A 144,179-nucleotide genomic window follows, 5' to 3' on the forward strand; every position below is an offset into this window, starting at 1 on the left:
TTTGACCTTGATCATGTGACCTGAAACTCGCACAGGATGTTCAGTGATACTCGATTACTATTATGTCCAAGTTTTATGAACTAGACCAACACACTTTCAAATTTATGGCTGTAATTCAACAAATACCCCAATTTGGCCAAAGTTCATTGACCCTAAATGACCTTTGACCTTGATCATGTGACCTGAAACTTGCACAGGATGTTCAGTAATACTTGATTACTATTATGTCCAAGTTTCATGAATCAGATCCATAAACTTTCAAAGTTATGATGGTAATTCAACAGATACCCCCAATTCGGCCAAAGTTCATTGACCCTAAATGACCTTTGACCTTGGTCATGTGATGTGAAACTCAAGCAGGATGTTCAGTGATACTTGATTAACCTTATGTATAAGTTTCATGAACTAGGTCCATATATTTTCTAAGTTATGATGACATTTCAAAAACTTAACCTTAGGTTAAGATTTTGATGTTGATTCCCCCAACATGGTCTAAGTTCATTGACCCTAAATGACCTTTGACCTTGGTCATGTGACATGAAACTCAGGCAGGATGTTCAGTAATACTTGATTAACCTTATGGCCAAGTTTCATGAACTAGGTCCATATACTTTCTAAGTTATGCTGTCATTTCAAAAACTTAACCTCAGGTTAAGATTTGGTGTTGACGCCGCCGTCGCCGCCGCCGCCGTCGCCGTCGGAAAAGCGGCGCCTATAGTCTCACTCTGCTATGCAGGTGAGACAACAAAAACTACAGAATGACAAAACAAAATTTTAAAAATCATAAAATTAACATAAATAGTGAGAATGAAATATCCTGTGTAGGGACAGTGATTTTCCGCGATTGCGGAAAACGGACGGAATTCACGGAAAGGGCCTTTTGAAACGGAAAGTGGCATTTCCAACGGAAAATCATGGAAAACTTATTTTTCCTCAAAAAACACAGAACAGCAACAGAAATTACTCCAAAATCTCAACAAAATATGAATATTAAATGGCCACAAAACCCCAGAAAACACGATCTCACTTCGCTACATTCATGACAATTCACACATCGTGACTGCACTCGATATCATCACACTCGATCATACCCCGCGCCTGTACCCGACCGGCCGGCTGGGCGCCGGGTTGGGCTTCACGTGCACACATTGTTCGAACAACACAGTCGTGTGTTGCTGCCCTCTACATTCGAAGATGATAAACGATGTCCAAAAAAACCCCAAAATTATCGATGAAATTTCATTTAACCGTAAAATAATGATAATAATGTGAAAGGTGAGGATGTATTCATGTTAAATGTGTTTGTCAAAATATTTTGTGCACCCGCATAGATCCGATTAGAACAGACTCTATTGCGTTGTTGGTACAGTGGCAGATACAAATTTTGACCAGCGCGAGTGCGTGATATTGCTATTTAATGGGTAAACGGAATAGTCACCTTTCCGTGTATACAAAGTCTATGGGGAAACGGAATTTCCGTTTTCCGTTTTCTGAAACAGAATTTGAGATTTTCTGAAACGGAAAAGGTAATTTTTTAAACGGAAAATCACTGTCCCTATCTGTGATTTGAGACCAAATACTTTATGAATTGTTCACCCATCAAGGGTAAAATCAATAAATAATGAGGCATGTCAGGAATGATTCACGCAGAAACTCATATGCGAATGTGCATCCACTCTCATTTAGAGATTAGTGAAAGGATAACACAAGGTTGGTGCTTCTTTAACAATCTTGACCCACTTTCCTGCGAAATTTGACTTTGACATTTAATTTTCAAACAAATCTAGATCATTTATGAGTGAACTTTTCATTTTACATTTGGTCTCAAAATAGCTGAATTTATAGTTATAGTAAATGAAAGACCATAGATCATTTTGGTGTGATGAAAATATAGTTTGGAATCTCAGTTTTCCATTTTTGTAGGACACGCTGTACAATGGTCTTGGTGTCTAGCCTAGACAAACATTCAATAGTGTCTGCTCACATTTCAATGCAATCATCAAGCAAACTAACACATACAACTGGTGGATGGTGAAGGGTATGAATCATGGGGAGGGGGAGGTACAGATTCAACTATCTTCTGCCTGATCAACCTGTTAGCTCTCTTCCTCTCAGTATAAGAGGGCCAATCAGATATTGCAGGGTGGCTGATTGTTTTAGGAGAGTAGAAAGGGGAATAAAGAGAAAGGAGGGGTATAGACATATTATTTAATTGGTCCCCCTGATTTCTTAGGGGAGGGGAAGGGCATTACTCATTTCATTTCGTTTATTCCATTTTCAACAATTACAGTTTGTTTTGTATATTTTGACATACAAATAACAAAACATATTTCAAGTATCCCTGTAGAAAAATTATATTCAAGATTATTACATATCAGGTTGGAAATGGAGGAGGCTGCTAAAAAGCGGAGCTTGTTTGTAGAGTGCAGACTCCTCGTAAAAAAATAAACCCTGGGGAAGGTGCTAGGTTAGAAGAGGGGGTCTCAAAGATAATAAAGTTAGGCGCTAATGCAGTTTCGCACCGGCCGATTACCAGCATACCTCATCACCAATACTTGTTCCCAAATGTCATGACAAGTCTCTCAGTCACATTTCGAGGTCACTATACCCACCTCTTTTCCAAATATTGTGATCGGGAACGGCTGTATTTCAGCTTTGATCTAGATGACCTTGTTCGAATCCTCAGACATCACTTCGTGGATCGCTTGGATTCGCCATAATGTTGATATGGACTGAAGTTATGCGACCAAAAGAATCGCCTGCAGCATGCTGGCAGTTTGTTCGCCACATGTTCGCATGATTTGGCTGCTAACTTCAGTCCATATCAAATACAGCCGTTCCCGATCGCGATATTTGGAAAAGAGTTGGGTATATTGACCTCGAAATGTGACTGAGAGACTTGTCATGACATTTGGGAACAAGTATTGGTGATGAGGTATGCTGGTAATCGGCCGGAGCGAAACTGCATTAGCGCCCACAGTTAATTTTAAAGGGTCCTCTCCATTTCCTTATCAGGTGCAGGGCTGTGTTGAGCAGAGTAGAGGGGGGAGGGGGGGGGTAAATTGTAGGTGAGGGAGAGGCACATAGATAATGACTCACCATCTTTCTGTTCATACTCCCAGCTCTCTTCAGGGAGGGATGGGTCTCTCTGATACATGACTGTATAGCGAGTGATGATCCCGTTGGGTATAGCAGGTGGTCTCCAACTGACTTCTACTGTGTTTGAGTTTACTGGGCTGGCCTGCACTGCAGATGGGGGGTCTGATGGTTCTGTGTCAATACAAGTAATAAGGATGATTATAAAACCATACAAAAGGTGATGTTAATTTCACTAATAGTTCACTTAACGAAGAAAGAAATAGTACAATACCTCAACAGAGATGCATAAAATTACCATTTTTTCAAAGCATCTGATCTTAATCTTCTTACCCCCAGACCAATACATTTTAGAAAAAGGCCAGTACTTGTGATAAGATGTATATCACAATCTTATAAAGTATCCCTTTTGTTTGCAGTAATCACAAATCAATTATATGGTCAAAAGATTTATCAAAAAAAGAGAAAATGAGGTATGTGTTGCATCAAGAAAACATCTAGACCTGAGTTATTTTTTTGTTATAGACAAAAGCAAACATCAGCCATTCAATTGAAAAATTGAATTGCAAATACTCTGGTAAACAATTGCCTTTGAAAAGCTGGAGACATCATGTACAAATCCTATGTGGATTAGATAGAGCTCAGTATTCAGAAGATTTCAGCCTTTAATAAAAACATGGTGTTAATGCTCAGTAACATTTTCAATACCATTGAGACATGGTGAGACAAATCCTCACACTTATGGTAACAAATATCCATTATATGCTTCAAATCTCACAATTCAACAGTTTAATTACAAAGTGACATCTCATGATTTATGTTCTAACAATTTCATTGTGCTGTCCGGAGTCAAAATAAATCAAGTCCTGAGTTTGTATAACCACATCAAGAGATGTTATTCAATACCAACATTTTTTAAATTAGAATGGTTGATTGGCAGTTTCCTCTTTTATCATTTTGTAAAAAAAAAATGCTTGCAGTTTTTGCCTCTGTAACATTTTTGACACCCATATCTCATTGTCTTTGAAGACATAAAATGTTGCTGAGGTTTGTTCAGCCATGTCTTACTATCTTCAAGCGTCATTGCTCGTGCTGTAGGGCTAAATGGACCTGGGTACGTCAACGTGCCAACAGATTGGATACGATAGGTGTACTCTGTAAATGGCTTCAGGTCCGTCAGCAGCAACTCATGTGTAGACCTGCATACCAGACAATCAATGGAAAGACCAATGAGTCTAGTTGTTAATGTTTTCTGTTAGGTTTTTACCAAGAAAAGAGGAAAGAATCCAGGCAGCAAAGATTTGAGGGACACTAGAGCATTCATCAAACTCAGGCATTACAGAAGTACATTCAAAATCAAAATACTGTTTCAGTAAAAAAAAGAATAAGTATGTGATTAAATGCAGAAAAGTATGATGGAATTTGGACTATAATGATTTTTACTATTACAAAGCAGATTTTCTTTAAAATGCTTCCTTTTTATATACCATTTAGTTAAATACATAAAGACACATATAAAAGCAAAATGCATGATTAATCATTTGTACTTGCGGATTGAGACATACTTCGTACTAAAGACAGAAAAACCTGCTTCAGCAGCTGTATTTAAATGTCATACATTTTGATTTCCTAAAATAAATGTTCTCACCGGAAAATGTATTGCTAGAAGAATGTCCAAAACAATCATTTTATTATTACTCTTGATCAAATATTTCACTGTAAATATTTTCAGAACCAAACACTATCCATATTGTTTAGGATTGATTTCAGCTTACCCATCCACTTCCACAATGAATGATTGATTTGACCCCTTGACCTCATACTCAATCTTAAAAGCTGTGATCTTCTTGTTTGTGAGAGGTTCCTCCCATTGGATGAGGATGGTTCTCCCTGATTTACCAGTTCCATTGTAGTAGAAAGGGGGAGGTAAGGTATCCACGTTGGGGTTTATAATCACTGTGTGAGAAAGAGATTGAAAATATACTATTCAGGCGACATCTCTAATCAAAATACTTCTACTATTTCATAATGCTAATCAAACTTATAAATGTTGCAAATTCTTTCCTTGGCACCCAGTGACACGGTATTACATTAAAATTTAAGTTAACCTAACATAAGACTAACAGCATTTGCCACTTTCCCCACTTATTAACAAAGCTCATTTGAGTATTTCCCTCCATTATAGCATGTATGTGTACATAAAACCATTTTTCATAGATGATATTTCAAATGGACATGTTATTTAATTTAAATTTTGTGACAATATGGCACATCAGAGAATTTACATTACATGAGGAGTGGCTTGCATGTTACATTACATAATTAACAATCCTTAACTCTGTCATTTTCAATGGGTTTCCACTAAATCTTTATTCATATCTTTAATTTTTCAGCTTTTATTGTTAAAAAGTGTTAATTTTAATGTTACACACCTGGTCTTACTAATGTCTTGATTGTTTGAGCAGACGGCCGGCCATCACCAAAGCTGTTAAATCCAAGAACATGTACATTGTACATTGTGTTTGGATCTACATAGAAAAAAAAGAAAAACCAAATTTCAGTAAAGACTGACTGACTTGCAAGGTACCATTGAAAAACAGAATTATAATCAATTCCCTGATTTGAGACTACTGTTTATTTGAAGATGAAATGTCATTGTGATGTATTAAAAAAAGGATAAACTTTTCCCACCAAGGATAAACTAGTGAACTTTGCAATATCTATTTTTTTAAATAATAATATTTGAATTTTGAAGTGAATAACATCAAGTGTTTGCCCCCCCCCCCCTTCAATATCAAGTGACATGACATTCTGTAGAATCGACCTTAGGTGAGAAATCTTTCTATTGGGATTTCCCCCATGAAGCAAGGGAGTTTGGGATCTTGCGGTTGGTTCCTGATTTAGTCTGTTACATAATTTGTTGCAAATTTTCTGATTTAAAAATATAAATTTCTTCATTAAAAATCCATCCTCAAGCTAAATTCTTTCCATTTTTTGCACATTACATATTACAACTATTTGTTAATAATCTGATTCAAATTGGTTTTCTCCAGGCTCCAGAGTGATTGGACTGTGAAGACAATACTTCCAGAATATCTTTCATCATATTAATCCAGAAGATTTCTCTTAATTCGGTGTATTACATTCCGATTTAATAATGATAAATTTCTATGGATAAATTTTGCGATAATCTAAAACATCATTACATGACTACATTTTTATTGCTTTCTTGATGAAGTGTATTATCAATACAGTGATATGAAAATATTTCTGCATCAATTTTTTTTCCTATTATCAAATGAAACATAAATCATTGGTGAAATGTATCACATCTAATTCAATGTTCTATCACCTTTGCCACACCATTGGTTTGATGATATTCCAATATACTCTAAAATATTAAACATCCCATTACAAAGTACTACAGGCACTATACAATAATCTTTTAATAAAGAAATTTGTCAACAACTTTTAGAAATAAATTTTCAGCTTGACATAGCAGTTTATTCTGTTTCCAGTTTATCTTTGAATGAATCATGATTTAAGTATAAAATAATCATTGCAAGGAGAGGCTAATAACCCTCTGAAAAGAAATTCATGAGATCCCAGATTTCTCACATCTACAAAGGTGATCCAATGCATTAGAAATAAGCCTCGCTCAATCAGGCATGATATTAAGGGAGTATACAAGCTATATGCAAAAACACTCAAAGATTAAAAAGCGTATCCCATTAAGACTCCAGTCCGATGAACCATGATTTATTAGGGAGTTCTCAATACAGAAAACTTAATGAGAACAAATTCCAATATTTCACTTCATCTTGTCATCTATAAGCCAAAGACCGAGCATACATCAACCCCACGCTATATATATGTATATGAATACATGCAGCAAAAATGGCCTCGGGCATTTTTGACAGTGAGAGAATGGCCATACGTTGGACTGGACAAGCATTGGTCAATGTAGAATTATTCAAATGAGGCAGCGATGATCAACTAGAGTTTGTTGCGTGGGTGGGTGGAAGATTCTAGTTTAGGTCAAGTTTTCGGAACATACTATCAGGGGAAAAATATATAGTGTTCTATAATCAAAGGACACACAGTCATCATATGTTGCATGAACAAACCGAATGTAAATTCAATATGCTCAGTAATTTGATTTTCAAAAGTCAAATCAGAAATGCAGGCAAAAAATTTTATGAGAAGATTATACAAAGTCCCTTCCACGGTGTTCCACGGTGAGAATTGATAATTATAAATATTGAAAAAAGGTATAATCAATACAAACAAATATAAAACGTCTTGTGAATTGAATTAATGTAACAAACAATACATCAGCATAATTTGTTTCAAAGCTATCTCTGTGTGTGCCACTATGCATAGCAACATTAACAATATAATTGGGCAGAAAATGTTTTTACTGTATCACTTGCGGTAATACTGGCTACCTTCCTCTTTATTTTGTGATGAATTGATATAGAAGATTATTTGCTATATTATGACTTCAAATCGGTTTATTTTGTTTATAGGATAAATGTAATTCTAGAGTATCTAAACAGGTTGTATGACAGTATCTGTGGAAATCTTTTTCATTGTAATGTAATACCTGCATCAATATCATTCATACATGTTCACAAGCAAGTACAATAGATAAAATTCAATATAAAAAAATTGTTCAAATCGCCCGAACCCAGGGAGGGAATATTTTTTTATCACAAATATCTAGCATTTTACCAAAGGACCTTCTCACCCTTTACTCACAAAGCCTCTCATTCATAACTCTAAATTTACTGACGTCACTACATGCTTGGTGAGTGGTTGTTTATATTTCTCAACCCCCCCCCCCCCCCATCTCTGTCTCCACAAAGACAGAATTGTACACACAAACAAAGACAAAAGGTTAGTCCTTTATGGTCATTTCTTGTTCAATATCATTAGGTCATCCTTCGGTTTACCCAACCCCCCCCCCCCTTTCTTTCTGGGTCAAGGGCTTATGGCCCCAAGTCCATGATGAAAAAATAAAAAGATCATGGGAGAAATCTTTGGCATTGTGCCAAAGAACAGGCAAGCAAAAAAGAGGGAGAGGACAATCAACACAAAATAGCCAGATAAACATCTCCTGCATGGGGCACCACAGGGTAAGATCCAAACAAGCTCACTACCCAAATGAAATTCAAAATGGTTGACCACTCAGAGGGTAGGCACAGAGAAAAAAAGCGGACAACAGATGGGTCATGGCTGCATACAGCACCAAAGGTAATGCTACACACACACACGCACTCACATAGAAACAGCGAGGAGTGTGTAATGATGCTAAACAGCACTCAAACGCTTCTGCAAGTTGTGCTTGCTGACGCAGAAGCACATACAATCAATTATGACCGACTTTATACGTAGTAAAAAACTATCAAAGGTAAATGAACTTGAAATCAATCATAAATGACGGCCAACAATGCCAAATGTTTACAACAGTATAAACAGAACTAGTAGTCTTATATGACATGTATTGTCATTTTTTTTCTTGTTGTCGTTGTCAACACTAAACAGCAGTTCAGCAAATAACAAGATGTGCCATTAAACAATTCCCAAGTGAATTCACATCTACTCAAGAAGTAAAAGAAACAGAAAAAAATTACAAGTAGTTTGAAGGTATATTACTTTAAGGACAAGTCCACCCCAACAAAAAATTTTAATAAAAAGGGAAAAAAATCAAGAAGCATAATACTGATAACTGCATTAAAATTGGATGTAAAGTAAGAAAGTTATTACATTTTAAAGTTTCGCTTAATTTCACAAAACAGTTATATGCACATCCTGGTCGGTCTGCAAATGAGGAGACTGATGACATCCCCAACTCACTATTTCTTTTGTATTTCAATATATGAAATAATCTAATTTTCTCCTCATTGTCAAGTGAAACAATGATTAATCATTCCCTGAGCATGTGGAATTAGCATTGTTTGATACCATATGGGTCAGTCAAGTTGGTCCTTATGGCCAAAGGTGTTTAGAAAAATGAAATATTGTATTATTCAAGCAATTAAAAAACAAAAGAAATAGTGAGTGAGGGATATCATCGTCTGTCTAATTTGCATGTTACTGAGTTGTGCATATCACTGTTTTGTGAAAAATAAGCACAACTTTAAAATGTCATAACTTTCTTATTTCATGTCCGATTTTGATGAAATTTTCAGTGTTGTTTTAGTTTGATTTTTCTCTATTTATTCAAATCTACATTTTTTTTGGGGGGGTGGATTTGACCTCTAATATGGCTCATTACTGGTATTTTGCTTTCACAAAGGAGAACTGAACTGTAAGGAGTTCTTGGAAATGTTGAATCTCATAATTTTCAAGATTGTTACCTTGTAGGGCTTTACATGTAGGTCTTTCACTATATCATGAATTTGGGCTTTGAAACACAAAACATGATTTCCATTTCGATCTTGATTACAAAAATGAAATGTGAAAAGGCCTACTGGATAAAGAAAATTCAACATATGAATAACATATCAATGACATTGTTGCACTTGAAATAATAGCTATTTATAATCATATCTGTTCTAAAGAATCAATATATACAGTTATGTAAAAGAAATATTAATATTATCTAATTCATGCTTTAAAATTAGCAAATAATGAATTTAGCAAGGTTTGGATTATTTATAGTTTCCTAGCAATGATCAGCAATAATAATAGTCATGATAAACATGAAATGCCAAGCTCAACCTAAAATAATGCACTTCCTACTTCATAGAATAATGTATATTCTACAAGAGGAAACACCGCCCTATGAGTTTAGGAGAACAAAATCAGACAAACTAACAATTGAAAAGAATCCCAGAATTTTACATTAATCAGCCAAGCACATAAGTGCAATAAAAACACCCTTTTCATACATGAAATTGGCAATTGTAAAGGACTTTCACTTTGTCAATCTTAAAGCTCTTGCTTCATGGAGGGAGGGGGTGGGGGCTCTCAACTATTATATTGCTGAACAAAATGGTAAAGTTTTTTTAAAAAATCTGTAAAATGTACTTTTTACTTGTGAAAAACATAAGACACATAATTTGTGATATTTTCCCCAAAGTGTAAGCCTTGGAAAGCATGCCCCACATCAAAAAACTTTAGATCGCACAAAAATTCACACAAATATGGAGCAAAAAGATGCCCAAAATGTGAGTGAATACAGTGTATATTATTATCTATTTTCTTTCTGAAAGCCCTCTTCCTATTTTTTTTTTTTTTTGTGTGTGTATGTTGTCGTTGCATTTTTTTATATCCTAAATGTCCAACACACAGTCATATCCAGTCTAAAGCAGAAGTTACACTTTAAATCTATTTTAAGGGTAATCCTTATAATTTCCCATGTGATGTAAATTCAAAATTAAATGCTATTCAATAAAAATGGGCAAATTTAAAGGAGATTCTTGATCAATTTTCATTAATCATTTATGATACATTAAAAAGCAAAAACTGAATGAAAGAAAATACATGTTACCTTTACAAGAACAAAAACTGGTCAAGTAAGGCTTCACCAAATTCATTATCCTGAATTTATTTTATCAGCTAGCAAGCAGACTGTTGTATATATAGATTTAAGTTTGTCTCTAAACATGGTAAGTGCACAAAAATAATCGATGGAGAGGTAATGATATTCCAAGGATTTCGTTAACAGTTCCCTTTGGAAATTATACATGCAAGCTATTTACCAAAAGGACCTGTGACCCAGAATGAGATAACCTCTGATGTCATCAACTTGTACTACAGTGGGAACAGGTGAAAAATAATAGTTCAAAGTACATCTCATGAAACTAGCTGGTCATATAGCAGGAAGGGAAAGTGATAGGAGGGGTGTTTCAGTATAAATGAAAAGGGGTAATCCTATCTTTCACTAATTTCCTGAAGGAAAAACAAAAATCCTCTTGCATTAAACTTTGTTGGACAGAGAATAAAATAGGAATTGTCTATTATTGCTTGCCTGTTCATCACAAAATGTAAGCCAAACTTACATACTTTGGGCATCAATACAGGGATTCAAATGTTAAAAAGCCCAGTGCAATGAAAATCCACATGCAAATACAACAGGGAGTAACCTCCAAATGTTACCTCCCAACTCCCTGGTGCTAATAATGGCCAACAATTTGCATGTGTGATTATTGAATTAAATACTATTGCTGTTAATACTCTTCTAATTTGTCATCACCATGAATAAGGGATCAAACTAACGGAACATGAGTTATGATGAGGAGACAACGCTGTGCCAGTAAAAACAATAACTGATGTATTATTATTTTCCTATATATACTACTTTATTTTGTCTTTATACTATTATCCTCACCATGGTGAAAATTCAATGGCTATGCCCAGTAGCTCCATGGAATTACTAAAAGATCGCAAGTTGTTCAACGTTAAAATAGAAGGAACATAACAACACTTGGGGGAAAAAATATAAAAACAGGAGCACCCAATTTGACCTCACTTTCCTGTTCAACGAAAATTACGATGCAATGCAAAACCAGTTGCAGATCATGATTTCGCCTCTTAAAAGTTACGCATAGTCAGCACTCCCAGTTTGCGACTGGCGTTCTGAAACAGCATTTGAAAATACTGATTCTGTCTTTGCAATGGAAGCATAAAAACACCTTAATTTATTCTAGCTTAAAGGAGAATGAAACCCTTGAAACCAGCTGAATCCATATCAAAGAGAAAAATCAAAGAAACATATTGTTGAAAGTTTGAGGAAGATTGAATGAATAATAAGAAAGTTATGAGAATTTGAATATTGAGATCACTAGTGCCATGTAGATCCTCCCATCGGCAATGCGACCAAGATCTGTGATATCACACACGTACAACTCCCTCATTACTTTAGTACTTATTTCACTTATATTCTCACTTTTATAGAGTCTATCACAAGGTGAGGCGTTCTCTTTATGAGATGACAAGTACAGAGGTTTCACAACATTATATCATTGATGAATCATTTGTCATATGATTAGAATGAGCAAAAAGAGATGTTTTGGGGTATATTTTCAGTGTCCAAATGGGAGAGTTGTACGTGTGTGACATCACAGATCTTGGTCGCATTGCCAATGGGAGGATCTCCATAGCATTAGTGATCTCGACATTCAAATGCTCACAACTCTTTTATTGCTAGTCCTATTTTACTCAAACTTTTGTTGATCTTATTCTTTGATTTTTCTGCTTTCACAAAAGCTAACTTGCTCCAAGAGTTTCATTCTCCTTTAATGAAAATAATTGAACACACATATGACTAAAAGGACCCTTCCCTACCAGCAATTTAAATCTTTTACTCCCCTTCATCTTTCTAGTAAACCATACAAGATCTATTGCTAAAGGTCTCAGTCAACTTTGTTATTGTAAATCAATGAATGAATAAAAATACAGATCAAACAAATATTCCCCCTCTTTATTTAAGAAGCATAATTTATCTTGGCAATTAATCCATTTTACTTGTCATTTATTCAATGGCTATGCCCAGTTGATCTGAATAAAAACAGAAAAATCCAACAAGGCATAACACTGAAAATTTTGTCGAAATCAGATGTAAAATAAAAATGAGGGTATTGATGACATCACCCACTCACTATTTCTGTTGTATTTCATTACATGAATATGTGGAATTATAATTGTTTTAACAATATGTGGTTCAGTCAAGGTGTTCGTTATTGCCGTAGTATTGTATAATTTCAACAATAAAAAAAAAGAAAGTGAGTGAGGGACATCATCGACTCTGTCATTTACATATCACTGAGTTGTGCATGTATATAACTGTTGTGTGAAACATATCCCAACTTTAAAATGTTGTGACTTTCTTATTATACATCCGATTTTGATAAAATTTTCTGCACAATGCTTTTTGATTTTTGTCTATTGATTCAGATCAGATGGACTTGACCTTTAAGATTGAGCAAGAAGTATTATTTGGATTGAACAGAAATAGGGGGAAATACCCCCTACATACTGAGAAAATATTTTTTTTTTCTCTCTCTCATATACCTCAATATGGTATTTGTTTTACAGCTGTTTGACTACATAATATGATGTATCTGATACAATGCCTGTCTCAAAGCTTTGGAATTCAAATGTCATACTGCTTGCTGTCAAATTTAAGACTCCAATAAAGTTTACATCTTTGTGCAATTCGTTCTTCCACGAGTTCCATCCATTATAAATATTTCATAACTCTGAATGTCAAATACAAAGCAATAACATTTCCTGGAAAACCTCTTGTAATTATGCTATTACAAGTGATTATAATAACCATTATCAAGACAAAAATATCTGGCTTTCATCACATAGTGCATAGAGAATGGTAATATATCACTTATCAAGAAAAGGTAAATAACCTCTCACATAACTACTACTAGGTGTAGGAGACAATCTTGTAGCAGAATTTGTTTATCCTAAAAGCTATCAATTTCACTTGATATTATAATATGAGAAAACAATTCACATAATTTTCTTACTCCTTTCCCATTGTCTCATGTACTGTTCCTGAATAAAAGATGTGGAACTTGAGCTAAAAACTATTACAATCAGTAAATTGGCACTTTTCAATTTCAATAATATTTTGCATTATCATTCAATCTGTCTCATTTCTATGCAAGAGAGTAAGTAGGGGCTGTGTCATTTGGGAATTTTTTTCTTTTCTTTCCTATAACGTCTTACCGTCAGAAATAATAAATTTATAATTATTATATTGAGGAATGGAAGCTGGTCAATTCAACCAAAAAATAAAGAGTGCGAGAGAGGAATTGAGTAAAATAGAGGAAGAGAAGTGAGAAAGGGAGAGAGCAAAAATATTATTCCTAATGTTATCTGAGTAAAAGGCAAATTGTATCTTATCCTACCCAAAATGATTTAACTATAAGCGAGTGTCATATTATGTGCAGAATAGCATTAATATACTCTACATGTAACAGTAAAAATACAAAGTACAATTTTCCAAATTATATTCTTCCATGAAAAAAATCCTGTAGTTCAATTAATTAAAGTTTGTCTATATTCATCATACTTGATATTATAAATCTGAAAATGGGTTTTCTGAAGAGATTATATTTTAAAGATAAATACCAGTTGTGGTAACGATCTCAAAATTACTTCGAACAGTATCCATTGACATTACCACCATAGTGTTTGTATGTATGAATAATGAATATGTGCCAAATAGCTCTGGAAGAAAATGCTTAATTGCTGAGAATGAGCAAAATAAGCACAAAATTCCATCAAATGTTGGGTATTTTTTTAAGCAATATTAATACACTATCCCACATATGCTTTTCTGTGTTAGTGATGATCAGAATTACCAATATTGAGCGAAAATTTCATGATTTTACAAAGATAAGTTTACATTAATGTACCAGATCTAGATGTATGATAATATTTTGACAATTAAAATTGATTTAAAAGACTTTCTCATAAAATAATTGTTAGCTGCAACTACTGTCTTTTACAGGTCTTTAAAATTTTAATTTCATATTTTGGGTTTTCCCTTGTTGTTCCTATTCCCTTACAGAAGAATCTCTAAGACTGGGTCATGTAATTTTCAACATGTAATGGTCACAAATCTTAAGATCAAAACAAAGTTTATCCTTTGACATTAATTTTTCAATTCCCAATTCCCCATTCCCAATCAAAACACCTTCAAATGAAATTCATATTTATGTCTTGCTTCATGTGAACTCTCTAAACTCAATTGCCCGATTCAATGAAAATTATTAATACAAATAAGTGATATGATGCAATGACATGTTGCTGCATGCATAACAAGAGCAAGTTTGGTCAGGTGGCACAGTTTCCTTGTATCTACATTACTGAATTCAGTGCATTAGAATTTGGATATGAGATAATCAATTTTTTTAATTAGATTATCACAGACTAATCAGGCAAAATGAACAGAAAAATTAATTTTATATCAAAAGTGGGGGGAATAAAAAAGGACCGGTCTTGATCCAATTTCATTTGAGTCAGGAGTCCAAGTCCAAGTCTGCAAACAAGTTCTTGTAGCTCGAATCAGAGTCAGAGTCCAGGAAATATGGACTCCAGTCGGTCTTGATTCAGAGTCAGGACTTGGGCATAATTGTACTGATACTTGTATATTAAAATGACAGACACGTAGTATATTGTAGTAACAAAGGGCATTCACAATGAGTTCATGAAAGAGCAATTGACAGACTCAGTAAATAACTAGGAACTTTGTCACTCACTTGGACCAGGAATTATTTGAAGCCTTATTTGATTAGCCTTTTTTTCTTCAAATTGGCAACATTACCATTTTTCTTTTATCACTACATATTTCCTTTTGCCTATCCAAATTGATACAGATATATATATATATTTTGTCAATCTTATTGCAAATTTTACAATAAAAAAAAATGGAATATTGCCATCCTTCGTTCAATAAGTATAGCATGCCTTAAAGTGAGATTCTGCTAAACCACAAAATGAGGTCACTTGACCAGTTAGCCTGAATGGACCCAACACACATTGTTGCTCTAAAAATCGGTTTTTGAATGTTGTTTCCACATGGCTATCAACATAATTTTTTCAATTTTTTAACTTCATAGGATTAATATCACTGCTTGGGAACTTAAATTTTAATATCTTTAATGTTAAGACTATAATAAGTCAGTCAATGCTATTGAATTGTAGTTTTTCCCTTTAATTTAGGGTGGTATAGCTTGTGGAAACTCACAATTGGCACTCACAGATAACAAGATGCCTAAGATCATTGCAGAATTAGAATCATTGCAGAATATATGTTTGATGTACATCATATCATATATCAAAAGACTAGCTCTGAAGGAAAGAAAATCATATTAGTTCAATAAACTTTGAAACAAAACCATTATTAACCACAGTGATAACCTATCTTTAAAAAATGGATCTATCATTACGCCATTTATTCCCTAAAGTTATCAATGAAACCAACATGTTTTCCCCTTCAGGTTGTCTTAACCCTGGTCTTAACTCAATCAGCAGAGGTTCCAACTAACTGAACACAGGAAAGCAGTACATTTCAGCTACATTTTTTACTTGCACTATTCACCTGTATACATCAACATGATACTAAACACATCCTACTACATCTGAGGTTCATAACACAAAGCTTAGCAATAATCATAAAACATTTTTAATGATTGATTGCATCGACCCCAATGTACAATCAATCATGAAAATTAAGCATATGATCAATCACTTACTTTTGTGTTATGGGGCCCTGGACAGTTCTATAAAGTACATGAATGTAGGTGTGGCTCCATACATGTAGGACCTTGCGGAAACTATTTGTCTATATTTTCTAGTTCATATGAAGACTTGTAAAGCTCTTAAAATATGTCTTTAGTGGCTCATGAAGTATTGTTAAAAAAGGAAATAACAGGGGGTCAAATGTACAAAAACAGTGATTATTTTATGACATTGCCTTTCTTCAACCTCCATCATGGAAGGAGGCAGATTGTCAAGAAGATGTGGAATAAAAGACCACAACTAAAACACAAACTTTATAAAAAATATGAATTTAAAAAATGCATAAACTTGGCAACAATAAGGATCCAGATCAATACAATACTGCTCAAACACCTTCAATAATAATGAGGTTAGTCAACATTAGTACTATAAAATCAAGATGACATACCAAGGCCTGTGACGTAGTACTCCATGGTGTCTAAAGGTAACAGGAATGTTGCCCAATCATTAGCCAAATTTAAAGATACCATTAGCTTGTAGCCCTCTATGATTGGTGGGGTTGGTGCTGGCTGGAAACTTACTCTCAATGTAGTGTGATTCACTGGGACAACTTGCAAATGTAATGGCGGCTTGGGGGCTATGTGTAGAAAGTAAACATGGAAAAATAGTTAGGACATGTCTATCCAGCCTTAAAGAATAATTCATATGTAAAATAAAGCACAAAGGAAAGGAATCAGGAAAAAAAAATATTGAAGCAAATCAAATAAATACTCAAAATCTTAAATGCTTACAGCAAAAAAAAAAAAAATAGCCAAAACAAAATCAGATTTTCCACTCCTTTTAACAGTACATGCATAATATATTTAGATGTATCCCCGTGAAGGAGTAAAAATGATACGGAGAGCTTAGCCTACCCATTCATTAAACAGGAACTCATCTTTGACTCTTTTAACTAAGAACTAGACTTTAACTTACTTGTTTCATTAATGTTCCTGGGTGTTGCCACTGTACCATTGCCTGAGTATCTCCCCTGCCCGATCTCGGTCGCTGCGGCCATGCTCACACTGTAGTTAGAATTTGGTGTCAGGCCATGGAGGGTGTACTCCTGAAGGTTCCCCTCTACCATTGTAACGTTGCAATACACACTACCAACACGGCAGTAAGTGATGCCATAGCTGATGATGATACCATTAGCACGATACCTTAAAAGCCTATCCCAAGTAACAGCAATGGTGGTTGGGCTCTCACTTGCCAAGGAAAACTCTGGACTACCAGATGGAACTATTTATGCAGAAAATACACAAGAAAGACATGTAATAAATACCATTTCCTTTCATTCTTCTAAAGTCCCAGACTATTCTTACTCACTTTTCATATCTGACTTGTCATCAGAATAACAATAAAATAGACATCACAAACTGTAAGAGAGCTTCTATTCTATCCAAAACCAAAGATTTCAGAGAATGATAAGTGCTGACAACTTCCATGAAATAGTCCAGGTATGGCCACTACAATTCTGTTTTTTCATAATTTCAGCAATTTTAAGAATTCTTTCTTGAATGGGAATCCTTCCTACATAATATTCCGTCGCCAAAAGAAACATTTGCACACACTCTGAAAGCACATGAATGAAATTTCACATCACTACACCACAAGTGTTAACAACTGTTCACTGACAATGACCAGTCACATAGTCATTGTTCCATTAACATGTTGTTCCAAAAGCCACCTATCACACCAATTAGCAGTGAGGAATCAGAGAAAGTATACCTACCATCCTGTGCTGTCGTCACATTTTTTGTAAACCTTGGACACGGTGCCTTCTCCGTGAAGCACTGAACGGTGATCCAATATTCAGTGAAAGGTTCCAAGTCAGTCAGTTCAAATGACAGGGTGTACACCACCTTTTCAATTACTCTTGAATCTATAACAGATAAACAAGACATCCGGTCAGTTTTTATGTTCGTCTATCTATATCAAACTCTGTTGAAATCAAATTTACTTTTTTTTAGGGGGGGGGGGGGGGCTTGTCACAGCAACTGGTTATCCATGATTCTAAGAAATAAGTCAGACGCATGAATAATGAGAAAAATTTCTTACACAAATACCATCTCATTTGTATAACTATTACAAAGTTGATAGATCTTTCTTCAAAACTGTCGGTTATCAAATACTTTTTACATTGTTATCCATTTCCATTTATGTGATAATGAAGCTTCATATTCTATTATTCTTGAATTCTATGGATACTTATTTTTCTAGTCTCAGAAACTGCTAAAAAATCTTGCCAAGTTTTGTTTCTTTGGGTGGGCTCTTTGTTTTGGAACAGAGTCCAAGTGACTATGAGAAAAGGGTCTACTTATACTCACACTCTTGCTTTGCCCTGCAATATAAATGGTATGCGATGACTGGACCAGGCAGATAGTCAGGAGGATCCCATGTTACTCTCATCCTACGACTTGAGATTGAACTGATGGTCAGGTTGGTCACATGACTGGGGTATTCCTTGTCATCATCTGTAGGATATGGTATAGCATTCAAACATATTAAATGAATATGTATATCCTTCTCTCTAGACTCAACCTCAACTTGCACAATTTCTGTACTATTACATTATTAACTTGGTACAAAACAACAGAACATACGTTCACTCGTCAGCCCCAATTAGGCCATTATCCAATGATTACTGAACATCCATTAGTATAAGAACACCCAGCTTCCTGCAGTCAGCATCATAGGTTTTTTACCTAAACAGAGTTTCACTTGCTCTTACTATTAATTAATCCATGATTGGCATTCATTTTTTCCCCTTTTTTATGTATTTTCACTGGCTAATAATTAGTTCCATGAGAGAATACATATATCCGTATTTTTTGCTGCTTTTAAATAGGTTGGTGATCCTTTCTTGTTGTAAAAAATACAAATTTCCATTTGTGTTGATTTAGCCCCTAAGAGTTGTTCACCAGTTGTTTCTAAAGTTGCTCGAAAATTATGAACAGTTTTATGAAACACCTTCCCAGTGCCATATTTCATTAAAAAAAACAAAAAAACATAGTAATAACTCGATATCACTCACATTTATTGATGGTGACCGCTGCAGTAACTACAGCACTACCTGCATCATTCTTGGCTTCACACTGATAGATGCCTTTATCTTCCCACCATAGTTGTGAGATCACATAGTCATTGTCAATCATATGACTATGGAAGTCATCAATGGTGGCTGGTATGCCATCATGAAGCCATCTTATCTGCGGTTGCGGCATTCCCGTTGCCACACAATAGAATCGGATCCTGCTACCGATGGGCTTGTGGTAGACTGAAGGTGCATGGGTAATGACTGGTGGAGCTAAGAAAAGATAAAAGAAAGCAACAGCCCTTCAAATAATATATTTCAATTAAAAATAGATGCAGAAAAATTAATAACAAATTGATCATTATATAATCAATAGTTTGAGTTAGCTACAAAGAGAGCGGTGTTGGCTCAGTCGGTAACACGTCTGCCCATCGAACCAAAGATCGTGGGTTCGAGTCCACCCCGGGCGGATGACTGAAGTCAGTGCGTTGTGTGTAAACGTCTCTACCATGTTTCATAGATGCAGGCTATGTTACAATGGAAAACACTCCGTCCCTCGGATAGGACGTTAAATGGAGGCCCCGTGTAGAGGAGAGTAACCACCTTTGCACGTTAAGAACCCACTGCACTATTCGTATAAGAGTAGGGGGAAACCCCGGTGTAGTGGTCCACCTGCATTCCCCCCAATCAGTTATATCGGGAGGAGAGACCTGCGGGTCATAGTGATTCGGTTCGCTTTTCGCCTCCCAGGCACAGGTGACGCCAAACAAATAATAATAACAAAGACAATGACAATTTTGATACACAATTTCTGATGTAATATATTTTAGCAATGTAACAAATAAATCTGTTATCGATGTGTCAAGAATCTGATATGAAAGTGTTCTCAGAGTCGAATCAAAGTTGAATTTACAAATACCAAACTGTTTTCAATCATGCTTGTGCCTTCAGAGTTACTCAACCCACTAAAATAAAATTCAAACTAGAATGGTACTGTAACACACTGTTTTCAATCATGCTTGTGCCTTCAGAGTTACTCAACCCACTAAAATAATATTCAAACTAGAATTGTAGTGTACCACACTGTTTTCAATCATGCTTGTGCCTTCAGAGTTTAATACTCAACCCATTAAAGTAAACTTCAAATTCAGTTGAAAAAAATTGGACAGAATAGTGAGCTTTCAAATGATTTTCTTGTTATTAAGATAATCTCATTAAAATTCCCCAATGCACAAGATTTCTGTTCAGATGCCCTCACATACAACCCTCTAAAGTGCTAATGAGGTCCCATACATGCACATATTTCGGTTTGCAGTGCTCTGCAAAATAAGGTTTCCAAACTCTTAAAGCACACACACATAATTTACTTTGGTGCATTATGAAGTACTAATTTATTGAACGACCAGCATGCCATTTGACCTAATGACCAAACTCAAATTAGATCATTGTCATTTTTCTGTGGATATTTGAACAAAAGTTTTAAAATGATTCACTAAACTTTTCTTTAGTTGTCATGAGAACAGCAATGGGATGGATGGATTTGATGGATGATCTGATAACATGAATAATCAGTGCCAATGCCTCCAGCAGCCACATCCAGTGGGTGGGGCATAGATTGCATCTTTTAGAAACAGTTCTTCCACAATTCAATCTGATAAACAATTCAAATCTTTGACTATATTCAAAAAGATAATCATAACTTACACATGATATCCAACTTTGCTTCAGCTACGATAGACTGGCCAGTTTGTGGGTTTGTAGCTTGGCAGCGATACGTGGCATTGTCCAGTGAGAAACGAACATTTCTTATCAAAAGATTACTTCCTCCGGGATAGCCGACATCATCCCTTCGGATAGGACGCCCGTCTAGAAGACAAAAATGGAGCAAAAAAAAAAAATTTTAATAACAGATAGACAGATGAAATGTCATACTTTCTTTTTGAAGGCAAAACAAATAAATAATAGCAGTTATTTACTTTCTAGCCAATCACACAAAACTGTTTTAAAAAAAATAGAAATAAAAAAACACAGACCAACTCATGAATCTAATATCATTTTATATGATGTTATCAGTATGGACCCCAGAAGTAAAAAAAAACAAGTGGAGCGACTCTGGCAGTCTCACCTGCATCACGCAATTCAATTGAAAATTGAATTGAAAACTACTATAACATAATTATTCACAAAAAACACAATTCATGTAATGATACAATACTATGTTCATTGACAATAAATGACATTTGACCTTGATCATGCGACCTTAGACTTGTCAGTGATACTTCATTACCCCTATATCCACATTTTATAAACTATATCTATAAACTTTGAAAGTTATGACAGCAATCTAATAATTACCTCCAAAATGGCCAAAGTTCATTGACCTTAAGTGACCTTTGAGTTTCAGGTCACATGACCAAAGTCAAAGGCTTTGACTTTGGTCATGTGACCTGAAACTCACATGAGATGTTCAGTGATACTTGATTACTCTTATGTCGTAAGTTTTTTTAACAAGACCAATACATTTACAGAAGGTGGTTTCAGACCGCCTCGAAGTTCGTCAGTTCTAGGTATTTTCTGATCGGGAAATTTACCCCGATCAGAAAATACCAGGTAATATTAGCAATGTGAAAGCAAATTACGTATAATCTCCCCGAAAGAAAATACCCACTAAATAGTAGGTACTTGTCAAAATTACGAGAACTTTCGTGGGGATTTTTCCAAGGTCGCAGGTATTTTGGCAATGTGAAAGCAATTTAAGGAAACTTTTAGCCCAGTGTGTAGTTGGGCACGGGCGCCTTGGGTGGCTGCTGAGCTCGTGATTTTGAATCTCACGCCTCACTTGCTGATCATACCATACTGCGCATGCTCGTAACTTTAGGAACTTATCCCGAAGGATATGTTTCGGGGCGGTGTGAATGCAGGAATAATTTTTTAGCCTAAAAAAGTTCTCGTAATTTAACGGGGATTCTTATGATCGAGGCGGTTTGAAACCACCTAGAGTTATAATGGTAATTCAACAAATACCCCCAACTTGGCCAAAGTTCATTGACCTTTGACCTTGGTCATGTGACCCGAAACTCGCACAGGATGTTTAGTGATACTTGATTACTCTTATGTCTAAGTCATATGAATCAGATCCATAAACTTTCAAAGTTATGATGGTATTTCAACAACAACAAAACCAAATTGGTCAAAGTTCATTGACCCTAAATGACCTTTGACCTTGGTAATGTGACCTGAAACTCAGGCAGGATGTTAAGTAATACTTGATTAACCCTATGTCTAAGTTTCATGAACTAGGTCCATATACTTGCTAAGTTCAGGCATGAAAATTGGGTATGAAAAAAAAAGCTGAAAGGGTTTTGGAAATGTCGTTGACAAGACGGTGGGCAATCCGGTCGCTGCATGCCCGGCGCGCCGGATTGCCCCCAGCGATTGCAAGCACACCACCGCTGCACTGCATGCACACCGCGAAATACACGTGTAGAGTTGAGATGTGCTAGATAAGAGATTCCTGCGCAATCGTTGTAAAGGCCGAACGTCATATAACACGTAAGATATGCTAAAACATTTTAGCGCTAAAAATCGGAAATTAAAACGCGGATTTTAGGAGTAAAAAAAATGGATTTTTTTTTTTTTTTTTTTTTTTTTTTTTTTTTTTTGGGGGGGGGGGGAAATTCAGCAAACAAAAAACGCGGAAATCCGCGGAAACGCGGAGAATTGTCATGCCTGTAAGTTATGCTGTCATTTCAAAAATTTAACCTTCGGTTAAGATTTGATGCTGACGCTGTCGGAAAAGCGGCGCCTATAGTCTCACTCTGCTATGCAGGTGAGACAAAAATCATGCTGACAAAGAAAGATATGTTGGCAAAGTATTTGAGGGGGTTTTACAAATGAAAATAAGACACCGTTCTCATTATACTTTCTAAAACTAGTTTACTGGAAATCGGTCAGGAAAACAATTTGGAAGATCGCTTTGCTAGCGTTCCCATTTGATCACCCAAAAGTGGTTTTCAAAACCACTTGACATAAAGCGGACTTGTTGCTATGGGAACACTCTCAGTGGGGTGACATGTTTCGGGCGAAATTTTAAACCGCAGCGTAGGCATTCCACATACAGTGTGTGGAGTAGCACGCTTGATATGTGGGAAGATCGCTTCCCGAAGAACGGTTGTGTCCTCACGCTAAAACCAGTTTAACGAATCAATAAAATAGCTGAAAAAAAGCCTGATACTAAACATCTTTCATACAGACAATCTCAAGCTGGTCCCAACTGGGATTATTCAGAATCAGTGATCAAACAATATGAAATCTTGGACTGATGAGAACAGGCTTATCACATAGCAGGAGATGAACCCTTGTACCCAGTACCTTGTATTAAATACACAGGTCAAGCATTATTGTAAATTTGTAATGTTTATTTTGCTCTCACATACACACCTAATTCTCTTCAAGTTTTTTCTCTTTCCTGCTCATAAACAAATATTTACCAAGGTCAATGAATCACTTTGTTACAAAGCATTGCCCTCTCTATCAATCAACCTATAAAGCAAACGTTTAGATGGCTATGCACCTATTAAAGCAAAGAGTGCTAAAATCTAAATTCATCCCTCCCCTCTTCATGAAAATGATAGTTCATAAAAAACTTCTGGCACATGAAATTTTGCATAATGATAATTCAATAAATTGACCTACCATCTCTGTCTCTAATTGATAAATGACTAATTCCTGATTTGACCCAATCTGCATTTTTTCTTAAAGTATTAATTCGATAACCTTGGTTTTTTTTTTTCTCTCTTCATATTATACCATGAAGGTTTTAATAATTTTTATAGATGTATTGTAATTACATGTTTGAATTTATTGCTATTTTGTGTTATTCCATGTAGGCACCAGCCAATGTGGAGAACCTCTCGACAGAATTTTCAATTCTTTTAGGTGATCCCCAGGCACTGGCTGGTGCTCAATTTTACATTTCTTTTGTAATGTTTCTATTGCTGTCATGTTTTCTTGCCTGGAAATAAAATAAATAAATAAATATATGATGAAACATTGAAATCCTCAAGAGCAGCGAGAAATTGATTTATAATAAAGAGATGGTTGTTACAGGATTTGGTTTAAAAAAGACTCCAATAAGAGTTATTTGGATAAACTTAAAATGAAGCTTTGGTACATCTAACTACAGGCTTGAAGGAGTATAAAAGTAAGATATATATTAATAATTACATGTAGGGGAAGGCGGGGTAAGTTGTGACACTTTTTGCATTTTGCATGTTAGAATTGATATGACTAATAATATTGTAGGAATAAGTACCTTGCCTTTAAATTTGATTCTTGGGAAATATTTTTCACCTATATATATAACTTTCTACCCCCACACTGATATTCATTGTAAACTTTGAAAAAACTATGTCAAATGGCTCAACTTGCCCCATCTGTGGGGTAAGTTGTGGCACCTTCTGGGGTAAGTTGAGCCACAAAAACTCTTTAAAAAATGTATGCAGGAAGAACCAGCATGTCATTTTTTTATTTTAAGTCTTTTCACTTGCTAATTCTCTATAAATACTAACATCCTCTAAAAGTAAAAGAACTGTCATGTGAATTTGCACCTTTCTGCCTGCATATAAATGGATTTTTAAGGGTTTTTTTTAATTATACATTACCATAAGAATTACCATGGCTCAACTTGCCCCATGTTGGCTGGCTCAAATTACCCCAGTCCAAACTTAATGCGATATTTTCACATCCACACATTTCTTATGCATCCATCATGTAAAAGACTATGAAAAGAATGAAGATCCATACCTGGACTAACAATATTGTTCTTATTTCTTTATTATATTTAAAGATGTGTGTGGGTAAAAAGCACTGATCTATTTCACACCCTTTACTTTTTTGGTTGAAATTTGTATTTTTCCCTCTAAAAAGTTTTTGTTTCAAAGTCGAAAGCAATGTGGTGGGGTAAAGGGTTATGTAATGGGTCATCAATACATGACACCACCACAATGTCTGACTAATTCATTATTGGCCTGGGGGTGGTGTCTCAACTTGCCCCTATGCTCAACTTTCCCCGCCTTCCCCTACATGACATTTTGAAGTACATTCTATGAAGTAAAAGAACTTTACCCAATATCTTCCATTATGTAATCATTCAAAATAATGCAAAATATGGTGACAGACATATCAAACCACAAGGAATGGAGAATTCATGAATGTAAAAACTCTACTTTTGATGAAGACATCTACTGTTAATAATGAATAGAAATCATCTCTCTCGCAAATCAGAGAATGACTGAAGAGTGAGTAATCCTCTTCACTTCTTCATGACAAGAGGGAAGTACAGGAAATGATTGCATGACAAGTAGGAAATGATGAGAGAAATTGTTGGATCACCACATTTCGCCAACAACAAATGCTGACAGAAAAAAGTAATATGGTAGACTAAGAGGCACTCTGTGACCTCGGGTAACCCTCTGAATATTTAATTCTAAGTTGTCCTATCCTCTGTATTCATACTAATTTAAACATCAATGTTCTATCAAAACAGTCACCCACAGAACAATGGGTTTCATATAGAATAAAGAATTTGCAACATTTCTACTTTTTTTACAATTCAGACATGGACATATATATAAATTCAAATGTGAAACATTTTATAATAAAATGATAATCATGACAATCTTTCTCTGTCTGCATGACTCAGAGTACCAGTACATCCAGCACATAGCAGCTCAGCGTGCAATTCACTTTTTCATGTCTGTTGCATGTAGTTTACCCATGTGACCGATTTCTGCATTTGTGATTCAGTAGATTTATCTCAGTCTCAAAAAATCTGTAATAACTATTTGGAGTTTCATATTCCTTTAAATATTTCAACGAGGTAAGGGTCAAAGAATTTGCTGTTCACCGTTATTCACAAGAAGACTTGTGATATAAAATCTTCATAACTAAAAATACATTTTCTCTGGGTGTTCCCCAAGCAGAAAAGGCAAAAAGATATATAAAGTATTCAACCCTTTTGATGAATTCATCTTTTTTCTGCTATTTGTGGAGTTATAAAAAATATCATTGAAAATCCATCTACATCAATCCACACACTTAAAGGTAAATGCTAGTTTTGGTAACGATATCAAAATGAGTTCGTACAGAATCCAATGAAATGACCACCAAAGTGTCTGTTTGTATAAATAAAACGTATGTGCCAAAGGATTCTGGAAGAAATTGTGTAATTGCTGAGAAATCGGCAAATAAGCACAGGATTTGGGTAGAGCGTCGGGCCCGACGCTCAAAGCAATAATTATACACTGTCCCACGTGCGCTTATCTGTGTTGGGGAAGTTAAGTCTGAACATTTTTCAGCGTAGATTTCAAGATTTCACAAAGTTCAGTTTATGTAACTATACCAGGTCTAGATCCTCGATGATATACTGACAATTAAGCCTGGTTTTACAGACTTTCTCATGAAATCAGTGTTTACTGCAACTACTGGAATTTCTCTTTAAGTACTGCAAAACATGATAAAAAATCATATTTTAAATCATAAATAAATACTTCACAATTTTTCAATACTTTTATCTCAATACTTGGATTATAAAGAAAATTAAAAAAAACTCTCAAGTTAAAAAAAGGCATAATGCACACTGATTAATGTAGATTTAATGCTCATGTAAACAACCCAATGGGAGTGGAGCTATGCATACAACATCTGTGCCATCTCATATTGTAAAAATAATTGCTGACCCAGTTTATATAGCTAACCAATTTAATAGTGAATCAATTAATCGACATCAGATTACCTTGGAATGTACATCTGAAAATTGGAACTGCTTTGATTAATAGTGACAAGATATGGGACAATGAAATCACAGCCACTCATCATACAAGCTACAATAAATGGGGAAAGGCAGAGAGATTGAGAAAATAGAAAAAGAGGACACAGAGAATTCAAAATACATGAACACATATAATTTGAAGTTTTTTCTCCAAGCATGTAAAACATGGTGATCTGGCCCCTCTTTTTTATTCATGAAAATACTGGTATTCATCATTTCATGAAAATATTATAAAAAGAAAACATGGTGTCTTAAGATGTCATCAGCTCCCTCCTTCACATATCATGCACATCAAGATAATGCAAACAAAATCAACTTTCCATTACTTTCTTTTTGGCCCGGACTTTGATGAATTTTCTAGTTTTGCTAATAAGTTTTAAATAATATACTGATGATGCAAGACTTTTCATGCTCATTTCTGAGCAATTACTCATTTTCTACATTAATTTAGCTCCTAACAATTTTTCATAGCATCTACATTAAAACATGTGAGTGGTCAACTTGTAAGATTCTGTCTTAATGCATTTTGTGTTACTGTAATTTATGTTAAAAACTTTTAAAGGTCAGTCCACCCCAGAAAAATGTTGATTTGAATAAATAAAGAAAAATCAAAGGAGCATAACACTGATAATTTCATCAAAATCAGATGTAAAATAAGAATGTTATGACATTTTAAAGTTTCGCTTATTTTTCACAAAACAGTGATATGCACAACTAGTAACATGCAAATGAGACAGTCGATGATGTCCCTCACTCATAATTTTTTTTAATGGTTTGAATTATACAATATTTCATTTTTTACAGATTTGACAATAAGGACCAACTTAAAGGAGAATGAAACTCTTGGAGCAAGTTAGCTTTTGTGAAAGCAGAAAAATCAAAGAATAAGATCAACAAAAGTTTGAGTAAAATAGGACTAGCAATAGAAGAGTTATGAGCATTTGAATGTCGAGATCACTAATGCTATGGAGATCCTCACATTGGCAATGCGACCAAGATCTATGATGTCACAGATGAACAACTCTCCCCTTTTGGACACTGAAAATATACCCCAAAACATCTCTTTTTGCTCATTCTAATCATATGAAAAACAATTCATCAATGATATAATGTTGTGAAACCTCTGTACTTGTCCTCTCATAAAGAGAACACCTCCCCTTGTGATAGACTCTATAAAAGTGAGAATATAAGTGAAATAAGTACTAAAGTAATAAGGGAGTTGTGTGACATCACAGATCTTGGTCGCATTGCCAATAGGAGGATCTACATGGCATTAGTGATCTCGACATTCAAATGCTCATAACTTTCTTATTATTCATTCAATCTTCCTCAAACTTTCAACAATTTGTTTCTTTGATTTTTCTCTTTGATATGGATTCAGCTGGTTTCAAGGGTTTCATTCTCCTTTAACTTATTTAGTATTAAACAATGCTAACTCCACATGTTCAGGGAGGAATTAATTACTGTTTCACTTGACAATGAGAAAATTATATTTATAAACATAAAATTTATTATATTTATAAATATATACAATTTATTATATTTCATATAATAAAAATACAAAAGAAATAGTGAGTGGATGACATCATCAGTCTCCTCATTTGCATACAGACCAGGATGTGCATATAACTGTTTGGTGAAATTAAGCGAAACTTTAAAATGTCATAACTTTATTTTACATCCGATTTTGATGAAAATTTTCGGTGTTTTGCTTGTTGGATTTTTCTCTTTTTATTCAATCAAGATTTTGTTGGGGTGGACTTGTCCTTTAAACATCAAACCTTTTCTACTCCAGGTGACAATCAGAGGCGATCCTTCCACCAGACATTCTAAAAGAGCATCTTCCCCCGGTAACAATCGTTGAGATACAGGGCCTTGCATGAGGTATGGCTCAGATGCTGGGATCTGAGACATAACTTGAGGTAGCACTGATAACGTTGCAGAGTTGTTTCGCACTGTCTGTAACGAGTTGGATGCAATGCACTTGTATCTGCCCTCATCTTCCTGCGTTACATTGTGAATTTGAAGAATGCCATTCGGTAGGACAACATGCCTTGCACTGGAAGAAAGCAACACATATTGAAAAAAAATATCTCAAGGGAAATATTTCTAAAAACTTAAGGAGTATTAAGGCATATCAATGAGAAATACTACATCTTTGTTGCAATGTTCATATCCATCTGAATGCATTTAGTTTGTAACTTGAACTTTTTCAACAAATCAAATGCAAAAACAATTTCAGATTCCATGATCAATTATTAGACAACATTTCACTCTAAAAAGTCTTCCGTTTTCTAACAGATTTGTAATTAGACATGCATATCAACATGATTTAAACAGTGAGACCACTTTTTACAAACAAAACAGATGAAACATTTTTTAAAGATATTTTTTTTGATCACTTACAATGGAGTTTACTCTTCCAATTGGTAATCTTACGAAGATCAACTAGATACCTCCTGAATTTGTAAGGCTATCAATTTTCAAGCCAATCATCAAAGGGACAATCAGGAAATGTTGAGATCTATATTCTATATGTATCATAAGATTGAATATAAGACTTAATTAAAATGACTTTTAAAAAAGATTAAACAAATGCTTACCTGATCCTATCTTTTCCGATATTCGTTCTGTCGCTGCCGCTCTTGATATGTTTCCATGTTATATTAACTTTAGGGACACCATAGACATCACATTGAAACCTGGCGACCCCTCCCTGATAAGCTATTGTAGGCTCGAGTTGAGTTACAAATTGAGGTAGTTCTGCATTAATGAAAAAAATAAGAGTAATAAATTAAAAAGGGGAACAACACATTTCCATACTGCACCTTGAAAAATAATATATATCATAAAATCACAATAAAAAGATGGAAATTCCACAAGTTCAGGAAGGAATCAAAATTGGTTTCCCATCATACTTAAATTATTAAAAAAAAAGCATTTTCTTATTTCTTATAAAAAAAAATATAAGAAATAGAGAGAGGGTTATGTCAATGGTTCCTCATTTGCATACTGACCAGGAACTGAGGAGTGAAATTAAGCAAAACTTGGAGTGAAGACAAATTATTAGAACTTTGAAAAACATTAATGAGTGGTAAATGACAGCCCAGAGTTGTTACATGTGATATACCTTTATTTCAAAAATTGCATATATTGCATTGTGATTCCTGGAGAATAAACGAATTTACGATATATATTTGGAGAAGCAATCCAGAAGTGGTGCAACTTAATATGCAAAAAAATACCTGACTAGCATTTTGTCAAATAGAAGATCAGCAGTATTGTTTTAAAAAAAATTAAAAAAAATAAAAATAAATGATTTGATATAACTGTTATTTGCATGTGTAAACAATTATTTTTAGTAGATGATTCCTTACATTATTTTTTATAGCTCTGGTATATAGATTAAAAGTAGAGCATGCGTCAAATTAAAATTCAAGAAAGTACCACTCCCAAGATTACACTCAGGGAGAAATAAAACTTTTTTGCACTTGACAATTTCATGTAATAAAATTCAAAAGAAATAGTGAGTGGGTGACATCATCAGTCCCTAATTTGCATACAGACCAGGATGTTCATATAACTATTTTGTAAAATAAAGCTAAATTTTAAAATGTCATAACTTTCTTATTTTACACCCGATTTTGATGATATTTTCAGTGTTATGCTTGTTAGATTTTTCTCTTTTTATTCAAATCAACTCTTTGTTGGGGTGGACTTGTCCTGCAAAAAAGGGACTGTTCTGATGATGAGCCCAGTGCAACAATCAATAAAATTTTATTACAATGTACATCTGAGAGTAAGCTGGACTTAAAATCTAAGGATCACATGCATGCTAAATAATGACCAGTCAAAATCCTGTGTACTCAATATTTGCATGTTTATTTATTCCAATTTATCAAGTCTTCACCGACGAAGATAAAACTGGTAAACCTACATAGTTTTGTGACCAATATCTCATGGAGAATGATTATCTTTAAAAAATTGAGTCAAAGATATTTTAAAGTGAAAGCTCATATTGACAACTAGCTGGATTTAATAGAAACAGAAAAAACTAGGGAAAATATATTGAAGCAAAGAATAAGACAGTTGTGAATTTCCAAGTTTTTATATTCTGACCTGATATGGGAGCAGCTGTGAAGTTGCCTAATTATTCAATGGTTTTTTTAAGGTTCACTGACATAATTTCATACAAGTGTAAGTGAAATGTGTCTGATTTCACTTTCTGACAAATATAGCATTTTATTGAACTTATCACATGACATATGGGGAACATACTCGACAATGACATCACAAACTCATATTTTGAAAAAATAACGATAGGCTTTAAAATGGTGTTATTGAATGGCGATTTCAAAATGCTTGTGTATCTTCAACACATTAATTGAATAAGTTAAACTAAAAATGAGATGCCACAATCAGGGTATTGCTCCAGATACACTTCCCACATGACAATTTCACAACTAACTTTCCATATACCCAGGCTGTTGAAGTGTTTTCGTAGAAATGACAAATAATTCTATACGTTTCAGCCATTGACCTTAAAATGACCAAGGAAAATAACCACCGAAACTTAATCCCTGAACAAGATGGAGCAAACTTAGTTCACATCAATCATCCTATCATAAAATTACCCCTGGGTTTAAAATGGACATACTAAGCTGTAAACACTATATACTCCATCAAGATTGTATTTCCCAAGTCTCATCATCTTCAAGAAGACTTCAACCCTGCACCCCATCCATGACCATAACATTGACCATGCAATGCTTTGTGGTGAAAGTGGGATATTTGGGACATTTACACTGGAAACAAAAAAACGAAGGTTTTCTCTGAAGGAGAAAAATAATGCTGTATGTTCTTTCCTTTACAGTCGACAGTCATCCGAAGCGTAGTATCACCGACATGATATTGCGAAACTGATTGGGAAAATCAATTGAAAACATCTATTTCTACTGTTTGTGAAAAGCCAGAAGATAAATTTACCCCTTGAATTTCATGGCAAAAATGCCAAAGATCGCTTCTAAAATGCTCAAAATCAAGAATTCGAGGAGATATCGCAATAGAGCTTAAAGTTGTGAGCGGTCGAGATTCCCTATGTAAAAAAAAAATGCCATAAGCATTATTAAAGAAAACAAGATCTTTGTGTCCTTGCGTTTAAAATCTTTTCATACCTCAGAAACTAATAAGGAAACAATATTTTCATATAATAATGATAATACATGTAGGTCATAAAGATCTAATTAATGATCCCATACACAGGTGAATATTTTGTTAAAATGTAAGTAAGACAGGTCTATGTGGAACACTGTTTCCATTTAAAGCAAATATGCATTTGATAAAAACCAATGAGGTGAAACTATTTTTTTGACAATTACTTATAGGTTACACAAAAGTCCAACAGGTTGTTTAATGAAACGATCTCCAGAATGAAAGAGAGAGAAGCGGGTGCAGGCAATGGTTGCAAGCAATCCTAATGAAAACGGAAAATATATAAATACATATTTGAAGCATAATCTCCTTTAAACATACTGAAATCTGTGGTTACAGAATTTATATTTCGGAAAAAAAAGTGATATAGGCATTCACACCTTCCAGGTCAGAAAAAAAAATCCCAAGTACTGGTTTGGGCCTATAAATACCCATGTATTTGTTCATCCACACCAGCTGGAATCAGATAAGTTTTTGCAGTTTTGGTTAAAGCCTGTTTTAGCCCCGGGGGGGCCACTTCCATTCACGAGTGGATACCATGCGCGACCATGGGGTCTCGAAAAGCACCCTAAACACGTATTTTCCATATACTGAAAATGCACCCCTTAACAAGTATTGGCGTGCAAAACCCTACGGAGTACCCTTAACAAGTATTGTAAACAAAACGATACTCTTGGCAAGTATTCCCTGAAATGAACCCCTAAACAAGTACAGCCATATTTTATTGTTATGTCACGGGTCCTTCGGTCGTCGGTTTTACCTTTACACATCATTTGGTTTAGTACGACCCCATTCCACACCTCGCGCAAATCGGACTCTAAACACGTAGTGTTGGGGCAAAAAGGACATCCTTTATAAAACATTTTAATTTTGTTTTATCATCCCCACAAATTTGACCCTAAACACGTAACTTTCCTAGCGAAATAGATACCCTTTTTTCATTATTTTTGTGTTTTTGACACCCTTATCACGTTACGTACGTAACGTGCCCTATCTTGAAAAAGACATCCTTTTTACGTGTTTTTTTGGTCGCGCATGGTATCCACTCGTCAATGTAAGTGGCCCCCCCGGGGTTTTAGCCTGCAAAATGAATCGCTCTCTTCCTTCCACAGTTCAACTTCTCAAAAGTTGAAAGTAATGTGCTTTCATACCACAACTTTCCCATTGCAAAATGCCTCAAAACTTGTCAAGTACAAAATAAGTTTTTATATTTATTCATTCATTTATTTTTTGGGGTGGGGGGGGGGTATTACAATGCCCGGTATTGTCTAATTTCAACATAAAAAACAAAAAGGAGCGTTTTCCTAAACAGCAAATGTGAATATGCCTAGAGAAAGAATATATGGATGTAAATCTTGAGTTGAGTGTACAAAAGGGGGTCCTGAAAGGTCAGGTAGATTCTGGGTCTCCCAAGGGCACACAGTGAGAGAGACAAGGGGCCAATGCCACTCACATCACACATGTCTACCATTTCAGCTTTACCATGAACCTGACCCCAAGCATTAGCCTAAAAGATGAGAGAGCAAGAGAAAGAGAAAGGGGGAGTCATCTGAATTGTCAGCATTAGACAAAACTCCATGTGAGTGAAGTGACATTGCTATACTTTCTGTTCTTTAAGGAACTGTATCAAAAGCTTTTCTTCCTTTTGCTCTATTCCTTTGACGATGATACATTAACAATTAACCTACGGCAATGATGCAAAAAGTGACAAACCAATTTTGAGTTTTTATTAATGGGTGATGAGGTCATTCAGACGGAACTATTTTCACCAGGTGCTCTAAGCATGGGATGCTTCCCAACTTCAATACACAACAAATGCCTGCAGGACATGCAAACAATCGCGTGGGTGCACACACACACACAAATACACTGACCACTGCAGGAAAGGTCAGTGCCAAGTGCATGAGCTTGCTCAACTTCTGATAAAGCCTGTGTGTAGCATCAAAGGTCTTTTAGAATAAGCCTAGATGCAAACACAATGGGGGCCATTCAGGGTGAAATAAGATCAAAATGATATAGAGTTGCAAAACGTTTTGTGTTTGTTACACATCGAAATCAACCCATTGAGTTGAATGGTATATTCTGGTGAGTGAAGCAGGGAGGGAGGGTAGCCGCAGGAATCAATGGCCTAAAATGGTCATTGCCATCTGAAGCAGGAAGCACAATTTTCATTGTCAACTTGTCATGATTCTTGGAAAGATTCAAATAGGTCAAACCCTGATTGTATAAATGGCTGAGTGCCACAAGTTGCAGGGTTAGTAGGTCAGTCATGGTGCTGCTTTGCTTGTAGTAAAGGGGGGGGGGGGTACTTGAATCATAACATGATACCTATGTGTCGCGCCAACTCTAAAATAGGGGGTTCTGGAACTAAACCTTGGTCTTAAAATAAGGGTCTCCAGAGTGGCTCTTGGATCTACAGTCGCTAAAATGCAATGCTCTGGAATGGACCACATTAACAGGGGTCTTCGGAACTCATTCAATCATAAATAATCGCTAGCAGCTATGTAAAAAATGCGCGCACACCTTGCTGGATTCATATTGGGCTAGCGTGAGCATATTGGGCTAGCGTGAGCTAGCTGCGGCCGCGGGGAACTTCGGCGGGCCAGCATAATGGCTACACGTTGATCGAGCTTGCTGCTCTGACCAGCTGAGTAGATCGTGACGGGCGCTCTCTGGAGCGAGAAATCACAAATTTGATGGTCTCTGGAACGGGAAAAAATGGGAATCTCTATGGCTGCCTGATTGGCGATGCTCCGCAACGGAAATTTAGGCTAAAAAAAAGGGGTCTCAACCATGGCATGTACATATTCTACATTTATACAGAATACCCCCCCCCCCCCCCATAGTGCCATAGCCACAGGGCTGCCTTCAACTTGATTATGAACATCACAGCATTATTTACTTTGACCACTACAAAAAAGACAGGAAGTTGAAAAAGTCCAGAATTCTATCATCACAGCCTGCTTATCTCATACCCCTTTCATAAACCCAATTATGCGGCTAATAGCAGCATAATTTGGTCGTAAAATCGGAGGAGGACCAGAGTTATCCGCATTATTTTGATGCTGCAATTATCCGCATAAAAGCGGCATCGGGACCAGATTTTGACTTTATGAACACATTTTCAAATAATGCGGATAATTGCCATGGTGCGGTCACAAGGCACCCTTCTCCAACACAACCGCATCGGAGGGGGCGTGTGCAGTTGTCATGACGATTATCCGCCTTTTTCAGGACGGGCGCTCGTAAAAATACCGCGGATTATTTTCGGAGTTTGAGAACGCAATTTTTATTGAATTATCCGCATTACTCTTAGGCGGCTAATTGGAGGATGGGTTTATGAAAGGGGTATCAGTGAACAGGACAATTACGCAATTCTTTAGACTCCATCCATTCAGTTATAACAAAAGGAGAATGAATTCTTTCCCTATTGGGATGCTCCTTTCAACATCTAACTGCACTTTCACTGAAACCATAAAAGGTGGATTTACTCTAATAAACTTTGTGGGATCTGAAAAAGAGAGGGAGAGAAATGAAGATCAATAAATTCAATCCTCTCAACTACCTTATGCTTCAAGCCCATTTAGAGTGATACAGGTTAGAATTACTCATCCGCACTGAGAATTTAAACAGAGAAACATAAAATAGACCATGATAGAAAATGAAGTATTAAGTTCTTTTGCAAACCCTTTGGTTTGAATGGACATAATTTTTGTTAACGAACTTGAATCTTTTGAAACGTTTAAATCAAATAAAATATGAAATACCAATAATAAGCAGTGATAAACAAATCTAATTGAGAACGCTTCTCAATCCTGAGTGTACACTTAATGCAAATTTGAGTGTCATGTTTGAAATAATGTTTAGGCTAACAGCCTGTCTAAAGCTTTGGCAAAGGTTCATTAAAGTAGAAATATATTGAAAATATATATAAGTTTATCGTCGGTGCATATCGTCTGCTGCTATTCGTTGAGTTGATTTGCCTTCAGATTCGGATATATTCACTTGTTTGTAAGTACAGTTATATCATTATTTTCCTTCTTTAGAGTAAATTTTATTGACCGAGGGAAGAGACTCTGTCTGGATGGTCAGGCTAGAATTCATTTCATGGATTTATTTTGGCCCACGGTACGTGCAGCTAGCACTAGCAGCTGCATGAGTTGGTAGCGAATCGGCATGCAAGTTGAATTGTCCGACTCATCATCATAGGCGTAATTCCCCTAATTTACCTCCATCCACGTCACTAGAGCTAGAAACTTCATCAAATTTCTCTTCATCTTCTAAATCATCAATTTGAAAATCCAAAATCTAAATAACCTTCTGGGTTTTCTTTCATTTCGTGATCGAAGTATTCAGTGACAGTGTGGAAAAAACGTACCCTCGCAACAGGTTTTGCATGCAATGGAGCTTGACGTGGGAGAGCCAATCACGTCTCTCGTACACTCATACACGTCATCAAATTCGAGTCAATTCAGAGACCGATGGGAGGCGTATTTCGGAGAGGCATTTTAGCGCTTTTTAATTGGCAATTTCCACCTTATGCATTACTTTCGTTATTTTTGAATGACCAAATGATAATCCCCACATCATGACCTTTCCACTGACATAATCAATATATTTCTCCTTTAAAGGTCAAGTCCACCCCACAAAATTGTTGATTTGAATTGATAGAGAATTTCATCAAAATCGGATGTAAAATAAGAAAGTTATGGCACTTTAAAGTTTCGCTTATTTTTCACAAAACAGTGATATGCACAATTAAGTGACAAGCAAATAAGTCAGTTGATGATGTCCATCACTATTTCTTTTGTTTTTTATTGTTTGAATTATACAGTATTTCATTTTTTACAGATTTGACCATAGGGACTGACTTGACTGAATCATATAGTATTAAACAATGCTAATTCCACATGTTCATGGAGGAATTAATCATTGTTTCACTGGACAATGAGAAAATGAGTATGTTTTATATATAATAAAATACAAAAGAAATAGTGAGCGGATGACGTCATCAGTCTCCTCATTTGCATACCAACCAGGATGTGCATATAACTGTTTTGTGAAATTAAGCGGAATATTAAAATGTCATTACTTTCTTATTTTACATCCGATTTTGATGAAATTTTCAGTGTTATGCTTGTTAGTTTTTTTCTCTTTTTATTCACATCATTTTTTTGTTGGGGTGGACTTGTCCTCCATCCCAACAGAGAGTTTGATTTTTCTCTATTTATTCAAATCAACATTTTGCTGGGGTGAACTTGACCTTTAATATTAAAGTATCGTCTAAAATTCCTACCTTGCAAGAGTGTTGTGATTAGTGACCATGAAATCTTTCTAACCAGTTGATTCATTGTGAAAATTCAAGTTTTATATTTGACAATACTGAGAGCACTCTCTCAGTAGTGTGATATATATTTGAAGCATTATCTTGCAAATTCTGTGGTTATATATGAGAACGATACAAAGATAACGTCCTGAAAATTTTTAACCCATTCCATGAATTCGCATGTGATTTTATACCAAAAAGAAACAAAAACACTGGTGGGATTCTATTAATGATTGTATATGTAAAATAACAAACATATCCCTAAAATCTTTTCAATAAAATCTCCTCCCAGATCACAATGTTCTTTAATAATGAAAATCTGTATAGTGAAATAATGAGATACTTAAGGTATATTTTTTTTAAAAGGAGGCTTTAAAATATAGTAGAGTTCATTTTTAATCTGTGACACCCAGTTACTATCCAGACTCCCTAGAGTATACCCAACTTCCTTTCTTCCTGGACTAACTTACTAAACAAGCTCAACTGAGGGAACATCCCCAAACCAACCAACAGTTACATATACAGGTATGACTTTTCCCCCAGTTGAGAAAATAAGACAAAAATAACAAAATATAACTGATATAACATTAAAAACCAATACAATAGTTGAATTAAGTCAAATGAGTTGGCCTATATTCATGTCAAAAAATATATAAAACTAAACAAAATCCTGTGATTATTTGATGTTTTAATTAGGGAGGCAGTGACATCTTTAAAAAAAAAGTCTGTATAATATACATAGTATATGTTCATCTACATGTGTGTGTGTCTCTGTCATCACTCATAGAATTTTGCGTTTGGATGCAATAGAACCTATCAATGCAGCACTTTCCTCTCCTAGAAGCAGATGGTATTCACTTGAGAAAAACCATCCCTTAGGCTTCATATTGATCAGAATATTTAGATTTGGGATTTTGGGGCCCCCTAAAAATCACATAATATCTACATGAATGTTTGTGAAAGGTAAATTAAAGAGAAAACAATTTTTACCCCTCTATGATTTCAAACTTAAGCATAAATATCATAACATATTAATTTTTAATGACCTGGGGTGGTATTCTGAGATCCATTTTATCTCAGATAAAATAAAATATTTTATCTCCATTAAAATCAGTGAGATAAAATACCCTCAAAATCTCTCCGAATTGGTATTCTGAGAACAATTTTATCTCTGTAAGACACACCTATTTTTTAATCAATATCCAATTAGAAACGCGCTTTTATAGCTCTCTCATATCAATCAACCAATGGAAATCCATTCCGCTAGGAGGTGTGGCGAAGGAGTGAGATTGCGTCAATTTATTGACTTCAATACGCTTGCACTATACGCTTGCGCGTCTTTACAGAAATTTCTTTTTAACAAAAATGGCAATACTCTCATTGTTTTTTCGAAGTCTATATCGCATCTTTGCAAGCATCATTTCAAAGACAATATTAGTCAAGAAAAGTCTTATGAAATGCTTCCTGATTGTACAGGAATAACTTTAAGGTGTTGTTCTCAATGAATATATAATTTTTCTTAATTTTCATGCCAACATTTGGAGTTAATTAACCTAGAAATATTGACGAAATCCACGTCGCGGAGATAAAATAGCCCATACCCTCTTTAAAGTTTTTTTTTTTTCAAAGTAACTTGGGCGCAAGCACATCACCCGCGTTGCAATGGCCAGATACGTGATGGGCATGTCTACGCAGCCACTGCTCTGTTGCGTATCATCATAGATACGCAAGATACAATTTATACGCAAGATAGAATTTTAAATTTTATCTGAGAGATAAAATGTCATCTCAGAATACCAATTTAATTTTAAGAGATAAAATAAAATATTTTAAAGATAAAATGACCTCAGAATACCGCCCCAGACTTTTTTTTTTTACATTTTTGGAGAAAGACCGATTTGAGCCCCTCCCCCCCCCCCCCCCCCATATAAATTGAGCTTGTATAGAAGGGGAGGGAGCACCAATTCCCGATCAGGCAAAAACTGAATATGGTGATAAAGCAGCCTTACATACATCTACAGACAACAATCAAATAAGAAATATTCTTATTTTATTTAATTCAATGACCATCCATCATTCTTGGAGTACCTATAAAATATGGCAACAAGTCATAAAAACTTATTCCTCTACATCAAGTGTCCTTTGAAAAATAGAATGAAAAATAAAATTTCAAAAAATCTATTCCTGCTGCAGCTGTTATGCTGTATCCAATTTTTTTAGTCAACTTTCATTCTGCCTTTTACCCTCTCTGCATTATTCATACTTGCCTACTGCATGGAATAAATAAGAGCAATTATCTAAACTTCTCTTTTATTAGTTACCTTTTTGAATTCTTTTTATTGTTTAATTCATTAATATGTTTGTTTTCATTTGTTTAGTTCTAATACAGCATTGAAAAATCCCTTAGTCACAATAACCTTGTACAGATTACAGAATATTAAAAATTATTCAGGATTTACACTTTTTTCCGAATCATTTCACACAGGAATGAGTAATATAACAATGCATTACTTTTAAAGGTTTTGCGGATGACTTTTCCAAGTCAATGTAGAGGGGCAGCAAACTCTGAGGGTGGGAGGTAGGATTTCAAAAGTGATCTTTTCCAGTCACAATACATGTACAATGCAAAAATGGCAAAATGATATTAATATATGGCAATGGCCATCAATTCTTCTCAGACCACACTCTAACTAGCCATCACTGGCGTAGAATTGGAAATTGTACTGTGGGAACAAAGAAAATTCTAATCCTGTGTAGTGAAGAGAATAATAAAAGGATGACTCTTACACAGCTCAGTACCCTCATTGTTAGCCCTTCACTTCCAATACTGGTCTTTTCCTTGAAGACACAGCAGAACTGATAAAGGGTGATTAAATAGCCGATAGGAAAAATGTTTTGGATAAACTTTCAAAACTAAATTTCTGACATAAATAGCCAACCAGATCAAGATAATTGAAACTATACATCCAGTCTATTTTGAAAAGCACACATTAAAGGAGAATGAAACTCTTGGAGCAAGTTAGCTTTTGTGAAAGCAGAAAAATCAAAGAATAAGATCAACAAAACTTTGAGTAAAATAGGACTAGCAATAAAAGAGTTATGAGCATTTGAATGTCGAGATCACTAATGCTATGGAGATCCTTCCATCGGCAATGCGACCAAGATCTGTGATGTCACACACGTACAACTCTCCCATTTGGACACTGAAAATATACCCCAAAACATATCTTTTTGCTCATTCTAATCATATGACAAACGATTCATCAATGATATAATGTTGTGAAACCTCTGTACTTGTCATCTCATAAAGAGAACACCTCACCTTGTGATAGACTCTATAAAAGTGAGAATATACGTGAAATAAGTACTAAAGTAATGAGGGAGTTGTACGTGTGTGATATCACAGATCTTGGTCGCATTGCCGATGGGAGGATCTACATGGCACTAGTGATCTCAATATTAAAATGCTCATAACTTTCTTATTATTCATTGAATCTTCCTCAAACTTTCAACAATATGTTTCTTTGATTTTTTTCTTTGATATGGATTCAGCTGGTTTCAAGGGTTTCATTCTCCTTTAAAAAAAATAATAATGGCAAAGATTTCAAGGCAAGAGAGTTTCAAAGAATTAAACTGGGTTAATAAATGATCATATCCTTTTTAAGAGAAACTCTGAATTGCACAATAAATACATTGATTACAAAATTCATGAAAATTGTATCTTTTTTATTATGAAGACAAAGGCATGACAGGTAGTCAAAATAGTTGTTTGCAGATTAAAATATGATAAATATGATTAATGTTAGAATGGGGCAAAATCAGACATTAAAAAATAAAGGAAAATCCATGGGATATATAAGATTATGAATTACTTAATTTGTTAAATGGAACCTTCACTTGACTTCAACCCACATACACTTCCAAAGTTCCACCCTGCAATTATTGATAACATCTCTATTTTTAAGTCAATCATGAATTATTAAAACTTTGTGTCCTACATTGTAGATAAAGTTTCTCAGAAGAAACACTGACATCTTTTACATCTAATAATAACTTTTAAGTGTTGTTCTAGAAATGCAATTAGAATGATTACACAATTGCTTACTATGATAAAATTTCAACTAATAAATAATGATGGCTGCTTTCTCAGGGAGCTATCATGAGCAGAGCTTACAAAGCCATATATGCCATTTTATCAAAAATCTGGTTAAAGGGGAAATTCACCCTGACAAAAAGTTTATTGTAAAAAATAGCAGAAAAAATAATAAAAAATATTGCCAAAGATTTGAGAAATATCCATCAAAGTATAAAAAAGTTATTAGAATTTTAATTACTTGATTTGTGACATCATATGCAAGCAGCTTTCCTACATATCATATGATTAAAAAATCAATGGAATGTCATTTTCTCAGAAAATTGAAAAATGGTTTTTATTGTACCTTCAGCTTATCAATAGACAAATCATTTCACACCCATTTCTAAAAAGAAATAAAAAAATAAGTCATCATGAACCATTAAAAATTGAAATTTATGCACTTTATATGGGGCAGCGGCTCGTTTTATGTCATGAATCCAAAACTTATCATTCTAATAACTTTTCGTAATTTTTCTTTTTTTTTCATTTTTTTTTTCTTTTTTTTTTTTTTTTTCATTTTGCCTCCGACAAAGATTCTGCTAGGATCGAAAGCTTAGGCCCCTTTTTGACTTTCTAACTTTTCGTAATCTTCGATGGAATTCCTTAAACCTTCCTCACCAATATTTTTCATTATTTTTTCTGCTATCTTACAACAAACTTTTCTTCAGGGTAAACTTCCCCTTAATGTATCCAGCTTCAAATATAAATGTGTCTTCATTTAGTTTATTACATTACTCGATTGAACACAGAAATGAGTAAGAGGTAAAGTCGAGCCACGAATGGCATTACATGTATTTTTACATTTCAAATGAGGGTTTACGTACTCTAGGAATACGTTTCACGCAATGCACAATGTACCCATCCTTTATCCAGTACTTTGTTGATGCAATAAGAAAGTTTGAAGTAAAAATAATGAGTACAAAATGCATGAGGCTAAGATTTAGATGGGTTGTGTTTCTTGCTGATATACAGTCAAAATGTATTGATCCCACAAGCATCCTGGAACTGTTCAGTGTAATAGGGGCCTAAAACCACCAATATTTTATCCCAATCCAGGATTACAGAACAAGAAAATTGGGAACCATTTTGTGTTGGGTTATTTTTTACTGATATTTCCAACACATTCAAGTCAAATAACATTGGATTTATGAATCCCTACTTCGACAATACTAGCATAAAGCATTTAACAGCATATGAACACTAAAAAAAGAGCAAATCAATTTCAGTACATGGCAACATTTGTTCCAGCATTTAGCCCTACATAGGTTATCACCTAATTCAACACACACTAGGCTTTATATACCATGATAATAGACACAGGATTTCATAAGAAATGCACAGATTACCCATCAATAACGATAAATTGACCTGCTTAATTTTTCATACAGACTTTCTATCCAGGAGCTACATGTACATGTTTCAAGCTATTGGGTGCAAATAACTAACGATTCTGGTGACAAGGTACTTCCGTATTCTTGTTGCTACACCACTCTGTAATGCCCAAAACCATCTGCATTTTATGAATTAGAAATGAAGGTTGTGACAAATAGAGAGAAATTACATGCAAAAGCTCTGGGTAATTCATACAGCTCTTGATCAAAAATTAAAATGATATTATAAAGTACCCTTCTGCAAAACATAAAAACTAAATGGATTATTGACTACACACAATAAAGATTATGCCTATGTATTGCAAGGTCAGAAATATATTAAACATCTGACTTCTAGAAGTTTCAACTTTGACCTTGCAACCCCAAAACATCATCATCAAATCGTCACTCGCATTAAAATCTATGTACATAGTGCATACATAGTTAGGTTTTAAGTTGGTCACATCAATGTTTTCTACAAAATCTTTAGATGGCAAGATGAAGGTGAAATAATTGGTCTTGCCATGAATGTTATTATGTCAATATGGCACGATCAATTATCTCACTATGTCTAAAAGTTGTATGTCATAGGCCTATTGTCAACATGGTGAGATAGACTATCTCACTATATTGACATATAAAAAGTACATGGCGAGATTTAATTTCATATGTACAGCATGCACACACCACATTTACCTGAAAACATCCACATGTACAAACATTGTGGATTAAAATTAAACTTGCCATAAGCTTGTTATATAATAAAATGACGAGATAACGCATGATACGCATCTCACCACATCAGGGCAAGTCCACTCCAGTATAATGTTGATTTGAATAAATAGAGAAAAATCAAATTAGAATAATTTCATCAAAATCAGATGTAAAATAAGAAAGTTATGACATTTCAAAGTTTCGCTTTTTTTCACAAAACTGTGATATGCACAACTCGGTGACATGCAAATGAGACAGTCGATGATGTCCATCACTCACTATTTTTTTTGTTTTCTATTGTTTGAATTATACAATATTTCATTTTTTTACAGATTTGACAATAAGGACCAACTTGACTGAACCGTATGGTATTAAACAATGCTAAATCCACATGTTCATGGAGGAAATACCTGTTGTTTTACTTGACAATGAGAAAATAAGAATACTTCATATTTCATATAATAAAATACAAAAGAAATAGTGAGTGGATGACGTCATCAGTCTCCTCATTTGCATACCGACCAGGATGTGAATATAACTGTTTTGTGAAATTAAGCGAAACTTTAAAATGTCATGTAACTTTCTTATTTCACATCCGATTTTGATGAAATTTTCAGTGTTAAGCTTGTTGGAATTTCTCTTTTTATTCAAATCAACTTTTTGTTGGGATGGACTTGTCCTTTAATGTTTTTCATTCATTTATAAATGACGTCTCTCCATTATGATGAAATAAGTTGCAGCAGTAAATAACTAATGCACTTCAGATGTCAATCCAATTGTTAAAGTTCTTGGTTGAAATTTTTGTAATAAACCTAATTTCATATAAAATTCAAAAGAACAAGTGGGGATATGACATCATCAGCCCACCTAATAAATATTCATGAAGACATTCCTAGAACTGTTTCAAAGGAATAATGCAAATCTTTAAAATTCAACAACTCTGTTATTTGTTATCCGATTTTGATCAAATTTTCAGCATTTTGATCTGTGAATTTTACTCTATTTATTGAAGTATAAATATCTTCAGCCTGGAGCATCCCTTAAATTAACTGACTCTATACCATACATGTAGAAAAAATAAATAAATGCTGCCTTCTTGAAAGGGAAATTTTCTGTCACTATGCTCCCTCAAAGACAGGCAACCTGAATTTATCTTGCAGAGGGGAATGTTACAAATCCTTTTCACTGCAATCATTTTATGTTAAGAAAAAGTTGGATTACTTACACTTTACAGTAGCAAAGTTCATGCTCTGTCGCAAAACTCATTACAAGATTACACTTTTTAAAGACAATTCCAATCCCTCCCCCCCCCCCCTCAAAAAAAAGGAATGAAAAGAAATCACCATACCCAGTAATATGTGACTTCTTATTTCAGATAAGTTTTTTTGATGCTGCAAGGCAGCAGTCCAGTAAGATCATTTTATGACCATCAAACACCTGTATACCAAGTCTATTTAAGATGATGAGATTCCCACACAGGTGGGCAAAACCTGCTGGACATTCAAGTCTAATATCGGTTTGCAGAGGTCAATTTTTGTGATTTGCATTGGCATAGAGCCAAGTGCACTGCCCACACAAAACAGAACTTAGAGGAGCATAGAGATTGCAACCTCAACTTGGCTTTGATTTCCTCAACTCAATTGATACTAGGTCTGTTTTCTTTATTCTCTCAGCCACAGAGGGGTAAAAAGGGGATCGGTATGTCAACTATTTTGTATAAAGGAAGAGCATTTTAGGGTGCTTCTTGTGCATGCCCTTTTAATTCCAGGAAAATCGATCCCCAAATACCCAATGCAATTGCAAAAACAAAATCCCCAAGACAAACTTTGTTTATAAAACACAAGATTTCAAATTCTCTTTAATCTCATTTCCTTTCTTTGGATTTGCTTTATTGAACAGTTTCAGTTTATTCTCTTTTTTTAATTTTTTTTTTAAATCTATTTTTTTGCTCATTTGTTTCTTTCGTCCACTTACTGAACATCTATACAAGTGAATGAGAGATTCTGTTCTAACACAGTATTTATTTTCATTTAGACAAGTCATAACAATCATATATCAATTTCCAAGACTAAGGCTAATATTGGCTTGCATATTTTCACCTAGGCCCTATGTATCATTTGTTTTTAAAGTGACAGATCTTATTTTTTTAATGCAGAGCTTGAAAACATAGAAACACGGCCTGTGGTTTATATCACATGATAACACTATATCCACTGATGATAGCTAAGCTATTTTGGCAGCAATATGTAAATATCGCATAACAGTGCCTGTGTGAAAATCAGGGGAGAATGAATAAGACAAGTTCACTCTCTTCATCCAAGCCATAGTGGTGGAAGAGTCAGCACAGCTAGCTGACATGATAATTCTAAGCATGAATTTTGGGCACAAAGCCAAGTGCACCATTTTCGCACTTGAGAGCTGCCGAGCTGCATGGCCGAGGAACGTGGGACAAAGCACGAAGCGGGGGTTTCCTCCACTGAACTGCAGCAATGCACGGTTGTACTGAATTACAACAAGCGCTGCATGCATAACAACCCACAAGGTGTTCTGACGTGTGCATGTAATATGCATTTATTCATCCTCTAGAGTACCTGTGCAAGAGTTGCACAGGATGATAGGTTCCTAAAAGGCGGCTTGCAGTTGAAGTAAATAAGAGTGACATGATCTCAGTTGTCCATATTGTGATTTAAGTGCACACAATATATGTAATAGGTACTGGTACATAAAACAACCCAGTTCTCCTTTGCTGTACATCATGCATAAATTGTAAATGGATCTAGGCCATGAACCAAACATGTTTGTAAGCACACACACACTGCAATTCTTAATAAAAACAAAACAAACATCATGGACAGGACTTTGAATATCAAGATATTTGTTGTTGGTGACAATGGTATGGTAGATGTTCATCATTACAATGGACTTTAAGGAATTCTTTTTTAAAAGTGTTCTGACCTTATAATTATCCCAACAGGTCAGAGAACTTGATAAAGAAGAAAACCACCTTGATGGTACCAGTTGATTTACATTTTATTGCATAATTTACGATACTGCTTGATCAAGTTTGGACATTACATAACGGCTTATTTACCACCACCACCATCGAATAGTCAAAATGAATTATCTTGAGCTAAATATGACATCAATTAAATGGTCATTGAAAACAAAGAAATAGTCTTTGATTTGCTTCTTGTGACATACCAGGACCTTTCAAGTATGATTGGTCATTTAGGAAAATACAAATTTTTCAGCTTTTCTCTGTCTGAAGCAAAACATTCTTTTCATGATCAATGCTCATTCATTCAAATAATTTTGGATTTATGAAATCTAAAGTATACATTGCCTCTTATTTCAGTTTGAGGTTTTAAATCAACAAAATCAATTAATAGGCCTATTTATATATGTTATAGAAAGGAAAACAAATGCAATCAAGAATTAGAGAGCAAATCAATTTGAAGCAATACAACATAAATATAATTTTATTTCTAAAAAAATTCAACAGGCAAAATATGCATTGAGAGTTTCTTACCAACAATCACATAGAAGTAAAACAAAAGCGATTTATATTTAGTCATGCATGAATAATCAGTGGATTAAAATGACATACCTAACATAAATTTAAAAAAATAATTTCACTTCAGGAATATTTCTCTTTTATTTGAAATATTAAACTTTTTTGTAATTGGAGAATGGACAGGTTTTTTTTTTTTGGGGGGGGTTATGAAGACTTTTAACCCATTATCAGCTTGAAACCCTATTTTAGACAAGTTTAATTCAAATAGACACATTTTAGTTTGTTTGAATGCTGGAGATCATCAAGTACTTTGCAGTGATACAACTCTCAAGTTACAAAATTACCATAGAATAAATGATCAATCATTTTTATACATTACAATCATTTTATAGATCACACTTACACAAACAAATAGTTTTAAAAATAATTTCAGCTGGAGGCTCTGTACAACTTCAAGTATGATTTTTTCCAGTATGTGATTTCATTAGCTCCATGCAGGATTGCTTGATTGCCAGGTAATGAGGTGAGATCCAGAATCATAACATTGAAATTTTTCTTCCCTTTATGTTTGGCTCAGCATTTAAGTTTATCAGGGGGAAAGCCACATGTAACCAGTGTTCGCTAGAGAGAAGATGTAACCTACATGAACCTTTGGGCGTGTATATGCTTCCACTTTTCAGGCCAGAATCAGCGTTTTCATACGTGATTAGTCCAAAACACAGTTGCATCCATGCTTACTTTCATTTAAACGACGTTTCAGAACGCTGATCGTAAACTTACAAAAAGATGCGTTTCTAAAAGAAGTTTGACCAGAATCAGTGCTTCTGGGGAAGTATAAACAGGGCCACGATCGTGAACGTGTTTAAATGACGTCATTTGGTACATGCTTCTGGTGAGATGAAAATCCGCGGGCAAATACAATTGTATAGTTTTATTACAGGCAGTTACCTCCACGGAATTACCTCTCAACTCCTGGTACACTTGCATGGGTGAATATAAAATTAAGTACTATCACTATCACAATAAATGTTGAGGGATTAAAAAAACGAAACATATGAGTTATAATGAGGAAACTTCGCTGAGCGAGAAGCCCTGCAGTAGCATGAACAAATTGATTTTTTTATGTATAGGTATATACTTTATTATGTCTTACTATTATCCTCACCATGGTAGAAATTCTATGGCTATGTCAAGTAGCTCCATGCAATTACAAAAAATCAGAAATTATTCAAAGTTAAAATAATAGTAGACCATAACAACACTCAGAAAAAAATCTTTCGAAAAAGGGCGTGCCCAATTTGACCTCGCTTTCTTGGTCAACATAAATTACGATGCGAAGCCAGCTGCAGATCGCGATTTTGCCTCTGAAAAATTAAGCAAAAACAGCACCTCCATAACCACGTTTGCGATCAGTGTTCTGAAATGACGTTTGGAAATGCTGATTCTGTCTACGCAATGGAAGCATGAGCACACCCTTTGACTACTCAGAAATGGCTTCCAATGTAGAACAAAATCCTTTCAATCTTTCAGTTTCACTGGCATCTGGATATACAGACCTACATAAACACTATGCCTCTAGATGGAGAAAAAGTTTTTTCTCTTGAGTAGGGTCCAAACTACTTGGTACAATCTAGTGTACATATTAATCAGTGAAGTCAGGAATTTTATCTGGAGTTGATTTCCTCATGCTGATATCATATTGGTGGATGTGCTGGGTGTTCAAGCCTACACTGTTAGCCATGTCACTTAACCACCATGTGACATGAGTATTGGCCTACAAGTACAACTGCAAAGGATAATTACAAGTACTAAAGCCAAGGGTTGAAAAATCATGCTTGTTGAAGAACACCCATAACCACAAGGTTCATGGACTTTCTCGTCTACATATCTATGTTATTAAGTTAACCTACATCCGTAGCTGTATGGCACTGATTATGACCTCGACATCCATATTGCCACCTTCATTCATACTGTAGTAATCGCTATTGATTTCACAGAACATCCTCTTCAGGTTGTATAAAAGGCATGATTCAGTCAAATTTAATTCAAAATGCAGTGGGCATTCAGACAATGTTCAGAAACAAGAAACATCCACCTCTGGAATTATGGGATCAAGTGCCAATTTATCAATTGCCTTTAAAAAGACTAATAGGCCTACTTCATTTCACTGTAATCATTTACGCCCTCCATTGGAGACTACAGACAGTATTCTAGGATATCGCACTCAATTTAATGTTGAATTGTTATGTTTGCATAAATATAGGCCTATATATGGTTTTTAAATAGGAGTAAAAAAATCTTTAAAAATCATGCTTTCTTTTGACTTAACAATTACACGTATGACAATTTTTTGAAGTAAAGTTCTTGGGTAATGTAGCTTTGATATTTACATGTACAGCAGATATTATTGCAGTACGGTAAGTAGTTGTCTGGCAATCATTTTACTGAACAAAACAGAAAAATTGTATCATTTACAACTGCTTTCGCACCTAAATGATTTGAAAATGTTCACCACCCATCACCTTAATGAAATATCACAAATGTGGATGAACAGGTGGCTTGCTCATCTAACCTCATTTTCAAAATATAAAGTCAAAGTTCAATCCTAACTAGAGTAAGCTAAAGTCTGTGTTTGATGGTCCAAAAGTCTGTAGACATGAGGTACATTCACACAAGTCTCATTACAAAAATGTCTGTAAATCATTAAAACTTGTTCAGGCTCAAAATGACAGATGATGATTTTTTTTTTGGCATTAATATTTTGAGTCACCAAACTACTTGCATTCCTATGAAAACGGATAATCTAAAGTTTCACGTTCTTGTAATTTATCTCCATTCTAACCATATTCAGACATAATTTCCTAGTAAGTGTAAATTTTAGGGTACAGCAATTGAAATTCCAATGATATTTATTAAACTTTAATATCACGATTCTGTATCCACACGACAGTCATGGAAAGAAACTCCAGCCAATTTACCATGGCCTACCTGGGGATCACCACAGAGGGTTAGTGTAACTTTCGGAAGTATTGGTGGTGCACATGTCAACCTTACAATTGTAACTGTGCTAAATCTGTATTTTGATGGAGTAGGTAGGTACTAATGTAGCGTTGTTAATCTGGATGATGGATTCGTTCAAACTGAATGCTTTTTGCTTTTGTTTTCCTTCACTATTTCAGTGATATCCCTGTTGTGGATTTTATGCCATTAATGGTTATGTGTAATGTGGAAAAACAGTGATTGTTACCTTTAATGAGAAGCAAGCAGCACATGATTATAGCAACACATATATCCGTAGCAATGTCCACATCCATTTTTTTACCTAGGTCGGGAGGATATAAAGGTCATACTCATAGCCCCTACATACTGCGCTTTTCCCCAGTGAACTTCGCCGCCGAAGTTCGCCAGCGAATGTGAAAGTGTCCAGTATGAAAGGTACACAGGAGAACTTCCCTGGCAAAGTTCGCCGGTGAAACGGCCAGTATGAAAGCTAACCGGAGAACTTCTCCTCTTTAATGACGTCGGAGGTAATTTTTTTTTTTTTCAACTGGATTCTTGTGATCGAGGAAGTTTGAGACCACCTACAGCTGCATGTTCTGCGCTGTTTAGCATATATCTTATCAACCCCATTTGATCATTCAGAATCTGATCAAGGAATTCCCTGATCTGACCAGGGAAATTTCCTTGGTCTAACCAGGCTCATAAACAACCTTGAGCATGTTCAGAAGGGCAACAACAGCACTTGACAGTTCATTTCAAGTTTGATAATTGGGAGATGCACAATGATGGAGACAATACAGGTCAATGTCTGTTTCATGCCTAATTCCAACAATATTGCATTCTTGTTTTCATTACATTTTGAAATAATTTACAGAGGTCAAGTTAATTCACTGTATCTTTTTTAATGAGAAAAAAGTAAATTCCACCGAGCACTAATGTTCACTTTTGCAAACTGCGATATACTTGCGGTTTGCCCTTCATTGTTCAGCCTAATGTACTCATCACTCATATTTTTTTTCTCAAATTGGTGCACTGATTCCATATTTCTTTAAAAAAAGGTAACCGAAGTTCAATTGTCAGCTATATCAAGAATACATGATTTATTCTTGTGGATTCTATTATACATGACTAAGTAAGTCATCAACTTTAATTTGACACCTTCCTTGCGTCATAATTGTCATGGGTCACAGAGTTATGGTCCATCGAAGGCGAAAGGTACAAAACCCACTTTTTCGGGTTTTCATAATGTACATGTACAGGCACGAAACCCACATTGTTGTAAGGTTTTGGTTTCATCAGAGATTATCCCTGCAAATTTAAGTGAAAAGTTTATACCCTTCTTATATTTTTTTTCCAGTAAATGTTACATAACTGGTGTATAGCTGCAATTTTGGCTCAGCACATCCTCAGTGACTTGCAGCCACATGTTTTGCAAAAGATAAATGTTCTTTGACACAATCCCGCTATGGTTAGAAGATCATTGCAAGACATGCAGCCTCAACTGTGAGGTACTGTGAAAACGTTGAAGGTGTTGGTGCAAAAGTTAGGGGTGAATGACGTGTTCAACTGAGATTGAAGCTAGGCAGTTGATGTATATGCAGTAACTCACAAAAAGTTAAAAGACGGGATAGGATTTCACTAAAATTTTGAAGGGAAAAATCTGATGAAACAAAAACCTTACAACAAAGTAGGTTTCGTGCTTGTACATAAAAACCCCAATAATGAAAAAAGGTGGTGCCCTAAGTTTTCCGCTTTGCGGATTTTCCGCGGAAATCGCGGAAACCGGGGTAGAAAGCAGAAAACACAGTTTTGAAAAATAAACAGTGAATTCGGTGAGAAATCTTAGTTTAAAGTATTAAAAAATTGGTTCCAAAAGCATCCTAATTGATAATACAGTCTATAAAATCCAGTCTAGGAATTGCACAAATAAAGCTCTGTGAAGTGTGGAACCAGCCTACCGATCGCACACCTTACCAGATTTGACCCACAATAAATTTATAAGTACAACACTACGTACTACTTACGCAATGCAGCTATCCCAGCAGCCTATGTGCGTGATTCGTTCTGGAAATTTCCATGCATAGCGAAAGCAATATTCACGTGCACATCACGTTACTACGGTGATGAACGCTTGGTCGCCCGTACTAGTAGCATGTATGCATCAACGAACGTAGAGGGCAGCAACAACACTGTGTGTTGCTGCCCTCTACGTTCGTTGGTATGCATGTTCATTCATGCAATATGCACATGTACTGTGACGTGCACTGTTGTTGTTTTGATTGTTCTGCTTGCATGCGCATATGACTTTAGTTATTCGAATTCGCCCATGCTTTGGAGTACGAAGGAAGGAAAATCAGGTAAGAATTTTTTACAGTTTTTACTCATTCAAAATTTCAAAAGTGTCTTTTCTGAGCTTTTGAAGAATTTAAAAGTGAAGAAATTTAGAAAGCAGAAAAAAACAGAATTTGAGGTTTGTAAAGCAGAAGAAAGCAGAATTTCAGGCCTAGAAAGCAGAAAACTTTGGGCTTTTTCACCTTTGATGGACCATAACTCTGTATCCAGTGACAATTGTGAAGCAAGGAAGGTGTCAAATTAAAGTTGATGACTTACTTAGTCATGTAGAATAGAAATCAAAAGAAGAAATTATGTATTTTTTTATATTGCTGATCTTTGATCTTCGGTTACCTTTTTTAGAAACACTCTATAAATTTTTTTTTTAAAGGAGAATGAAACCCTTGAAACCAGCTGAATCCATATCAAAAAGAAAAATCAAAGGAACACATTGTTGAAAGTTTGAGGAAGATTGAATGAATAATAAGAAAGTTATGAGCATTTGAATATTGAGATCACTAGTGCCATGTAGATCCTCCCATCGGCAATGCGACCAAGATCTGTGATATCACACACGTACAACTCCCTCATTACTTTAGTACTTATTTCACTTATATTCTCACTTTTATAGAGTCTATCACAAGGTGAGGTGTTCTCTTTATGAGATGACAAGTACAGAGGTTTCACAACATTATATCATTGATGAATCGTTTGTCATATGATTAGAATGAGCAAAAGGAAATGTTTTGGGGTATATTTTCAGTGTCCAAATGGGAGAGTTGTACGTGTGTGACATCACAGATCTTGGTCGCATTGCCAATGGGAGGATCTCCATAGCATTAGTGATCTCGACATTCAAATGCTCATAACTCTTTTATTGCTAGTCCTATTTTACTCAAACTTTTGTTGATCTTATTTTTTGATTTTTCTGCTTTCACAAAAGCTAACTTGCTCCAAGAGTTTCATTCTCCTTTAATGTTTCTTACCCTTCATTCTGAACATGCCCAGGTTTATTATTTGATGAGCCTGGATAGATCAGGGAAATGTCCCTGCTCAGATCCTGGATTGGAAAACATGCTAAAGACAATGAAGAAATACAGCAATGATGCAAACTTGGAATGGACTGAAATGCACAATTACATGTATGTAATCAAAACTGCTTAAGTAAGACCAATGAAATTTCATAGAAGTTAGAACATGAAATGAGCTTTCTACTCCTGCACACATTTCATTGATAATACTTGCAGATTTTAGAAATTATTAAGCCAAATGTCAGAGGGACATTTTTTGAGACGCACTGTACATGTAAAGATCATTTATAAATACCTGCAACTAATCATACTGAAGATTTGCACTATTGATTGCAAAAACTGGAAATGTCTCAGGAATCTACATCTAAACCACAAGGTTTAAATCCAACCATATCACTCACATGCTTTTATAGCAAGGCATTTATCTTTACTTACCACTCTCCACCCAGGTGTGAATGGGTACCCAGTACAAAAAAAAAATCCTTGAATGCTTGAGCACCTGATCAAGGGAGCCATGCTAAAGCCAGTGTAATAGTATGCAGTGCTTATATTAAGCACTACATATATCATTATTATTATTATCATTATTAATATATTACATTTTATTATCATTATCACATCATATTAATCAATCAATTGCTAGGCTTTGAGTTGTTGGGACACAATCCAAGATCAACATCTCTATTAAGTCTAATCTTAATCTGAGAATGAACCACTTGAAACTACATGTACAGCATTTTGGTGGTTTGAAAATACACACAATGGCCCATAGTCTGAAGTCTGGTTTAACCCAGACCATGAACTTGTGCTTTATCTATTAAAGGAAAGTCGAAAATATCACATTTTAGTGTACTTTGTCAAAGTTTGTTTGTATCTGTATGTTTATTTTGCTCTTTCCTCATTCTTTATTAATAGTGAAGAACCATAATTTTAGTTATTATGTCCCGACAAGAGTTTGAATTCAGAGACATTCCTAAATTACAATATTTCCAATTCTTGCAGGCCACACGCCCTTTAGAAAACAAAAAGGTTGTGTGTACATTTAAACAAAATCCTTTCACACCTTTTTTGTTTATGAAGTTTATCTACAATGTTAGGTCTAGCTTTACTTTAACCTCTCTCTGGAATAAGTCCTCAACACATCGTTTCACAGGCACTAAGTCCTCCATATTCCTGTGAGCTTGATTTATATTGAATAAATAATGAGAAAAGACAAGAGGTGGTTCACGATGAGCCCAAATTGCTCAATCAAAGGATTCATGAAACCCAATTTTCAAGTGCATGAATTCTCTACTTTATGAACATGCAAACTTTGGGTTCCATGTTTGACGAACATGCAAAAGTCTGCATATTATGAACAACTGTTACAAGCCGATTTGCACAAACCCTAAGTGCATCTTCAATGCACTTGTGAATGAGTTGGATAATTCACCAACCAGCGTGCAATTTCACGTAAAAATCATGTATGCTCAAGATTCAAAATGAAGCTAAAGGAATACCATACTGGTTGTGCCGTCATTGCACAGAAACTTGAATTGTTTTGATTGTGATGATTTGAAATAAGTGGACAATTTAAAAACTGGGCTGATGGAGATGGACCTACAATCATAATTTAAGACTTGCTGGTATTATGTAACACAGACTCTTAATTATTAATTAAAGGTTTGTCTCAAGAGGAAGAAAACTCACTTCCGATATACGTATGCAGAACAAGTGAAACAAAATGTCAATTTTTTTTGTGTGACCGGTAACTGCCCAAGATGTTTTTATTGTACACATTATACATGTACAATATTTTTGCTTTTGCAAATCTTGCAATAAGGACCTTCATTTAATCGCGATTATGTTCAAACAATGTCAATTCCACATGGTCAGGGAGGAATTAAACATGTTTCATATCTATCAAAATGATTTAATATAATTGGGTACAGGAGAGATAGTGAGTAGATGACATCTCTGGTTCCCTCATTTGCATACCAACCTGCATACATGCATTAAATGATTTTAGAAATTAAGTGGAAATTTAAAATGCCAGAACTTTTTTTTATTTTGCATTACTTTTGATAAAATTGTCAGCATTATAATTGTTCATTTTCCTTTCTTTCAATTGCAGTGGACTTCCCCTTTAAGAGATATATCACAACCTGTCACCACTTCCCCATAAATTGTGCTCTAGATTTCCCATCTAACAACACAGGTCACTACTTCAGATCAGCATGCCTGTAAAGTGTACATGTGTATACAAGGAAACACAGGTTTGTTTACAGTGTCAAAAAGGTTTTGTCAACACCTTCCAATTATATTTCTCATGCATCTGTAAGACATGTAGGCCTACATATTTAAAAAGTGTGAATAATACAGGTATTAAAGAACATCAATACATGTTGGAGGAGTAAGTTAGCTGATGCAATCATGACTGGATTAAGAATGGGAGCATAATGAAGGTAAAAACTTATTCTACACTGCAATGATAAAAACATTATCACATTGTTTCAAACACATCTCGGAACTTCATTTTCAGAGGGGGGGGGGGGTGAGGACAAATTAAATTGCAAAATATCAAGATGTAAAAGCAATAACAATCTTTTCACAGTTCAAATTTGGCCCGGTCTTACAAAGAGTTACAAGATATCTGATCAACCTCAACTATATGGAAATCCATCAATGTCATAATTTTTTCCAAAGGAAATTTGCAAGATGTTCTTTGTGAACAAAGAGAAGCACACTCAATTAAAAAAAAAAGATGAATGTATGAATATATGAATATACTTCAATCTAGAAAATATTTAGAACAAACATGGATTATGGATGTTGACATTGTTGGCTTTCCATAGTTGTGGTTGATTGGATAAACCACAAAAGGACATCCAGATAGTTTCTTGACTGTACACATTTGAAGTTTATGCTTCCTCCATTTCCTGTTCTAAACTATGCATTAAATTTTCAAAAACTTTCAGAATTTCATAATAATTGGGATTTCCACCACTCATGATGATGGGATTTACAGTTTGATAAATATCCACCTAATCCGGATTAAATCATCACTATTCAAGCATTACTTAAATAATTGAATAACCTTCATCAATTTCCCCTGTATTGATACATTTCAATCAAACAGTCAAAGCAGGAAAATTAGAGGAAATATTTGTGAGCAATTTCTCATCAAAAGAAACCAAACTGTTTTGTTTGTTTTATCAATGTTTATACCAGGAACCTCAAAAATTTGAATGATTTACAGTGAGCAAAAACATGCAATTCTCAGATAAACTTTACTTAGAACAGGGCATAGGCAGAAATTAAGTGTAGTCCCTCAGAATCTAGAAAAGCTAACAAGTGATATGAGAAAAAAAACCAAAAAACTATGGTCATCTTGATTGTACAACATGCTAAGGTTAAACAGGTACACTGACGATGCTTACCAGCAATTTGGAGAAGTGCTTCCTGACTGCACTGAATCCCTGTTATATTTTTGACACAGCACCTGTAAGTCCCACTGTCTCTTTGGGCCACCACGCTATCTATGTAAAGTGACCCATTTGCTAGCACATACTTGTGCTCGTTCATTGTAGAGTTTAAAATTTGATGGCCAATTTGCTGGCCAAATGCCCATACTCTCTCAAACGGTCCATGGTCTGGTGTATCCACAAACCTGAAGTCCGCCTGACAACTCCATGTCAGGGGCTCCTCTGGAAATGCTATCACATCTTGAGGTTTCCTAATAATGACGTTACTATAAACCGTTGTGCCTGCAAAGAAAAAAGGAAAGAAGCAAAATAGAACATTAGAGACAATAAATACCACATCGCAATGGACAAAATATTAATAAGTTTTAATAAACATGACCGTCAAAGAGTACAAGTCTACCTTATATGAAAATGGTTTTAATAAATAGATAATTTATTTCAACATTTATCACAACTGACTTCGGCAATAGTCTATCAAGGAATGTCACAAAAGTATCTACCTATCATGTCACCATGGTAACATAAATTTCCATTAATGTGCCATTTCTTATGGAAATTGTACCTGGCAGGTGTTTCATACAGCTGTTAGCAAGTTAAGTGCGACTTTAAAAACAACTGGTGAACCTTTCTTAATCACCAATGAATATTTAATGGTGAATATAATTTACAACAAGAAATAATCACCAGTCGTTCTTAAAGTCACTATACACTTACAAACTTATAAAGCTGTTTGCAAGTTAAGTGCGACTTTAAGAACTGGTGAACCTTTATTGAATAATCACCAGTCCTTCTTAAAGTCACTCTTAACTTATGAACAGCTTTATGAAACAGCCCCCTGTGCTCAATCATAATGGGACACTTTATTTCATATATGCTTAAAACATACACCATTATTTTAAAATAATGTGTCACATGTTGACATGCTTCCACTTCCAGGGACTAGGCTTACAGGCAGTGGCCAGGCACACCAGAACAGATTTCTCCCGAATAAATTTGGACCGATTCTGCCTGAATACGGCCTGATTTGGATTGATTCGAGGGATTCAGAACCAATTCGTCTCCGATTCAGGGAGCTCCCCGCATAGAGATGAATGGGTCCCAAAGAGGTCCTGATTCAGCACAGAATCACCAAGAATTAATCAATTTCGGCCATCCCGATTAAAGCCGAATGCCACCTGAACAGTGGCAACCAGGCATGAATCAGGACAAAGATGGCCAGAATGAAGCTGAATGTGGCCTGATTGCTCCGATTACAGCTGAATGATGACCCAAATTTTGACCAGTATCAGAACAAATATGGCAAAATGTGCTGAGCTCGGACCATTATTCCTCAAATGATACGAATATGTCCCAATTTTGCCCATAATACTCCTAATGCCTCCCCTAATGATCCAAATGTGGCCTGAATTAAATTTGTTGTGGCCACATTTGGGAGTATTTTGGAGATATTAAACATTTCAAAATGAGCCAAATTCCTCTACGAATGTTCCCGAAACCCTCCCAAATTTTCTTGCATTCGCAGAGAACAGAATACTCCCGAATCTGGATGGATCTGGATGGATTCGCAGCTGATTCGGTTCTGGTGTAACCCATGCTTTACATGCTTAAACCAACTTAAATACAGGGTGGACTTTCTCTTTAAATGAACAAAGAATATACAAATCCATGCACTTCTTTTTTATTCTTTTTGTTTCGTTAAAGATGTTTCAGTAGGTGGTTTCTAAGTTCCAGGTATTTTCTGATCGGAAATTTACCCCAATCAGAAAATACCAGGTAATTTCTGCAGTGTGAAAGCAAATTACATGTAGTATCCCTGAAAGAAAAAAACCCAGCTAAATAGTAGGTACTTGTCAAATTGAGAACTTTCGCTGGGAATTTTCCAAGGCGCAGGTATTTTGGCAGTGTGAAAGCAAATTATGCGAACTTTCTCAGCCCAGCATGTTGTTGGGCGCGGGCGTGGTGGGTGGCTGCTGAGCTAGCAATTTTGAATCTTGTGCCTTGCCTGCATATCAGACTGTACTGCGCATGCTCGTAACTTTGAGAACTATCCCAAAAGGATATGTTTCAGGGCGGGGTGAATATTACAGGAACTTTCTTAGCCCAGCATGTATTTAGGCGCAGGCGCCGTGGGTGGCTGCTGAGCTAGCGATTTATAATCTCGCGCCGTGCCTGCATATCAGACCGTACTGCGCATGCTTGTAACTTAGAGAACTTTCACAAAGGGTATGTTTCGGGATGGTGTGAATGCGATGGAAATAATTATCAGATATTTTTTAGCCTAAAAGAGTTCTCGTAATTCAACAGGGATTCTTGTGATCAAGGTGGTTTCTTCAAGGATTTGAAACCACCTAGTGGGGATTGCATATTTTGAGTTATAGTGAATATCCATGATAATCCTACATGTGTCTTAAATACAATTCTGATTCAATAACTTGAAGCCAAGTTTGATTTTATTTATAACTATTTTTTTATTACAAGTTTCCATTCCTTCTCTGCACCTGTAACACTCGGGGAAAGGTCCAAAGTGATTCGTGGTTTGAAGATAAGTGTAGGCTGACAGTATTCTTTTCTTAATACAGAAAGAGAGAAGCACAAACCTAAGGCAATAGATCACAAAAATCGAGCCACAGAACATATTCATAGACATCACGTTCAATCTTAATACATTGCACATACACTACCCGTCACAGTTCTTTGAATCACTAAAGAGTTTAAGAATGAGTGAACAAAAATGGTTTATCAGTCCACTGATCTGGTGTGTCAATGTAATCATCCACATGTATGTTCACTACAGATATGTTAGATTTTACTCGACGAGTATGTGTACGTACATCCATATAAAAACAGCGTGATGGCGAGCGGGTCATGACACCATGCCCAACCCGGAAGATCTGGTGTACCATCGCGTCACGACCTGGTTGGGAGATGCAAAAGTGTAACTTGTGCAGACTTGCTCTTTCACTTGCTTTAATTCCTTTTTACGTTAGTTAGGAGATATAGCGATATATTTTGAAGTTCAGAAAACAATTTCATATAATGATACATGTAATAAATCCATCTTTTACATTAATTTTGTGTAAATTCACTGAAAACTGTGTTTTACGAGGGAAATGATCCATTGCAATTGATCTTCATGCTGAGCTTGACCGGTTAAAACGATGTCACGCATGTGTACGTCGACTATAAATTAGGAAAATGGCAATATGGAGGTGGTGAGGTTCTCAATTCTGATAGTCGCCGAGGGTGAGGACGTGACGCATGCGCAATGCCTAAAAATGTCATCTCATAGCAGTCATTTATGACTACGTGCTATTCTAAAAGCCTCTTCTACTACCTGTTAAAACCAGAGAATAGATTTGGTCCACTGAATCTATTATTCTCTGGTTTTAACAGGTAATAGTGATTAAAGGATTGTGACTGGTAGTGTACATGTATCATTCAATACGTTGGTAAACTTATTTTGATGGTTTCGTGAAATGCTTTACAATGCATTACAACATCTCTGTGAACAAAAATAAATATCAAAGAGAATAATGCAGTGTGTATACACTGGTTATTTGTGAAGTCTAGTTGTATGCCTCCTCATGACTAGCAGGTTCTGACTTCCTGAGTATAAAGAGGGAGGATGAGGCATGGATTAACCTCAAAACTTGGCATGCATCACCAGTGAGGATGACCCCAATGAAAACAGATAGCTTCCTTCTATTGCAGAGTGACATATAAACTCTGACTGTATAAAATATATACTTCATTCTCTCACTTTAATTTTGATGCAACAACAAATAAACAATGTAGGTCTAAATAGCTAGAGCTCCCTGCAAGACCCTATTCACAATCACTTTCAGGGAATAATCCCTTGCAACTGCGAATGCAAAAAGCAATCCAGGACGCTTATCTCTGAATCAATACAGAAGAAATCGAATTGATGTGGTCTTCTGGGTCCCCTCACTTTTATAAACCTGTGGTTTATCTCTAATTATCTATTACCCTTTTTACACACGCTAAAATTTCCTTAACCCCGTACTATAGGTGGGGCTAAATTGCCATTTAGCCCCACCTATAGTACGGGGTTAAGCTTAGCCCACTTTCTTTTTACACAGCATTTTTGCAAAGTGGGCTAACCCCACCTTTAGTACGGGATTATTTGGCCCTGCAAAAAAGCAGGGTTATCCCAGCAATTGCGGTGCTAAGAGAAATAGTACGGGGTTAAGATCGCTAGTGTAAAACGAAAGTGGGCTAAGCTTAACCCCGTACTATAGGTGGGGCTAAATGGCAATTTTGCCCCACCTATAGTACGGGGTTAAGGAAATTGTAGCGTGTGTAAAATGGTACGAGTGAAGTACTTGTACTACGAATGATCGACAAAAACCACTAGTCCGGGGTTAGCGAGTTTCGTGTGTGAAAAGCAAGCATTCCTTATCCGGGGTTAGCAATGACAATTTGGCATGTGTAAAAAGGAAAAAAAATAGTACGGGGTTAAGGATAGTACGGGGTTAGCGATAGTCCGGGGTTAAGAAAATCCTGTGTAAAAAGGGTATATATGATAGATCAGATCAGGGTTACATATGACTGGAAAATGTGCAAGGAACCATTGATATTATTAGGAGACATTGTGTGTTTTTGCATGTGCTTTTATATATTTTACTGTAAGTATATTAAAGATGAACATGAAAACTTGAGAATTTGGTTGCAAGAACGAGAGTGCATGAATACCTTAAAATGTTCCAAAAGCATCAAGAGAACACTCCAGCTTACTGAGAGTGAATAAAGTGAATTTACCTATGGACCTGTCAAGCAAAGTATCTTTGAAAAGGGCCTTAAGTTGTGTTTTCTTATAAATACACAACTTAACTCATTTAAGACTTAAAATTAATGATAGATGTATCTCCTTAAATAAAAAATATATGTTTTGGTTTTATTTTATATACTGTAACACAAGGACCTGGATGACTACTATAGGGTCTACATCCTTCATTGTGTTCACATAGTATATTTTCTATACAATCTCAGTTTATTTCCACACCATATGCATTATGTTTCCACTGCTTGTGAGTCAAGGGCCCCAAACAGGTAATCCCAAGTGAAGAAAGAAAAGATGAATCAGCAGGTCTCTCCACCACCTGGATGTTATTTCACAAATATGGCAGAAAAGTTTCAAAGATGGGAACAGCCTGCATGAGAAGAGATTACAATGTTACCTTCAAGTACAAATAAAAAAATTAGGCCTTCATTCTTGTAAGTAAATATCTTCCAGGGGCCGCGGAAGCGGGGGGGCTGGGGGGGCTTCAGCCCCCCCCCCCCCACTTTTTTCCAAAACCGTGTACAAAAACGTAAAAATGACCATATGATTGTGATTTTTTGCATGGTCAGCCCCCCCACTTTGAAAACCGTTCCGCGGCCCGTCTTCTATTGCAAGCCAGAATATATATTATGCAAAGTAAAAAAAATAATCCTTTAAGTCCTCTCTGTCACAAGGTGACATTTCACAAAAACTAATATAAATTATACTTGAATTCATTGATGAGATTATACATACTTGACTCTTTGTGGAAAAACTGCCAGGTATAATTACAATTATGATGAGAGACTTGATATTTGAAGGATAAAATGTGATCACCATCACTTTGCACATTAATATGCATGTATTTTCATTTCAAGTGATGACATTGATATCATGCTTTTTAGAAAAATATATGTCAATTACAAGTTCTCATGTATTCATCTTATGAATGTGAGAAATAAACTCATTATCTGATGCATTCAGAGGGATTAATTCCTAAAATGATAAGCATTCATAATCTCTGACTGCATCCTTCCAATCCTTCAAAGTTCTGGGGGATTCTTTACTATATCCACTTAAAAAAAAAAAGAATAAAAAATGAAAATGGCTGGAGTATGCTTGAGTTGAAATATATAGGCCCATATGCCTGCAAGTGGATTATTAAAAAGTTTGATATTGGAAACAAAGTATCTCCATGTGTAGGTCCTATGCATACATAAAGACAGATGTTACAAATGCATCAAAGTAGTTTGATTAGTTGGCTGGTCACACAAAGACAGAAACTCATAATCAACCAAACAATGTGTCCAAATAAATAGGCCTACTCTTTGAACGAAGAATTTTGGTAAACCTCAAGGCTTGCAGCATATATATAAGCTGAGTTGAATGGACTCTAAAGATTGTACTCGTAGGGAAAAAAGTTGTAAGTTGAAAAGTACATACATGTAGGTAATAGATATATCAAGATTCAAATCTGGCTTTGTATTGAGCACTTTTAGAAATGCACGTCGACATAGACGACTGATACGAGATGACGTCATTTTTTGGCGTTCCATATGCCTCAGGTCCTCACACACGTCCACTATCAGAATCGAGAACCTCGCCACATCCATTTTGCGGTTCTCCAAAATCATAGTCGACGTGCACGTGAGTGACGTCATTTTAACCGTTCGAGCCCAGCATGAAGACCAAACTTTCCCTTTTAAAACACAGTTTTCAGTGACTTTTCACAAAATTAATGTGAGTTGTACGATGCATTATGTTTATAATATTTGAAATTGCTTTCTGATTTCCAAAATATATATCCTAACTCGCGTAAAAAGGAATCAAAGAAAGTGAAAGGGCAAGTGTGCATAAGTTGCACCTTCGCATCACCCAACCGGGTCGCCAGGCGATGGTACGCCAGATCTTACGGGTCAGGCAGCATGTCATGAGCCGCTGTTTATCGCGCTGTTTTACGTGGACGTACGTACACGAGTGAAATCTAAAGTCGAGTGAAATCTAAAGTATTTGCATCTGTAGTGAACAAGGGCAGACGACGACGTTGACTCGAGCGATCTGACGACTGCTACGTCGTTCTCGTTCACTGCTCCTAAAAGTCTCTATTATATTGGAATAACCTACAAGTAGGGGAGAGTGGGCTCAGTGGGGTAAATAAAGCCACCTGTTTCATAATTCAAATCATATCTTTTCAATGCATAGCAGTAGAAACATCGATTAGATATCTAATACAGGTTCTACAGTAACTAATCAATCTCATTTGCATATTAATGAGCATTAAATATTGTTGTCAATGTCAGGGGGCCTTATTTGCCCCATCGAATGGGGCAAATGAGGCCGCTTGATTAAAAAATATTTTGTGTAGCTATGTTCAAAGTAATAATTGTTCAGTTGATTGATACAATCAAACATTTACTAGTAAAAATCACAGGATTGATATCTAATTATTTTCCAAACAGCCTTATTTAAAGGGAAATGAAACCTTTGGAACAAATAGGCTTGTGTCGAAACAGAAAAACCAAAGAATAAGAACAAAGAAAGTTTTAGAAAAATCGGACAAATAATGAGAAAGATATGAGAATTTGAATATTGCAATCACTGATGCTATGGAGATCCTCCCATTGGCAATGCGACAAGGATGTGTGATATGTGATTTGTATATGATTCAAAAAATAAAGAACACATGGTTTTTACTAGGGGTGCAGATAAAGTGGTTACTCACGTTACAGTTCAGATGGGCTATATGTACAAACACACATTGAGCTCATGTCCACCAACCTATGGAATTACCCACATGATCTACTGATAGATGTGATAAAAGAGGCAGTTTAAAGTTGAATTAAGAAGGGGGTGAGTTTCCTTAAATATGGGTTCCACACACAATATATAGTATATATCAGTTGTTCAAACAGATAGCATGTCACAAAAATACTCTGCCTTCTCAATATTTTGCTTTGAAAGTCTATGAAATTAGCCACCTGTCAGAGCCCGAGAGACGAGTGTACAGAAAAATCACTCTGAGTGTGACGTCACCGGGGGGGGAATTTAGTATAAGAGGTGTCCGGATATAATACAGAAATGCTATGCAGAGAGAGAAAGATGATTTTACTTTTTTTTCCAAAGCAACTCAAATCAAACAAATTGGAATCGTATGTACAAATCTTTACTTTCCCTTTATAAAAAAACAGTATGAATAACTATCATGAACTCTTAAATCATGATGTAAGATTGCAAACAGTGAGTTAATGAATGATATTTTCACTATTTCTCATTTATTTTATCACGATGTTCCATCAAGTGAGTAGCTGGAAAGTAATTCCGGGACTAGCTCAGCTCTGTGCGCGCTGCACGCCTATACAATACACACAACACCCAGGCATTGAGTGTACTGTACAGTAGTGGTCTGGTACCGGTATGTGTCGACCCGCAGTTCATGACCATGCAGCGATCCCCTGGCGTCTTTTTCTTCTTTCCTTTTGTCTTTGACTCCATTTTTATATCCTCTGGATCATTTCCACTCATAGCTCATTCCACAGAACAATCTTGAATCAAACGTACTATTCTTCTCGGCCTTCCGAGTTGTTTTCTATATTTAATTACGCTAGAGGTCATCGTCACACATATAAACGCAATTCGCAAGTGAGTTGAAGACAACAAGAAAGGTATGCGGTATAGTACGGTAGCTCGACAGCTAGCTGAGCCGGAGCGGGCGGCCGGTCGGCACAAAGCAATTCCACAACCAACTGTGTTTTTTGCAAGAGCCGCGTCACACGCGGATAAATATGTCATAATAACACGTCTGCTACGTTATCGACTGGTGAGAAGATCTTGATCAAATTTAATATTATTCGCCTTGAAATTATTCCTTTAGGGTCTATGGTATCATTCTGAGGGAATTTACATATTAGGAATAATAGTACGGCCATAAATATACTTTTAATCATTTCCTCTTTGCAAGTTCTACGGCTCGTAGATACAACTTCAACTGCAGTTTATTCCATTATGACTTGTTTCGCCACGGACACAGTCCCAAACGAAAACAAGGCATTAAAATTGTCTAAAATCGCTACAAAGAAGAACAATTTTAACAATGTAGGGTTATATTATTGACTATATGTCTTTGAATAATTATTACTTCCTTTCAGTATCGTTCACATAAAATCAATAGCGATAAAATGAAGTTTTGACACAAAAGTAAATATGAAGGCGTACGTGTATAGTACACAAAACGGCACTGCCTTGTTTACTACACCGGGACCGAATACCCCCCGGTGACGTCACAGTCAAAGAACACCCGTCTCGGTAGGCATTGCATGAGCGAACTCAGGGAAAATGGGTAGGGATAAATCGTTCAAATTCACTATTTTGAAAAAAGAAAATGGGGGGTCGAATCACCTCTTAGTGTTTGGGGGTTGTAAGGTTGCTATTAATGTAAATATCTCAATATTTGGAATCGTCTTCTTAATTCAACTTTAAGTGAAATATATACTTAAGTATTGGGGAGAGTTGTTCACAAGTGACATCACACATCTTTGTCGCATTGCGAATGTGAGGATCTCCATAGCATTTCTTTGATTTTTCTGTTTTCACACAAGCTCTCTTGTTCCAAAGGTTTCATTCTCCTATAAGGATTTATTTATCAATCCTATTCAATACTATGATTTAAAAAATTGTTGGATTGTGTTTTCAATCGTTATAGTTATTATTATGTTTCTACATGTTCTATTAGAAATTGAAACTTTTAGTGTACATAAGCAAGTGTGGAGATGTCTACACTGCATTTTACTGTTTTGAGATGTAACCATAATGTTAATTATGTTCAAATGGGGGGGGGGGGGTGGCTCATTTGCCCCATCAGGCATGTTTAGTTCATAGGCTTCCAGTCAAAAAAAAGGAAGAAACAAAGATATATGTAAAATTTAATACAAAACATGGTGTGGGTACAGTACTTGCCTCTTTTAAGTGGCAATGCTACTTTCAATGTGTTTCTTTCGAGGTGCTGCTAAGTTTGTGCCCCTCTGGGCCATGTTCAATGTGCTATGAGACATTGTTTTTGCTCAAGATATGTGCTAAGGAACTGTCTCAAATACAACACACACTTTTTAATATTTTTTTGTAACTTTTTAATGACACAAATAAAAACGTGTTCTGTTGTCTGTAAATTCACAATTTTTTGTATTCTGTCAAATCTTATAGTCTTTTCAGCATATCACTTTGTTTTTTGCACTGTTTTAAACCGAGATTGACAATTTTTCCATCTGTAGTTTAGTCTACTTAAAAAGTATTAGGCAGTATAATTTGTAGTTGAAGTAAGGAGCATATAGTCCTAAATCAAACCAGCAAAGAAGATTGCCAACTGGAGACCCCTTCATTATGAAAAAACCTAAAGTGCTGTCAAGCGAGTCCCAATTAGGTTTTTTAGGGTATGTCACACGAGTCACAAAACAAGCAGTACTTTGGGGAAAAAGGATGATTGTGATTTTTTAGGCAGATGTCAATTATTTAGGCCTGAATTTATTCAGAAAAACGTTAAATGCTATTAACACATATGGGATTACAATATGTAGTCCCACATGTTTACTTTCGTGTAAGTAGATGTATCATCTATGACTTTAAAATTCCTTTGTTTTAAAGATAAAGGGGGTGCAAATGACCATAGATGTTCTGTTTGAATGAAATTTGGTCCATTTCGCTGTATAAAATCATGATTATATGTTCAATTTGTAGTCCAAAATTATAAATGTCACGTGAGTCACACTCCAGTGTCACGCGAGTCACATTTTCGAATGGCAATCAACTCAAAACAATAAATCAGACGTCAATGAATTTTTAACATAATATTTCCAGATATTTCAAAATACTCTCAAAATTTTTTTATCAAAATCTGGTATCTTCTCAGGAAATTACAAATACAGTAAGGTCAGGAATCTTTAAAAGTGTCGCGTCACGTGATTCACAACAAACAAATTGAAATATCTCCTACAAAAATGACTATAAATTTGAAATTTTTGTTGGACAATGTGTATCATCGATACTTTGATGAAAATAAATAGGAATACAAGTCTACAATATATGATTTTCAAGTAATTAATCTTAAGAAGTTGAAATTTTGTGTAAATATCACGCGAGTCACAATGGAATGGCTGTATACATTTTTTCATGCCCAATCAATGATTAAGAAATGGTTTTATACCAAACAGCAATTTTCGCATAAGATATGAACATTTTAATAAAGACCTTTTATTTTAATTGTAAATTTTATTTGATTGTGATAACATCTTGCACACAACAACCTCTTGGCTAAAAAAATGTAAACTTTAAAAAATGAGATGTAGATCAAACAAATATTAATGTGATTTTTCAACACAGGTATTATATAGGGTCCTAAAGACCTTCTTTGAGATTCTGAGACACTATACAAACTACAAAATAAACACAGAGTGCATAATTCATTCAATCAAGAGTTTTATAAAAAGTATCAGCTATCCAGCTCCATGAATTACACATTTGCGAATGATATCAACAAGAAATTACAATTTATATTTATATATATGAATGTCAGTAGGTATACATAGCAAAAAAAGCAGATACAGTTGTATATAAATCTCCAGGACGAGATCTAGAGATGTTTGGCAAAATTTGTTTCACTTTTCATGAAGGCATACAAGTATGCCCGACATGTACTTTAATGGTGTAGCTGAAGATCTGCCATTTGCTTGATAGTTGGCTCATAAATGGGTAGAAATTGAAGAACCTTTTTCCCTTTTATATTTTTTCTGCACTGGCACAGGCTTTAATCTGTCTAACAGTGAACAGTAATATGCAAATAGTCTTGATCCTCTGTCCCATTGACAGTGTATAGATTATTTCTGAGTACCACCTTTAGAGTGAGTAAATTGCCCTTTGGAAGGGCCTTCCAAGAAAGATTTCATCACTCCCCTGCTTGGGCTTATGGAGCCTCCTCTTATTTAACTGCATACCTTTTATTAATATGCAGGCCCAATGCACAGGGTGTTATGTAATATGATGCAATCAGCTCTTATTCAACCACAGCCCAAGCCTATTTGGCCAGAGGATCTATTGTACTGTTTGCCTTGGTATTAGCAAGTTCAATTGTGATGAGAAGACTGGCACTGGGCAAACAATAAAACCTTTTTTGTTTATTACAATACCCATGGTCCAATAACTACTCTACTCCCATACTTAAAAGGCTTTCAATAGGCTATGGGGGCCCAGAGTTGCTGTCAGAACTCAATAAAATTTAAAGGTGTATGGAATGACTGTGCAATGCTGCACTAGGTGGTTTCAGACCGCCTCGAAGTTTGTCAGTTCCAGGTATTCTCTGATTGGGAAATTTACCCCGATCAGAAAATACCAGGTATTTTGGTAATGTGAAAGCAAACTACGCGTAATTTCCCCGAAAGAAAATACCCGCTAAATAGTAGGTATATGGCGAAATTACGAGAACTTTCGCAGGGATTTTTCCAAGGTCGCAGAAAGCAATTTACGGGAACCTTTAGCCCAGCGTGTCATTGGGCGCGGGCGCCGTGGGTGGCTGCTGGGCTAGTGATTTTGAATCTCGCGCCTTGCCTGCTTATACAGACCATACTGCGCATGCTCGTAACTTCAGGAACTTATCCCGAAGGGTATGTTTCGGGGCGGTGTGAATGCAGGACTAATTAATGGGTATTTTTTAGCCTTAAAAAGTTCTCGTAATTTAACGGGGATTCTTATGATCGAGGCGGTTTGAAACCACCTAATGACACTTGCACGAAATTAGGACCCAAATATTTTAGTTTACAAGATGTGACATTTCTTATACCCCTTTCATATTGCGCTTTTCGCGAACTTCGCCAGCGAAGGGGAAAGTGTCCAGTATGAAAGGTACAGTACACAGGAGAACTTCCCCGGCAAAACAGTTTCCCCGCATAGTTTGTTGGGTTTTTTTATGCATTGATTAGCGGTGTCACAATACACGCGTTGGTCAAAATTTGTATCTGCCATTGTACCAAGAATGCTTTAAAATCTATTACCCCTTTCATAAACCCAATAAAACCTATCCTCCAATTAGCCGCCTAAGAGTAATGCGGATAATTCAATAAAAATTGCGTTCACAAACTCCGAAAATTATCTGCATTATTTTTACGAGCGCCCGTCCTGAAAAAGGTGGATAATCGTCATGACAACTGGACACGCCCCCTCCGATGCGGTTGTGTTGGAAAAGGGTGACCGCACCATGGCAATTATCATAGCAAGTTGGACGCGCGTGTGAGGAGGACGTGCTTTGGGCACTGCCCATTTTTGTTTAATTTTCTTTATTTTTTTGTTTATTTTGTTAATTTAATGGACTCATCTTTTTGTTGGATTATGTTTCGTCATGATATTGGAGCAAATTTTAGCCCTTTTGAGTCCAAGGATAAAGTGTAAATTAGACTTTCAAAATTGGATCCTGCCAGCCCGATGTGTGCAATTGAATGCTACAGTCCCATCCATAGCTTCTAGTGTCCTGCGCGTCTCCCTCCATCTATGACGTATGCACTTCCCGGCGGGAATTCGGCCATTTTGAATCCAGTTTGGACATTGTTTTTACTTCAATACAAGGACCTGGCGGACTCTATATTTTAATTTTCTTCATCTGTCTCTGCAATTTTGGGACCTGGTCATCATGATTTCTTTTACACCAGCTTTGTTCCTGCTCACATTCATACTCATCATTTCCAGCCTGCTTCCTACATCTACAGAATTCTCCAACTATGACACCGTCACTGGTCACATCAAACCCAACCAGTCTCATTCTAGTTATCAACAGATCTCAAGTAAGAACTTTCCATTATCTCTGCAATCTCAAATTAGAGAGTTGTGTGTGCTTAACCTGAAGTGTAGAAATCTGTCCAAAGTCACACTCTGTCACAATCCTGATATTTATGTGAGGATTGATAAAGCTAAGCTTACTTCTTATGTCCTACTTCTTGCCTTGACATTATCTAATGATGTCCAGATTAATCCAGGCCCTATTAAATATCCATGTGGTCTGTGCAAGAAATCGGTAAGATGGAATCAACGTGGTATATGCTGTGATTCTTGTGATATTTGGTACCATGTAAAATGTCTGAATATGCACACACCGTCGTATGAAGCCCTTCAGGCATCGAATGTTAGTTGGATCTGCTATTCGTGCGGCATGCCAAATTTTGCATCGTCCTTATTCGATAGCTCCTCTGAGATTGAATGTTCGAACAGTTTTTCCTCTCTACTTGAGGACAAGTCTCCCTTCTTCGCACCAATTGCTATGTCCTCACCAACGAATACAAGTGGTGACAAACCTTCACCTTCTCGTAAGAAGTCCCCGCAATCTGGTAATACTAATAGGAAACTGAGAGCTGTAGTCATCAATTTCCAAGGTCTCAGAAGCAAAGTCGAATCCCTATCCAATCTTATAAATTCTGTTCATCCAGATATAATATTTGGAACTGAAACTTGGGGAAATGATACTATTTCTAACTCGGAGCTTTTTCTAACACATCTTGATACGTATGACATATGGCGGAAAGACCGCAATGATGGTCATGGAGGTGTCCTCATTGCAGTTAGGAAAACGCTGCTCGCAGTAGCTCTTCCTGAATATGACGCTGATTGCGAAGTACTTTGGACTAAGCTGAGGTCCCATGGCCAGAAAGATGTATATCTCGGAGTGTTTTACAACCCCCATTATAATGATCCTAATGGCCTCCCTGGGCTTGAAGTTTCCTTGAGTAAACTTCCTCCTGATGCTTACAAGGTACTTGCTGGTGATTTTAACATGCCGGACATTGATTGGGACTCTGATTCAGTCAAGCCTTGCCCTGCAAGAGTCTACAAAAGTAGTACCCAACCATGCACCCTTCTTCTTGATATTGCTAGCCACCATAATCTCCAACAGGTAGTGAACTTCCCAACGAGACAACAGAATATGCTAGATCTCTTATTTACTACTAATCCTACATTGATTGACTCTGTTAAGCCGATTCCAGGGATCAGCGATCATGATTCTGTTGTTCAGATTGACTTCACTGGTACTGTCAAACATAAAAAAAGTAAAGCTCACAGAGTCTACAATTATAAGAAGGCAAACTTTGATAAGATCAGAACTGAGCTTTGGTCCTTTTCTGAAGAATTCTTCATCAACAGTCCTGGTACCAAGTCTGTCAATTTGAACTGGGAATCATTGAAATGTAAATTGACATACCTAAAAGAGAAGTATATCCCTAGTAAGATGAGCAGTACTAGATTCAACCTGCCTTACATCACTAGGGAAATTAAGAGCAAGATCAGACAGAAGCATCGTGTATATAACCGTGCTCTCAAAAGTCAATCTCAGGAAGATTGGAGCCTCTTCAGGAAGTTGAGATCCCAGGTTCAGAAGTCCCTTCGCTTCGCGAGATGGGAGTACCTTAATGACGTCATTGGTCCAAGCCTAAGAGAAAAACCAAAAGCCTTTTATCAATATGTTAAAAGACTTAGGCAAGACTCCACAGGTATTCAGCAACTCCTTTCTGAAGGATGCCTGAAATCTTGCAGCCAAGAAAAGGCAGACATCCTTAGTCGTCAGTTTGAATCGGTTTTCACTACAGAACCGGACAATGTCCTTCTGCCTAACATCCTTCCTTCTCGATATCCATCAATGGAAGACATTTCAGTCCATGTCAATGGTGTTGAGAAGCTTCTGAGGGGACTAGACGCATCCAAAGCCACTGGTCCGGATAACATCCCAGCCATCCTTTTGAAAGAGACGGCCTCAGAAGTAAGTCCTATTCTCACCTTCATCTTCAACCAATCATTGAAATCTGGAGTTCTTCCAAAGGATTGGAAAAAAGCGCATATAGCTCCGGTCTTCAAGAAAGGCGACAAGACGTTAGCTGAAAATTACCGTCCTATCTCTTTAACCAGTATAATCTCCAAGACACTGGAGCACATAGTTGTGTCGTCAGTGATGAAATAAGTTCATAAACTCAAAATCTTGTCCCGATGCTGCTATTATGCGGATAATAGCAGCATCAGAATAATGCGGATAACTCTTGTCCTCCTCTGATTTTACGACCAAATTATGCTGCTATTAGCCGCATAATTGGGTTTTATTGGGTTTATGAAAGGGGTATATGTTCATCAAATGTAAACGATTACATACTGCAACATCTTTTAACAAACATATTTAGCAAAAATACCTCCTCACCTTTCATGTTATTAGCATTATTTTAGGTTTGGATGAAATTTCATCAATTTTGGGGCTTTTTGGACATCGTTCTGAGCAGTCAACAACTTTCGCCTCTCTGCCATTTTGATATCGTGCTGCACATCTTTAAACGTAGAGGGCCAGCAACACACGGCCTTGTGCTGCCTTCTACGTTAGTTCGTACTTGTTTTTGGTTGCTAAAATTGAGCTTGCGCTTGTGAATGTGTTCTATACGATTGAATGGAGTTGAGTGCAGTCACGATGTTTGGATTGACATGATTATTAAGTATTCGTATTTTGTTCAGATTTTGGAGGAATTTCTATCCATTTTCCGTAATCGCGCAAAAATCACTGTCATGTCCTTACATAATAGCGGGTATTATCGACGAGAGAAAGGTTATCGATATTGCTAAGTGGCAAAAAACATGGGATTATCCCGTCTTACAAAGATTTGGGATTTATCTGATCAATCGCGACAATGGAAAGCCAGCAAACATCAACATCTAAAATTACATGTTTGTTCACAATATTTTCTAGAAATGATGTATATTCATACATTCACTGTTTTCTTGACAATTCAGTATGCTTCTCTTTGTTTTCATAGGACATTGAGCAAATTTCTTAAAGAAAAATTATGACATTGATGGATTTCAATATACTTGAGATTGATCAAATCAATCGTAACTCTGAAAGACGAGGCCCTGGTCGATTCTATACAAGAGCCCTATGGTAATTGGTTGCTATCATGCGAATCAAAAAGAACTTCAGCAACACCGTCCTAAAACCGTTTGCAAAGGTTTACAACTGTTTTTCAAACGTACAGTAGCAACTGTTTGTGGAAAAAAAACTTCGCAAAGAAAGGAGCATGTTCAAAATTTCTTTGCTTTATGAAGAAAAACTATTTGAACGATGAAAAATGTTTACAAACTTTTTTGCAACCTTTTTTTGCAACATTTTGCAATCTTTTATTAACCATAGCAAAATCTCAAATTCACTATGTTCACAAGCATTTGCCGCACAGTGAGATACCCTTTTACTTTAGCACACATGCATGCAAAACCCAAGTTTTTCAAATTTCTTAAATACAAATACTGTGCTTTTCAGTGAATAAATATCAAAAAGCAGTGAATAAGTTTTATTGGCAGATTTTTCATCAAAGCATGTGTTTGTTTTAAGTGATTTCATTATTTATTTTCACTATTTCAGTCACAAATAACACAAAATTGGATTTGTACGTGAAATCACATTTTTGTGCAATTTTGGGTCCAGCATGCACTTACAAAATATACGTAACTTTGTAACCGCGTACCTCCGCGTCGTGGATTTGGCGTTAAAAGTTTCACAAGACTTGAAGGTAAAAAGTATGACTAGGGGTCTGACTGGAGTAACCAATTGCAGAAATTATAAATCAAAAGCTTCATAAACCAGTTGTAGCTAACTAGCTACATTGTATTACCATAAACTGTTTTCTATTCAATTTTTTTCTTCATTATATCAGGTTATAATTTTTATACAGGTATGCACTATCAGATAATTTCCATATCAAAGGTGTCTTTGTTTATATGGCTGTGAAACAGTTGATTGTTCACTTTCTTTCCCATGATGAATACATGCCACTGTTGTTTATTTTTAGCTACTGGTAAGTTGTCAATGTACATGTCACCCTTGCACATGTATGATTTGCTCATGAATACACCCACACACACACATCAATCCAGTGCCCATACAAAAAGCAGGGCCAAGGCAATGTGTATCCTAATACCCCATTCACATAATGTGATCACTGGCCTTCATTCATGGACCCATGAGTCATGGCTTCAGCATATTGGATTGTGTGTGTAAGAAAGATTCTGTGTGTGCACTCTGTGTCATTGTAGCATGCTGCTTAGACATGTGCATATTGAACACTGCACATCAACATATTTTTACTACAATGTTTTGGTTTTGCAAGGGCTTTGAATGATTTTTAGTTGATAGTACACTGTGAAATTGATCATATTACAGGGAATAATTCTACTGCTCAAATTTAATTAGCATTTTTGGTTGTAAGAGCAAAGTTTTCAACTATGCTCTAGACTGTATAATCATAGTCCTATGTAAAAAAAAAAAAAAAGGCTAAACAAAATTTCTTTTGATGTAGCAACCATTAAAAATATGAAGGGGATGGTGATGTGATACAGTGAAAATGATTACCTGTATTATGTAATAATGTAATTGAGGACCCAGCTCAAATATTCCGGTGTCAAAGGAATTAGGTTTAGGCATTGCTATTTGCTGTTGTTAGATATTTGAGACAGTTCCTTAGCACATATCTTGAGCATAAACAACGTCTTATATAGGCTATAGCCAATGCACATGGCCAGGAGTAAAAAATGCAGCAGCTCCGCAAAATTAAAATTTTGAAAGTAGCATAGCCACTTTAAGGACGCGAGTACTGTTTTCTTCGCCGGGGAAGAGGGGAATGCAATCCGGAGAAGTTCACCTGGGAAAAATGAAGAGGCCAGTTATACTCCTTTCACACCGGCAAACTTCTCCGGCACGCATTCCTCACTTACCCGGGGAAGAAAAAAATGTACCCTTTCGCACTGACATCTCTTCCCCGGCGAAAGTTGACGGGTGATTTGCTCGGGCGGAATTGCAGACCCGGTGTCAATGAGAGTGCGCGCTTTTTTAATTTTAATTGTACTCTTTCCTTATTAATTGCAGACACCTTATTAATTTTATCAGTGTAGTTTTTTAGAAGACGGCTAGAAAAATTCTAGAAATATTAGAAGCAAAACAAAAAAGAATCAATGTATTTTGATATTTTAAGCACATTTTCAGCGTGTAAAATAACGCTTTTATAATAAATATTGTTAGTGAAAAAAAAAACTATGTTCATGGGTATTTAACTCTATGGAATGATCGAATCGCTCATAAAGCGTGGCCTTCTATATTTAGCCACAAAAATAATAGCTAGCTAGCAATCTCAGTTCAGGAGATTTTGGGGAGGAAAAAAATTACCTCTGACGTCAGTTCTCCGGTTAGCTTTCATACTGGCTGTTTCACCAGCGAACTTCGCTGGGGAAACAGTTTCACCGATTCTCCTGTGTACCTTTCATACTGGACACTTTCCCCTTCGCTGGCGAACTTCGCCAGCGAAGTTCACAGGGGAAAAGCGCAGTATGAAAGGGGTATTAGAAAGGGTATCTGGAGTCGAGACTGGACAAAGGCTTACCGTAAGTAACGGACTATAAACCGCACCCGTGGATTAACCGCACCCCCAACTTTGGACTAAAAAAAAAAAAAAAAAAAAAATCCTCACATTATATTTGAGGTACGAAGAAACAACAAGTGGAACGCCTCTGGCAGTCTCGCCTGCATTACGCAATTTAATATAGCAGCTGTGCTAACTTTGAAAACTACTATAAAATAATCATTCACAAAAACATCATTCATATAATGACATAATACCACGTTCATTGACCATAAATGACATTTGAACGGAGACTTAAGACTGTCAACTACACCCATGTCCACATTTCATTCACTCTATCCATAAACTTTCAAAGTTATGATGGCACCACTTCAACAATTACCCCAACATGACCTAAGTTTATTGACCTTAACTGACCTTTGACTTGGTTTTGTGACCTGAAACTCACAGGGGATGTTCAGTGATGCTTGATTACTCTTATATCCCAAGTTTTATGAACTAGATCCATAAACTTTCAGAGTTATGATGGTAATTCAACAAATACCCCCAACTTGACCAAAGTTCATTGACCCTAAATGACCTTTGACCTTGGTCACGTGACCTGAAACTCGAGCAGGATGTTCACTAATACTTGATTAATCTTATGCCCAAGTTTCATGAACTAGGTCCATATACTTTCTAAGTTATGATGTCATTTCAAAAACTTAACCTTCGGTTAAGATTTTGAAAATAATTTTCCCAACATGGTCTAAGTTCATTGACCCTAAATGACCTTTGACCTTGGTCATGTGACCTAAAACTCAGGCAGGATGTTCAGTAATACTTGATTAACCTTATGTCCAAGTTTCATGAACTAGGTCTATATACTTTCTAAGTTATGATGTCATTTCAAAAACTTAACCTTAGGTTAAGATTTGATGTTGACGCCGCCGCCGCCGTCGGAAAGCCGCCGTCGGAAAAGCGGCGCCTATAGTCTCGCTCTGCTATGCAGGCGAGACAAAAACTAAGTTAAAGATTTCAAAGTATCCAAAGAGATTACCGGTATGCGGAAATCTGCTGTTCTTGATCAATTCATCTACAAATGTTTGCAAGAAAGAAAGGTCCCGACAATAGTGGCCACTTACACACTCACTCACCTCACAGTCACAGTGTACACACACACAGCACTGCCGTTCTTGTACATTGCAAACTACGATACGGTACCAGTACATCCTATCAAATAATGATCTGTGTCTTTCCCGTCGTAGGAGGAAGAAACATTCACATTTCTTGCATCACAAACTCACAATCACTTTCAGAATGTGTCTAGCATTCAATGTCTTAGCATGAATTTTGGATACGGGATTACAGGAAGGTTCAAGAAACAAAGAAATTGGCATTTTTTACAGTTGTTTTGACGGCTTTGTGCCGTCTCTCTCGTCGCGTGGTGTACATGGTATCTTATGAAAAGCAAACGGGAAAGAAAAAATAAGCTGGCGCGAAACGGGACTTTGGAGGGGATCGAGGGTTAAAATGAATAGCGCCAGCTTAAGTCGCACTATAACCACAATACAACGCAAGCTAGCTCAGCGCAGCTAACTCAACTCTCGCGCTCGCTCAGATGTGACACAAATCAAAATATTACCGAGTATGCTTGGCTTCTCTTTGAACTTAGCCAGGGAACTTCGCTGCTTTGAACCGAGAATAAAAGTCGAAATTAGTGTCATGAAGGTGGGTGCGTTTGTTATGGACAATATTTGATAAAATCGTAATAATCGCTTCTCATTACCCGCGGCTCATACCCCTCTAAACGACATTGCCCTGGGCCGCGACGCCCGGCCACTCGATGTGTTGTGAACTGGCAGACATCTTACATGTTCGGGAAGGGTTACGACAGGCTGGCTCAGACCCGTCACCGTGAATAAACCGCACCCCCGACTTTTGCTTCTATCTCGCCGAGAAAAAGGTGCGGTTAATAGACCGTTAATTACGGTATACTGCTATCTTCATTCAAAGTACATAGAATTTTTCTTTTTTTTCAATTTGTTGTCGCTTGAAAATGATTTCCAAAGTCATGCTATCATCAGCAATAATAATCTACAAGTACATTTTTGAAAGTATTGTATTTATTGGTGCCCAAGATATTTTATCAAATAATCAAAAGAATTATGCATTTACATGTATAATGAATTAAGACATAGTTATAAAACTACTGACAAGCTGAATTAAGGTTGTGAATTTTATTAGCGCCACCATCGGAGACCCTGGAGGAGGGATGCTAAACTGATGACCAGGCTCAGGTAAGCAATTTTTTTATCATTTTCTATTTTTTTAATATTAAAAAATAAGTTAATGTAACAATATACCAGGAAGAGTCACGGTGAGTACAGTCCGACCTCTCTTATCTGGACATGTTAGGACCAGCAGATAAGGGATTTATCCGGAACTGGGTGACCCAATATTCAATACACGCAGCTGCCCCCCCCCCCCAATGGTACTGTATAAGCTGATATTTTCGCGTACATAATTTTTTGCGAATTTTTTGATAATTGTTATAATTTATTTTCCATATAGATCTATACATAGAAATCATACATAGAATAGGGCCTAACTCCTTTTTCCCCATGGTCTTAAACTTTGATGAGACCAACATCACAATAACTCTTGAGTCATAAAATGACTTTTACTGATAATATTTGAAAATGATTTACGCATCGATCCAGTTAATTGATGATTTAGATTTCCAATGCTGGCAATCATCCATATTGATTACTTTCTTACTTGCGATCAATGTTTGTTGACAGCAAAATGTGCATATATCAATGCGCGCATGCAGTCGTACAATTTTGCAATGTACAGGAGGCGTAATGGGAGAAGGTTTAGGATGTTTACAGTGTATTATTGCCTTGAAAACATCTCAAAATTTCGGAGAGTAAACAAATCACAATGCGCAACATAGAACAATTTTACTTTGATTTTCTGGAAAGTCTATACTGATTCACCCTGGCTGAAATACTATGCTAATCGGCAAACTGGCTGAAATATTCTGTTTATATATCGCCAGTGTTTGTGATCCTATGTAATGATTGGACCAATATTATGTGAACAAATCAAGGATAGAATAATAAGGAGAGGAAGAGGGAGGAGAGGAGAAGAAAATGGGCAGGAGGAGGATATTATAATTTGTATTATACTATAAAGAATATTATTAAAACTGAGTGTATAAAACCAATTGATAACAATATCATGAAAGAGATAAATGCAAACTTAATAAACTTATAATACTTATGAAAACAGTTGCAAAAGTATGAGTACTAAAACCAAACATAATTATGAAACAATAATATTGCAAAACTGACAACTACTTGGAATAAGATATTACAAATTGTCGGCTGTTGAGTGATCATCCTAATTTAATCTCAAGTATGATACCTGTCTTGTGTTAAATATCTGTATCTGTGTTGCTTGAATATCAACTTTATGGCAAATATTTCTAAATACTGGTACCGGCCTATACATAATTATAAACAAATATACATGCATTTTGCATATTCAGTTTTTTTGTCATCTTAAAAGTATATAAACTGAATTTGATTTTCTAAATAAATTCTTTTAAAGGAGAATGAAACCTTTGGAACAAGATAGCTTGTGTGAAAACAGAAAAATCAAAGAAACAGATCAACAAAAGTTTGAGAAAAATTGACAAATAATGAGAAAGTTATGAGCACTTGAATATTGCGATCACTAATGCTATAGAGATCCTCAAATTGGCAATGCGACAAAGATGTGTGATGTCACTTGTGAACAACTCTCCCCATTTCACTTAAACTGCCTCTTTTATCACATCTATCAGTAGATCATGTGGAGCGTTGTGGCCCAGTGGATTAGTCTTCGGACTTTGAAACAGAGGGTCGTGGGTTCGAATCCCAGCCATGGCGTAATTTCCTTCGGCAAGAAACTGATCCACAATGTGCTGCACTCAACCCAGGTGAGGTAAATGGGTACCGGTAGGAAGTAATTCCTTAAAAAGCTGTGTGCGCTATGAACGCCTAGCTTAGCCGGGTAATATAGGAGCGCCTTGAGCACCTAACAAGGTGGATATGTGCGCAATATAAATACCCTATATTATTATTATTATTATTCCTTCTATAGGAGGGCATGTAATACAGATTTTAAAAAAATACATCATGGATAAAGAGTTTGTATCACCATGAGAAAAAGCAAAAAGAGACATTTTAGCGGTATTTTTTAGTCCATCAAAGGGAAAGTTGTTCATGATAAAATGGTTGCGCTGCGCCCTGATTAACTGGAAAATTATCCTGTCTAAGTTCTTTCAGTGATTTGGGTAAGATATTTTCATAAAATATAATGCGGTAGGTAGGTAGACTATATTGGAAAATGTATGTAATCAAAGTGAGTTTGCGTAGGAATTTTGAGTTTAGATTGAAATCTCATTAACCCCACGTACTACATGTACAGATTGAAATCTCATTAACCCCACGTACTACATGTACTTACTAGATTGGAAAAATTTTGAAAAAAAAAACCTTAGTAAGTGTGCGTCCTGATAATAGAAAGAGAGGTAGGACTGTAGCTATAGAAAGTTAAACCAAGTTTCGGCAAACATTGCTTCATAACAGAAGTGGGTGATTCCATACGTGTCGTACGGGACATTTAGAGAACAATTGACAGTTTTTTGACCAAAAAAAATAAAAATATTCCAGTAACTAAAGGTGATCATCAAGTACTACCAGAGTGTTAGAAAAACCAAGACTTAACATGACTTGAATTCACATCCTATATAATACAGATTTAAAATAGTAATGTGTCATACGGACGCAGAAAAAGTGGCTTTTTTAGAAACCTCAAGTTTGTACTCTAAAGTCTGTGAGTTGGACAGATAATTTTCATAGAAACTGAACTCAAATTGATATTCAATTACCCAAGAACAAACACATCTATGAAAGAAAGCAAAATAAACATTCATGAATAAATAAAGTAAATTAAGATTTTCGAGAACATTGTGGCATACGGGACACTCAAAATGTGTTGTACGGGACATCTCTAAATTGAAGCCAAACTTTCTTACTTTATGTCTCTTTGACTTCTTCAATCACTTTATTTGGCTGATGATAATGATAATCCTATCAAACTAAAGACATTCATTATGTTAGAAACCGCTATTGGCTGAATATTTCTGTCAATATATCATAAACAAAATAATGTGTCGTACGGGACACTTGTGTGTCGTACAGGACACTTCTGTGTCGTACGGGACACTTCTGTGTCGTACGGGACACTTGTGTGTCGTACGGGACACTTGTGTGTCGTACGGGACACTTGTGTGTTGTACAGGCACTTGCGTGTTGTACTGGGCAGCCTGAATAAAACAATGAACTTTTTATCAATCAGAAAGGGAGCATTGCCCCTAAATTCTTCCTTTTTAATAAAAAGTCTTTTAATAAGTAGTCATTCAGGACAATATAATTAAGAAACCTCAATATATACAATCGGGAACAATATGCTATCATTTTTTTTTCATGATGGGAAATGTACAAGGGTTCACAGCATGTTTAAGAGCTGAAAAACTTGAGGTTTTGTGTGAAGTTATATTTTAGTAAATTAATTGATGATTTCCAATACACTATTGAAACAATGAATGAATGAAACTGTTTGTGTAAATTATGGGGCTAAAATGTTATAATTTTTCGTATAAAATGTATATATACATATATGTCACAACTGTCACTTGTAATTCCACAAAATATTTTTTTTCTAAGAAATGCGGTTCTACTTTTTCAAACCTTTCTGCATTTCACGAAACCATATGGTTTGTCTTAATTTCCAGATTTTTTTTACAACTTGAAAAAAGTAAGGAGTTTCAATACTGTACATAAAAACAATTAGTGATCATCAAGGGAAGTCCAAATAGATGATTGATATGTAATTTTTTTTTACATCCTATAATAATTCCACATTAGCATGCAAGAGGAAGTCATCTTCCAGGCTAGGGTGAATCAATTATAAAGGTTTTCTTTGCATGCCCAATGACAAAGAAATTAACCTGCTCTGACCAGTGAAAATCATCAGTTTAGCTGACGGGATTCACAAAAGAATACGCCTACATGAAATTAATTAAAATGGTTAGAATCACCTATTTCATGTTCTATGGAGATAAAAAGGTACTTTTTCAGTTCACTATATGTCAAATCAATTACTTGAATTAAAATAGGCCTACTATTTATAGTTTCTGAATCCAAATCCTGCAATTAAATGCATTATATTGTGTGTCGTAAGGGACATGTCCCGTACGACACACACTGTGTCGTACGGGACAACTTTTAATAGGATAATTATTGAAAAATGAAGGGCAGTAATTAGATCCTTATGGGATAAATCGATCACCCATGGGTCAAAGAAAGAGAAACTGATATTGTGAAATTGCATCATCAAAAATAAAATTGTAGGAAAAACTTTTGCAATTTCATGTGTCGTACGGGACATTTCCAAAAATAGGTTCGGAAAAATCAGGGCTGCCCCTATTATGGATCATGAAAATGTTGTAGATATGATTTGGAACCATCAATGATACATTATTCCATTGACCTGCAATATTTTCAATCTTCTCGTGCTTTGCCAATAATTGTTTCAGGCAGTGTTTGTACTTGACTATTTAATTCAGCAAAATTATTGAAAATTGAAAATTCCATTGTTCCCCCAAAAAAACTATATCTGACTTCACTTTTGGTTAAAACTCATAATTTTCATTAAATTTATGTATCATAGTAAAATATTACACTACTTATGACTTATTGAAAGCATGTTGAAATTTATGATATTTTTGAAGTTCTAGTGTGGAATCGCCCAAGTAATGTTTACCGAAACTTGACTGCTTTAAGATTTACACTAAAAACATGTTGGGTGTGCTAGGTAGATCTATAGCTAACCTCGCATTAGTGTGAGTAGGTAAAACAATTAGGTGCAAATTACATGCAAAGTCACGATTTAATTTTATGACACTTTTTCAGCCATAGAATTTTGAGATCAAGATACCAGAGGCTGAGTTACCTAAAGGTTACTTCATAATTCCGCCAAGTAATTTTCACTTGTCTAGTGTCTAGCTATAGTATTCCGTTTGGTATTTAGATCCTATGTTAGATGTTTCGGAGGAGTTTTTCAATATTTTCTGGGGTTTTTTTTGTCCTCCTTCTACACAGACGGATAACGGTAATTGGGCTCGTAATGGTGGAGCTAACAACCACCGCTTAACTACAGCATCTATGGAGAATTCTCCACTCCTAAATTTTGCTTTTTTTGACTGGGGAAAAAGGAAGAAATAATAAAGATAATTTTATATCAAATACAATCAGCTTACCACCTTTCTGAAAAATATGCTGGAAAATAGCAAATTTTTATGACAGAACAGATCAGAATCAGCCAGGTTCTTCTTCGATCACCGTAAGCTACAGCTGGCACGTTCATACGCTGTAGCTGCACTGACAGCAATCGAGCTATCGAAGAGGAACCTGATCTGTTTGTCATCAAAACTCACTAATTTCCGGCATTTTATTCGGAAAGGTAGTAAGCTGAATATATTTAATGTAAATTTTTCTTTATTATTTCTCCCCTTTTTAGGTTCTAATCGAGGAGGGTGCGCCAGCGCACCCTTTCTCCATAGATGCAGTTGTTTGCTCCACCGTTACGAGCCTAATGGCTGTCATTGGTCTATTGACGGAGGGGTGCAGCGGAGCCAGACAAAGTCTCAGCGGAGCATAACCCTGACAGAAATAGACCTAATTATCGGTCTAATCCTATGTCTAAGAACACTCACACTAGTGCGAGGTTACTCACCTCGCACCAAGAACCGCGTTTGGCAGTGGATTTCTAATTGGTCGCATTTCATAAGTTGGGTATGCAAAAAGGGTGGTGGATGAACAATTTTCCACACGGTGCCATGGATAAATTGTTGTTACATCACATAATCTTGACCAAATTTATTGATTAAGATCTCATTTTGAAGCTAGAACTATAGGCTAAATATATTACTATAAATAAGATCAATATAATATCAGGAACAAAAACTAGATCTATAGCACATTAAGTTTGAAGTAACAGAGGTGGCGGAGCCGGTGGATGCGGTGAATGATAGAATATTAATTAAACTTAATTAACAACTTAATTTAGGGTGGCCTTGGGCGAGCGGGAATGTGAAGCATGAGATAAAAATGTAAAGCACGAGATGAATAAAGGGGTCAATGTAGAAGTGGTGAGATCAAAGGAAAGGTAACATCAAAGGAAATATAATCATTCAATACATTGTGTTCAAAATAAACTCCTACATTAATATAATAGGTAATATGACTGTCAGCCTCATATTTCAAGGACCGGCTAGGCAGTTTAATAAAAGCAGGGAACAACTTAATGTTATAAGGATTTGACAATTTTGAAAATATGCAGGAAAATGTCAGCTCTGATCTGCAACCTATTCAATTAGTAAACTGGAGAAATTTGGTTAAAGGACAAGTCCACACCAACAAAACGTTGATTTGAATAAAAAGAGAAAAATCCAACGAGCATAACACAAAAAATTTCATCAAAATCGGATATAAAATAAGAAAGTTATGACATTTTAAAGTTTTGTTTAATTTCACAAAACAGTTACAGGCACATCCTGGTCGGTATGCAAATGAGGAAACTGATGACATCATCCACTCACTATTTCTGTTGTATTTAATTGTATGAAATATTCTAATTTTCTCTTCATTGTCAAGTAAAAAAACAATCAATTTCTCCCTGAGCAAGTGGAATTAGCATTGTTTAATACTATATGGTTCAGTCAAGTTGGTTCTTATTTTCAAATCTGTAAAAAATGAAATATTGTATAAATCAAACAACAAAAGAAATAGTGAGGGACATCGACTGTTTCATTTGCATATCACTGTTTTGTGAAAAATAAACGAAACTTTAAATGTCATAACTTTCTTATTTTACATCCGATTTTGATGAAGTTTTCAGCATTATGCTAGTGTGATTTTTCTCGATTTATTCCAATCAACATTTTTCTGGGGTGGACTTGACCTTAAATTATCTAATTTGTAATATTAATTTTTAGTACAAATGATGTGTATCGTTGCAACAAACATTTCTACCCATGATGTACCGGTAGTCATTTTGGATGCGTCTGTAACATTGGCGAAGAACAATGAGAAACATCAAGCAAGTTTCCCCCGTCTTTTCATAGTGTTTTTCTCGTTTTTTTTAATGAATTCTTGTTTAAAATTGAGATCGATAGCGTAGAAATGTCGGAAATGAAGTTGTATCCCATTTAGGCCTACATGATTTAGGGCTAGATCTTTTGTTTTAGAAGGAAAGCAGAAATCTCGGGGGCGAAAGTTTCAGGTTTTTTGGCGGTACACGGACATAAATGGGACGGAATCCCTGGCTATCTTCGAGATATATCCCTCTTTTCCCTCCTTGGGACTAACCCCAAATTGTCACCCCAAATGCAATAATAGCATCTTCTTTGGCTCGCTTCATCAGAAGCACCAATGCCAACTTCTAGCACCAGTATCTAAGCAAATAGTACCTAGCACTTTAGCAGCTCATCAACCTTGTGACAAACACACTGAGAGTATGATGGTGGGCCCCAAGTCTGCACACCTAACAATTTGAGTTAAGATTTAACATGAATTTCTTCTTATTTCACAAAATCTTTCAATTTATAATGTTCCTTACATTATTCAGTTATTAAGAGTAAGTGTACCAAATTTTCTCATTAAAAAATGAAAGAAAATATAGGATTTTCTTGAAAAAACCTCGGGCAGTCATTTTCAGATTGAAAAAAAAATGATACCCCATGTCTGCGCACGCATTCACTTTGCACACGATTCGGGAATTTTGATGAGAAAGGCTGCATTTTGAGGCCGTCACATGAAATGCCCTAAATTCATTATTTTTCCACCATTTTTAGTCGGATTTTTTTATGAATACCTGTCTATGTAATGTATTGCATGTTTAAAGTTTGTGCTCGTTGCATATCTTCTTTTATTAGAATCGCACAGATATGCGTGTGCGCAGACTTGGGGGAACTTGCCATATACCGAGGAGATCATTTGGGTGTGGAAACGACCCACAACGAACAACAACATCCCTGGCTCCAGCTCCATGGAGAGTAAGCATACGTTAGTAAATGATTTTTCCTCACTAGGAGCCTCCTGGCTATTCATACGCAAATCATCTTAGGCGTAACTTTTTTAATGAAGCCTTTCATGCCTTTTTTGTTTGAAAATGAAGGTTCATAAAAATTAAAATCAAGAGAAACAAACAGACACAGATGTCACCCTCTGCTCTAAATATGGATTTCCTAGGGAAATCCATCCTTGTTCAGTTGTTGACAAGTCTCACTTCAACTTCAAGTTATGCATACATGGCAACCATTTAAAGGCTCCGTGATGAAAAAGTATATGTAAAAATATTTTTAAATATCATCACGGAGTCCTCAAGGCTAGGCCTGGCAGACCATAATACGCACACCATTGTGATTAACGAAAACTCGGCCTTGGCTTGGATGATGCAGCATGTACCGTATAGCCATAGCGCGACTAAACCAAGGCAATAGCCAATACAATAGGCAATAATAAACCTGTCCACAAACGGCACAAGCGATGCGCACAGTGCAGCCAATGCTAACCAAAACAACGGCAAAATCTCACCTCCTAAAATAACACTGCACAGGAATATTATCCACGCTTGTCGACGACAACGTTGCATCGCCATAAAGGCTGTTTTCCCGATTTAAAAACGTAATTTTTCCATGCTCTTGTGGTGTCCACTACGGCAATGGTTTCATCGTAGTACAAATTGGATTGTCCGAAGTTATGACGAACTACAAATTCAGAGGCCGAGGAGGGATACAAAGACCTTCGGCCAGTGGTGTGGCGAACACTTGACCTCGACATTGCCGAATGGTAACTCAGCGCGCGAGGAGGAGCATCGAACTATTTGACGAATGGGCTCTTCCGCTTCATAACGTCACCCCTCCGGTCAAACGTTGCTGACCATTTACAAAAGTGTTTCTTCGGAAATTGGGAAGTCATCAAAGCTGCATGAATATTATGTTCATTGCTCATATTTGGGAGTCCATGAACCAGTTTCCATCTTCAACACGGCACATTCTCACATTTAACATGAATCATTCGAGGGAAAAAGAGGAAATTATGCGGCAGTGATGGCGCTATACAGGAATTAAACAACATACGAAAGAGTGATGCCGATATGCATCGAGATGGGCATCACTCTTTCGTATGTTGTTTAATTCTTGTATAGAAATCATGGACCTATTTACGGGCCTATTTAGGTCCGTGATTTCTATCAAAATAGTATATAATTGTTTGGAACTGTTTTCAAATCATTATTGATGACATATCTGCGTAGGAAAGCATTTGAAGCATCATTTTAAGTGAGTATCATATTTAAGCAATAAAAAGTACCAAAGCAGCTTCTTCTTGTTTTTTTTTTTCCTCCTCCTCTTCTTCTTCCTCTTGGCGTCTGTCTTTACTCTAGACTTGTTATTGGTTAAAGTGTCAAATATGAGTAGGTGCCTGCAAACTAAGAGAGTGCACCATGGTTACACGCTCAAGCGCAGTATGTGTGGCGGAACCGGAGGGCAAATGCCCCCCCCCCCCCGCCAAAAAAGTATCCTTAGGGGAAAAAATCCCTTTTTTCAAAATGAAATGTGCCCTTTATCGAAATGAAATACCCTTTTTTTAAGTCAAACATAATACATCATTTTTTTTTTGCTCGCGCTTGCATCAATTATTGTTTAGTATTGTTTGCCGACGACACCAATATATTTCATTCTCATATTAAAGACCTTAATTCATTAAACAATCTCATAAATCGTGAAATTGATAAAGTATCAAACTGGTTCAAAGCCAATAAACTTTTCCTTAATACAAAAAAAGACACATTTGATGTATTTCAGACACCATACCATAACATTAACACACCGATTAGAACTTTGCTTCTTGTGGATATTTATTTTCATTACTTTATTATGACTATTGTTTCATTGTTTTGTAAAACTTAAATGTATCACCTATGTAGATTTTATGTTGCATATTTATATTGAATGCAGAAACAAAATCAAATAAAATAAATCAAATAAGGTATTCGTCCTACTCATATTTACAAAAATGCATAGAATGTCCAGTTTTCAGGTTGGAATATTGGCTCGTGTTTCGCGCTCGCATCAGTTATTGTTTATTAAGGTACTCATTCTGTTCTTGGTTAGACAGTGCTTAGAATATCCAGTTTTCAGGTGAGAAAATCACAATTTTCTGGCTCGCGCTTCGCCCTCGTATCTAAACTCCTCACAAAAGTTTGGAAATCTGACTTTGATCGACAATCCCTCCTCGGTTTTAGTAAATATCAATGAGTAGATCATTCAATAATCTTTAAAATGATACCCTACATGATATGATTTTGGTTCACGTGGAGGTGCAGTGCCTTGAAATGTGGGGCAAGGTCAAAATTCAAAAGTTGCACAATGACACAATATTGAAAGTCACTGTTCTCTTTTCCGTGGTGATGAGTGAGTTTCTCAGCGGTTTCTTTTGACTTTGATCGATAATCCCTCCTCGGTTTTAGTAAATATCACTGTGTAATCAATATCAATGAATATATTAATTTAATTCTCCTTAAAATGATACCCTACATGATATGATTATGGTTCACATGGAGGTGCAGTGCCTTGAAATGTGGGGCAAGGTCAAAATTCAAAGGTTGCAAAATGACACAATATTGAAAGTCTCTGTTTTTTTTCCGTTGTGATGAGTGAGTTTCTCAGCGGTTTCTTTTGTTTTCATGCACCTTAACATCATCATTAACATGGAATCAAACACACCTCTGCACAAGCAAACACGTATACAAACAAATAAACATGCATGGGTATTAAACCACAACAAAACATAAAAAATGAAGAAGCAGGGGCTTGATTTGCATGGATTTTCATCTCTATTGACACAGACAAAAGAATCATGTTCTGTATTGACCCTTCATGACTATTTCTGCTCGTTTTGCAGCTTTTCAATTCAGACCTCATCCAACAATTTTGAATCCTGCTCTTTTCTTGAAGACATGATCATAACAAGCATGGTATCATTCTAAAGAGAATTAAATGATCTTTTGAATGATAATGATCTTTTGAATGATAATGATCTTTTGAATGATATCAATATGCATTGTGTAAAATTGGGAGTTGGGAGAAATTAATGGCCAAACTCAGATTTCCAAACTTTTTTTGAGGGGTTTATATAATTGTTTAGTAAGATACTCGACATCCTATTCATACAAAAATGCTTAGAATGTCCAGTTTTCAGGTTGGAATATCACATATTTTGGCTCGTGTTTTGCGCTCGCATTGCCTGTTAGGTGGTCTTCATATCTTGTTCAATATGGAGCTTAATTTAAGTTTGGAAGTCAATATATAAGACATATTTCACCTCGGAAATCGAACTTTCATTATTTTGTGTGATTTAAAAATTGATTTTTAAAAAGTGTCCTGCATGTAAAAATGCCAGTTTCATGGTCTAAATATTAACATTTTATGCTCGCGCTGCGCGCTCGCAAATTTTGATTTATCAGGTACCTATTGTGTATTACAGAGTGACATGAAAGATTCTTTTTTATTTTCCGAGTCTTCCCCTCATCTTATTTTATTCATTCGTCTTCCTCCTCTTCTTTTTTCTCCTCTCTTTTCCCTCCTTTTTTCTTTTTTTCCTTTCTTTCCCTTTTTTCCTTTTTTTTCTCCGCCAATGGGGGGGGGGGGGGCGGGCCCCCCTGGATCCGCACCATTTATTGTTTGTTAAGGTATAGTCATTCTGTTCCTGGTTAAATAAACTGCCTATAGGCCTATAGAATGTCCAGTTCTCTTGGTTGGAATATCACACATTTTCAGCTCACGCTTTGCGATCGCATTATTAGATTGGTGAGATATGTAGCCCGCATCCTATTCATGAGTCACTTCGTAGTCTATAAAAGGTTCATTTTGTGCATACTAGGCGGATCCAGGGGGGCCCGCATTTTGATTGGCGAGTTATGTATGTCTCAATGTTGATTATACAGCAAACTACTTAAAATCCCCTTTTCATGACAGTTTATCAAAAATTTTGGCTCGCAATTTGCGCTCGCATTAGTGGTTGAAAATATATTAACTGATGCATCCTATTTATGATTAAAAAGTGCTTGAAATGTTCATGTTTCAGGCCATATTATCATCAGATTTCGCGCCCTCATTAGGCATTAATGATTAAGATATTCATTTAATAATTAAAATTGTCCCTTTTGTTTCATCTCGCGCTTAGCAAGAGGAATAGGAAGATAGTCGTCATTTTCATATGATGACACAGTGGCGTACCTAGGATTTTCGACAGGGGGGGCAAAACCGTCCGCCAAAAAATTTGACAAGCAAAAACAAAAAAAAAAAAAAAAAAAAGGTCTTCGATCACAAATAAAGGATTTCGTACCAGAAAAAAATTGACAAGCAAAAAAAAAAAAAGGTCTTCGATCACAAATAAAGGATTTCGTACCAGAAAAAAATTGACAAGCAAAAAAAAAAATAAATAAAAAAATAAAAAAATAAAAAAAAAGGTCTTCGATCACACATAATAACTTTTGTACCAGAAAAAAATTGACAAGCAAAAAAAAAAAAAAAAAAAAAAAAAAAAAGGTCTTCAAGTTCGTCAGGGGGCATTGAAGGTCTTAAAGCTCGTCAGGGGGGGCAAAAAAGGTTTTTCAAGCCTGTCGGGGGGGCAAAGATACGTTTTTGCATGGGTTTTGACTCGTCAGGGGGGGCAGAGTGCCCCACCTGCCCCCCCCCCGTAGGTACGCTAGTGTGATGACATGTCCTAAGGATGTCCGGTCCTATGTCAAACCTCAAAGTAAGAAAAATATCAGCCCTTTGTAAAGTGCGATTCATATCCACCTCACAATTTTCATACAAAGTGCTTGAAATATAGAGCTGAAATTAACTTTTTTTTTCCAGATCGGAATATCAAATAGCTTAAGCTCGCGCTTCGCGCTCGCTTTGATTTTCATGATAAAAGATGTATTTAGAATGCCTAGATTCTAGGTCTAAATATGAAGCACGTGCGCGCATGTTTATTCAGATACTCAACTTGTTCTCTAATTAAATCATTATCCAGTTTCAGATCACGATATAAAAAATTTCTGCTCGCGCTTTGTGCTCGCATTATTGATGTAATTGGAAGATCCCCAATTACTAATCATTTTCATGATTTACAAAACATGAATAGAGTGTCTCGTTCAGTAGGTCTAAATCTCGAAATTTTCCGCTCGCGCTTCGCACTCGCATCAATTTTTTAGTTACGCCTATATAGCTATCCTGTTCATGATTACAAAAAATTATTAAAATTTTCCAATTTTATGTAGAAATGTCAAAAATTTTCAGCTCGCGCTTCGCGCCGGCATTATTTGATTGTTGAAATAGATATCCTCTTCATGGCTAAGTGCAAGCAGTCTTTAACAGGTATCTTTTCGATCACTTCAAAACGTATATAAAAATTGTCTGCTTGCGCTTTGCCCTCGCATTATCAATGGAAGGAAGATCCCCAATAACTCATCCTTTTCATGATTTACAAAACATGAATAGTGTCTCGTTCAGTAGGTCTAAATGTCGAAAAATTCCGCTCGCGCTCACATCAATTGTTTGGTTACCTATTCTGTTTAAGTTACAGAAGTGCTTAGAATTTCCATTCTTTGGGTAAAAAGTCAACATATTTCAGCTCGCGCTTGCATTATTTGATTTTTTAAATATCTTCATGGCTAACTGCATGCAGTCTTTAACAGGTATCTTTCCATCAGTTCATTTCTGCTCGCGCTTCGCGTTCGTAGTAATTATTTAGTTGCATACACATCTTTTTAAGGATAACAAACATTGTCCAGAATGTTCAAATTTTAGGAAAAAATACACAAGATTACCCCAAAAAAAATTAGCTCGCGCTTCGCGCTCGCATTAAATAAATAAGGATTATGATATGATATATTTATGTTGATTTATAAGAATACAGCTAGGTGACTATTAGGACTACCCCTTCAAAGAACCCCAAAAATCATCTTCGAGCAGCCGGTCGGGGAAAATATGGCTGAAAAAAAATTCCGGGCCCCCCTATTGGCGAAGGCTGGATCCGCCCCTGCTTTTGTGGTTAGTAAATTAAAAATTTCAGCTCGCGCTACGAGCTCGCGTTAATTATTTTGCTACATTCACATCCTTTTTTCATGATTACAAAACTGCTAAGAATGTTTACTTTTCATGTCTTATTACATGAAAATTCCAAAGTTTTGAGCTCGTGATTCGCGCGCGCAACACCTCGCAATTAAGGTCAACTTAATTATACTACAAAACACACAACTTCCAGGGGCGGATCCAGCTTTCGCCAATAGGGGGGGGGGGGCCGAAAAATATTTTCATCAACATTTTTCCCGATTGGCTGCTATAGTCCTAATCTGATTTTTTTGTTGGTTTTTCAGGGGGTAGTCCTAACAATAGACTGAAATTTTAAGTATGTTAGTTTTTATTGTTATAAACAAGATAAGGTATCTCACGTGGTCTTAATATATAATGCGAGCGCGATGTGCGAGCTAAAAAATTTTGATATTTTATGTCCTTAGAACTTAAGATTCTGAGCATTTTTTATAATCATGAACATAGATTATATCCAACTAAATAATGCGAGCGCGAAGCGCGAGCCGAAATTTTATTATAGTAACGTGAAAAGGGACTCAATTAGGACTGTTTTTAGTGATTAATGAAGAGGATACAAGTATCACCAATTAAATAATGAGAGTGCGAAGCGCGAGCTCAAAATTTTTGATATTCCGACCTGAAAACTGGACAGTCTATAAGCGCGTTTTTATTTAAATAAAGAACAAGCTGTGTGTCTCAAACTATTAAATGCGAGCGCGAAGCACGAGCTAAATTTTTTTGACATACTCACATGATAAAGGAGCATTTTGACAAATTTTGGAAAGAATCTCCAAAGAGGATAGGTATCTCACAAATTAAACAATGCGAGCGCGCAGCGCGAGCTGAAAATTTTGATATAACAATTTGTGTAAATCAAACAAATAATGAAAGCTTGATGTGCGAGCTAAAATATTGTGTGCAAATTGATTCCAGAACTGGATATATTAAGTGTCATTTAATCCTCTTGAATAGGATTCATTACACAGGCAATGCGAGCGCGAAGCGCGAGTGAAAATTTTTATATAAAGTCTATTTTCCAATTCTTCCCCTCACCTTTTTCTTGTTTCTTTTCGGGGTCGGGCCGGCCGTTACGAGGCTGTAAATGACACATCATGGGTATAATACCTCTTTCCTACTTTTCTTTCTGTTTTTCGTAGTTTCTATCAAGTTATAAAGAGTACAGCTGCAGGTTGTCAAAAAATAGGGGGGGCCGGGGCCGGCTCGGCCCCCTCCTGGATCCGCGCCTGACTTCTTCACACAAATGATAATTTCTTACTGATCAATGGCATGATCTGACCAATGCTGTCATGCCTTTTATATACCGCGCGCAACTAAACATTTAAGTGCGACTCTATAGGGGGTGTTGCAAGAAAATATTCGCGATCGATTGCAAATATTATGTTGCAATTTTACAACTGATAGATCAAATTTAGATGTAGCAAATCAGATTACACTCCTTGTTTCAAGAAGCAGACTGGGAATCAATCATAAATTTGCAATTAATTGCAAGACATTAATCTTTGTGAAACACCCCCTGGACAAGTTAGTCATATCTTTATCCACCAACCACGGAGTTAGTTCCAATCTTACTAAACCTGTTTCACGAAAGGCTCTTAACTAGAATACCTTGATATCAATACTATCGGTAAAAAGAGCAGACGAGACGTAGCCTTAGTCACAAAATAGCATAATTTTCAAAAAGAAAAATTATGACAAAATTGCAAATATTGTGATGAATTGGGAAATACATCTTTTCAAAATAATAGCACAGGTGAATTATGCATCATACTTAGACCATGAAGACTGGAGCATTCAATTGCTGGGAAAATTAAATTATGAATAATTCATTTCATGACTAAAAAATCACTTGTGGACGTTGAGATGCTGGGTACCCCCGGGATATCTAATTTTAATAGTTTACAAAAGTACTAGTAAACCATAACGTTTTTTTTTTGTAAAATGAGGGTAATTATACGATTCCAAACGTCATCAAAATATAGTGTAACGAAACATTTTTAAATATTTGATACTGAAACATACGATATTTGACAAATTATATGCATAAATTAGAGATAGAATTTATCCAACTGTTAATAGGGGTTCTGAAAACAACAAATACGAGTCCAGTTATGGATGGCCTGACGTGGTAGAATCTTTATCGATTAAATTATTTCACTATTTCAAACTGAATGGTTTTGTGGCGTTTTACTAACAGTTTTTATAGTGTCTTTGTATTACAATTATCATTTAATGCATTATCCCACTTGTTTTGTGATGTAATTTCAACCTCTATGATTGATTACGTAAGATTATTATTTTCAAATATCTAGGCACTTTTGCATGTCGTAGTCTACCCACGTGATGCCACTACGTCATTAAGAAAGAAGTTATGACAGCTTCCGGGAGCCGCAGTGTTTCCACTCTTCCCGAAATTCAGGAAATTTCAGGAAATTTTGACTTTTTCCAGGAGAGGTTCAGGAAATGAAAAAAATTCCAGGAAATTTCGGGAAATCCGAAAATTACAATTAAAAAACAATTAAACGTAGAAACAATCAGTATTCAGGTTACATTTAAATGATTTTTTTACATCCATTACGTAGCTCAAAATTTTCCGCTCGCGCTCCGCGCTCGCATTTTGTAATTTGTTCCTATTTTTAAAGAGGGCGTGAACAAAAAATGCTAAATTCCTTGACTTTGGCCACCTACGCCAAATTTAGACTCGCTGTATTATTGCCCGATTTTTTTTTAAGATCAAACTTGAAAATTCCAGGAAATATCTATGAATTTCAGGAAATTTGGGATTCAGTTTCGGGAAATTTATTTTGGAGCTGTGGAAATACAGGCTGTTCGGAGGTACTAGTGTACCCAATCTTGGTAAAGAGGGGTACGGGTAAAGAGGGCTTCGTGAAACGGTTAGCGGACAAGTACCCGGGCGGTAGCCATACTGTAGGCCTATAGAGATATTAGTATATCTCTAGACTATGCCGGTAGCTCACTTTATAAAATAGCTGTATTATTTCAAGCATCGCGATTGGTCAATACGCGTCACATGACATCCAACTTTTTTTGTGCACTGCATGCACGGTAGTGCAAAAGGTGTGTAACGAAACTTGACATTGCACGCTCGAGCAAACCAGTGCGGTAAAGTCCAACAAAACTGTACTGTAACTTTTTAAAAAATTGTTTCTGTGTTGCTATTTTATAAAACAAATAATGCACTTGCTCTGTCGTGCGTAAAAGTAAATGCAGAGAAAGCTCGGTTTCTTCAGATGGAGCACACTGGGCACTCGCCGCAAGCTGCAAGCGGCTCGTGCACAGTGCGACTCCTATCTAAAGAAACCTCGCGTGCTCTGCATTTCCACTAACGCACTCGGCTGCATGCATTATTTGTATAATCTCCGATTTAGTCAAGAAGTTAGTCTTATGACGGTGTTGAGAAACGGGCCCCAGATGTCGATGTAGATATGAGCTGAAAATTGGTGCTGAATGTACTATTATCTGCTGGTTGTAAGCGAATCAGTTGTATTGCCGTCCTTGCCGTGCATGTGATGGCCTTACCACCTCTACCATACCCGGGTCCCGCCCCCGTCGCGATCGCCAAGACTGCTTGTCTATATCGGGCTAGCTGCCGGAGGTACTGTGGGCTGTGCCTGTGGCGGCAGCTTGCATGGAAATAAATTGAAGGCCTAAAAAGGGAAACTTAATTTGGATAGATCACAGACTGGAGTCTTGGAGAGAACGTTTCTGGAGTGAGGAAGGAAGCAATGTTGTAATTTACAAATACATTTGACTGCCTAACGTAACTTAGAGCAGGAGAGCAGATTCTAGCTAGGACTAGGTCTAACTTTACATTTCACTTCAGGAGTTCAGATATTCTCATTCTGTTGACTTGTCAGAATAATCTATCTAGTCAGACCGTCTTGATTTAAACTAGGGAAATGAAACCTTTGGTCTTTGGAACAAGTGGGCTTGTGTGGAAACAGAAAAATCTAAGAAGAAGAACAAAGAAAGTTTGAGAAAAATCGGACAAATTCAAGTTATGAGCATTTGAATATTGCGATCAGTACCGGTAATGCTAGACAGCTGGCAGCCGTCTGTTTCGAGGAGTTTTTTAACATTTTTTTTTTTTTTAAATTTCTCCTCATACACAGACGGCTCGCTATCGTGCAGCCACCATTAGGGGACTTACAATGCAAAATCCCCCCGTCGGGGCTCTTCAATTTTTGTCTTTAATGAATCAAACTTTTGAAAATTAACGCGACCGGAATGCAAATTAATATTCCCTCTTGGCATTAATTGCCAAAAACCGGGGATAATCAAGTTAAAAGGAACAAAAACAGTGACTTACCTCGGCTGTCACGCAACTTCACTGCCTTGTTTAATCCGAACTTAATACACATAAACATATGGCCATTGAGTCCCCTGTACAGATCGCGCTAGAACTTCGGTCTCTGTATTTGGTGAGTGAAGCCAACGGAGTTCAGCTGAACAACCAACATAACAGCTAGAGACCGAAGCTTTTGGTCTACAGTAATGCTAGCCTAGTAATATGGTATTGTATGGGGATCCTCCCTTTGGCAATGCGACAAAGACCGTGTGATGTCACATGTGAACGACTTTCCCTTTGATGGACTAAGTACCCTCAAAATGTCTCTTTTTGTTCTTAGTTATGGTGATACAAACTCTTTATCTATAATGTATTTGAAAATCTGTATTATGCCCTCCTATAGAAAAAATACATGATCTACTGATAGATGTGATAAAAGAGGCAGTTTAAGTGAAATGTATTCTAAAGTAATGGGAAAGTTCACAAGTGACATCACACATCTTCATCGAATTGCCGATTAGAGGATCTCCATAGCATTAGTGATCGCAATATTAAAATGCTCATAACTTCATTATTTGTCAAATTTTTTGATTTCTTTGATTCTTTGATTTTTCTGTTTTCACACAAGCATTCTTCTCCCAAAGGTTTCATTTTCCTAAAAAGCCTCAAGTCAAGTTAGTCCAGTTGGGCCTGAGGATTGTTATTGACACGGAATTCAGAACTGAAAAAGCCCAACAGTGACAATAAGTCAATGCCAAGTAGGGCAATCTACATGATGAACACAGAAGAGTCCAAAGTACAAAGTAGACTCTCTACATGATATAAAAAAAACTGTAAGTTATTGGCTAATTTGGCTGCAGGAATAAGATAAGAATTAAAGAGACCAAAAAAAAAAAGACTAGCAAGTAACATTGGATTTTACCAGCCTAGACCCCAGCCCAGAAATCATAATTACTAAGTGGACAATAATGTTTCATATTGGATGGATATTAGGAAGATGTCTATCAAACAGAGATGGTACCACTCCCAGTCTAAGATTGACAACAGAAAAACATTGGGCCCCATTCTCGTCGACTTTGCAATCTGAATTGCAAAAAGGTAGGCTAATGTGTTTCTAAACCTAGTTAAATAGATTTCTGAAACCCATCTGTTTGGAGGAATTTTTAAACATGACTTCTGTTAAATTTATTCTCTTCTATGGAGAGGAGGTGAAGTGAAGGAAGACATAGGCCTAGTCCAATTCAACAACAAAACTGAGACTGAAGTTTTCAGTCTGAAATAGTCTTTACTAAAGGCTAGTTCTAGACCTATTACTAAATCTAGAATTAATAATGCACTCAATTTTATATTTTAGATCATTTTCAGTCATGTTAAACTAAAGATACAATTTCCATTTTAAAGCCATCACAAACCATTCTCGGGATGAATGTAAGGTGATCTGCCATTTCCAATGCAGCAATGAACCGGCTTCGGAAGTTTACACCGGCAGGGCAGACTGCAATTCGCCAGCGTGCTGCTCACGTGTGGGTCTGAGTGTTGCTCTGAAACTTTATTTTGTTCTTTATATTAGGATCCAATGAGCATTATTAATAATTTAAATTAAAGGACAACCCCAACAAAATGTTGATAGTCTGCATTAAAAGTGAAAAATCCAACAAGCATAACACTAAAATATTTCATCAAAATTGGATGTAAAATAAGAAAGTTCTGACATTTAAAAGTTTCACCTATTTTCACAAAACTGTTATATGCGCTTCCTAGTCTGTATGCAAATGAGGAGACAGATGACATCATCCACTCACTATTTTGTATTATATAACATAAAATATGAAATATTCAAATATTCTCCTCATTGTCAAGGGAAACAACGATTAATTCCTCCTTGACCATGTGGAATTAGCATTGTTTAATACCAAATGGCTTAGTCAAGTTGGTCTCTATCTGTAAAAAATGAAATATTTTTATAATTCAAACAATAAAAAATATGAAATATTCTAATTTTCTCCTCATTGTCCTTTGAAACAAATTGTGTTTCTCCCTGAACATGTGGAATTACCATTGTTAACTTAAAAACCCATTATGGTTCTGTCAAGTTGGTCGGACTTGGTCCTACTCCTTATTGTCCGATCTGTAAGAATTGTAATTTAAAGTTTAAACAATTAAAAACACAAAAGAAATAGTGAGGGACATCATTGATTTACTGAATTGTGCATATAACCGTTTTGTGAAAAATAAACGAAACTTTAAATTGTCGTAACTTTATTTCTTAACATCTGATTTTGATGAAATTTTCAGTGATGCTTGTTTGATTTTCCCTATATTGATTCAAATAAACTTTTTTGTGGGATGGACTTGACCTTTAAGTTTTGACACTACTTGTAAATGGTGGCAAAAAGAAAAGACATTGACTTCAGCACTGATACACTCCATAATTAGGATTGTTGACTTCCTTTCACACCTTGGTGAGTACAGTGTATGCAATATGTTTGTACATACTTTTGTTACTGTTTCTGATGCATAGGTGGCAGAAACCCTAAATTTTAGGTGGGGGACGATCCCCCCCTAAACTTTTTGTTGATAACCTTTCTTTTTTTTTTTGCTTGTCAAAAAAATTTTGTGGTCCCCCTAAAAGTTTTGGCTTCCGCCGCCAATGTTCTGATGTATCATTTTTTTTTAATAGTTCACACCAATGATACTGTATTTTAATAATGTTCTCCAAGACTAGTCTCACTTTACCCCCCCCCTTCTATCCTTTTGGCAGATGGTAATTTAGCATTGATCATCTTGAACAGACCTATCCATGATTTGCAGCCTCTCCTCAAGAGAGTATGGGATGGTGCCATTATAAGAGCAGCAGCCGATGGTGGTACTAACCATCTACTAGATTGCATGACATCAAAAGACCACAGGTGATCTTGTAAAAATATAGTGCTGCTTCCAGGCATCATTTTATGCAAAAAATTTAGTTATCATTGCTAAGAGTCAGATAGAAGTAATGATGTACAATTTCATTTTTATTTTTTAAACAAGGAAATCACACTTTTCACCCCCTTTTTTTATATGTATTTAACCCAATACAAGAAAGCAATCAAAAGAAATTCGTTGTAAAACAGAGAATCAAGATGCACTTGGAACAAACATTTTTACATCAAGCACTGTGACAAATTGTAAATATTATTGAAAACACAGCACAATCGACTTGGTCATATATCACGGAGGGGCCACTTCCATTGACGAGTGGATACCATGCGCGACCATGGTGTCTCGAAAAGCACCCTAAACAAGTATTTTCCATATTCTGAAAAAGCACCCCTTAACAAGTATTGGCGTGTGAAACCCTACCCTTAACAAGTATTGGAAACAAAACTATACTTTTGGCATGTATGCCCTGAATCGGACCCCTGAACAAGTACAGCAATATTTCAATTGTTATGTCAAAGACGTCGGTCATTGGTTTTACCTTTACCTACATAATTGCGTTAATTTAGTATGGCCCCACCTCCCACCCCTCACGCAAATCGTACTCTAAACACGTAGTGTTGACTGTGGGGCAAAAAGTACATCCTTTATAAAACATTTTAGTCTTAATTTGTTTATACCCTCGCAAATTTGACCCTAAACACGTAGCTTTCCTAGCGAAATAGATACCCTTTTTTCATTATTTCAGTGTTTTTGAGACCCTTATTACATTACGTAAGTAACGTGCCCTATCTTGAAAAAGACATCCTTTTTACATGTTTTTTGGTCTTGATGGTATCCACTCGTCAATGTAAGTGGCCCCCCCCCCCGGTTATAATTGTATTCATGGGCTAAAATATATTCTGATTAGCTTTTTACTTGAAGAGTATAATCCATGGTATGCATATCACATCTGGGTATCATAAATTAATACTTCCCTTTAAAATCAGACTTCAAAATTAATTGGTTTGGTTGCCATGTAAATTAAGATTCTTCAAGTGTACACTCCATATGCTATAACTGAATACTAAAACTACATGTACCTGCTATTTACTTTCCAATTAAAAAAAGTTAAAATCCTAATTTTTCTCACCAAAGTATGTATTTCTGCCCCCTAAACATGCTCAAAGCATATAGGCCTATTATAGTGCTTATTATTTTACCCTGATACTGCTTCTGTATTGAAATTGTATATTTTCCAAAGTTCAAATATAATGAATTATGTATTTCAGATATATTCCTGATGTAATCTCTGGTGACTTTGATTCTGTGAGGAAAGAAGTAGTCGAACTCTGCAAAGAAAAGGTAAAAAATCTGTGGGCTGGCTAATCCATAGAAAATGTAAATAAGTTTTAAAGGCAGATTCTATGAAATTGGATTTATCAAAATGTTTTTAAGAATGTCAGATTAATTTCAGCTGTTAGTGAACCACCTCTAGCTAAAGCTCTATGTTATGATTGCAAGTTAGCCAGTGTATAGTTACATGTACTCAAATTATTATTTCTCCTATGTTTACTTTTCCTATTTTTACTAGGACAAGCACTAAAAAAGAGCTATATAATAATAATATGGTCCATTTATATAGTGCAGCTACTATTTGCATATACTCTACTGTGCTTGATACTTGGTATCATATTATTACCCCAGCTGTAGCTGAGCGGCCATATAGGCGCTAAAGCATTCAAGGAATAAATCCTACCGGGTACCCATTCACATCACCTGGGTCGAGTGCAGCATAATATGGGTAAATTTCTTGCTGAAGGAAAACATGCCATGGTTAGGATTCAAACCCACTTCCTTCTGATTGTTAGACAAGAGTCGTTACCACTAGACAGCAACGCACCCACAGTGAATCTATGTCAGATTAATTATCATCGCATATAGACTAATGTGACAGATTATGCATATCACTGAAGCAATCAATCCTACTGCATTTACAGTAACAACTATCGTTAATTGGATGCTCTTGTTTTGCTGAAATAGGATATTTGTGCGTTTGTACAAGTTTGTCAGTAGCAAATTAATGCAAATAGACCTTGCCTGAATACTGTTTTAAAGCAGTGCATGTGGGGGGGGGGTGGTATTTGTATAGCTCTCCGATCAGTCTGTCCCACCAAATAAGAATTCAGTGTGATAATAAGTTACAAGATCCATGTATTCTAGAACTCCATGATATGAAGTGTATTCTAGAGCTGGCTATGCAAGCATCAGGGTATAGCAGTTCTGACTCTTACCCTGTAATCAGAGGGTTGTCTGTTCGTAGATCTCACCTTTGGCAAGGTGTCATATTCCACACTTTGCTACTCTCCACCCAGGTGTAAAATGTGTAGCCGGTAGGATGCGAAAGTCTATGTAGTCTGCCAAGCAATTGGTTCTTAGAACTCCTGCTGGAATGCTCCCCAGAAAGTGGAGAAAGTGCATACATTGTGTGCAGGCATGCCAGGATCAGATGACATGGGTAATAATGAATACATAAGGCGCTTGAAACATAAAAAATGTATATTAATATATTACTACCGGTATTATTGTTGATTATACTGCATTCTATACTACAATACTAAATACAATTCTAAGTTATAGTAAGATTTAACAACTCTTTTTTTCTTTCTCCCTCTCATTATATTTCCATTTTTCTTTCTCTCTCTGTTCATGTAGGGGAGTGATGTGATCCATACACCTGATCAGAATTATACTGATTTCACCAAGTGCCTTAATATTGTTGTGAATATCATCAAGCAAAAATCATTGAAAGTAAGTGTTAACTCTTTGAGAATAAACTGCATGTATCTCTTGTCAATCTGCTTATTTGTACAATTTTTTAAAGACCTCCTGCATTGTGTCATTGCGCCGCCATTTTAGAGGTTAAACCGTTGAAGCTATTATCTTGCATGTGTTGGTGATATTGAGCTGGCTATCTCTATTTATGCGTATTCCTGTGTCCTCTGAGGGAGGGAGCCATGAGATTACGATGTCATAGGTGTATTGTGTAATTTTACATTTCTCTTCCTATATTTACATCTTTCAATTATATTTCACATTTTCACTAAACTTTCAAGTCGAATATATCAAATTAGAAAAAAAGGAATAGAAACAAACTCGTAAGGATACACAAGGCTCGGGCAACCATTATTGATAAAATGTTAAGTTTTGGTGGCCCGAATCGGGCAACCAATAATTTTCAAAGTAGCGCAATTTTTCTCCCAATTTTGCACGCATTTATCAACTTTCTCCAGCTCAATTGCAAGCCAGTTCGTCATGCGCCCTTTTTGTTGATCTACACACAAATGCACACACACAAAGTTTGCATATTAGGCCTACAGCTATAGCATACAGTAGCTATTATCCAGCCAGCCGCGCCGGCCGGCTGGCGTGAGCTTTGCATGAAGCCACTGCATACAGCTGTGCTCTAGATCTAGCTCAGCCTATTCAGACTCAGGGAGCTGCGAGAAATCTTCCACAGAACTTTGAAAATCTAAGTCAAAGTCACATTTTACACCAATGAAATGCAATTCTACAGTCTATAATTACAAAAATCTGGTGTACCCTGATTATTTGCAAGTATTAATAAGAGGAATTATGACCTCTCTTTTGACTCAAAAAGACAGATTTCCACATAAATTAATACACATAAAAACACATAGGCAAGTACATCACAGTCCCACGTGTGTATTTGTATGTATGTTGATACTTGGGGTTTCTTTCGAAGCTGTGTATTTTCTAGCCAAAAAACAAAGAGACAGTTTCTTTCTTTCTTGTTTATAAATGACTTCTTAAACCACTCTTGAGAAAGTAAATACTTTGGGAAGGCATTTCATTGATATGAAATGTGATTTTTTTTCCAACATTTTGGCAAATATAGGGAAGGACTTTTCTCACACTTTTTTTCCAGATATAATTTTTGCCGTTTTCTTATTTTTTTTCTTTCGTTTTCTTAAAAACCATTTATACCCCTTTCCATTGAATATGCCTAATTAAAAAATGTGTTTCTACTGAAAATAAAATAATACACACTAAAGGATATAAAAATAGAAATGTGCCATTCCCAAAAGGTAAGTGAAAATTATTTGCTTGGCTTTTAATTATATTCCAGTCAGAATAGACTGTTGCCACAGCTGTTAAAAAATATATGTAATGGCTTCTTAATTTTCCCCTTTTCCCCATTTTTATATTAACTTTGTTTTATTAATTTTTCTTTCATTTTCTTTCCTTTTTTCTCTCTAATTTTTTTCTTTTCTTTTTTTTCCCTGTTCTTTGTTTTTTCTTTCTTCATTTTCTTTCTTTTGTTTTATTTCACTAATTTCTTTTATTATTTTTGTTTTCTTTTTTGTAATATACTTTTCGAAAATTATTTTCGTTTGTTTCCCTCTTTTATGCATTGTTCTAATTTTGCAGCATATTTTTCTGTGATTTTCTCCTTCTATAATATGCTGCAAAAGAGAAAACAAATAAACTGGATTTGGGGCATGCATAATCTAGGTTTTAGGATTCAAAGAGGAAGGAAGGAAAAAACATTGTTTTGTACATATCTATCTGAGTTTGCTATGCACTATTTATTTACTTTACCATCATCTCTATACAGAGATTTTAAAAAAAGTCCACACACAACCTGCGAACAATACAATTCATTTATTCACTTTCAATCATTTAATTTTTACAACGATAGAAACAATTATCAATTAGCAAAGTAAAATAACAGCAAACAAGGTTTACATACAAGATGTATAAAGTGAAAGTAACTTAGTGGTAGTGGCTGCAGAATTAATATTTCAGAAGTTTGTTTTATTAATTTTTGTCTCACCTGCATAGAAGAGTGAGACTATAGGCGCCGCTTTTCCGACGGCGACGGCGGCGTCAACACCAAATCTTAACCTGAGGTTAAGTTTTTGAAATGACAGCATAACTTAGAAAGTATATGGACCTAGTTCATGAAACTTGGCCATAAGGTTAATCAAGTATTACTGAACATCCTGCCTGAGTTTCATGTCACATGACCAAGGTCAAAGGTCATTTAGGGTCAATGAACTTAGACCATGTTGGGGGAATCAACATCAAAATCTTAACCTAAGGTTAAGTTTTTGAAATGTCATCATAACTTAGAAAATATATGGACCTAGTTCATGAAACTTATACATAAGGTTAATCAAGTATCACTGAATATCCTGCATGAGTTTCACATCACATGACCAAGGTCAAAGGTCATTTAGGGTCAATGAACTTTGGCCGAATTGGGGGTATCTGTTGAATTACCATCATATCTCTATAAGTGTATTGGTCTAGTTCATAAAACGTGGAAATAAGAGTAACCAAGTATCACTGAACATCTTGTGCGAGTTATAGTAGTTTTCAAAATCAGCACTGCTGCTATATTGAATCGCGTGATGCAGGTGAGACGGCCAGAGGCATTCCACTTGTTAATGTTTTTCTTTACATTTTTTGGGCCACCAAACTTTAATATCGGGCCACCAAAAAAAATTATTTGATGGTTTTGGTGGCCCGAACGGGCCACCACCAAAAAAAGTTAATGTGGAGCCTTGGGATACATATATGAATATTTTGTTCTTTACTCCATGGTTCTGTAACTAAAATGTATTGTTGTCAGTTTTGATAGATTCCAGTAGATCATTTCTCCACCTATAATCAATAATTTAATTAATTTGTGGTGTAATAATTTAATTTATAAATTTTCTCTTTTGTACAGGTTGATAGCATTATGGTGTTTGGAGCATTTGGCGGTCGATTAGATCAAACTCTAGCCAACATCAATACCCTTTTCATAGCGTCAACAATTACTGACCTTCCTGTATATCTTCTGGGAGATGGCTCTCTCTGTTGTCTACTACTTCCAGTAAGTTAGTAGGAGTAGTAGTAGTGGTAGAAGTAGTACTTGTAGTAGTAGTAGTAGTAGTAGTAGTAGTAATGGTGGTGGTGGTGGTGTTTGATGATGATAACGATGGGAATTTAATGTGCTTTTAATATCCAAAATAAAAATAAACATTTTATTGTTCGAAATAGAAATGTGAGAATAGAAGTATTCCAAAAATTCAATTGATCGTGGACCAGGCAGGCACTATGCAGCGCCAGATTAACGAGGCTCTATCCCTTAAATGTTGAATGCCAAACAGGGTAGCGGCAACTCCCATCTTTTTACATCTTTTGGTCTGACGCGGCTGGGGTTTGAACTCCCATCCTCCGTGTTGTGAGACGGACACTCTACCAACTGAGCCAACACACCGGTTGGCTGTACTTTCAAGTCAAGATTCTTTTCTTTTTTTTTTACCCTGGCCTCCAGCAATTAAGATGGAATTACTGCTGTCATATATTCACATCATCTGCATAAAAGGGCTGATAATAAAGTAATAGCATAGTAATTTTGATAAGTTATAGTGGTGGACATTGATGATGAAGAAGGGCATGATGATATTAAAAAAAACAAGTAAAGATATTGTGTATTAATACACCAACGAATCAAATCAACTTTGAAGAGTGATCAGGGTGCATACAACAAATGATTGAAATTAAACAGATTGCAAATGTGACTCAAGCAAATTGATTGTGAATCGCCTTTTGATGCCATGATCAAGAAATCATGCCACTTGGCACTTACACATGAAATTCACAAGCCTCATACCATCAGACAATAGAATAATTCATAGTGCAATTGAAAATGAAGATTATTTATGTTATTGTTGTCAATACAGGGGAGGCATAGGATTAAGGTAAACACTGGCATTGAAGACAAATGGTGTGGGCTCATCCCAATTGGTGCCGAGTGCAAGAGAGTTTCAACCACTGGTCTCAAATGGAATCTAGGTAGGTTATCTTACTTTTATAGTGGCAGGGATGTCGGTAAAGCTTGGTTACTTTAGAAACAAGTTTTTCCAGGTAGTCTTTGAGCAAGTCCTTGAGCGCTACTCCTCCACCCAATAGGGTTTGGAAAATAGACTAGGGCACTGTGTGTTCACAGGGGTGATGGCTGGACCACGCCGAGGCCTTTGCTAACTTACAGGGCTCATATATTTGCATTATGTATGAGGTGAAATGAGTACGATGGACGGGGGAATGCAACTGCAAGCAGTCCCTCCCGCCGAACTCTGGGCAGTTTCACCAGGAGACTCCGATGAAACTTATGTGCAAGTTGCACTTGCAGCAGTGTCTCTTGCCGTGCGCTTGAAGTCCTTGCAGAGATGAATTGCTTGAAAAATGGCAGATTTGCCACAACCCGTAGGAATATTGACAAAACATCTCCTTTCAAAACTGATCTTCCAGCTTTAGATTGTAAATCGTTCAAATGTGGCAAATTCAACCTTTCAGCCACATATTCCAGGCTTTTTAACAATACCTTCGCCAGCAGCCGCGATTGTGGAGAGCAACAAATTGCGATTGATCATTTTTCATGACATTGTTACACACCATGACACTTTTAGAGCATTCCTGTTATTTCATAAGATTTTGATGAATTTTCTTTTGCCCGTATTCTGAAGTCAGGTTTAACTTAGACCATGGTCTAACTCTGTGCTTAAATTATGGGAAGCCAAAAGTGTCAAAATTTTTATTAAGTTGTATGTTTCTTATGTATACTGTGCTCTTTCCTGATTCATCGATTGTGAAGACAATCATCTATTTATACTTCCTAGACAATTATGAATGATTTAAGAGCCAAATGAGCTGAAATATGATATCTCTACTGTTAGTGATTTATGTAACAATTGGCTATCCATACTTAAACCTCAACTTTAAACCTGAGTTTAAGTTAAACCCGACTTCAGAATACGGGCCTTTTTGTTTTAAATATCGACAAATAAAAAACATTGTGATAGAGTTGTTTGATTTCCCCATTCATTCAAACCAAACAAACATTTCGTAATATATAGAGGAAGTGAAGCCTTCCACATCCTTTTCTCTCTTACACCTGATTTAACAAGCTTCTGGTATAAAGGGGAAATTAATAGACCTTTCCTGTATTTTGAACTCCCGTTCACTGTTACACAAACTTCTATAAAAGTTCAATCCATCAATGTTGCCTCTCATATCATTGATATCTGCTAGGGATTGTTGTTTTTTTCTTCACTATTGAAGCATGATAAAAATAACAGCAAACATCCAAAACATTTTCAAATTAAACAAAGTGCATTCCATTGTAAAGTGCATGTAACTTTCAGCTAAATAGAGTGGATTTCTAAATTCTAATTTATTTTTGTGATCTTACAGCATACACCGTTTCTTGGTTGCATTATAATTGACATTCCTTTTCACTTTCAAGCAATTCATTCAACATTCTAATCTCACAACCAGACTTATCTTTATCTTAAATATCAGAAAACCAGTCAATGAAGTTTGGAGGTTTGGTGAGCACATCTAATAGCTATGCACCGGATGCACAAGAAGTGACAGTGTCCACTGAACAGCCTTTACTCTGGACAATGGGGATTCAACCTTTGACCTCTGAGGGTCATGCTTCTGAAGATGGTCATCCTGATTCATCATCCAGTAGTCATGGAACACTGGATTCCTCAAAGAGTTAGCAATTCTCTTGCTGAAAATTATTCTAAGGGAAAAATGAATATACTTTCAGTATTCTTTTAAAATTCAACTTTTTAAATGTATTTTAATGCCTTCACCCATTGTAGGTGTTTGCCATAGCTAAATAGCCATTGTTTTGTTCTCGTGATAAATGAAAAAAAAAAAATTGACAGATCAAATTTTGATAAAAGTCAGTCCACGTATGTATCTAGGGGTCACAATGATCTGATTATTTGAGAATTATCAAGATCACAGGAATGATTACAAGAAATTTCTTATTTTCTCAAGACAGACAATAGACAATGGACTTGGGGCCTAGTACTTATAGTCACAATGATCAGTTCAAATTTTGATGTAAACAGGGACAAGAATGAAAATAGCCTGTTTTTTCTCACAATAACTCACATATACCTGTCTGATAATCTAATCATATTTTGGGGTCAATTCATTGAGGTACATTTGAAGATGACCCCTTTCTCAAAATAGATCCAATAAACAAATCAAATATAAACTTGATTTATGTTTGCATATATGAGAGCAATGTTCATGAAAGCATTTCAAAATGTTGGAAGTTATATAGGTGAGTCTGCCCCAATTCAAATAGGGACCACAGAAACCTGTGTCAAAGTCAAACCTGTTTGGCTTTTAAGCAAACCTTTACATGGAAGAACTAAGTATGCTTTGCATATTTTGATATGATAATTTGCTTGAACTTTGGTGTTTGACCTCATGCTGTCAGGAATCTACTTTCTTTCACTTTCATTCGTGCAATGATGACAATTGATATTTATTATGAACAATGCATTAATTATGTGCAGGAAAGTCTGAATATGAGGGGAGTGGTTCATGAAAGGACTCATGAGATGTTTCATCCGATTAAATCTATCTTATCTGAAAGTTACCACATTAACAGTAAAAAACTTGTGCTTCTCAGCCAATGAAACCAAGGAATATTTTCTGACCCAACAACTTGTAATGAAATATGTTGATTAAATGTTCCCCAGGTGTGTGATAATTTTGCATGATGCAGAGAGAAAATAGCCACTCAATATTAGGGAATATTATGACTATTATTTAATTTCATGTACTGGTGTGTGCAATCCAAGTTTTGAGCTATAATGGGCACATTGTATTTTTTTTTGTAAATCAAGAACCCTTTCACAAATTAACTTCATATTTAACTTATGTATACATATGGGAGTGACAATGATTTATTTAGTTTGGGGTACAGGGGTCAAAGGTTGAAGGTCGCAGTGGTCATTATATAAATCAAATGCCTTGTTCTCGAAAAGACGCGATACTGTTTGACATTTTAACTTCAAACTTTGGTCATGTATGCATATTGAAATTATGTAGATTTAAGATGAATACAATATATTCAGATCTGCAGTGGCAGAGACATAAATGTTGACTGACTTGCTTTCTAATTCCTAACCTCATTTACATGACTCAATCGCTCCTCAAATTATTCAAATTTCTCTACATCATATTCTATGAGGATAAAATGAAAATCCATATTTTTTTTATTGTTCAAAATAGACATGAAATGGAATACTCCGAAAATTTGCTTTGCCCAATTGATTGTGGGCCCAGCAGCCGCTGTGCAGCGCCAGATCGACGAGGCTCTATCCCTTTAATCGTTGAACGCCAAACAGGGTAGCAGCAACTCCCATCTTCAAACGTCTGATGCGGCCGGGGTTTGAACCCCCGACCTCCTGGTTGTGAGATGGACGCTCTATCAACTGAGCCAACACACCGGTGTAATGCTGCTTGTTCTATCATTATTTATTTTATGTCAAAAAGGGGAGTATGAGACAGTGCCCAGCCTTGATTTTTTATAATTTTTGAGCATTTGCCATGATATTTTAGAGACAAATCTGCAAAGGCAAATTTTTGCTCTAAAAGTCTCTTAACTTGTCTTCCATACTTAAAAATGTGTGCTGATGATAATGGTTTATCAATGATTTTCTTATTTCATATTAAAATAGAAAAGGTTCATTCCTGTGCCAGGGATAATAGGACAATTTCCTCAACCCTGGACATGGGCAGGGTCAATCAACATAAAATAATAAAACCCTGGGGAGATATCCATTTCAATTAAAGGACATAGAACAGTTTGAATAGTCCAAATTTACTCTCTATGGTAACCCATTACTTGGCAATACATGTATACCTTCAAAATGGCAGGTTTAGTACACCTAAATGGTAGTGTATTTTACACATAAAATTTCAATTTGTCTTCATTATCTTTGAAGCTGCTTTTTGTCTCTCTGTGAACTCAACATATATTGTCAAAATTTCCAGTGAGTAATGAGATAAAGTGCACCATTAGAGATATTGGGAAAAATATGGGTAAGGTGCCACTATTTAACTTTGATATTACGTGGATACTACATGTTAAGTTGTGGGTTTCATTATGAAATTATTGTCTTCATTTCTCAGGGAATATGCCCAGATTGTTTTCAATCTTACAGACCTATTGAAAACACATGTAATATCATGTACCTCAAAATACTGAAATATGATATAGAAGAGTTTCTTTTGTATATTTTTAGCTCATCCGGCCCGAAGGGCCAGATGAGCTTATGCCGTGGCGTGGCGTCCGTCCACAATTTCAAAATGCTTCTTCTTCGCCATTTCAATTCTGTTTGCTTTATATGATAACACTAGGTGGGGGGATTCAAAACTTCTACACAGAATTTTGAAACTCATTAAATATGCTAATTTATGCACATTTTTCAAAATTCACAAAAAATGCTTCTTTATTTATAGACCGATTTTGAATTTTTTGCTTCCATCTGGTAAGCTTTGAGGTTCGCCAAACTTCTACACAGAATTTTGTAATTTTGACTAGAACAATTTTTATGCTAATTTATGCGAAATTAATTTATGCATATTTTTAAAAATTCACATAAAATGTTCTTCTTTATTTGTTGACCGATTTTGATTTTTTTTTCTTCCATCTGGTAGAGCTTCATGAGGTTCACCAAAGTTCTACACAAAATTTTTAAATTTGGAGTTTATGCAAAATTCATAAATCACAGAAAAAGCCTCTTTATTTGTTGACTGAATTTCAAAATGCTTCTTCATCATTTCAAGTCTGATTTCAATTCTGTTTGCTTTATATGATAGCATTAGGTGGGGGATTCAAAACTTCTACACAGAATTTTGAAACTCATAAATTAAAAATTCAGATAAAATGCTTCTTCTTCTTTAATTGTCAACCGATTTTGATTTTTTTCTTCCATCTGGTACAACTTCATGAGGTTCACCAAACTTCTGCATAGAATTTTGAAATTTTCAGTCGAAAATTATTTATACCAATTTATGCAAAATGTATTCATAAATCACAGAAAATTCCACTTCTTCTTTATTTGTTGACCGATTTTGATTTTTTTTCCTTCCATCTGGTAGAGCTGCATGTGGTTCACCAAACTTGTACACAGAATTTTTAAATTTAGAGTAGAAAATTATTTATGCTAATTTATGCAAAATTCATAAATCACAGAAAATGCCTCTTTATTTGTTGACTGAATTTCAAAATGCTTCTTCTTTGTCATTTCAAGTCTGATTTCAATTCTGTTTGCTTTATATGATAGCATTAGGTGGGGGATTCAAAACTTCTACACAGAATTTTGAAACTCATTAAATATGCTAATTTATGCATATTTTTTAAAAATTCACATAAAGTGCTTCTTCCTCTTTAATTGTTGACCGATTTTGATTTTTTTTTTCTTCCATCTGGTAGAACTTAATGTGGTTCACCAAACTTCTACACAGAATTTTAAATTTTCAGTAGAAAATTATTTATGCTAATTTATTCGAAATGTATTCATAAATCACAGAAAATGCCTCTTCTTTATTTGTTGACCAATTTTGATTTTTTTTTTCCTTCCATCTGGTAGAGCTGCATGTGGTTCACCAAACTTACACACAAAACAGTCAGTCGGCAAGCCCTTAAAAAGTGGCTTCTTTTATCCAAGTGATATTCATGACTATAGTGGTTTTACATTGTTAATGAGCTTGGTGCGGACCAAAACACTTCTTTTTATTCGGCCATTGCTGCTCTAAATATTAACAAAATTTCATGTTTTTGGTATCTTTGTAAAGAAGACAAATCATTCTTTTAGGTCATGTGTTTGGATTTTGAAAAAGATGTTGTAATATAGGGGAAATTTTATATCTAAAACATGATGAAACAAAATAATTATTTTCATGCAACAAAAGTTGTTGTTTTTACCCTTAAATTCTGTTTGAGCACAAATGATTTTAGATTATGATGAAGCTGAAGATCTAAGCTTTAATATGATATAATTTTTATAAGAAGAGGTATTTTAGATGGGTCAGCAGCCAGCTTTTCATAGGCCAAGTACATTTCAGTCAGACCGCGGGTCCCTATGCTAATGAGCAAAAAGGCCAGATTCATCCAAATCATCTCGTGGCTGAATCCTTGCAAAATCTCGTGATTCGTGAGATTTTCTTTCTCTAAGAATTTAGCTGATTTAACCTCAAGTTAAATGAAATATCATTGCACCATCAGATAGAGTAAATGTTATTATTTCACATTGGTCATTTATTTTGTATACAGTATTTTGTGAAATAAGTAAATTTCTGGCCTGAAAATGTGCCTCAAAACTGAATTTTCTTCCTCTGTTTTCTTTTGCAAATTGTGCAAAACTTTTTATTTTGAGCCTCAATGATATATATCACCATAAAGCTGAAGTTCTGTACTTTCTCACAATGCCACTCTTGATATGCGGCACCTTTTAATAGGGTCAAGATCACACTTTTCCCACCAAGGTACAAGACGAGATTTCTGAAATTTTGTACATGAAATCCAGAGTTCTGATTGGCTGGATAAGGTTCACAGAACAACAGGCGCGGTAATTTGAGGAGATTACCACATGGGAAGTGTGACCTTCCCATGAAATTTCCCATGGAATTTGCCAGTGTGTGGTCTCTTTGACCAATCGGAGTGAAGTATTCTTGTTTTCAAGCTGCTTTATGTACTTTGCCAATGAAAAGTGTGATCTTGACCCGATTAAACCAATTCTTATTTTGAAACCTATACCACTTTAAAGCATGCATATTCAGCTTTATCATGATCTAAAAATCATTTGGGCTCAAACAAAAATAAAGTGTGAAAATAACAGCTTTTGTCAGGTGAAAATAATTATTTTGTAGCATATTTTAGATCAAAATTTTAACCTATATTACAAAATATTTTGATAAATTCAAACACATGACCTGAAAGAATAATTCTTCTTTACAATGATACCAAAATCATGAAATTCGATGCACAATTAGAGCAGCAATGACCGAATGAAAAGAGGTGTTTTGGTCCGCATCAAGCTCATTAAATATGCAAAACATCTCAAGTCATGAATATCACTTGGATGAAAGAAGCCACTTTCTTTGGACCTGCCGTCTGACTGATTTAGCAGCTCAAAAACAAGAATACTGCTCTCTGATTGGTCATAGAGACCACACACCCACGCAAATTCCAATGTTCCCCACACTGGGCCTCTGAAGGTCACACTCACCATGTGGTAATCTCTTCAAATTACCTGTGCCTGTTGTTTTGAAAACATTATTCAGCCATTCAGAACTCTAGATTTTTATGCTACTCAGAAATTTCAGAAATCTCGTCTTGCATCTTGATGGAAAAGGCTGGCTGCTGACCCATCTAAAAGGTGTCACATATCAAGAGTGACATTGTATGAAAGTAGAGTTTGAGCTTTCTGATGATATAAATAATGTTTGTGCCCAAAACACAAAATTTTGCACAATTTGCAAGAGAAAACAGAGGAAGAAAACTCAGTTTGAGGCATCTTTTCAGGCCTAAAATTCACCTATTTATCAAAATATTTTATTCAAAAGAAATAACCAATATAAAAGAGTAACATTTACTATTTTCTTATGGTACAAAAATAATCAGTTTTACTCAAGAAGAAAATGGTTAAATTCTTTGAGAAAAAAGTCTCACAATTCACGAGATTTTGTAGGGATATAAATTCAGCCACGAGAGGACTTGGATAAATCTTGCCCATTAACATAGGGGCTTGCAGACTGACTGAAAATTTTGGAATTTTGTCTATAAAATTATTTATGCTAATTTATGCAAAGTTTATTCATAAATTACAAAAAAAAATCTTCATTCATTGATCAATTTCAATTTTGTTTGCTTTATATGATACCTCGAGATGGAGATACAAAATTTAAACACAGAATTTTGAAACTCATTAGATATGCTAATTTATTCATATATTTTCAAAACTCACAAAAAATACTAATTTATTTGTTGATTGCTTTTGATTATTTTTGTTCCATCTGAGAGCTACATGAGGTTCACCAAGGTTCTACACGAGTTTAGAAATTTTGACTAGAAAATTATTTATGCTTAATTTATAAGAAATTTATTCATAGATCACAAAAAATGCTTCTATGTCATTTCTTCATCAATTTCAATTCTATATCCTCAATTTATGTCACCAATGTAATTCACTAGTGTCAACTGGGCTGAAATTAAAATTATGTTAAATTTCGTTGCGAGATGCCGGATGAGCTCCACATCATTGATGTGCTAGTTATGAGAGTATGATGATTTGAGTGTCTAACAAGTGACATGTTCCAATTCAGTTCATGTTGGATTATTGATGTGTTTTTCTAACATGGTGTTATATTTCACATTAAAAAAATTTGAATCTCATTTAGGTGAGGACTGTACAGTAGGAGGCATGTACTTTATGCATCTCATTAGGCCCTATTGGTGCTATGGAGCATGCTGCTGTCTATACATGAATAGAAAATGGACCAGCGATGTCTATTACTTGGGTCAAAAGATGAGTTAGCCAATTATGTCATGCCTTTACCTTTATATTAATATTTTAGTATTCAAATATTAATATTTTTTTTATATAAATGTAGATGGGCCAATATAACAATCATAAAGATAGAATTCATGTCCTATGAGGAATTAAACATTGTACACTGAAGGAAAAATGAAATATTTTGACTCCTAGTTTTATGTAATGAATAACTCGTGTCTTAATGCAACGTTTAGGCTGTAATATGTATTGATAAGGTTCTAATAACTCAAGTGCTACTTGAAAAAAAATGTTCTTCTTTTAGTACTCCAATTTGACTATAAAAAATATTTGATCAGTACAAGTACATGATATACTCATATTTTGTTATTTTGGTCTCGTGAAGAATATATTTAATAAAGATGTTTTATGAGCAATGAATATGTATGATATTGTTGCATTGTTTTTATTGAACATCAGAGAACAAGATATTTGTGACATTTAATGAGCACTTTCCAATTCCAGAGACAGTATAATGCAGCGGCATCGATGATATTGAAAAAGCTGGAAAACGAGAAAAGTAATATAGATTCTATTAATCTTTTTTTCACATCTTTGAGAGCAGTTACTGTGTAATGATTTATTTACCCCCTCCCGTTTCTTGAAGTTTTAATGGGAATGACACTTATTTAAAGAAAAAAAAATAGATTAACTCTTTATGGTCCAAGCTATTTCTAATTGGTATAAGGAGGATGAATATACCTACCCCCCCCCCCCCCCCCCGCTCCAAGGTTTGTTAAAGGTTCTTCAATAGAAGTAACTTATAACATTCTAATCTTACTAAAGTACAGTGACCATTTAATCTTTTTATCTGTTGACTGAGAAAATTCTACCATTGGAGATGTTTTGCATCTTCTCTTGGTTATGCTTTTTGATAAGTTTTAAATCTTGTCTGTGAATTTTGGCTTTTTTTTGTCCATTTGTCCACTTGCCTGTTAAATCTCCCTACAGCAAATATATGTTCAAAAGTAGAAGTCTATATTCTTCTACTGAGTCAACAAAGGTTGGCCATGGTATATGAAATTTTTGAACAACGTAAGCCACATATATTAATACCTACATGTACATAAATCTAATATGAGGAGTGTGAATGAAAATTGAGCAATACTTCATCGCATTCATTGGAATCTCGCTAAGAGCCCATTGTAGTTTATTTCCTAAAAAATAAATCAAATCCAAGTGTCATTACAGTTCCTGATTGCAGTGCACCATAGAATAATTCTACAGGACAGTCCTGTTTGAAGTTCTTAATTTTTCTCATTTCTTTGGCAAGATTCAAACCTTATTCAATCACTTAAGAATATAAGTCTTAAAGGTCAAGTCCACCCCAGAAAAATGTTGATTTGAATCAATAAAGAAAAACCAAAGTAGAATAATCAAAATCGGTTTTAAAGTAAGAAAGTTATGACATTTTAAAGTTTCGCTCATTTTTCACCAAACAGTGATATGCATAATTCAGTGACATTCAAATGAGACAGTCGATGTCCTTCACTCACTATTTCTTTGGTTTTTTATTGTTTGAATAATACAATATTTCATTTTTTACACATTTGACCAACTTGAATGAACCATATATAGTATTAAACAATGCTAATTCCACATGTTCAGGGAGGAATTGTTTCACTTGACAATGAAGAAAAAATTAGAATATTTCATGTAATGAAATACAAAAGAAATAGTGAGTGGATGACATCATCAGTCTCCTCATTTGCATACCGACCAGGATGTGCTTACAACTGTTTTGTGAAATCAAGCACAACTTTAAAATGTCATAACTTTCTCATTTTACAACAGATTTTGATGAAATTTTCAGTGTTATGCTTGTTGGATTTTTCTCTTTTTATTCAAATCAAGTTTTTATTTGGGTGGACTCTTCCTTTAAATTAATAATCAGGTGAGCAGATTGTAACAAGTTGTTAGGCAATTCTCCAAATGGTTTTGTTCTTGTTACCCTCTGGGATTGCAATGAAAATATATGATAGGTATCTCATTTTTTATGTCTTCATAGAAAAAAACCAAATACAAGTACAACTTTTGAAAATGATTGTTTTCTAGTCATCACCAAGTTAACCCATCTTAAATCTCCATAGATATAACTTTTTCTCCAATTTTGTTCAAACTTTCGCCTAATTGCATCTCTGATTGTCCACTCCAATTAAAAGTTGATTTGAATAAAAAGAGAAAAATCCAACAAGAATAACACTGAAAATTTCATCAAAATCGGTTGTAAAATAAGAAAGTTATGACGTTTTAAAGTTTTTCTTAATTTCACAAAACAGCTATATGCACATCCTGATCGATATGCAAATGAGGAGACTGATGATGTCATCAACTCACTATTTTTTTTGTATTTTATTATCTTAAATATGAAATATTCTAATTTTCTCCTCATTGTCAAATCTTACAATGATTATTTCCTCCCTTAACATGTGGAATTAGCATTGTTTAATACTATATTGTTCGGTCAAGTTGGTCCTTCATTTAAAATCTGTAAAAAATGAAATATTGTATAATTCAAACAATAAAAAACAATAGAAATACGGTAGTGAGTGAAAGACATCGACTGTCTCATTTGTGGAGCGTTGTGGCCCAGTGGATTAGTCTCTGGACTTTGAAACAGAGGGTCGTGGGTTCAAATCCCAGCCATGGTGTAGTTTCCTTCAGCAAGAAATTTATCCACATTGTGCTGCACTCAACCCAGGTGAGGTGAATGGGTATCTGGCAGGAATTTATTCCTTGAAATGCCACAGCGCTGTAAAAGGCTGCGGGGCTAAAGCCATGGTAATAATATCCAAGTCCTTTGGAAGCGCATAGAGACGTTATTTATGTGTTATGCACTATACAAGAACCGACTATTATTATTATTTGCATGTCACTGATTTGTGCATATCACTGTTTTGTGAAAAATAAGCGAAACTTTAAAATGTCATAACTTTTTCATTTTACATCCGATTTTGATGAAATTTTCAGCATTATGCTAGTTTGATTTTTCTCTATATAATCAAATCAACATTTTTCTGGGGTGGACTTGACCTTTAAAAATAACATTACATGTGGTTTGGATTCTACTTTTGGGGAAGGGGCATAAATTCTATTTTCCACTTTATTTTTTTTTTAACTCTGCAGTGGAAATCAAGACTGCAGTATGTCTCAAACTGTAAAATCTGAAGGGGGAGGGGTCACAAAACTCTAAAGAGTTACAGATTACCTAACAGATATATCTAGAATATGAAAGCTAAATGTAATTATCAAAGTATTTCAAATTAAAATGATTTAGAATAATCATTTCTCTACAAGATAACTTTGTGCCATAATGTTAAAGTAATGCAAAATACAGTTATTACTGTAATGACCTGAATCAATGATTTTTGTCTTGACTTTTGGGCAAAGTTGCTGACTACCTTTAAGTACCGGGTACAGCATGTTGAAAATATTGTAACAGATAAAGGAAAATCTGAAACACTAAAAATTTCATCAAAGTCGGACAAGGAATAACGAAGTGGTGGCATTTTTAAGTTTGGCATTATTTTGGTGAAACAATTTCATGAATGTCTTCATGAATATACAATGGGCAAGCTGATATCTCATCCCCTCATTTTGTTTTTTCTATTTTATCATATGAAATCATATTTTTCATATTTTGTCCTCCAAAAATGAAAAAAATATGACTACTGATTTGATGTGTAAGATATACATTGATGCAACTTATTTTGTTAGAAGGGAGGCATATCATTAATGATTTCATGTTAAAATATTGCATATTCATGATGATGTACATGTAACTGTTTTCTCAAACTATTGCAAGTTTAAAAGTCCATGACTTTGTTATCAGATTTTGATAGAATTTTTAGCGTTTTGCTCAGTGAATTTTACTTATTTATTCAGATATTGTTTAGCATGGAGTACCACTTTAAGTCCTATTTATCTTTGCACCACTTCATGAAACTGCAATCAAATGTAATTCTATGTTCATCATTAAAAAGCATGAACTAAGGATTTGCGTTTGATATTTGAGTTGCTCTTTATCGGGACTTTTTTCAACGAGTCCCTGTGACATCAGTGTGTTTCTCATATGAATAGGAAGTGTTCTTGGCCCCAGTGGGAAAAGGGGTAATCCTACCTTGGTCATCAAATTACTTTTGTGACAGTAATACGAAATACAGAAAGAGTGAAGTTTGAGAGAGATCTAACCAGTTATAGATACTTGATATAGGTCATCACAAAATATTGAATATCTAATTGCCAATTGCGAGAGTATGATTGCAACAAATGGTAGGAGGAAACAACTCTCCAGCTTGCCATGAATTTAGAATCAATAATTAGTTATCCCAAATAACACCACACAAACACTTCCTATTTGACCACTTTGAAGCTCAAATGTGTATCGTGATTACAGCTGTGGAAAATCATAACTTCCTTCTTTGTTCAACATTTTATCAGATTAATTTTCCATCTTTCTTTCAAATAACTTGACTTTAAGGTTAGATTTCCCCTTGGTTCAAGCAACAAATATAGACTCTACATGAATTGTATTTACGGAATTCTTGACCGATGTTGGAGGAAAAGGACGAACTGTCCCTACCTTCTCCACTATGGCATTAACCAGGTCAATTCTTAACGTTGTATTCTCCTTTTATGGCCCAAGACTGCTTCTAAATTGAAGTGTGGGGAAGAAGTACACATCAAACATAAGCTTAATATTTAAGAACTTTATTTATCTATACAATCTAACAACATTGGAATATTATTTACTTCACTAAATTAAGATAGCAGGTTTGTCATAAGTGAACTGCTGAAATGTAACACATAAAGTGACATAACAAAAATCAAGTTAAACATTCTTTGACATTACACTTTCTTTCTACAACAAAATCTGGTATCATTTATGACTCCTAAAATACTGTAATACTTTACCTTAGATATCTCATTAACGCTGACTAAAACATATTTTTTGGTGTGAAATTTCATCATTTAACTTCATAGAAATTCTTAATCTTATTACATGATATATATATAATGCATTCCTAGAGATGTATTCTTGCACCCCCCCCCCCCCCATTCCCAAGAGACAAATAAAAGCCCTGGACAAGACTTTGATATGTAAAGCACGCAGCAATATCATCACAGAACCAAGACTATCCTCCATTGGAAGTTGAAAGTTTCCTCTCCTGCCCTCTAAGATTCATGTCTATCGTAAATTAACTGAAATCTTCTTGCTGACTTTACACTGATGTGAAACATGATCCTAAGGTTCATCACTGCAGTTAGTCTTTGTATTCAGATATTGAGGAAAAGCAAAGTTCATGCAGTGCTTTGACAAGGGGAGAATATTCTTGATTGATTCTTTGGGAGATTGAGTCATAACATATGAAATGGGAGCCCATGGTTCCAGCACAGCATCCAGTGTGAATGCTCCCTAATCCCTGGAAAACATCTCACATTATGAGCCCCTGTAAAAGAAAAATGAAATAAACACTTAAGATGTTAAAAGGTATGTTAATGTTACTATTAATTACTTGGCAGAGGAGAAAATGAAGAAAGAAGGCTATATTCATTCAACTTTGTTCATCATTAGACCATCTCAATATGTAACAGCATGAATACACTGTTTTTGAAAGATTTGAAATCCCCACCCTTTAAAAAAACATCTACTTACATCAGACTGATAAACATATGATGTACACAAAATGCTTTCTCAAGTTGCAAGCACAGTAGAATTAAACTCCAAATGACAGTGCTTTGACCAGTTCTGCTTCAACCCCTACAGCACACAATCTTAAGGAAATTAAATAGTACTTTCATATTACTGCACAAGGTAATACTTACACAATGATGTTGTTGATTGGAATGTGGATAAGCTTAACGAAGAATCCGATGAACCCCATGATGCAGAATCCTATTGCTGTCGCCATTGCAATTTTCTGGAACTCTAAAAGAGGAAGCAAGGATTTCATATGGTAAGCAACAGTCCAAGCTAAGTTGACATAGAGTCATTTGATAAAAGTGCATTATTCGCAGCTCATATCACAAGATCACAGGTTATTTATAAATACATAAAGTGATTAAGTTGTATTTCATATGATTCTTACAAACATTCTTAAAATCTTTAAGTCAGTTTGAAAAGTACAAAAATAAACCCTACTTCAGTCAATACACAAAAGTTTCCTTGAACCTTGAAGAATAATCCCTTTCAGCAGCTTCAAAGCTATCCCAGGATGAAAGTAAAAACATTTTGTGTATCAGTGTAAGGTGTAATTGTAAAGTAATTTGAAATTTCACTTTCAATGTGAATGAATAATTGATAAAAGAAAAATCCCAAAGAACATTTTGTGACAAGTTTACAAAGTAGGCACAAAAGAAGGTAGGGAGTAGATCTACATAATGTTTAAAGAAAAGACAGAAGTATAACAAATAAAAGAATTTCCATAGATAAAGGGGCATAAAATTTATATTGATAGCAAACAGATATTACCTTTTCTATCTGGTTTTGTGCATCTTTTGACAAGTCTAATGGAGTCTTTGGTAAACTGCTTAGCAGGCTCAATCATTTGCTGAATCTGATCCATATTTGTAAAGTAGTGGCTTTGAAAGAAAACTGGAAATGAAAACAAAGTACAAAGTAAAACATCAAGTAATCGATTAGTCAAAGCTAACATTACATTGGTTTACATAACAAGTGTAACACCTTTGGCAGTCTTGCTTGCATCATGCGATATATACACTGTATATATATATATAACAGCAATGCTGACTTTAAAAACTACTAAGATAATTTTTTTTTTAAATAACAATTCTAAATTTGTTGACCACAAATGGCCTTTGACCTTTCCTTAGAAAATTCTTATTCATTTTATATCAGTGATGATATCTAATAGCCACCATCTTATACAAATTTGAATTAATTTGAATTTTCTTGCATTTTCTTTTAAATAATGAAAAATTAATTCTCATCTAAGATGATTCATCTGAAGGCCTCTCTGTAAAGGCCTTGAATTTGACCCAGAAATTGTATTCATAGTTTCTTACCAGGGAAACAATCACACAGATCTCAGGATGACCCCCCCCCCCCCCCGATATGCTCAGAAGAGCCATAGAAAATTGAAAAGAGCACCAGAAATCCTCATTCACTGCAATGTTAAAGCTTATCAAATGTTTCAGATTTAAGCAGTAGGTTGTAAAAAGTAGCCCCTGAACATAACTTTTTTATGCCAGCTACTTTAATACCATTGCTATCTACGTCACAGACCTACATAATTTCAACTTAACCTTGAAAATTCCAAATATTAACTATTGGTTATTTTTTCCTTTAATTTATTCATTTATATATCTTTTTTATATGGATGAAGCCTGTAAGTTCTAACAAATAAAAAATAAATACGAGAAAAATTGAGAGAAAAATAAGAAAAGAGAAAAAAAGTGAAGAAAGAACACATAATCATAAACAGAAAAAAGAAATATCCCAAAGTAAAGAAAAAATAAAGAAGGAAAGAAGATTTTGAAATGTTTTAAGTCTTGTTTGAGAAAAAACAAACTCTTTTTGGTATGTTTCTTTAGTAGTGGCCTTAAATATCTACAACTTCAATTAAGACTGTATTTTATAGCTTGAAGTTGTTTAATGAAATGTTGAGGGAAAAAATCTTTAAAAAATATTACCGTCACTTGCACAACCCTACAATGTACATTAATAAAAATCCAAATTAAAAGCTGTACAAGGTATTACTAGATCTATCTAGTATTAGGCATGAAGCAGTGATGTTCATGACTACACTCAAGGGTTCACTACATGCTGCCGCGCACAGAAAAATCAAGCCATTGAAGTCGTGTGTTGTGGATGCCAGAAATGGCGTCACAGCCACGTGACCCAAAAGTTAGAAATCCACTGCCAAACGCGGTTCTTTGTTTTGGTTAGTCATAACCTCACACTAGTGTGAGTGATGAGCTGAGGACTGATAACATTTTAAACCTCCTATATGAATAAATTTATCCAAGTCATTGAGTGATGTCATCGAATAGAAATGAAATTGTTAGGCCTCTAGTTCCATGAAAAAAAATCTAAATTTAAAAAAAGTCACAATTAAATTTTTTTTTTTAAAGTAAAAAGTAAAAAAAAAAAGTTCAAGAAATTTAATTTTTTGTCATTAAATTATGAAGCAATCAGTAATGATTTTCAATTATTTTCTTTTGATTCCTATTTGAACACGATGCCCATGCAAACTTGATGCAGAATAGATTAACCTCGCATTTCAAAGACAAACTTTACCACTAGACCTTATCGCAAATAGCGTTTGTCGCGTGAGGGTGTATGTCACCGCAAAGGATCACAGGAATGAAAGCGGAGCAAACTTTTTACTTATTTTTCTCTCATTATACTTTCATCTATTCTCACATTTTTTTTTCTATTTAATTCATTATTTTGTCTTTGCAGTATTATTCAAAGTTGGGCAATCTTATGGCAACTTCCCTTCAATACAGGAAAATGTAAAGTCCTTCACTATGGCAGAAAGAACCTGCACTATGACTATAAGTTAAGTTTGGATGGCCCGACCATCGAAGTCAGCCACAGTGAAAAGGACTTAGGTGTCATTTTCGACGATCAGCTAAGTTTTTCTCAACACATAGATCAGATAGCAAAAACAGGAAATAAGAAGATGGGGATCATCAAGAGATCTTTCTCATTCCTTGAACCTAAGAGCTTCAAACTACTTTATAAGTCCATAGTTCGACCTGCTTTGGAGTATTGTTCACAGATTTGGCATCCATACTTGAAGAAGGATCAGGAGAAACTCGAGAGAGTTCAACGAAGAGCTACAAAAGCAGTTCCAAGTTTACAGGTCAAGAGCTACCCGGAAAGATTGGCCCAATTGAAGTTACCTTCATTATCTTACCGACGTCACAGAGCAGATCTTGTCCAAGTATTCCGAATAACCCAAGGAACTGATGATCTAGAGACTTCTAAATTCTTCAAATTCAATGAAGACTCCAGAACTAGAGGACATATCTATAAGATTGAGAAACCCAGAGCAAATACTCGAAAAAGACAAAATTCTTTCTCACACCGAGTAGTATCAGAGTGGAATAACCTGCCAAATCAAGTTGTGAAGAGTACTTCCATAAACTCTTTCAAATCAAACTTTGGAACCTCAAAAAGGAAAAGTTTAACCCTGACCAATCCTTTACTTGCCCATGTTCCCATTAATAACGTTACCTGCTGAAACCACACATCGCCATATAACCTGTACCAGTTTATCTTCCACTATAATGACTTCATGAAATCAAGAAATTGGAAGGAGGAGAGGGGCAAACAAGTTTTTTAGGTAAAACTTTACGCCCACAACAAGGTATGTTAACAAGGTATGTTTATAAAATCTTGGGACCAGGCCACTAATAAAACTTCAGAATTTCCGGCCATGATCCTGAATTACATGCAATAATTATGTATCTGTGGAGAGAAAAAGAAAACACAGCTCGGTTAATATCTGAATAAAATCATATGATTGAGATAATTATTTATGAAACATGTATTCTTGACAATCGATTGATATATTACTAAAATATATAAAGTAATCAAATCTACTGCAGTTTGTTTTATTGATCATTCTATTAATTCCTTGGAATTCCGGGACCAGTTTCATCCACTGCCTCACGGACGTAAACTGTGCCTGGGCCGAGAATGCCTGCAGTCCGTGCCAGAGCCTCAGAGGTCCGTGCATACAAGCGCACTTTGCACAGTCACAGCTCACAATACGCAGACGTCAGACAGTGCGCGAAAATGAAACAAAATTGCACTTGTCTTCATGAAATCTGTGGTAATTCTTGCAGCTATAGACAGCACATCTATCTCCGCCACCCATAATCAAGAAGGAAAGTGATGTTAGTTTCTGAAACAAATATGACGAGCCGTTTACTTCAATTTGAAGAAAGCAAAGTTACGTCTGCGGCCTGCGGCAGTGCGGGTGACATTGTCAATCAATCGTGATTGTAATTTGTATTTTTATACACTATGGAAATCGTACACTTTGTCGGCTGCTTGCGTTCGCATCCGGACAATAGCGGCGCTATTGCTCCCTTTTCGATCCCATGATCCTTTGCGTGAATCTATTTGCGATAAGGTCTAGAATCTATGCCACAATTCCAGATGTTACTGTTAGCGTGCAAGTTGTAGTTTAAGCTTACATCAGTACCAGCGAATGGGACCACACCCAGGTCAGACACGGTAGTTAGCGAGTGACTTGTTTAGTTGGAGACCTTGTTTTATTTTCATTCAGACAACAAACAACATCAAATTACTTTTAACTTAAATTAGATGCTATAAGGAACATCAAATGTCGTCAAATTTACCTGAAAATGTTTAAAAGGTGTCAAATCACAAGCAGAAATTCTGAATGGAAATTGGAAGGGCAGCTGTGAAACGAGAGACGCCAACAAGGCAAAGAATAAATTATAACGGAAGTGTTACGTTGCACTAGAATATTTGCATGATGGGATAGCACTTGGAAATCCTTCTGCAACGAATTTTTATGGATCCTTCGCTGAACTGGAACAAGACTGGAACCACAGTCGGTTTGAACTTTGAACGTTATTGAAAGAACGCCTTTAGCCCCCGTGGGGGCAAATAAAGGCTTAAACATATTACATATACATGTATATAAAGGTTTAACAAACATCATATTTACAATTATACAGGATATCAGTAACATGAGAATCGAGATAGTTTAGTCCGGGTTATAATTGAGCAAGGTGCCACAAGAAAAAGGAGAAATTTTCATATAGTGCTTCTAGACCAGTTTTTTACGCTGAATATGAATATATGAGGTAACCAGGCTGTATCCTGAAAATTAACCCGTGAGGGCGCTTTTTTCAAAATGGCCGCCAAATTTTCAGAACATTTGAATTTTCGTACATAGATTTTGACATAAATATTCCATTGCCACAAAATTAGTGTCATATGAAAGACAAATAAATTTTCTACAATTTGGTACTATTTATAGGGGATAAGTAGGCCATTTGGCTGAGATTTTAAGTAGAAAACTGCATTTTTTGTCATTTTTTCCCAAAAATTGAAAATTTAGCAAATACATGATTTTACATAATTCTGAGAAAAATGAATGAATTACCTTGAAATGTTCCATAAAACTTTATTGACATACTATTATCATGTGGATGAAATTCCAACTCTGTATCATTCTTCTTAGCAAATTTATAAGGTATCAAACTTGAATACTTCAATTTCAGAAATGTCGCTTTTTGTATGCATTTCCATAGACTAATACGTATAACATGTACATGTATAATATGTATCATGTATAATTTAATAATATTTAAAGGCAATTATCTCCGCTTTTTAACCACTTGGAGAGTTAAGAGTAGGCTTTTCTCTATCAGCTACATAAAACAAAATGTTGGCACATCGAGGCCTAACACTCTCATGGGGTGGGGTGTCGAAGCCCCCCCCCCCCCCCCCACCCCCTTTGGCTATATCATGTTGTTGTATATTGCCTATTGGAAAATCACTATTTTTTGAAGCACCCATTGAGGCAAAAGGCATTTCTGCTATACAGTACAGCCACTTTAATTACTTTGAAACCACTTGGAGAGGAAAAGAGTAAGCTTTGTCATGTTTGTTCTACCAGCTATATCAAAAGAAGTGGCACGTACATCGAAGCCAACCCCTCTCGGGGGGAGGGCGCTGGGGAAGTCACCCCTCCCCCTTTTGCTTATTGCCAATGTATTTGGAAATTCACCATTTTGGACCCAACATTGAGGCAAAAAAGCGTTTGTGCTTTATAGTATTTTATCAATTTGAGAGAGTAGAGTTTGTTCTACCAGCTACATAAATAAGCGCTAGCACATCGAACCCTAGCCCTCTCAGGGGCTGTCTAAGTCACCCCCTCCTCTATATCATGTATGTTGCCTATTTATTGGAAATTTCACCATTTTGGATCACCCATTGAGGCATAAGGGCGTTTCTATATCATCCAGCCAATTTTATTTTCTTGCAATTACTTTGAGAGAAAAGCGTAGGCTTTGCTCTATCAGCTACAAATTATTAAGAAGCGCTGGCACATCGAAAAATATCCCTCTCAGGCGCTGTCTAAGTCAACCCCTCCCCCTCTATATCATGTATATTGCCTATTTATTGGAAATTACACCATTTTGAATCACCCATTGAGGCAAAAGTGCGTTTCTACTATATAGCCAATTTCATTTTCTTGCAATGACTTGTAGAGGAAAGAGTAGGCTTTGCTCTATCAGCTGCATATAAACAAGTGCTGGCAAAGAAAAGCCTACTCCTTCCGGGATGCTGTTGAAATCACCCCATCCCTTTTGCATTATAGCATATTTATTGAAAAATTCACCATTTTGGAGCCCCCATTTAGGCAAAAAGGCGTTTCTGATATAGTTCTGCCACTTTTACTGCCTTGAAACCACTTAGGGAGGAAAGAATAGGATTTGCTTTATCAGCCACATATAAAGAAGTGCTGGCAAATAAAAGCCTACCCCCTCCGGGAGGCTGTTGAAATCACCCCACCCCTTTTGCATTATTGCCTATTTATTGGAAAATTCACCATTTTGGAGCCCCCATTTAGGCAAAAAGGCATTTCTGATATAGTTCTGCCACTATTACTGCCTTGAAACCACTTAGGGAGTAAAGAATAGGTTTTGCTTTATCAGCTACATAAAAAGATGTGCTGGCAAATAAAAGCCTACTCCCTTTAGGGGACTGTCGAAATTACCCCCCCCCCCTTGAAATTCACCATTTTGGAGCCTCCATTGATGATAAAAGGCGTTTATGATATATAGTTCTGCCACTTTTAAATCCTTGAAACCACTTAGGGAGGAAAGAATAAGTTTTGCTTTATCAGCCACATATAAAAAAGTGCAGGCAAACAGCAGGAGGCTGTCGAAATCACCCATCCCTTTTGCATTATTGCCTATTTATTGAAAAAATCACCACTTTGGAGCCCCCATTGGGGCAGAAAGTCATTTCTGATTATGTTTCTGCCTTGTTTCACCCTTGAAAACTCTTGGAGAGAAAAAATAGGCTTTGCTTTAACAGCTACATATAAAGACATGCTCGCAAATAAAAGCCTATCCCCATCAGAGGGCTGTTGAAATCACCCCACCCTTTTTCATTATTGCTTATTTATTGGAAAATTCACCATTTTGGAGCCCCCATTGAGGCAAAAAGGCGGTTCTGATATATAGTTCTACCACTATTACCGCCTTGAAACTACTTGGAGAGGAAAGAGTAGGCTTTCATCTAACAGCTACATATAAAGAAGTGGCTCTACTATATACCAGAAACACTTTTTTGCCTCAATGGGGCTCCAAAATGGCGAGTTTTCCAATGAATTGGAAAAAATCGGAAAAAAGGTGGGGTAACATCTATATAGTCCCCTGAAGTGGGTCAGGCTTCGATATGGCAGCAATTCGTTATATATAGCTGAAAGATGGGAACCTACTCTTTCCTCTCCAAGTGGTTTCAAGAAAATGAAATTGGGTGTTTTATACAGCAGAAGTGCATATCGCCTCAATGGGGGCTCAAAAATTGTGAATTTTCAAATAATTAGGCAATAATGCAAGAGGGGTGGGGTGATTTGACAGCCGCCAAGATAGGTAAGCTTCAATTTGCCAGCACTTCTTTGTAGAGCAAAGCATATTCTTTCCTCCTTAATTGGTTTCAAGGCAATAAAAGTGGCAGAACTTTATATCAGAGATGTCTTTTTACCTCAATGGGGGCTCAAAAAAGGTGAATTTCCAATAAATAGGTAATAACGCAAAGGGGTGAGGGGGTGATTTCGACAGCCCGCAGAAGGGGGTAGGCTTTTATTTGCCAGCACAAAATTATGTAGCTGATAGAGCAAAGCCTATTCTTTCCTCTCTAAGTGGTTTCAAGGCAATAAAAGTGGCAGAACTATATATCAGAGACGCCTTTTTGCTTCAATGGGGGCTCCAAAATGGTGACTTTTCAACAAATAGCCCAAAACCGAAAATTAGTGGGGTAACTTCTACAGCCGCTTGAAGGAGATACGCTTTGATTTGCCAACACTTCTTTATATGTAGCTGATAGAGCAAAGCCTACTCTTTCCTCTCCAACTCATTGCTAGAAAAGAAATTTGCTGTACTATATAGTAGAAACGCCCTTTGCCTCAATGGGTGATGCAAATTGTGACTGTCCAATAGATAGTCAATTACCGAAAATTGGTGGGGTAAATTCTACAGCCCCCTGAACATTCTGAAGGGGATAGGCTTTGATTTGCCAACACTTCTTGATATGTAGCTGATAGAGCAAAGCCTAATCTTTCCTCTCCAAGTCATTGCAAGAAAATAAAATTGGCTGTACTATATAGTAGGAACGCGCTTTTGCCTGAATGGGTGATCCAAAATGGTGAAATATCCAATAAATCGGCAATATACATGATATAGAGGGGGAGGGGGTGACTTAGACAGCCCATGAGAGGGCTAGGGTTCAATGTGCCAGTGCTTATTTATATGTAGCTGGTAGAACAAACTCTACTCTTTCCTCTCTAAGTGGTTTCAAATCAATAAAATGGGGTGTACAACAAAGCACAAACGATTTTTGGCCTCAATGTTGGGTCCAAAATTGTGTATTTTCAAATAAATTGGCAATATTAAGCAACCCCCCCCCCCGAGAGGGGTAGGCTTCGATGTGCCACTTTGTATGTAGCTGGTAGAACAAAGCCTATATACTCTTTCCTCTCCAAGTGGTTTCAAAGCAATCAAAGTGACTGTACTGTATAGCAGAAATGCCTGTTTTTGCTTCAATGGGTGCTCCAAAAAACAGAGATTTTTCCAACAAATAGGCAATATACAACAACATGATATAGCCAAGGGCAAGGGGGGGGGTGACTTCGACACCCCCACCCCATGAGAGGGTCAGGCCTTGATGTGCCAACATTTTGTTTTATGTAGCTGATAGAGAAAAGCCTACTCTTAACTCAATAAGTGGTTAAAAAGCGGAGATAAGTGCATTTAAATTTTATTAAACTATACATTATACATATTATACATGTACAGTACATGTTATACGTATTAGTCTATGGAAATGCATACAAAAAGCGACATTTCTGAAATTGAAGTATTCAAGTTTGATACCTTATAAATTTGCTAAGAAGAATGATACAGAGTTGGAATTTCATCCACATGATAATAGTATGTCAATAAAGTTTTATGGAACATTTCAAGGTAATTCATTCATTTTTCTCAGAATTATGTAAAATCATGTATTTGCTAAATTTTCAATTTTTGGGAAAAAATGACAAAAAATGCAGTTTTCTACTTAAAATCTCAGCCAAATGACCTACTTATCCCCTATAAATAGTACCAAATTGTAGAAAATTTATTTGTCTTTCATATGACACTAATTTTGTGGCAATGGAATATTTATGTCAAAATCTATGTACGAAAATTCAAATGTTCTGAAAATTTGGCGGCCATTTTGAAAAAAGCGCCCTCACTGGTTAATTTTCAGGATACAGCCTGGTTACCTCATATATTCAAATTCAGCGTAAAAAACTGGTCTAGAAGCACTATATGAAAATTTCTCCTTTTTCTTGTGGCACCTTGCTCAATTATAACCCGGACTAGTTACCCTATAGTTACAGACTAGTTAGTTGTGCTTGTTGACACACATTAGTCAATTCATAATTGACATCCTTTAAAAATAAACAAGCACATGCTCAAGGATAATAATGATACAACAACAAAAAGTAAAAGAATTTTAATAACAATATCATGCAAGCAATAAGAAAATAGTAGAATAAAAGAAATGAAAAGAAAATGTAGCGGGTGTAGGGGCGCAGGAAGTCGGAATTTAAAGGCCATTGAACTTTCAAAATTGACTCCCTTGATTACTAGATTATCGTCATAGAGATGTATACTAATTAGTATACATCTCTATGATTATCGTACAATTAAAAACACAAACAGACTAATGCAAAAAAAATAATAATATAACCGAGACGAACAATACCCAGGATTACATTTATTTGCACAATAGGAGCGCCAGGATCGATATTTTGATTTGATGAGGGGTGGGGCCAACATACACGACCTAATAAAGGTAACTTCTTGTTTTTTCTGTTTTTTTATATATTTCTTTCTCCCTTTTCCCCATTTCAAATTCGTATTTTTTACTACTAGGCCTACTCTACACCCATGTTGTACAAAAATACATGAAAGTAAGAGCTCTAATCCAGGGGCGGATCCAGGATTTTCCGAAAGGGGGGGGGGGGCACATTTTCCCGAGGAATTTTGACAAGCAAAAAAAAAAGAAAAAAAGTTTTTTAACCAAAAATTATGGATATTTCATCCCAGAAAAAAATTGTCAAGCATAAAAGTCTTCACTTAAAAAAAAGGGGGGCACACTTCTGTTTCAACGGTTTTTTTACATTACAAATTTTGATTTCGCTTCTCAAAAGAGGTGCACGGGCCGGCTGTGCCCCCCCCCCCCTGGATCTGACAGTGCTCTAACCAAATATTTGGTTATCAAAAGTATTCGTATTTCTTACCAAATGAAAAAATAAGGAGGTACTACATTAAATAAATTCAAGCCAAGGATCAATTCCCATGGACATTGACTCTTCATCCTGTCATCTATCCAAACTTTTTCAATATGATTGTATAGAAATGTAGAGATCCAGGATTTTACAAAAGGGGGAGGGCAAATTTTTTTAAGGAAAAAAAATGACAAGCTAAAAAAGAAAGAAAACAAAGAAAAAAAAGGTCTTCAAATAGAAATGAAGGAAAGGATATTTCGTACCCGAAAAAATTGACAAGCAAAAAAAAAAAAAGGTTTTCACTTTCATTACAATTTTTTCCTTCTCAAAGGGGGGGGGGGGCACGTGTCCCCTGTGCCCCCCCCCCCTTGGATCCACGCCTGATGTAGACCAAAGGTCTGACAAATTTTGAATCAAAATAAACATCTGTTACTGTAGCTTCAACAGGGGTGTTACTATACTATCATTTGGTCTACCACCAGTTCGTCAACTATCCACATGGTCTAATTGCTATTTCTTCCAATCACCATTTCGTCTAATTATCTAATAACCAGTTGGTCCAATAGCCATTTAGACCATATGCCATTTGGTCTAATGACTACTTCTTCTTCTTCTTCTTCTTCGTCCTCCGCTGATGATCCCGCGGAGATAGTACAGCTGGTTGCTGCATTGTTCAATAAATAGTTATAAGAGCACAAAGCACTTCCTCCCTCAGAGGTGAAGGTTTACTGACGGTTGGTCTAATATCACTTGGTCTAATCCCCGGGTCTAATCATCAGATGGGCTAACAACATTCGGGCTAAACCCACCTAGTTAATTCCACTTGGTCTAATTTCCACTACGGCTAATTTCCACTTGGTCTATTTTTCCAGATAGTCTAACATTTATTTCGTCTAAATGCCACTTGGTCTAGTTTGTAAAGTTTGGTGAATTGTTTTCAATTTTCTGGTGTAATTTGTTCCGTTACTTTCTGCGCGCAGGCTTCGAATCTTCACACGCGCGCCCCTCGATATTGGAGTACAATTAGAGTGACGTAGGCTATATCAAAAGCCTTTGGGGATGAAAAAAAAATATTTGGGGATTAAACAGAATTTGGGGATATTTTGTCTATTTAAGGGGACTTTTGAAGATTTTGGTGAAAAACAATCGCTTTATATAAACGATCATAGAGGTGAAAAAAAGTAAGATTTTTATTTGTCCACCTCTATGTAGGCCTATACGATCTACTGTAGATAGTTAACGGCTGGCTCAACCCAATCAGGGTTCCCAGCTTTTCAAGAAAACAAAAATCCCTGATTTTTCTCTGATGAGGTTTAAAATTCCCTAATTATATATAAACCCATTCCCAGTTTCTCATGTTTTCTAAGTTGTTGCGGGGAATTGTATTATTATTTTTTTTTATACATGTAGGCCTATTATAAATCATATGCACCTGCAGTAGGCCTACTTGTAGTGTAGTAAAAGAGAATACACACCAAAAAAATCACCATAACATGTTTTCAATGAATGTTGTTTTCATATACAACAAAATAACAGAGTCTGACTGACTATCGTGCTTTCGACTTTTGGGCCGATCAAAATTCCCTGATTTTGCCCTCATTTGAGGCATTTTCCCCGATTTGAGGCAATACCCTGATTTTCCCTGACTGGAAAAAAATGTAAAAAAGTCCCTGATTTCCTTGATCTCCCTGATGTACTGGGAACCCTGCCAATCCATTTTTAAGGAGAAGGCGAAGAAGTAGAACAAAAAACAGAATGAGAAGATATAATGACTAACTGTGGTGATAACTGATAAAGGTCTGCAAGCTTAGACTATACTATGTTATTACCATAGAGATATATACTAATAACGCAAACTAGTAATACATCTCTATGGTTATTACCAGTGGCGTAACTACGGGGGGGCATGGGGGGCACGTGCCCCCCAATCGGCTGGCAAAAAAAAAAAAAAAAAAACGGGAGAAAAGGGAGAAAAGGAGGGAGAAGAAAGAAACGTAGTGGGAAAGAAGAATTTATTGTACATTATAATGTTATATTATATTATATGTTGTGTTATATTACATAAGAATTTTTTTTTTCATAACTTTATGAAACATAATGTGCTCAGGGCCTACTTGTTCATTATTCCTGGTACTAGCATTGTCTGTTTAACGAGATATACATGTACAATCATGTTGTACCAAAACGTCCTGTTTTCAAGTCAATATGCACCAAATATATATCATCGCACTTCGAGTTATTATTGTTTTATGTAGTGACATATGCTTCTTTTCATGACTACTTAAAGTGATAGCCCCATTTTAAGGTCTGCATATAAAAAAATCGTGTTCGTGCTTACGTTCGGATTAGTGGATTGATGAGATATGTCTGCTCTTCATGAATTCCTGAAATCGGTCCTTAAAATGTATCTTTTTCTAATGTAAATATCAAAAATTTTCAGATCGCGCTTCGCGCTCGCATCATTTGTTTAGTGAAATACGTATGGTCATAGTAGATTCCTACAAACAAGCCTTAGAATGCCCCTCTTCAGTTCTGAATTTCCTATATTTTCAGCTAGCACTTTGCGCTACTGAGATGCGTATGATAATCATGATTACTATGACTACAAAAAGCTCTTCATGTGTTTGAATGTGATTCTAACAAAATCAGCAATCGCTTGGCACTCGCATTGGATGACTATGGTGAGATATGTATACTCTTAATGGATTTTAAAAAAAAGAAATAGTCCTTAAAATTTCCCTGTTTGGGGTCAATATATACAAAATTTTCAGCTCGCGCTTCGCGCTCGCATCATTTTGTACGTGAAATACGTATGGTCTCCGTAAATTCCTACAAACAGGCCTTAAAATGCTTTTCTTCAGGTCTGAATTTCCTAAATTTTTAGCTCGCGCTTCGCGCTCGTAATATTTGATTAGTGAGATGCGTATTTTAATCATGATTACAATGAATACAAAAGGTGTTTCATGTTTTCTAACAAAATCAGCAAGCGCTTGGCACTCAAATTAGATGAGTATGGTGAGATATGTATTCTCTTATTTGATTTCTAAAAATAGTCCTTAAACTGTCTCTGTTTGGGGTCAATAAATACAAAAATTTCAGCTCGCGCTTCGCGCTCGCATTGTTTGTTTAGCGAGACAGATACGTATTTTTAAATTTTTATTCAATAGCTTATTTTGACCCTTTTTAGGTATGAATTTCAAAAATTTTCAGCTCGCGCTTCGCGCTCGCATCATTTGATCAGTGAGATACATTACATATCCGTTTAATGGAACAGTCCTTAAAATGTCTCTATATAAGGTCAATAGGCCTATACCTGGTAATTGAGCGCGCTTTGCGCGCTCACTGAGCGACTCAAAATTTTTGCTGGTGCCCCCCCAATGCCGTGACCCACGGTACGCCACTGGTTATTACACGTCAGAATGAGTCATGGCTGCTACCAAGATGGCCGGTCGCTGTGATGTCGCAGCTAACCCAATAAACCTGTATAGTGTTACTGAACTATATCTAACTGGTCTGATATTTGCCTCCAAACTAACTATTGAAATAACTAAACAAAATATTCATAACAAAATTACATGATCTAATGGCTTTGTAACTTTGGAATTCCCCAAACCGCATAACTATTGCTTATTTTACATCAAATTCAAGTATCGTCCGTAATGGTGTATAACAATGATTTAAAAGAGGCATTTACGTATCCACACAATCAATTATAGGCCTATTTATTTCCGTTCCTTTCTTCATAATAATGTTATTCTGATGAAACCCCGCCATTTGACCATTATAAGCTAAGGTCCCAACTCATTGTTCTGTTAATGTGCATGCGGTGATGTAATGATTATGAGTATATAATTTTCATCTATATAATCAATATATAGACCTAATTATAAGAATTATATTTGATTAGAATAATTCATTTGATGAGCAACTATCTTGTCATCGATAGTCATTCATGTTGAGGTTTTGCGCCCAGCAGCTTTACCCCGGCTTTAACTCCTCCGGATCCTGGCGACATGTATTAACTGATGCATGGTATTTATCCATTACGTACCATATTTGTTCATTCTAGATCAAATAAATAATAATGAATGATGTTATATTATAATAAATGGACATTAGACCAAGTGTGAATTAGACCAAATGAAAATTAGACCAAGTTACGATTAGCCCAACTAGGCATAAGACCAATTGGCGATTAGACCAAGTGGTCATTAGACCATTTGGCTATTAGACCAAGTGGTCATTAGACCGATTGGATATTAGACCAAGTGGAAATTAGACTAATGATGGAAATTAGACCAAGTGGAAATTAGACCAAACGGTCATTAGACCATGTGACAATTAGAAGAAATGAAAATTAGACCAAGTGGGAATTAGCCGAAGTGGAAATTAGACCAAGTGGTGTTAGACCATCTGGAAATTAGACTAAATGGTTTTAGCCCAACTGCACATTAGACGAATTGGTTATTAGACCAAGTGGGAATTAGACGAATTGGATATTAGACCAAGTGAGAATGAGCTAGCCCAACTGGTTATTAGCCCAAATGGAAATTAGACGAATTGGATATTAGACCAAGGGGGAATTAGACGAATTGGATATTAGACGATCTGGTTGTAGACGAAATGAGTTTAGACTATGTGAAGCGAACTTATAAGTAGACCAAGTGGTATTAGACCATCCGATAATGCACCGAGTTGAATAGGTATCGGTGATACAATATGATTAAACATTCAAGAGAGAGAAGAGAGTAAGGAGGTACGAGAGATGTGGATTTTGTGCAGGAAGAGTAACAATTTAGTGGTCAGCTTGTCTTGTATAGAGGAAGATAGTTTTGGATGGACAGGTAATAAAATACTGTAAGTGCCTATTGTGCAAAATGAATGAAAATGAAATGGATATTAGACCAACTGGTTATGAGACGAAATGATCAGACGAAATGGTGATTAGACAAAGTGATGATTGGACCAAATGGTTATTGAACCAAATGGTTGTTAAACGAAATGTTGATGGACGGAATGGCATTAGACTAAATGAAAGTAGACCATTCGGTGAGTAGACGAGTTGGCAGTAGTTGCCAATTTACCTTACTATAGTTGGTGTCACTGTACATGGAGAACCAATGATGAGAATGATGTTCAATCTAACACCCAAGAGATTGAGAATAAAAGCCCAGGGTAGGCGTGTAAAAGTAACAACCATTTTGAGTGTAATAATACCCATTAATGTGTTCAAATCAATTAAACACCATTTATTTATGAAGTGAAATGACTAATGGTGCATGTACACCAATGATCACCACAGTTTTTGCTGCAGATATAAAATAGAAACTCGGTTTCCTCACTCGTATATTCAATAAATAGTTATTTTCACCATGAGCCCTACTAAGAAATAATCTTACATGAAAGAAAAAAAAAACTGCGATATTGTTTTGAAATGCATTATCTTAGGGGATACGTTTGCTCATCAGTGTCTGAAAGAGCTCGAAGCCGGGGGAGGGACTCGAGGGTGAGTGTAATGAGGCCTGCCAGTAGGCCTTTGAGGGAGGGGTTTATGTTTAGGTGTGTTTTTTATGAAAGAAAGAAAGAAAAGAAAGAAAGAAAGACCATGCAGGTTCCTCGGAGAGGACCTTAAGTCGTCGGTCCTCTGCATAGGCGGATCCAGCTTTTGGCGAAAGGGGTGGGGGGGGGGGGAGGCGCACTGCCGAGCGGCGCACATATTTTTGCACTTCACCGGCGCCATAAAAGAAAATGTTGAAAAAGGGGTAAAGTCTGACCCTGTCAAATGCTCTTTTAAAAATGTAGGATTTCCAGTCATGCCATTTTGCATGACCACACGCAGATAATATTTCCGGGGGGAGGCAAGACTCGAAAATTTGGTGCACATCTCACATTTGCACATTTTTCATAGTTTTCATGAAATGTTGCGTACGACCATTCCCTGAAGTCCACTTAAACACTTCATTATAACAGAAATATACATCAATTTAAACATATAATCTTTCTAAAACATATAGAGAGAGATTGAAAAACTTATTAAAGAAAGAAACAAGCAAAAGTAGAGAATTTCTATCATTCGAGTTTCGAGTTTCAAGTCAAAATTTCGAGTATCGAGTCAAAATTTCGAGTATCAAGTCTAATTTTCGAGTATCAAGTCAAATTTTCGAGTATTAAGTCAAAATTTCGAGCATCAAGTCAAAATTTCGAGTATCAAGTCTAATTTTCGAGTATCAAGTCTAATTTTCGAGTATCAAGTCCAAATTTCGAGTATCGAGTCTAATTTTCGAGTATCAAGTAAAAATTTTGAGTATCGAATCAACATTTCGAGTATCGAGTCAAAATTTCGAGTATCAAGTCAAAATTTCGAGTATCGAGTCAAAATTTCGAGTATCGAGTCAAAGTTTCGAGTTTCAAGTCTAATTTTCGAGTTTCAAGTGAATAGTTTGAGTTGATCAAGTCTACAGTAGAGACCCTGATTTGGAGAACAAGGAGACATTTTTACACCACTAGGAATTTTTAAAATTCAAGGGATTGCAAGGAAAGATGAAAAATTCAAGGAATATTCAAGGAAAGGAGAGTAGAATTCAAGAATATTAAGATATTTCAAAACATTAATGAAATAAATAGGCCTAGCTATGACAAAATTTGCAATTTTGACCTTATAAAAGACTGGATGACAGACTAACGAAACCGTAGAAGCGTACACATCATGATTATGGTGCTGGATATCATAAATTTTCAGCTAGCACTCTGCGCTCATATTATTCTGCATGAGTCCCTGTACAGTCCTTTAAATCCATCAGCAGAGTAATAATATCAACTCTCGTTTCACACTGGATTGATCGATTAGTAAAAATTAAGTAAGCATGCTATTATTATAAAGCGTATTAACATTAACAATTTCCGTTTTCAGGTCGGAATACTGAAAAGAAAATTCAGCTTTGTACCACACAACACACCTGTAAAGATGGTATAGAGGGATGGGGTATGGCCCCCTTCTCCCCGCCCCCCCCCCCCCAAAAAAAAAAAATAATAATAATAATAATAAATAAAAAATAAAAAATAAATAAAATAAATACAAATAACAAGAAAAATTGAAGAGGAATGGAGAAAGGGGAAATATATCATTTTCTGAATAATGTGTTTTAAAACCTATGACAACTTTTAAAAAAATGCCCCATAGGCATACGACTTGTCTGCATGAGTCGCTTTAAAGTTTTGGCTCGTTACGCTACTACAAATATAGCCACTTTGATTTAAAACATCAATTCAAGTACTTTTAACCAAATCTAAGGAATTTTCGAAGCTCAAAAAAGGAATTTCAGTTTTAAGTTGTGGAAGCACTGACAAAGCTAGAATCGCTATTTAAAATGATTCATGAATCAGAATTCAAGTACTTATGCAGATTTTAAGGTATCAGCCAACGCGTATTTGGGGGGGGGGGGGGGCTTCATTTCTTGGCCCCGGCCGCCAGGTAGGCGAAAAGTGGGGTGAAAGGGAGAAATAGAGAAAGGAAAAGGGGAAAGAGGGGAAAGAAAAAAAAAGGAGAAACAGGAAAGAAGATGGGAAAAGAGTGAGGAAGGGAAGTAAGAAAAAATGCTTTAACTTGAAGTTCGACCAAGAGGCGACGAATTGGTGTTCGACATTCGGGGCGCCAATTTGATGTTTTACCTGGGAGAGGGTGCCAAACTCATTTTTCACATGGGGCACCAAATTCAGGGGACGCCGAATCGATGCTCGATCTTCGCGGCACCAGTTTGATGTTTGACCGGACGCGCCAAATTCATATTGGGCGCTAAACTCATGTCTCATAATTATTGAGTATAGGGGGCGCCAAATTCATGTTCTCTTCCACCGGGTAGGGGGCATATTTACCTGAAATAGGGGGGCGCCAAACTTACCTTATAAACTTAGGGGTGCCAATATGATGTTTGACGCCTAATTTATTTTTTTCCCATGGGGAAATGGCGCCAAACTCATGTTTCACATGGATGAGGGGGGGGGGGGCAAATTCATGTTTTACAGGGGACGCCATATTGACCTGAATTAAGGACGCGCCAAACTTGTGGGGTGCCAAATTCTTGTTCGACCTGTCAGGTGCCAATTTGATGTTTTTACCTCGGGGCGCCAAATTCATGTTTCCCCATGGGGGAGCACAATTGACCTAATTAAACTCGGGGAAGGGCGGAAAATCAATAGTTAACATGAGGCGCGGGTTGCAACATATTCGACCTTGGGGAGGTGCGCCAAAGTCATATTTCATATGGGGGAGGGGGTGCTAAATTTATGTTTGACTGGGGGCACAAAATTCGATCTTAAACTGTCTTTGGTTGCCAAATTGGTCAAAATTGTTTTAGGCAAGGTAATATCGAGCAACTTTGAACTAAGGAGGAATGGAATTCCGGGCGAGTTCGCCCATAGGGAAAAACATTGTTTATAAAAAATAAATGGTGTGTTCAAAGACACCAAACATTTTTTTTTATAATTGGAGCATCAACGATTTCTAGTTCGATAATCTATGAAAAGCAAATATATATTTATATAAAAATATTTAGCAAATAAAGTGACGTACTTGCATGTCATGTCATGTTTATAAGGATATTTTTGTAGGCCTATGGGTCTATATATAGATAAAAGTGGGGCGGACTTGCCCCGGCCGTCGCAAAATGGGCGAACTAGCCCCCGGGCAGCCATTTTCTTTTCTCTTGTTTTTCGCAAAATGTACAACATATTTTTAAGTATCAAAGGGATATTTCAGTAAGGAGATATCACACCTTTCTAACTAAAAAATATTAAACTGCATTCATGAGTGTCTATAGAAAATGATAAATTAGATTTTTTTGTTTTTACAAAATGGCCTCGTAATGGACGAGTCGCCGTAATTTTCTGGAACTCCGAGCAGATGACCTCTCGCTTAGGTATGTTGCTACCTTGGGCAGGTTAACATAACATCATCAACAAAACCAACATCCAGTCACAGCAACTAGTGGACAATCATGTGGTGGGCGGACTTACCCGGGGACGGACTAGCCCCGCTCTCCCCTACATATCCAGGATGAGAATTAGGCATATGGTGCTATTGCTTTCTTTTTTAAACTCAATACAAAATAAAATGGTCCAGTTCGCACTTCGCATTTTCATTAGGCCTATATTTTGTGAGATACACATCCTGGTCGGTCAGCCTCTATTAAAATGTCAAATTTTTAGTCTTGACTTTCTCCTGCCTATAGATCTATAACAAAAGTTAGTTCGTTTTTTGCGCTCACATATTTTGTTTATCTTGTTAATAGATTTGAAAATATAGTTTAACCCTTTGCGTGCGGACCCGCGAATCCCGATACCTCTCCCTGCGGCGGAGCCGTTTTGGTACATTGCTGGTATTTGGATCTGTGGCGGTGTTTTCCCAATCAATTGCTAATTTCGCCAAACTGATGTATTTTCAGGATTTTTAGTAAATGTAAAGATGAAAGATCAGACATTTTTCTTTCTAGAAATACAGGTTTCGCTTCTCAAATCAACAGAATAGTTAAAAAATTTATGAGGAAAAAGTCGTGTTATTTTGTAAAATCTTCGCTTTTTCCCCAAGTCAATAGGCACTGTGTACAAAAATGCGTAAGGGCAATCAGCACGCGCGGACAGGTCGGGTTCGATCGATACCGCTTTGTTGTCTGCTCTAGTGCTTGTTTTCATTGCCTATTGTCCCGCTACTCATGAATTGTCTCTTTACCTCCTTGTAGAGGGATCATTTGCAAAGTGTATAATTACAACGATAATCCGTTTTGGGTGAAATCACAGCATACCAAATACCTTTATTTTCCAGAATGAACAAAAAAGCGCGAATTTTTCCTTGCAAGTGCGATGATGATGATTTAACACCGCGCAACGAAAGTCCGAAACTATTTTGTGATTTTTGGGGGACTTCAAGACGGTGGCCTCAACGTTTCACTAAATATCGTCTTTGGTATCTTTTCATAGATTATGGTTTGTATTTAAAAACAAATGTTCCTGAAGATTACATACCAATATTCGAAATGTTTTCCGTTGCAATTTCAAAGAGTGAAGGTGTAAATAAGTTTCAAATTATATAGTGGATCTGAAATCATACCTCCCAACGCTCTCCTCGTCTCGTTCTACATTTAATTTTTCTTTATCTTCTTTTTCCCTCCAAAATAACCATGCTACCGACTACTGTTCGTCACAATGAGAGAAAGTAAATTATTTTCATCTAATGAAATTGTAACATCTAAATTAAAAGTGTTTTATTATGTTCCTCCATTTTATTTTTTTAACCGTTCTGGGGTTTTTCACAATCGAAAACAAAATTAATAAATAAATCATGAAAGATTTGTATCACTTTTTGTCTCTTTCTTTTTAATCGTTCAATTAAAACAGTACAGGGGTGTTGGAGTTGGTAGGAGGCGGGAGTCCACCCCCCCCCCCTTCAGGAAACGTATACAAAAAGGGGAAGTATTTCTTTTTTTATAAAGTGCTGTCATGCTCAAGAAGAAAACGTTCTTGCCATTTCTTAAGCGCCTGCATGATTTGTCAATAAACAAGTAGACATTTACATTGTTTAAATGTTACTGTCGTAATATGAAAAGCAGTATTCCTAAGAGCTTTTTGTACTGCTAAATACGAAAAGCAGTAGGTCATCCTGACGAAATCACTAATCTTCATTTTATTCAGGGCGATGGCTATTTGTTCCCTGCTCTTTTTATAAGGGATTTGTTTTAGCGTCCACATGACTTTCTTTTGTTTGGGGAGTGCCGAGATCAAGAACTACAAGGACGTTTTCATTTTCGAAAGAGAAGAGGATAAACGGTGTTCTAAATTGCTTTATTCTCTGTTTATTTCCTTTGAAATATAAAGAAGACAAAAATAATAGCAATAAGATGAGAGAATGAAAGAACGCAGGGGGGGGGGGTTCAAAGTGCACCAGGGGCACTGGAAAGCTACTGAAATCATTCTATGTGACTGGCGGATGTTTTTTTTTTTTTTTTTTTTTTAGGGGGGGGGGGTTATTGCGCATTTGTCAATATAAAGTGTAGTAGTCTACATGTATTTAAAAACGGTACCAAGGGATTTTTTTCGTTTTCCCTTTCCCTGGTTTCTAACCTGTAACTGAATGTATTATCTACCGCTTTCATTCCCTTTCCTAAATCTAATGTATTTCTATATCCCCTCCCCTCTACACCTTTTTTTCCCCTCTTAGTTCTTCTCATTTAAATGATATATGTATCGTCTTCCTTCTCCCCGATTTGGATTACGAGGTATACCCGCCCCATCCCCCTTTATCAATTCTCTCTGATTTATTTCTTCTCAGTACCTGTCATTTTACATTACTTCTACCTCTCTCTCTCCCTTTCTCTCTCTTCATCGGAAATCGTTTCGAGAGTATGCCTCGATTTTGCCAACTTGTATTGATCAGAGATTGTTGCATTTGTGAGCCTCTCATCCTATTGCATCGTTGCCATCATGTCGAAAATTTAGGGGGGTTTTCTCCCAGATTCTCAAAAAAAGTCCCGAAAAACCTTTTAAAACTACTACAATATTGTAACTGTCATTTCACAATAAATTCTATATCATCTTCCATTTCCAATAACGTGGGTAGATATCTATCGCAAAAGAAAATGCACGGCACGACTAATCTATTTTTTGTGAACTTGGGGCTTGAGGATATGGCAAGACAGAGGCCTCCATCTTTCACTAAAAATCATTTTTTTAAAGATTTTTTCGTAAATTATATGTCTCATTTAATTCGATTTGCCACGCAGCTATTGTAATAGTAAAATAATTTTCTTCCTGAAGTTTGCGCACCAGTATTCGGTTGGTAATATCTTGAAATTATTTCAAAGTTACACGAGTACGAGTAACTAAAATTGTAAATCTGAAATCATGTCTCCCGACTCTCTCCTTGTCACTTCCTATGTTTCTTTCTTTATTTTACTTTTCCCTCCAAAAGAGCCATGCTAGCAACTACTAAAAGTAAGAGAAATTATTTTTTCTTAAATAAATTATAACATCTGCAATTAAAAGTGTTTTTTATTTGTTCTTTCGTTTTGTTCTATTTTTTATTTGTCTCCTTGATTTCACAACCAAAAACACATGAAGTAATAATGTTAATAAATAAATCATTAAAACAAATCATAATAGTAATAGTATGCAGCGCTTAGAAACATTTATATTAAGCGCTATATAAATGTTGCATATTATTATTATTATTATTATATAATTCACTTTTGCCTCTATCGT

General features: G+C 35.8%; 3 protein-coding genes across 20 annotated transcripts in view; 1 reads left to right on the plus strand and 2 right to left on the minus strand.

The window, feature by feature from the left end:
- The window catches only part of LOC129257269 (immunoglobulin superfamily DCC subclass member 4-like), a 25,503-nt gene extending 17,551 nt beyond the window's left edge, over positions 1-7,952 (minus strand). The window contains exons 1-4 of the mRNA XM_064095969.1: positions 5,529-7,952; positions 4,872-5,052; positions 4,165-4,295; positions 3,100-3,270 (exon numbers count right to left, since the gene is read on the minus strand). Of these exons, the coding sequence (XP_063952039.1) occupies positions 3,100-3,270; positions 4,165-4,295; positions 4,872-5,052; positions 5,529-5,613 (568 nt within the window). The 5' untranslated portion in view covers positions 5,614-7,952. The remainder of the gene's footprint in view (positions 1-3,099; positions 3,271-4,164; positions 4,296-4,871; positions 5,053-5,528) is intronic.
- A 5,821-nt stretch (positions 7,953-13,773) lies between these two features.
- LOC129255628 (protogenin-like) lies at positions 13,774-70,885 on the minus strand. The gene is made up of 11 exons (XM_064095970.1): positions 70,792-70,885; positions 57,460-57,593; positions 33,909-33,933; positions 29,819-29,978; positions 28,997-29,274; positions 21,089-21,250; positions 19,385-19,657; positions 18,678-18,824; positions 18,083-18,232; positions 17,284-17,589; positions 13,774-16,945 (listed from the first exon to the last, which is right to left on the minus strand). Exons 1-11 carry the CDS (start codon positions 70,883-70,885, stop codon positions 16,743-16,745), a joined length of 1,932 nt encoding a protein of 643 aa, XP_063952040.1. The 3' UTR covers positions 13,774-16,742.
- Positions 70,886-95,429: 24,544 nt separating this feature from the next.
- Positions 95,430-115,791, plus strand: LOC129257267 (thiamin pyrophosphokinase 1-like). Of its 18 annotated transcripts, none has more exons than XM_064097035.1 (8): positions 95,430-95,613; positions 97,695-98,164; positions 99,828-99,975; positions 101,257-101,329; positions 102,680-102,775; positions 105,723-105,869; positions 106,723-106,834; positions 108,341-115,791. In XM_064097035.1, exons 2-8 carry the CDS (start codon positions 98,035-98,037, stop codon positions 108,544-108,546), a joined length of 912 nt encoding a protein of 303 aa, XP_063953105.1. In that variant the 5' UTR covers positions 95,430-95,613; positions 97,695-98,034; the 3' UTR covers positions 108,547-115,791. The 18 variants fall into 18 exon arrangements, with proteins under 18 accessions (XP_063953105.1, XP_063953091.1, XP_063953093.1 ...); XM_064097021.1 differs by lacking the exon at positions 95,430-95,613 and adding an exon at positions 95,887-96,808; XM_064097023.1 differs by lacking the exon at positions 95,430-95,613 and adding an exon at positions 95,887-96,808 and having other exon boundaries at positions 97,711-98,164.
- The last annotated feature ends 28,388 nt before the right edge of the window (positions 115,792-144,179 follow it).

This window comes from Lytechinus pictus, chromosome 3 (assembly GCF_037042905.1).
Source record: "Lytechinus pictus isolate F3 Inbred chromosome 3, Lp3.0, whole genome shotgun sequence".
In the NCBI taxonomy this organism is placed as follows: domain Eukaryota; kingdom Metazoa; phylum Echinodermata; class Echinoidea; order Temnopleuroida; family Toxopneustidae; genus Lytechinus; species Lytechinus pictus.

What these genes read in the sequence shown, in the direction of transcription:
- LOC129255628 (XM_064095970.1), bottom strand. Translation starts at nt 70,885, where the DNA reads ATGAGACTGGTTGGGTTTGATGTGACCAGTGACGGTGTCATAGTTGGA. An exon ending in TGCTTGGGGTCAGGTTCATG is followed by an intron (nt 29,979 to 33,908) that starts GTAAAGCTGAAA and finishes TCATTAATGCAG; the next exon opens with AACTACCTCAATTTGTAACT. An exon ending in CAGGAACATTAATGAAACAA is followed by an intron (nt 16,946 to 17,283) that starts GTAAGTTAAAGT and finishes TTCTACACATAG; the next exon opens with CCCCCAAGCCGCCATTACAT.
- LOC129257267 (XM_064097035.1), top strand. Translation starts at nt 98,035, where the DNA reads ATGTTTCATATTGGATGGATATTAGGAAGATGTCTATCAAACAGAGAT. An exon ending in TCGAACTCTGCAAAGAAAAG is followed by an intron (nt 101,330 to 102,679) that starts GTAAAAAATCTG and finishes CTGTTCATGTAG; the next exon opens with GGGAGTGATGTGATCCATAC. An exon ending in TGGTCTCAAATGGAATCTAG is followed by an intron (nt 106,835 to 108,340) that starts GTAGGTTATCTT and finishes CTTAAATATCAG; the next exon opens with AAAACCAGTCAATGAAGTTT.